At 35.4% G+C, this 144,179-nt stretch overlaps 2 protein-coding genes across 4 annotated transcripts in view; both read right to left on the bottom strand.

Annotated features, from left to right (window-relative positions):
- Positions 1–26,104: 26,104 nt before the first annotated feature.
- Positions 26,105–94,216, bottom strand: GK5 (glycerol kinase 5 (putative)). 2 transcript variants are annotated; one of them, XM_011364456.2, is made up of 16 exons: positions 93,942–94,216; positions 83,293–83,386; positions 81,060–81,135; positions 66,196–66,289; positions 63,279–63,410; positions 58,559–58,634; positions 57,948–58,009; positions 57,789–57,862; positions 57,516–57,576; positions 56,056–56,182; positions 54,755–54,859; positions 44,876–44,970; positions 39,200–39,303; positions 38,256–38,315; positions 31,116–31,249; positions 26,105–28,338 (listed from the first exon to the last, which is right to left on the bottom strand). In XM_011364456.2, the coding sequence occupies exons 1-16, from the start codon at positions 94,101–94,103 to the stop codon at positions 28,190–28,192; spliced, it is 1,605 nt and encodes a 534-aa protein (XP_011362758.1). In that variant the 5' UTR covers positions 94,104–94,216; the 3' UTR covers positions 26,105–28,189. The 2 variants fall into 2 exon arrangements, with proteins under 2 accessions (XP_011362758.1, XP_011362759.1); XM_011364457.2 differs by lacking the exons at positions 81,060–81,135; positions 83,293–83,386 and having other exon boundaries at positions 93,942–94,123.
- A 41,777-nt stretch (positions 94,217–135,993) lies between these two features.
- The window catches only part of XRN1 (5'-3' exoribonuclease 1), a 117,541-nt gene continuing 109,355 nt past the window's right edge, over positions 135,994–144,179 (bottom strand). Inside the window, exons 40-41 of one of the 2 annotated variants that reach the window (XM_011364454.2) lie at positions 141,375–141,535; positions 135,994–140,904 (exon numbers count right to left, since the gene is read on the bottom strand). In XM_011364454.2, the coding sequence (XP_011362756.1) occupies positions 140,602–140,904; positions 141,375–141,535 (464 nt within the window). In that variant the 3' untranslated portion in view covers positions 135,994–140,601. The remainder of the gene's footprint in view (positions 140,905–141,374; positions 141,536–144,179) is intronic. The other variant, XM_023533166.1, reaches the window with a different exon arrangement.

Here is a 144,179-nt window from a genome sequence, read left to right as displayed (position 1 = left end):
GATAGCCATTCTAACAGGTGTGAAATGGTATCTTATTGTGGTTTTGATTTGCATTTCCCTAATAGCTAGTGAAGTTGAGCAGCTTTTCATATGTTTATTACTACCCATTTATATATCTTCTTGGGAGAAGTGTCTGAACAGTGCCTGTCTGTCCCCTGCCCATTTTTTAATTGGATTGTTTTCTCTCTATTGTTGAGTTATATAACTTCTTTGCATGTATTGGATATTAGCTCCTTATCAGAGGTGTTGTTTGTAAATATTTTTTCCCATTCAGTTGATTCCTTCTTTGTTTTGTTGATGGTTTCTTTTGCTGTGTAGAAGACTTTTAGTTTGATACAGTACTATTCATTTATTTTTGCTTTTAGTGCCCTTGCTTTTGAAGTCAAGTTCATAAAATCCTTTCTAAATCCAAGGTCCATGAGTTTAGTAGCTATGTTTTTATCCTATGCAATTTATTATTTCAGGTCTTATTTATTTATTCCTAGGTATTCTATCCTTTTTGTTGCAATTGCAAAATAAATTTTTAAAATTTCTTTTTCTGAAAATTCATTGTAAGAGTATAGGAATGCTATGGATTTTTGTACATTGATTTTGTATCCTGAAACTTTACTGTATTTGTTTATTGTTTCTGTTTTTTTAGTGGAGTCTTTAGGTTTTCTACGTAGAGAATCACGTTATATGCAAAAAGTGAGAATTTGACTTTTTTAGTCCCAATCTGCTTGCTTTTTATTTCTTTCTCTCGCACGATTGTTCTAGCTAGGACATCCAATAATATATTGAATAATAGTGATAGCACACAGTCTTGTCTTGTATTGTATTAGATTTGCTAGTATTTTGTGTAGGATTTTTGCATCCATATTCATTAGAGATATTTGTCTATCATTTCCTTTTTTTGTGTGTTGTCTTAACCAGATTTTAGTATCAGGGTAATGTTGGTCTCATAAAATGAGTTAGGAAGTATTGATTTGTCTTTAATTTTAAGGAAAAGTTTGAGAACAGGTATTAAATCATCTTTGAATGTTTGGTAGAATTCATTAGTAAAGCCATCTGGTCCTAGATTTTTACTTTTTGGGAGATTTTTGATGATTGTTTCAATTTCCTTACTGTTGATTAGTTTATTTAGATTTTCTAGTTCTTCATAATTCAGTCTAGGAAAACAGTATATTCCTAAGAACTTGTCCATTTCTTCTAAGTTATTAAATTTGGTGGCATATAATCTTTCATAGTATCCTTGTATGATACTTTGTATTTTGATGGTATCTGTCATAACTTCTCTTTTCTCATTTCTGATTCTGTTTATTTGTGTGCTTTCTCTTTTTTCCTTAGTAAATCTAGCCTGAGGTTTGTCAATTTTATTGATCTTTTTAAAGAATCATCTCTTTGCTGCATTAATTTTTTCTGTTGTCTTTTTTATTTCAATTTCATTTAATTTTACTCTAATTTTTATTATTTCCTTCCTTCTGCTGACTTTAGGCTTCACTTGTTCTTTGTTTCCTAGTTTTTTAAAGATATAATATTAGGTTACTTATTTGAGATCTTTCTTGTTTCTTGAGACAAGCCTGTAATATGAACTTTCCTTTCATTACCACTTTTGTTGTATCCCATAAGTTTTGATATATTGTATTTTCACTCTCATTTGTTTCTGTTTCTCTTGATCTCTCTTTATTTCCTCTTTGACCTAGTTGTTCTTTAGCAGCATATTGTTTAATCTCCATTTATTTGTGATTTTTCCCACTTTCTTTTTGTAGCTTATGTCCAGTTTCCAAGAATTATGGTCCGAGAATATGTTCAGCATGGTTTCAATCTTAAATTTGTTGAAATTTGTTTTGTGTCCCAACATATGGCCTATCCTTGAGAATGTGCCATGTGCACTAGAGAAGGTATAATCTGATGTTTTGGGATGAAAGGCTCTGTAAATGTTGGTTATGTCCAATATTTGGTCTAATGTGTCATTTAAGTATGGTATTTCCTTATTGATATTTTGTTTGTATGATATATTTCTAGCTGACAGTGGGGTGTTTAGGTCCCCTACTATAATTGCGGGGGTTTTGTCAATTTCTCCCTTTAGTTCTATTTGTAGTTGCTTTACATATTTTAGTGCTCTCTGATTAAGAGCACTAAGTGTTATGTCTTCTTGATGTATTGTTCTCTTTATCATAATGAAGTGTCCGTTGTTGTCTCTTATTACATTTTTTATCCTGAAGACTATTTAATCAGATGAGTATAGCTACATTCGCTTTTTCTCTGAATACCATTTGCTTGGAGTATCAACAATAAAAAATATACTATTTTTGAGTCTATATTTGTCCTTGCAGCTGAGAAGTGTCTCCTGAAGGCAGCATATAGCTGGGTTTCGCTTTTCAATCCAATCTGCTATTCTGTGCCTTTTTATTGGCGAATTCAGTCCATTTACATTTAGGGTAACTACTGAAATATGAGATTTTCTTATAGTCATTTTATGTTGTTTTCTGGTAGCTTGGTTTCTCCATTGTTTCTTTGTCCTGTGTTTCTGTCTGTTATTTTAATTTGGTGGTGATTTATGATTTTTTTTTCCTTTTTCCCTCTTGTTTTATGTTATGTGTCTCATTTTTGGATTTGTTTAGTGTGGTCACCATTAAGTTTATGTAAAAGAAAGTTTTATATATACAGTAGTCTTTTTGTTCTGTTTGAGTCTTATTTCCATTCCACTTGCAGATTCAGAACTTTACTCCCTCCCCTTTTCTGTTTTTGTTATCTCAAATTATCTCTATTTATTCTGAGTTCATTTCTTGGTTACTGTTGTCTTCTCTTTAAAAAAAATTTTTTTGACCTTTAGCTATTATGTGATATTTAAGTTTATAATAAATTATTCTTAATAAGGGTCACACCTTCCTGTTTCTGTCTGTTAGTCATCTTACTTATAGTTTTGTAAATTTTTTTGTCCTTTTGTTTCAGGTAGAATGACCCCCTTCAGTATTTCCTGAAATGCAAGCTTTGTGCTAGAAAATTTTCCTAGGCTTCTGCATGTCTGAAAAGGTCTTTCTTTCTCCTTCATATCTAAAGGAGAACTTTGCTGGATATATTATTCTTGGCTGGTAATTTCACTTTCAATAGTTTAAATATTTGATTCTACTCCCTCCTAGCTTGTAAAGTTTCTGCTTAAAAGACCTATGATAATCAAATGTATTTTCTTTTATAGGTTACCATCTTCTTTTCTTAGGAGAGTTTCAATCTCCTAAGTAAAGTATTCCTGTTGCTTGTTGATTTTGTCTGAATTCATTGAACTGCCGATCAGAATTTTCTTCCATTTCGTTGTTTCTTTGAGAACTGCAATCTTGCTTTCTCTGTCATTTAAATCATATATTTTCATGTCTTTAAGTTTATTTTCTGGAGATTTTTCATTTCTTTTGAGTTGCTTTCTCACCTTGGTTGTTCATTGTATTTAATAGATTATTTCTCCACCTAGCATTAATAATAACATACTTTGTTTTGTTGTTGTTGTTGTTTTAATATTATTATTTAGAGTGAACTCTTTTAGGGGGTTGATAAGATGTTTTTCTTTTGTTTTCTTGTAGGTGGAGCACAAGCTTCCTGCACTGCCCAGGCCTTCTGCCCAGTTTTTCCAGGGGCCTGCTGCTAGCTCTGGAAGGGTGAGGGGAGGTAGCCAGGCTCCATGACTCAGCATTCTGCTTGGCAATGGCAGTTGTTAAAACAAAGCTATGGCTCCTCTGTATTCTGTCTCTACCCTTTTTCTGCCCTTTACACTGGGCTCTGCCATGAAATATGCTGATCACTCAGGCAGGAATGCTCTGGCTACAAAGAGTGCAAACTGCCATCTAATTCCCCCTTTCCCCTGCATCCTGAAGGGAGTTTCATGATTTTTCCCCAGCAATGGTCTCAGCTCCTGTCCCTTTCTTCCTTCTTTGCTTACCTGATTCACCCACCTTCAGATGCTCTGATATGGAGATCTCTCAGATGTGTGCTAGCTTGGGTGTTTTCTTTTGGATTGTAGCTATTCAGTTTGTTTTAATTTCAAGGGAAAGGTCAAAGGGATCTCTCACACCATCATGCTTCTCAGAATAATAAATGTTGACAAAATATAGTTTATCCCAAAAATGCAAGATCAGTTTAATCATCAAAAATCAATATGCTACCTCTACAAAAGAGTTTTAAAAAATCACATGATTATTTGAATGGATGAAGGAAAGTATTAGACAAAAGCAAAACCCATTTATAATCTTGTTTAAGCCATCTTTCAGGAAATGAGGAATAGAACAAAATTTCCTCAAACCAATCTAGGGAATTGTTGTAGGCAGAATTATGGCCCCCAAAGATCTCCAGGTCTAAATCCCTGGAACCTGTGAATATGTTAGGTTATAGGGAAAAGAAAAATTAAGGTTGCAGATGGAATTAAGGTTTACAATCAGCTGGCATTGAGATATACTATAACATCTGGATAGGCCGAATCTAATTATATGGGTCCATATAAGTGGAAGAGGGGATTGAGAAGGAGAAGCAGAGAGATATCAGATTGAAAAGAATTCAGCCTGATGTTCCTGGTTTTAAAGATGTAGGAAAAATGCAACAAACCAATAAATGTAAGATGCTGGAAAAGGCAAGGAAAAGGATTCTCCATTAAAGCCTCCCAAGGGAATGCAGCCCACCTTACACCTTAATTTTAGTCCATTGAGACTTGTTTTGGAATTTGATTCTCAAAATTGTAAGATAATAATTTTCAGTTATTTTTAAACCACCATGTTTGACATTTTGTTATGGTAGCAATAGAAAATAATGCAGGTATATCCAAAAAAAAAAAAAAATTAAGCCAACTTCAAAATTAATGGTGAAAGGCAAAATTATTCCAAAGAATGGTAAAAAGGCAAGGATTTCTATTTTTATTTCTTTCAGCATTGTTCTGAAGGCCCTAACTGATGCCATAACACAACAAAAATAAATAAGAAGTATTAAATTGAAAAGGAAGAAGCAAAATTGTCTCTATTTGCAGATGAGAATACATGTAGGAAATTCCAAAGAATCATCTAAGCAACTACTCAAACTAAGAAATGAAGCAAGTTTAAAATATAAAAGGTTGTATCCATTGTATTCTTGTATTCTAGCACCAGATTTAGAAAAGAAATTTTTAAATATTTTACTTATAGTAGCACCAAAAAAGTTACTAGGAAGAAATCTAATAAAAGACATCTAAGACATCTACATTAAAAAATGGCAAACCTTTGTTGAGAGAAATTAAAGAGCAAATTAAATTAAAATACATATTATTTTATGGACTGGAAGACATATAATTCAAATGGCAATTCTCTAAAAATTGAGTTATAGATCCTAATCAAAGTCCCAAAAAACCTTTTGTAGAATCTGACAAACTGATTATAAAGTATACATGGAAAAGCAAAGGACCTAGAGTTATCAAAGTCATGGATTTTTAAAATGAAGAACCAGGTTGAATGACTTATCTTACCTGATTTTCAGGCTTACTCCAAGGCTACAGTAATCAAGATAGTTATCAAAAATATATATGCATTAATGAAAAAGAAATAGATTCACATGTAAATGTGACATTTGACAGAAAATTCATAGAGAAAGTAAAATATTGCAATATATGGTGATGATTTAATTTGATATTAGTATAGAAAAAGAAAAAGCATTGTCCTATATCTTCTGCCAGGAGTCCTTGATTCCCAGGCCATGGACCAGTACTGGTACCATGGCCTGTAAGGAACCAAGCCCACAGCAGGAGGTGAGCGGCAGGTGAGCGAGCCAAGCCTAATCTGTATTTGCAGTTGCTCCCCCATGCTAGCATCACCGCCTCAGCCCCACCTCCAATCATCAGGCATTAGATTCTCAGAGGAGCACCAGTCCCTGGTGCCAGAAAGGTTGGGAACCACTGCCTTATACCACACAAAAATTAATGTGAAATGGATCATAGACCTAAATATAAAAACTAAGACTATATGATGCCTATAAGAAAATATAGAAAAAAATCTTTGAGACCTAGGGGCAAGCAAAGATATCATACATGAACATATACACATTAAACTTTTAAAAATTATAATTTGTAATTAATATAGTAATAACTCAAAACTTTTGCTCTTCTAAGATACTAACAGAAAAAAGCAGTCACAAAATGTATAAAGTATTTGCAACATATTAGACAAATAACTTACATCCAGAATATATATAAATAACCATATGACTTGATACAAGAAGGCAAAAGGAAGAAAAACAAGAGAAATAACACTTGTATAAAAGTTAGTTAGAAAAGTTACTAAAACAAGTTTACAACTAAAGGCTGCAAAAAGAATGAAAGACAGATAAAACACAGAGAAAAGGGAAGTAGCTGACTTCACAAGTTTACAATGATAACATTCAAAATTATAGTAACAAAATTTCATGCAAAGAAACAAGAAGGTATGAGCCCTATACAGGAATAGAAAAAAACCATCAATAGACTATCCTTCAGGAAGCCCAGACCTAGGAGTTAATAGATAAAGACTTTAAATCAGTCATTTCAAATATGCTGAAAGAGCTAAAGGAAATCATGCTACAAAATAGTCACAAGGAAGTACAGCATAGGGAATAAAACAATAATATTGTAATATCTATGTATTGTGTAAGGTGGATACTTGAGTAATCATGGGATCACTTCATAAATTATATAAATGTTTAACCTCTATGCTATACATCTGAAACTAACATAAAATAATACTGAATGTCAACATAATTAAAAAAATAAAGCAAAGCGTGAGGGAGTTCTGGTCAAGATGGCAGAATAGGTAAATGCTGTGCTAGCCTCCTCTCACAATCACATCAAAATTACCACTAACCTATAGAACAACAATCATTAAGACTCGCCTGAAATCTAGCTGTATAGAAGTCCTATAAGGATCTAGAAAAGGAGTCACATCGAGTCCGGTAGGAAGGGTGGAGACGTGGATGGACTGGCCCCACATTCACCTGTGGCAACTGAGAATCAAGAGGGATATTGCAGCAGAAGTTCTCCCCCGAGCAGTGAGGGATGAGGGATCCCAGCCCTATGCCAGGCTGCCCAGACCAGAGTTCCAGGGCTGGGAAGAAAAGTCCCTATAGCTTCTGGCTGTTAAAAGCAGCAGAGATTGTAGCTGAGAAGGAGGGCTACTGGAGGATCAGGCAGTCTTCTTGAAGGGCCTACATATGAACTCACTCACCATGGACTCATTTTCTATGAGCTCCAGCATTGGAGTAGCAGCGCAAGAGGAAACAGGGACATACGGGGAAGTACTCGATTGTTTGGTTTCAGGGAAAGGACTTGAGGGACAACTATCTCCCAGAGAGAAATGCTGGCAGAAGCATTATTACTTTGTTGAGCCCTCCCCCAACCCAGTGTGTAGACGCAGGTGGGTGCCATATCTGAGTCTCCATCAACCTGGCTAAGACTGTTCACTCCACTTTGGTGATTTCTTGAGATCCCACCCCATCCAACTTTCAGTCTCACTCAAGCCACTTCCAGTGGCATTTACATACAAACAGCTTGTCTTGGCTTATGCTGTGGACATTCCTAAAATCTCCTGAAGGTTCACAAACCCCAAACAACCAACATCTGGCCTCAGTGTGCCAACTCTTGCTAAGCATTCCCAAGCCCAGAACTAACAGCAGCTGGCCTCAGTTTGCAGTTTAGCCTCCAAGCCCCACACAAATGACAACCATCTACAGATCACTTTGTAACTCATACCAAGTAGCCCCATCAGGGCACAAGCAACAGCTGAACTGGGCCTGCAACAGAGCCCTTTCGAGAGGCTCCAGAACAAACACACTCTGTACCTGGCTTCAGACCACTCAAGAGCACCACCTACCACCTCCATATACAACACACTCAAAGGGAAGACTCAGCAGGCACCAGAGTCCCACTAAAGCCAATCCTGCTTCATACCCCCCGCACATAAGCTTCTCCACTGTAGTCACCAGCCAGTCCTCACAACCAATCAGCTGAAGGTCAATCCCTCTCATTGATGTGCCAACAGCAATCAAGGCTCAGCTGTATGGGGGAAACACATAATCCACAGAAGGGACACACCAAGAGCATCTGCTCAGGTGACCAGAGAGACTGTGCCACAGAACCCTACTATATAAGGCCACTCTTTTAAGACTAGGAGACACAGTAGCTTAACCTATTACATAGAAACAAACAAAGGGAGGCAAGTAAAATGAAGAGACAAAAAAACATGTCCCAAATGAAAGATCAGAACAAAGCTCCAGAAAAAAGAACTAAACAAAAAGGAGAAGCAATCTAACAGGTGCAGAACTCATAACACTGGTTATAATAATACTCAGTGATCTCTGTGAGAACTCAACAAATAGATAGAAAATATAAATGGAGATAGAAAACATAAAAAAGAACTAATCAAAAATGAAGAATATAGTGACTGAAAAGAAGAATGCATTAGAGAGAATCAACAGTAGATTAGATGAAGGAGAGGCTCAAATCGGTGATTTAAAAGATAAGGTAGAAGAAAATACCCAAACAGAACAGCAAAAATAAAAAAAGTTTTAAAAATAAAGATAGTTTAAGGAGCTCTTGGGTCAACCTCAAGCATACCAACATTTGTATCATAGGGGTACCAGAAGGAGAAGAGAGAGACAGCAAGAAATTGGAGACTTATTTGAAGAAATAATGACTAAAAACTTCCGTAACCTGGTGAAGGAAATAGACATATAAGTCTAGGAAGAGTAGAGTCTCAATCAAGATGAACCCAAGGAGGCCCACACCAAGACACATCATAATTAAAATGCCAAAGGTTAAAGACAAAGAGAGAATCTTAAAAGCAGTAAGAGAAAAGCAATTGGTTATCTATAAGGGAGTTCCCATAAGACTGTCAGCTGATTTCTCAACAGAAACTTTGCAGACCAGAAGGGATTGGCACGAAAAATATTCAAAATGATGAAAAGCAAGGGTCCATAACCAAGATTACTCTACCCAGCTAAACTATTATTTAGAATTGAAGGAGAGATAAAGAGCTTCTCAGACAAGAAAATGCTAAAGAAAATGCTACCGAACTAGTATTCCAAGAAATGCTAGAGAAACTTAAGATGAAAAACTAAAAAATACGAATAATAAAATGGCAATAACTACATATCTAGAAACAATTACTTTAAATACAAATGGATTCAAAAACATATTTGCACACTGCTGTTCATAGCAGCATTATTCACAGTGGCCAGGACATGGAAAAAACCAAAGTGTCCTACGATAGATGATTGGCTAAAGAAGCTGTGGTACACATATACAATGGAATATTACTCAGCCATAAGAAGAGATGAACTACTGCCTTTTGCGACAACATGAATGGACCTCGAGATAATCATGCTAAGCGAAGTAAGCCAGACAGAAAAAGTTGAAAATCCCATGATATCACTTATATGTGGGATATAAACCTAAAAGCAACAAATGGACAAAACAAACAGAGACTCATGGACATAGACTATAGACTAGTGGTTACCAAAAGGTAGGAGGTGGGGGGAGGAGGGAGATAGATGGTGTAAAAGGGGTCAAATATGTGGTGACAGAAAGAAATCTAACTATGGGAGGTGAACACACAGTGTAAATATATATATGCCTTACTGTTAAAGTGTACAGCTGAAACTTATTGGATTTCATTAACCAATGTCACCATTAAATAAATAAACAGATAGATACATGGATAGCTAGATAGATAGCTAGATAGATAGATAGATAGATAGATAGATAGATAGATAGATAGATAGATAATAGATAAATGAATAAATAAATAAATAAAAATGAATTAAATGTTTCAATCAAGACATGGGTGGCTGAATGGACAGAAAAACAAAACTCATATATGCTGCCTATGAAAGACTCACTTCAGATCAAAAGACACATACATACTAAAGTACAGGGATGGAAAAAGCTATTTCATGAAAATGGAAACTGATGTAGCAATACTTATACCAAACAAAATAGACTTTAAAACAAAGGCTATAACAAGAGATGAAGAAGGACCCAGTAATCTACTTCTGGACATTTATCCAAAGAAACCCAAAACACTACTTTGAAGGGACATGTGTATCAATATATTCACTACAGTATTATTTACGATAGCTAAGTTATGGAGGCATCCTGGGTACCCATCAATGAATGAATAGATAAAGAAGAGGTGATACATATGTACAATTAAATATTTCTCAGCCATAAAAAATAATGAAATCTTGCTATCTGCAACAACATGGATGGACCTAGAGTATACTGTGCTACATGAAATAAGTGGGACAGAGAAAGACAAATTCCATATGATTTCACTTATATGTGGAATCTGGAGAACAGGTAAAACAAAAAAGACAGAAACAAGCTCATAGATAGAGAGCATTTTGATGGTTGCCTGATTAGGAGGTAGGGGATGTGTGAATGAGAAAGGAGATTAAGAAATTCAAATCGGTAGTTACAAAATAGTCATGGTGATGAAGAGTATAGCATGGAGAATATAGTCAGCAGTATTGCAATAACTAGGTATGGTGTCAGATGGGTTCTGAATTTATCAAGGTGATCACTTCATAATTTATATAAATGTCTAATCACTGTGTTGTACACATGAAACAAATATAATATTATTGTATATCAACTATAATTGAGAAAAATTAAAAAATACTATTGGCAAAAAATGTAATTTTCTTCATACAATTAAACATTTAAAATTTTTCCATGTACTTTCCAAGTTATAGAAAGAAATATTCAAATTATATATATTACACATTTTCTTGTGGTTTGCAATATATTTTCAACTTTCTGAAAACACTAATATACAAAAATAAAAAAGATAAAAGCATGAGAACAATGTCTCACCAATAGAGAACATCAATAAAGAAATAGAAATTATAAAATGGAACAAATAGAAATTTGTGAGATTAAAAAGTGCAAGAACTTTATACTTTTTGAATATTAGCCCTTTATCAATGGTATTGTTTGCAAATATTTTTGCCCATTCGGTTGGTTGTCTTTTTGTTTTGTTAATGGTTTCTTTTGCCATGAAGAAGCTTTTTCATTTGATGTAGTCCCACTTATTTGTTCTTGCTTTTACTTCCCTTGCTTTGAGGTCAAATTCACAAAAATCTCTTGAAGACCAAGGTCCAATGGTTACTGCCTATGTTTTCCTCTATGGATTTTGTTTCAGGTCTTATAGTTAAGTCTTTAATCCATTTTGTATTTATTTTTGTGTATGGTGACAGCGAGCAGCCTAATTTCATTTTTTACATGTGGCTTTCCAGTTTTCCCAAAACCATTTACTGAAGAAGATCTGTGTGTCTGTTTTTCTGCCAATACCATACTCTTTTAATTACTGTAGCTTTGTTGTATAATTTGAAGTCAGGGGGTGTGATATCTCCAGCTTTGTTTTTTTTTTTTCTCAGGATCACTTTGGCTATTCGGGGTCTTTTGTGGTTCCGTAGAAATTTGAGGATTTATTGTTCTATTTCTGTAAAAAAATGCTATTGGAATTTTGATAGAAATTGCATTAAATCCATATATTGGTTTAGGTAATATGACTATTTTAACAATGTTAATTCTTCTAATTCATGAATATGTAATATCTTTGAATTTTTTTGTGTCTTCTTCAATTTCTTTCAACCATGTCTTATAGTTTTTAGTATATAGTTTCTTCACTATTATTAGGTTTATTCCTAGGTATTTTATCATTTTTGTTGTAATTGTAAATGGAATTATTTTCTTCACTTCTTTTTCTGATATTTAATTGATAGCATATAGGAACAATGGATTTTTGTATATTGATATTGTCTTGAAATATTACTATATTTGTTTATTGTTTCTGATAGTCTGTTGGTAGAGTCTTTAGGGTTTTCTATATGTATATAATGATGTCAACTGCAAACAGTGACAGTTTTACTTTCTCATTCCCAATTTGGATGTCTTTTATTTCGTTCTCTTACCTGATTACTCTGGCTAGAATTTCCAATACTATTGAATACAGTGCTGAGAGTAGGTAAATATATAAGTGTTATCTCTTCTTTAACATTATAAAACACCTATCTTTTTCTCATTACCTTTTTGTCTTGAAATCCATTTTGTCTGATGTAAGTACTGCTCCACCCACAATTCTCGATGCCATTTTCTTGGAATATCATTTTCCATCCCTTCACTTTCTTTCTTGTCAGAGCCGATATGAGACTCCTGAAGGTAACATATAGTTGGGACTTGTCCTTCATTTTTTAATTTATTTATTTTTAATTAATTTATTTTATGGTGACATTGGTTAACAAAATCCAAGAAATTTCAGCTGTACACTTTAACAGTAAGGCATATATATATTTATACTGTGTGTTCACCTCCCATAGTTAAATTTCTTTCTGTCACCACATATTTGACCATTTTTACCCCATCTATCGTCCCCCTACCCCTACCCCTCCTCTCTGGTAACCACTAGTCTATAGTCTATGTCCATGAGTCTCTGTTTGTTTTGTCCATTTGTTGCTTTTAGGTTTATATCCCACATATAAGTGATATCATGGGATTTTCAACTTTTTCTGTCTGGCTTACTTCGCTTAGCATGATTATCTCGAGGTCCATTCATGTTGTCGCAAAAGGCAGTAGTTCATCTCTTCTTATGGCTGAGTAATATTCCATTGTATATGTGTACCACAGCTTCTTTAGCCAATCATCTATCGTAGGACACTTTGGTTTTTTCCATGTCCTGGCCACTGTGCATAATGCTATGAACATTGGTATGCAAATATCTTTTCAGATATGGGTTTTCAAGTCTTTGGGATAAATACCCAGTAGAGGGATTGCTGGATCATATGGTAAATCAATTCTTAGTTTTTTTGAGGAATCTCCATACTGTTTTCCATAGCGGCTGTACCAATTTGCAGTCCCATCAGCAGTGTATGAGGTTTCTTTTTCTCTGCATCCTCTCCAACATTTTTTATTACTTGTCCTGTTGATTATAGCTATTCTAACAAGTGTGAGATGGCATCTCATTGTGGTTTTGATTTGTATATCCCTGATAGCAATGTTGAGCATCTTTTCATATATTTGTTGGCCATTTGTATGTCCTCTAGGGAGAGGTGTCTGTTCAGGTCCTTTGCCCATTTTTTGATTGGATCGTTTGTTTTTTTGTTGTTGAGTTGTATGAGTTCTTTGTATATTTTGGATATTAGGCCCTTATCAGAGATATTGCTTGCAAATATATTTTCAAAATTCAGATGGTTGTCTCTTTACTTTGATGACAGTTTCTTTGCTGAGCAGAAGCTTTTTAGTTTGATGTAGTCCCATTCATTTATTTTAGCTTTTGAGATCAAATTCATAAAATCCTCTTTAAGACCAAGGTCCTTGAGTTTTGTTCCTATGTTTTCTTCTATGCATTTTATTGTTTCAGGTCTTATATTAAAGTCCTTACTCCATTTTTAGTTAATTTTGGTGTGTGGTGTAGAGAACAGTCTAGTTTCATTCTTTTGCAGGTGGCTTTACAGTTTTCCTGGCACCATTTCTTGAAAGGCTTTCCTTTCTCCACTGTATATTTTTGGCTTCTTTGTAGAAAATTTTTGCCTGTATAAATATGGGTTTACTTCTGGACTCTTGATTCTGTTCCACTGGTCTGTGTGTCTGTTTTTCTGCCAATACCATGCCATTTTGATTACTGTCGCTTGGTAGTGTAATTTGAAGTCAGAGTTGGGCAAAACAATGCCTCCAGCCTCATTCTTTTTTCTCAGGATGACTTTGGCAATTTGGAGTCTTTTCTGCTTCCATACAATTCTGATGATTTTTGTTCTATTTCTTTAAAAAATGCCAATGGGATTTTGATGGAGATTGCATTAAATCTGTATAATGCTTTAGGTAATAAGATTATTTAACAGTGTGGATTCTTCCAATCCAAGAACACAGGATATCTTTCCATTTCTTTGTATCTTCTTCAATTTCTTTTAATAGGGTCTTGTAGTTTTCATTATATAGGTCCTTCACTTGTTTCGTTAAATTTATTCTCAGGTATTTTCTTTTTGTTGCAATTGCAAAAGGAATTATTTTTTCCACTTTTTTCCCTGATGCTTCATTATTAGAGGATAGGAACACTATGGATTTTTGAACATTGATTCTGTATCCAGAAACTTAATTGTATTTGTTTATTGTTTCTAGTAGTGTTCTTGTGGAGTCTTTAGGGTTTTCTATAGAGAGAATCATGTCATCCGCAAATAGTGACAGTTTGACTTCTTTGTTTGCTATTTGGATGACTTTATATCTTTCTCTTGCCTGATTGCACTCACTAGGACCTCCAATGTCATATTGAATAACAGTGGTGATAGTGGACAGCCTTGCCTTGTTCCTGATCTTAAAGGGAAGGTTTTCAGTTTTTCACCATTAAGTACAATGTTGGCTGAGGGTTTGTCATATATGGCCTTTATTATGTTAACTTACTTTCCTCCTACTGATTTTGTTAAGTATTTTGATCAAAAATGAATGTTGTATCTTGTTGAAGGCTTTTTCTACACCTATTGATATGACCATACAATTCTTATTTTTTAATTTGTTTATGTGGTGTAGTACATTAATCGGTTTGTGTACGTTGAACCATCCCTGTACCTCTGGGATGAATCCCACTTGATAGTGGTGTATAATCTTTTTAATATATTGCTGTATTCGATTCGCTAGTATCTTGTCGAGGATTTTTGCATCTGTGTTAATGAGAGATATTGGTCTTTAGTTTTCTTCGTGTGTGTTATCTTTGGTATCAGGTTTTGGTATCAGGGTAATATTGGCCTCATAAAATGTCTTGGGAAGTATTGCTTCCTCTTTAATTTTTTGGAATAGTTTGAGGAAAATAGGTATTAAATCTTTGAATGTTTGATAGAATTCACTGGTGAAGCCTCTGGTCTTGGGCTTTTACTTTTTGGTAGGTTTTTTTATGGTTGTTTCAATTTCCATACTGCTGATCAGCCTATTTAGATTTTCCAGTTCTTGATTCAGTCTAGAAAGGTTGTATTTTTCTAAGTACTGGTCCATTTCTTTTAGGTTATTAAATTTGGTGTTATATTCTTTTTCATAGTATTCTTGTATGACCTTTTGTATTTCTGTGGTGTCTGTTGTCACTTCTCTTTCATTCTTGATTTTGCGTCCTTTTTTTTTTTCTTTACTGAGTCTAGCCAGGGGTTTCTCAATTTTATTAAGATTCTCAAAGAACCAGCTCTTCGTTGCATTTATTTTTTTGATTTTTTGTTTTCAATTTCATTTAATTCTGCTCTAATTATGACGATTTCTTTCCTTCTGCTGATTTTAGGCTTCATTTGTTCTTCCTTTTCTAGTATTTTAAGATGAAGTGTTAGGTTGTTTATTTGGGCTTGTTCTTGTTTTTTGAGATAGGCCTGTAATGATATGAACTTTCCTCTTATGACCGCTTTTGTCGTGTCCCAAAAGTTTTGATATGTTGTACTATCATTGTCATTCTTTTCTATGTATCTCTTGATCTTTCTTTTTATTTCTTCTATTACTCAGTCATTCTTCAGTAGCATGTTATTTAATATCCATGTATTTGTGGTTCTTCCGGCTTTCTTTTTACAATTGATCTCTATCTTCAAAGCATTATCATAAGGGAAAATGTTTGTTATGATTTTAGACCTCTTATATTTGTTGAGACTTGTTTTGTTTCTCAGAATGTGGTCAGTCCTTGAGAATGTTCCATGTGCACTAGAGAAGAATGTATAAGCAGCTGTTTTGGGATGGAAGAATCTGTAAAAGTCAATTATGTCCTGTTGGTCTAATGTGTCATTTAAGGATGTTATTTCCTTATTGATTTTCTGTTTGAAAGATCTGTGCATATCTAGTAGTGGGATATTTAGGTCCACTACTATGATAGTATTTTGGTGTTTCTCTCTTTAATTTTGTTAGTAATAGCTTTATATATTTTGGGGTTCCCTGATTGGGAGCATAGATATTAATAAGTGTTATGTCATCTCGGTGTATGATTGCTTTATCATGGTGAAGTGACTCAGTATCTTTCTTTACCTTTTTTATTTTGAAGTCTATTTCATCCAATATTAGTACTGCTACTCCTGCTTTCCTCTGAATGCCATTTGCTTGAAATATCATTTTCCACCCTTTCACTTTGAGTCTATAGTTGTCTTTGGAGCTGAGATGTGTCTCCTGGAGGCAGCATATGATTGGGTTTGGTTTTTTGTTCCAATCTGCAACTCTGTATCTTTTTATTGGTGAGTTCAGTCTATTTACATTTAGAGTGATTATTGAAATATGAGGTTTCCCTATAACCATTTTACGTTTTGCTTTTTGGTAGCTCGATGTTTCAATTACTTCCTTGTCCTTGTGTTTCTGTTTTCTTTATTTTGATTGGCTTTTGTGGGTTTTCCCTCTGGTCCTTCTTGTTTTATGTTATATACTTCAGTTTTGAATCTTTGGCATGTGGTTACCATTACGAAGAGGTAAAAGATAGTTATATATATACAGTCATCTATTTTCTTCTGCATGTACCTTATCTCCATTTCCCTTTGTGAAATTTGATCTTTGAATCCTCCCTTTTTCAGTCATTGTTGTCTCAATTTGTCCCTATGTATGCTGAATGTTCATTACTATCTTGCTATAGCAAATCTCTTCTTATTGTTTATGCTTATAATGCCCTGTTCTTAGTAAGGGTTGCACTCTTCTACCTCTATTTGCCTGATAATCACCTTACTCGTAATTAGGTTTTGTTTTTTTTTTTCATTTTGTTTTAAGTGAGCTGATTCCTTTCAGTATTTCCTGAAATACTGAAGGCCTCATAGTGGAGAATAACCTCAATTTTTGTATATCTGTAAAGGTCTTTATTTCCTTCATATCTAAAGGAGAGCTTAGCTGGAAACATTATTCTTAGCTGGTAGTTCCTTTCAGTTAATAGTCTGAATATTTGATTTCACTCCTTTCTGCGTGTAACGTTTGTGCTAAGAAGTCTGACGATAATCTAATGGATTTTCCTTTATAGGTTACCATCTTCCTTTCTCTGGCTGCCATGAGAATTCCGTCTTTGTCATTGATTTTTTATCATTTTCATACAATGTGTCTTGGAGAAGGCCTTTTGGGTTGAGATAATTGGGTGTTCTGTTGACTTCTTGAATTCCAGGCTCCAGCTCATTCCTTAGATTTGGGAAATTCTCATCAACTATTTGTCTGAAAATCCTTTCTAATCCCTGCTCTTTTTCCTTGCCTTAGATAATACTTATTATCTTATGTTATCTTTCCTGACGGTATCAGCTAGTTCTTGTCTTTCTCTTTCACTGTTTTTCATTCTTCGGTTTCTTTTTCCTTCTGATTTATTTCTAGATTTCTGTCTTCAATGTCACTAATTCTTTCCTCCATTTGGTTGACTCTATTTCCCAAGCTTGCTATTTCATTTTTTCAACTCTTGCAGTGTGTTAATTTATCTCCAGAAGTTCTATTCGGTTCTTTTTGAGGGTTTCAATTTCCTTGCTAAAGAACTCATTCTACTCAGTGAATTCTAGTTGTTTTTTCAGTTCCTGTAATTGTTGATATGAATTGTTTTGGATCTCATTGAGTTTTTTCAGAAGTACCATTCTGAATTCTCTGTCAATTAAGTCGCATATTTCTATGTCTGTAAGCTTATTTTCTGGAGATTTTTCTCTCTCTGAGATGCCATGTCACCTTGGTTGTTCATGGTGTTTAATGGACTATTTCTCCACCTGGGCATTAATGGAAGTGTATTCTGCTGTTTTGCCAGAAAGATTTATTATATAAAGACCTCTCTTTAGCCTGTTGCAAAGAAAGCGTCTTTCTTTGGTTTCCAGTAGGTGGCGTCTAAGTCTCTTGGATCTCTGTTTTATACAAAGCCTTAATAATGTCTTTTTTTCCCCCTTTCTTATAGATCTTTAATCACGCTCACTACCCTTAGTGTCAGTCCCTATCAGTGTTAGTGACAGTTTTGGTAGCATTTGCTCAGAATCCTCTGGGGTTCCACGGTGTTTGGTCTTGGAGGATATGAGGGGAGGGGCTCTCTGGGTTGGTGGTTGGGGGCTGCAGCTCAGCCTTGCATTTTGCAACCACTGCTGGTAATAATCAACTTTGTATCTCTGCCATCCCCACTTCTCTGCTGTCCCCACTACTCTGCTTTCTGCTCTGATGCCTAGGCTGCATGGAGCTCACAGGTCTCCCAGGCAGGACTGTTCAGGGAACTCACCATACTTTCCCCACTTGCCTCCTCCGGGGGCTTTGGGGGCTGTGAGAGGAAGCTTCTTTGTTTCTCCTAGTCAACCGCAGGACATCTAGGGTTCTGACCTGTTGTAGTTCTTATGCATAGATCTCATGCTCAGACATGCTGTTGAGCAATTTGGGTGTTTTGTTGTTGCTGTTGAGTTTTAGATGTTCAGTTTATTGTTGTTTCAAAGGAAGAGGTCTGGGGACATCTCTCACTCCACCATGTTTCTGATGTCACTACGGGCCTTGTTTTTTAATTCATCCTCTGCCTTTTGGTTGGTGAATTTGATCCATTTACTTTTAGGATGATTCTTGACCATTTTTTCTTTTGTTTTCTGGTCACTCTGTATCGCCAATGTTTCTTTGCTTTTGTTTTTCTGTATGCTACTTTAGTTTTGTGGTTTTCTATGATTTTTTTTCTGCATTTCCTCTTTTTTTGTTTCTCAGTTTTGGAATTTTATTTTGTGGTTACCTTCAGGTTTGTATGAAATGTCTCAATAGTCCTTTTTCTTCTGATTACATTTCGTTTCATTCATTTGTGCAAGTTCAGCCCTTTACTTCCTCCCCTTTTATGTTTTTGTCATCATAAATTATCCCTCTTTATGCTGTGCATTGTTTCCAAATTAGTGAAGTTTTAGTCTTTTTTAAATTCTTCCCTCTTTTAACCATTATATTAAAATTAAGTATTTAATACCCTATGCTGAAATAGGATTGCAGTTTCCTGCTTCCATCTGTCTTTTTCTCACCATACTCAAACTTTTGTATATTTTCATGTTTGTTTCAGATACAAGAGCTCCTTTCAACATTTCTAGTAATTCCAGTTTTTGGTGGTAAATTTCTGCTATTTTTGTTTGTCTGGACAAGCCTTTATTTCTTCTTTATATCCAATGTATAATGTTTCTGGATATATTATTCTTGACCAGTGCCTTCACTCTTTCAATATTTTGAATATTTCATTCCACTCTCTCCTGGATGGTAAGGTCTCTGGTTAAAAACAAACAAACAAACAAACAAACAAACAAACAAAAAAAACCCGATGATAACCTAATGAGGTTCCTTTTATAAGTTACAGTCTTTTTTCCCAAAATTCTTTGTCATTAGTTTTTGACAGTTTTAGTATAATGTATCTTGGAGAAGGTCTTTTTGCTTTTAGATAATTTAGTGTTCTGTTAGTATCTTGAATTTGAGAGTTCATCTCTTTCCATAGGTTTTGAAGTTCTCAATGATTATTTGTTAAATAGGCTCTCTGTTCCCTTCTCCCTCTCCTCTCCTTCTGTTATACCCATTATTCTTATATTGCTCTTTCTAATAGAGTCAGATAATTATTGTAGAGGTCTTTCTTCCTTTTTTAAACTTTCATTTCTCTCTTCTGCCCCCTGAGTCCTTTCTAGATTTCTATTTTTCAGCTCACTAATTCTTTCATGTGGTCTTTGCTGTATCCAATGCTCTCTAATGCACTCTTCGTCTTATTTATCAAGATTTCATAACTAAAATTTCCATTTGGTTCTATTTTATAGTTTCAATCTCTTTGGTAAAGTACTGCTTTCATTCATTGACTTTATTCCCGAGCTTACCATACTGCCTGAGTTTTCTTGGATCTCATTGATTTTTGAAAATAATTGTGTCTGAATTTTCTGTCATTTATATCACAGTCTTCCATGTTTTTGTGTTTGGTTTCTGGAGACTTTTTATTTTTTTTCTGAGCTACCTTATTACCTTGGCACTTGATAGATTCTCTTTCTGGGCATTTGAAGTAGCAAACTCTTCTTTATTAAGTATTGCTTTGCTCTTAACAATTCAGCAGGTTGATAATTAGAGGTGCTATAGTGCAAGTTTTTGTTTTCTGTTATCTGAACTACTGGCATCTCTGGGATCTTGGTGGGGATGGTGTCACTTCTGTTATGGAAAATGCCCATATTCCCTGAAGAGGTGGGTGTCCCCTCCATGTCTGAGTTGTCTCCATCTCAAGGTACTACCTTCATGGTGGAATGTGGCAGGTGATGAGGCTCCAGGCTAGTGAGTTCCCTGTGCCACCTCCTTGTAACCAGAGGCTGCCAGCCACACTCTGCTGTCTGCAGCATCTCCACTGTCTCTACTAGGTTTCACCACAATGGGTGGGGAGGTAGAGGGAGAAGGGGGTAAGCAGGTTCATGAGTCTGCGGCTTTGTCTTCTTGCTAGTAATGATGCTAGTCCCCTGCTGCCACCCTGTTGTGCCATGTCTCCACCCAGTTTAGTTGAAATTGGTGCTGGCTACTCAGATTGCAATGTTGCTTCTACCCCTCTAGCCCTTCAGTCCATCACATGAGAGCTGCAGTTCAATTCCTTCCCCATTACCTCTTTAGCTGGGCCCTGGACTGTGCTTGTGACTCTTCACCCTGTCCTGCCTCCTTTGCCCAGTTTGATATGCCCACTTTCAGATGTGCTGATGTGTGAATCTCTCAGATGTGTTTGTGTATTGAACAGGAAATTTTTTGTTAAATTATAGTTGTTCAACTTGTTATAAGTTTAAGGAGAGATACCAAGGGGATCTTCTCATTCCACCATGATGCTGAAGTCACTCCAGGTTTAGGTTTATTTTTAGTGGTAATGTTAGGGTAAGTTTTAGTATTAAGTTTCTAGTTAGGGCTCAGTTTAAGGTTTGGTTAGGGTTTAGGGTTAAGGTTAAGTTTCAGGTAAGTGTTGGTATAAGGGTTAGGTTTACAGTCAGGAATGTGTTCAGGTTTACCTTTAGGTTTAGGGTTAATTTTGGAGTTGGGCATAGTGTTAGTGGTATTAGAGTTAGAGTAATTTGAATGTTAGGTCCAGGTTTTGTGTTAGAGTTAGGATTTAGGGTTATGCTTTAATTTTAGCCCTAATTTTAAAGTTAGGGTTACTGTTACAATTAGAGTTTATGTTTAGGGTTTGGTTAGTGTTAGTAATAGAGTTAGAGATAGCATTAGGGTTTGATTTAAAATTAGGATTAGCATTTAGCATTAAGGTTAGAGATTAAAGTTAGTGTTAGTATCAGGCTTAGAATTAGGGTTATGGTTAGGGTTTAGGGTAGGATAGGTTATGGCCACCGTTAAGATTAGGGTTGGTGTTAGAGATATGTTTAGGATTAAGGTTAAAGTAAGGTTTTCATTTAATTTCAGGATTTTTTTTTTTTTTTATAGTTAGGGTGAGGTTATGGTTAGATTTAAATTTAGAGTGAGGTTGAATTAGGGTTAGGGGTTGACTGAGGTTTAAGTTTAGAGTTATGGTTAGAAATACAGATTAGGATTTAATGTTAATGTTATGGTTAGAGTTACAGTTGAGTTTAAGGTTAGGGTTGGAGTTAGGTTTATGGTTGTCATTGGTGTTTAGAGATAGGTTTAGGGTTAAGGCCAGGGTCATGGTTAAGTTTAGGTTTAGGGGTTATAATTAGTGGTAGGGTTAGGCTTTCTGTTATGTTTAGGTTTAGGGTAAAGGTAAAGATAAGGTTTAGGGCTACGTTCGTTTATGGTTTCTGTTAAAGTTAGTTATGATTTGGGTTAAAATTAATTGTTTAGAGATATTTTAGGGTTTAGGGTTAGGGTTAGTGTTAAATTTTGTGTTAAGAATGGGACAAGGGTTAGGGTAACAAGGTTTAGGGTTAGAGTTTAGTTTTATGGTTACAGTGATGCTTAGGTTTTAGTTTAATTTTGGGGTTAGGTTTAGGATTATGGTTATGTTTAGGATTAGTGTTATGTTTAGGTTTAGGGTAAAGGTGAGAGTTACATTTAGGTTTTGGTTTATCATTAGGTTTAGAGTTAGGGTTAGGGATAGAGTTAAATTTAGGTTAAGTTTCAGATTATAGTTAAGGTTAGGGTTGTGTTTAGTTTTAGAGTTAGGATTATTGTTAGGGTTAGGTATAAAATTAAGGTTAGTTAGGTTCAGGGTTATAGGTGAGTTTTAGGATTAATTTTTAGGGTTAAGGTTAGAGTTAAGATTAACATTAGATTTATTGTTAGTTTTAGGCTAAGAGTTGGAGTTAGGGTTAGTGTTAGTTGTAGGTAGGTGATAATGTTAGTATTTAGTTTAGGATAAGAGTTAGGGGGGCAGTTAGGTTTAGGTTAGGTTAGAATTAGGGATATGTGTAGGATTAGGGTTAGGATTAGGGTTATCTTTAGGGTTAAGATTAAAGTTTGTGTTAGGATTGGTTTTAGGGTTAGGATTAAGTTTACAGTTAGGATTAGGTTTAGGATTTAATTTAGGGTTAGTTTAGATAAAAGTTAGGTTTAGGGTTTGGATTAAGATTTGATTTAGGTTTAGGTTTAAGGTTTAAGTTTAAGTTTCAGGTTAGGGTTAGGTTTGGGGTTTGGTTTAGGTTTTAGGTTAGGGTAATTTAGAGTTATGTTTAGGCTCAAGGTTAAGACTAGGGTTAGTTTAGAGTTAGATGTATTATGTTAGGGTTAGGGTTAATGTTAGGGTTAAGCTTAGCCTTTGGGTTAGGTCTAGTTTTAGGGCATGTTAAGGTTATGTTTAGGGTTAGAATTAAAATTGGGGTTAGGTTTAGGGTTAAGATTAGGTTTAGGGTTAGATTTAGAGTTAAAGATAGGGTTAAGTTAGTGTTAGGTTTAGGTTTAAATTTAGGGTTAAGTTTAATGTTTGGTTTAGATTTAGGATTAGGTTTTGATTAAAGTTAGAGTAATGGTTAGTATTAGGGGTAAGGTTAATGTTAGTGTTATATTTAAGTTTAGGTTAAGACCAGGTTTAGGGTTTTGGTTAAGATTAGGGTTGTGGTTAAATTTTAGGTTAAATTTAGGGCTAGGTAAAGGTTAGGGTTAGGTTCATGGTTAAAGCTAGGTTTAAGTTTAGGGTTTGGTTTGGGGCTTGAGGTAGTGCTATGGTGAGGGTTTCGGTTAGCATTAAGTTTAAGTATAGGTTTAGGTGCATTGTTGGGGTTAGAATTAGGGTTAAATTTAATGTTAGGGATAGAAGTAGATTTAGGTTTAGGTTTATGTAAAGGTTAGGGTTAGGGTTAAGGTTGGGGTTAGGGTTAGGGATGCTTTTGGTTTAGGGTTAGAATTAGGTTTAGGTTTAAGATCAGGGTAAAGATTATAGTTAGGCTTAGGGTTAAAGTTAAGGTTAAGGTTCAGATTTAGGGTTAGGGTTTGGTGTTAGGATTAGTGTTGGCGTTAAAGTTATGTTTTGGATTATGTTACGGTTAGAGTTAGGTTTGTGGTTAGGATTTTAGTTAGGATTAGGGTCAGTTTTAGTATTAGGGTTAGGTTTGGGTTTAGTGTTAGAGTTAGGATTTGGCTTAAGTTTAGGGTTAGATTTAGGGTTAGGTTAAATAATTGGTTAGGTTTAGATTTAAGGTTAAAGTTATGGTTAGGATTTAGGGTTAGGGGTTTGTGGTAGGGGTATTGTTAAATAGGTTAACGTTATGTTTAGAATTTTATGGTTAGGGTTAGAATCAGAGTTTGGGTCAGGGTTAGGGTTAGCTTTAAATTTCAGTTTAGGGTTACAGTTTGGGTTAAGTTTAAGTTAGTTAGGGTAAGGGTTAGGTTTAGGTTTAGGGCTATGTTAAATTTAAAGATACAAATAGGTTTGAAGTTCAGGTTAATATTAGGTGTAGAGTGATATTTGGGGTTAGGTTCAAGATTAGGATTAATTTTAGGGTTATGTTTACATGTCGAATATTGGCGAGGATGTGAAGAAATGATCACTCATACATTGCTGGTGGGAAGGTAAAGTTTTATAGCTGCTCTAGAAAAGTTTGGCAGTTTCTTATAATGATATGGCAAATTTAAATTGGAATCTTCATATGTTCATTTCCTAAATAATATAGATATCTGTACAAATGTAACCATTTTATTTTAATAAGCCAAATTTGTAGTAAAGGGAGAAAGACAGCAGAAATAAAATAATAATTTCAGAAATTCTTGTTCTGTAGTTTCCTGCCTCTATTGTTCCCACTCCCAAGATCATTCCTTTATTCCTCTAGGTTCAAGGTCTCCATGGGAATATGGTGACAATATAGCCAGCGACTAATAATAAATGCTGGTGCCAAAATATTTATGGCCCTGAGGCTTCAAAACCTTAAAAAAAATGTGATTCTGGACCACCTATTTGATGGCTTTGGATTTACTCATTTTAACTGATTTGAACCAGATGACCTGGCTTTGTAATGAAAGATGATTCTAAAACCAGATAGGTCTAGGATGTGTTTTGGACTTTTAATTCTAATTCAGAAACATGGTCTAAATTTCTCAAAGGGATTCAGAATCCTTTGGGGGTAGATTCAGGCCTTCTAGGGCTATGTTTGGGATTACTCTAGAATCACTTAAAGTTGAAGAGCCCAGGGTCCAGCCAAGTCTCCTCTCAAAGAATTTTAAAATTCTTACCAAACTCCTGGGTTAGATTACTTTTAATTAAAGACTTGTCCCCAGTATAAGTCTCATGCAGAAGGGGCTATTTCTTAAGTTTCTTCCCTCTAACAAGCCAGAGTGTCGGACTTTCTGAAGATTCAATCTTTTAGTCATCTACATTTAAATACAAAAAAACCTGTGAATAGAAAGACTTCGATTTTACCTGAGAACGTTAATATAACTATGTCTATTTATGAGTGTGTATCTCTACACAAACACACATGTAAATATATAAATATATAAAGAACTTTAAAATTAACAGTTTTAAGATTCTAGCTCTCATAATTAAAGTGGTCCTATTTAATCCAGAAAAAATTTTACTTGCAACAAATATAAGCTGCTCTCTATCAACAAGGGTAAAATGTATGCAAAAAAAGTTGTAGTTGTAAACATAATGTAAAAATTCATTCCACAAATGAAGGCACAGAGTTAAGTTCTGTAGAAGCAGACATGGTTTCTGTTTTCACAAAATGTCCAGTTTGGTAGAGGCTTGAACAGAGGCAGATAAAAGAAACTGGTCATCTGCTTTGTTCAGAAATAAAAAGGAAGCAAAAGGCAGATCAAATCAAAGATGATCTGCAGACTACATCGATCTTATACTGAAGTCATGAACTCACTCAATAAGATCACAGAGGATGCAGGCATGGTGATGAGAACAGGTAGCTAAAAACAGCCGAAGATGATTATAATGAGATTTTTTTTTTTACCTCATTAATCAGGAAAGTAGAAAACCTATTTATTTTAATTTACTACTGCCTCTTTTGATAACTATTTCCTAAGGAAAAATGAGGCAGAAAGAAAATGAGTATGATAGATACTCTACATTCACTGAGTCTTCACTTTTCTTCTAACAGTCTATATCAGTGGTTCTCCACTGGGTGGGGACATGGTGATTTTGTCCCCAGGGGACATGTGGCAATGTCTGGAGACATTTTTGACCATCACAACTCAGGATACTATTGGTAGCTAACAGGTAGCAATCGGGGATGCTGCTAAATTTCCTATAATGCACAGAATAGCACCCTAAAACAATGAATTATTTGTTCCAAAATGTCAATAAAAGTGAGGTTGAGAAACCATGTCATGGTTGGATCTAAAAAAAAAAAAAACAGTAAGTCTATAGTATAACAGCAATTGGTACCACTTTAAGAAGGACTGTACAGGAACACTCTCCTCCTTGATAAGATAGCTACAGACTACCTAAACATACCTGATAGATCCATAATGGGAAAATAAAACATGATGAAAAATATTAGTACAGAATTCTTTTTAATTTCAAATATTAGCATACAAATGAAAAATGAATTTGAAAGATGGATGAGACAATTTTTTTGCTTAACTGATTTTGATCATCAACTATTTCTACAACCACAAAAGCAAATGTGGTCACATTTTTGATTTAGGTCAAATCTGACAAAAGATTTACTAAACTGTGTCACTAAAAATGGCCTCAAATATTAAACTAATGAAAGAAAAAATTAGCTACTACTTTTTGAGGAGATGCTCAATTCCAATAAGAGATATTCAAAGTTATTTTCCCACATTATCTAAAAGATCTAAAATCTTTTATTTTGTAGTTTTATGATGAGGAAGAAAAACATGGAAAAGTGATGAACCGACAAACTTTTAGGTATTAATAATATTACAATTCAATATATCTTAATACAAAAAGACAGAATTATATCCTATGAAGTCATACTACTGAGAAGTAGACTCTGTAAGAAATAGTAAAACAACAAAGCAGCTTTCATACAATTTTGGTAAAAAAGCCTTTCATTGGCCATTAAACTTTGTAAAAAGGATATAAAGAAACACAAACACAAAGAATGAAAAGAAGAATAAAGCATTATCTAAATAATAGGATCTGACTTATTACAGTAAACAAAACATTTCAAACAAAAATATTTCCAAATCTTAATTAATGAAGTTAATGTAAATATGGTGCCAAGTGGGTATATACTTTTCAGGGGATCACTTTGTAAATTATGTAAGTGTCTAACTACAATGATGTACACCTGAAACTAATATAATATTGAACATCAACTATAATTGAAAAATTAAAAAATAATGGAGTTAATGATACCATATATTTTCTATAATGACTCCATCAAAAAATTAATCCTTTTAAGAAGACAAAGTTCAGTAAAATGGAATTGGTACAAACGCAATTCGATCCCTAATTCTATCAAATTTGCTTCTGAAACAGACATAAACCGACAACAACAAAATTCTCTATAACAATCACTTCTTTAATTACATTATTATTTAACGGCTAGCTCTATAATAGTAGGAATTTATGTGATAAAACCTGACCAAGAGCTGAAGAAAATTCATTATTGCAGCCAATCTAAAGGGAACCTAGCCCAAATATAAGGCGGGGCAAATAACATGAGAACAGGTTGGAAGGTGGTCAACTGCTTTAAGGCAATTTCACACCTGGCCTGAAGCTACTCATCCTCTACATCATTTCTAATAAGAAAGTTTGAGAATGTGGACTGTCTGTGCTCCTCTCAGTAGTGGGTCTCTGGCTCAGTGGCCCTAGGGCATTCATTAATACTCTCCTCTCATCTCTGTCAGCTATCTCTCATAGAGATGACTAGATTGGACAAAAATTAAAAAGATACCCAGAAAAGTAAAATACCCCAATGAAGGCAATTCTTAAATCACTGGTAAATTAGGACACATTCTTCAGATTAAGCTCTGTCAATTAGGCACTTAATAAAAACAAATGACATTTATGCAAGCATCTCAACAACTAACAAAGATAAGAACAGAAGAAAGGCAAGATTTATATTTACTACCTACATTTTGTAAAAAACGGGATGTTATACTTTAGCCAGAAGTTGTTGAATGAAATGGAAAAGAAATTTCCATTTTTGAGAAGGAAATTTCCATATCTGAGAAGGAAAATATAGTATTTTCTTATTCCTTTTTAGTTTCATTAACTAAGGGTTATTTTAGTATTTTTCAATATATAAATAATGCTCAGATTTGGGTTAAACAAGGAAAATTAAGGCAGTGTCTTTAAGCCCAATAAAGGAAAGAAGTGACTAACAAGCCTATCTGAGAGGGACATTAAGCTTATATTTGGATACAACATTGAACAACTGTGGCTTTAAATACAAAATATTAATGTTTCAAATTTCCACATTTCCTCAGTTAATCTTTCTTTTCAGCTATATGTATTTCAAATGGACCACTTAGTTTTAAATAATTAAAGGAATACTTTTCACATAATTTTGGAACAAAATGTGAATGGTGCTTGACCCAGAACTATTGTTTTGGATAGTACACAATTATGTTCATATGTATCACTGACCCAGTATATAAAAAAAAGGAAGACCCATAACTGTCAAAATATAGTTGCAAATGGCTAATGTCCTTTGTAATTTGATATAAAACAGACGATACAAGTTTCGAGGTATTGCTGCCTTAAAATGTTACTAAGGTTTGAGTTAAAAAATGAAAGTTTTAAAATTTTGCTTGTTTCAAAAAAGAAATGCTTTTTCTCTCAAGTTGCATACTTCATTTTAAATCTTCTTTTAGCCATCGTCGTAATGGTATCCCTGAGCTTTGTCTCATCTGCGTAGCACATCAACCAGCCACCTATGGTTTCAGCCATTCTATTTAGTGTTATGTCTTGTTATACCAATTCATGGAGCGTTTCACTGCTTTGATCCAGTTTTCCATACTGATTTCATATTCTTGCCATTTCTTCTGTGGCTTGAAAACCATTTCACTTTGCCTCAGTTTCTTTAGTTCCTCCTTGTCAGTCCAAAACCCTACAGATGAAAAAATTATTCTCAAATTTTAAAGCAAACGAGTCTATAAATTTTACCCACAAACCTATATGAAATGGTGCAAAGGTAAACAATTATTATTTTAAAACAGAATCCAAAACATTTTGTTGCTTTGAATTTTGTTAGATTGACTATCCATAAGAATAAATGCACCAGGATTTTAAAATCTTTTGGTTTCTAACTATCAGTTTGATAGGGTACAAAATCATTTCTAGAACAACCATACTCTGTCATCATTTAATTTCATGACTTGCTATTAATAAAAAAAAAGAGAATAGTATATTTTCATATAATTAAAAATATAAAGATAAATAAAGATTTTTGTCACGTATCTTGAGGTAAGAGGCAACTCCCTAGGGTATGCATAAAATTCAAAGTTGGAAATTAGTATTATAAATAGTTTCTTTTTCAAAGTATTGCATTTCATATAAGTTACTTAAATTCATACAAGTTACTTATAATAGAGGAAATACTGGAGTTCTGGAATATATTGTTCTTCATAAAGAGGATCATGTTAAAGGGGGTCAAATATACGGTGACAGAAGGTAATTTAACTTTGGGTGGTGAGCACACAATGTAATATACATATGATGTATTATTAGACTGTACACTTGAAGCCTATATGATTTTATTAACCAATGTTACTCCAATAAATTTAATAAATAAAGATTATGTGATTTATAATAATATGCAGCAAGAAAACACATCAATAACTATTATCATAAATAGTCTGTAATAACAGAAGTGTCTTGTTAATAAACTGGTACATCTCACCTACTCTGAAGTACTAACATAGTTGACAAGTCTTCGTAAAGTACATTTTCTCTTATGAATAAAGCTGAAACATAACATTCTTTCTTCTATAATTTCCTGTCAGGTCGCACTCTCTCTATTTACAAAGTCACATTTTAGATTCTATATTTAAAGATATTAATTAGTTTACAAAGACTAAAAACAATTTTATTTAGTATAGTACAGTTAGATAAATCTAGTCATAAAAATAAATATGTTCTTAAAATCCTTATTTCCAGAATTTATTTACACTAGAGCATATATATTTTTTAAAGTAATTTTATTAAATATGTATTGATTAGACCCAGTTTCTGAGGAATTCTGAAAATACAGAGAATAGCCTTCAGACTTCAAATTTCTGAAGGAGAAGCAATCCAACCAGAAATCTCAGCTTTTCTGAGTAGGAAAAATTGTTTCCCTCTAGTTAGTGAAGTGTCTTTGCATTGAAAAGGTATGAAATTAATACAGATATAATGATGCAGATAAAACTCAAGCCACTATGCTATGCGTATGAATAATCTGCATGCACTTGTTATTTAGAGCATTTTAAATGTTCAAGAGAATTTGACATATGTGGTCTTATGAGATAAAAAGTGTAGAAGAATTTGATTATCCTTATAAATAATACTAGATTTTTTTTGAGAATTTGATTTACTATAATTATAAGCATAATTTATCAGTTTGCAAGAGTTGTTCATGTGCTGGAGAAGGATTTCCTTGTTACAGGTCTAAGCTTGCTCAGTTAGGCATGTGATATTATTTCTAAAATCAACTATATTAAATTGTTAAGGGTTGAAATATACAAAGAAATTTAAATTTGTAAATGGGAATGATTAAGGAAAGTTATTTTCTTCATTTTGAATTAATCAAACATTAATCAATGAACAAAAGAAAGTGACTATTAATTTCACTCAAATTTAACAGATTTTTAGTAGAATGAAGTTGAACAACCAAGAGTTCATACTTTTTGGATTTGTAACTCTAGTATGCTAAGTATTAGCCTAAAATGTTTAACTATAAAATATCCTGTTTTGCATAAACACTCTTCCTTTCCCTATTAAAATACTCCCAAGGCATCACCTTGCTTCCTCTAGGGCCCCCTAATTGGTCTCCACACTTCTATTCTTTATCCCTCCCAATTAATCCTTTCACTAATTGCCAAAATGATCTGTTCAAATGCAGATTTGTCCATGTCTGCACCTCCCCACCCCCCATGCTTAAAATTCTTCAGTGGCTCTCCAGTGCCTTGACAATCAAGTGCAAGCTCCTCTTTATGAGGAATTAACCACAACTGGACATCTATATACCTGTCTAGCCTTCCTTCTTGCTCTCATCATATAAGCGCTTATGGCAATGGGCCGATGTCTTTGCAGGAGCTCCTTTCTTTGTTGGACAACTCACCTTTTATCCTCTCCTCACCTGGCTGTCTGCTAACCCCTTCAAAACTGAGCTTTATGTTGCCTCCTCTGGGAAGCCTACACCATTTGCTTAAGACTATCACTGTTTAATAATCTGTTGACTTGTCTGACTGCTCCTGAGATTCCCATAGCAGGGATTGTCTTTTAAACTTTTTATTCCCAGCAGAGACTGTCATATAGCAGGGTACTCAGGAAATGTTTAATAAATAAAAGAATGGAGTTGTTTCTATTGCCAAAGACAAGCCTATCTACTCAGAAAGTTTACCCAGAGACCCTGCCTTCCTAAAGACCAAAGCGGTTGAGAACTAATTGTCCCCATCTCATACTTCTGATTGAAGAAGTGAAGTAAAGATGGAAGAGGTGCAATAAGACCCACCTACAAAGGAGAACACTGAAATATTTTGTGAGTAATGTGCATACATGTAAAGAGCTTAATGGACACCAAGGTTTTCCAAACCCTCTCTATAATTTTGCATTTTGGAAGGAGAAATGCTATCTGTAAGAAGTAGTTTGCAAGATAGCTCTCATTTTTATAAAATCCACACATACCAACAGCAAGACCAGCTAGAGAAGCTGCCCCTACGCAGGACATATCACGGTGGACAGGTCTGTCTATATTCTCATTAATCAGGTCTGAAGTCATCTGCATGATGAAACTATTCTTACAAACTCCTCCATCTGCTCTGTGGAGAGAAAGATATTTGAGATAAATTACTATAACAAAAGCATAAAAACATTATTGAATCTTTTTAAAAGGACCACATGTTTTCTTTAGATCCTTGATTTTATGTTTTAAGTTGAACTATTTAATTCCAAAATTACATCACTTAGCATTGACCTAAAGATAGAGGACCTTACTAGGTAATCTTGAAACATTTTTCCTTATTCCTGTCACCAGTTTCCTCACCTGCCCTGTTTGTCCTGGGACTAGTTCAAAATAGGCCAAGTAAATTTTAAGCCAACATAAAAATTCATTTGGATGTTGTAGCCAAGAAAATTTAAAACTTATATGCCAAAAAGATAGCCACACAACCAAAAAAAAAAAGAGATTTTAAAGATTTTTATAATATATACATGGGTGTTAAAGTTCTCCCAAATTGGAGGTGGCACCAACTTCAAATCAGCACTGGAGCTGAGACTTGAATGACAAGGAGCCAGCAATGTGGTTATTACTTGGCGAGCATTTTAGACAGAGGGAGCACCCAGCAATAGCCCTGAAGATGGAAGGCGAAAAGGAAGAGATCTTTGGAAACATGGCGGAGTGAGAGACGTCCCAGATCCCTCCCCTTGAAACAACAATAAGCTGAACATCTAAAATTCAACAAAAAACACTCAAACTGCACACCAGCACTTCTGAGCATGGGATTTGAGCATAAGAGCTACCATGAGACAGAACCCTGGGTGTTGGGCAGTGGACCAGGAGTAATAAAGAAGCTGTCTCTCCCAGCCGCTGGAGCTCCCTGCAGGTGGAGCAGAGGAGAAAAGGAGCAGCGAGTTCCCCGAACAGTCCTGCCTGGGAAAGCTGCAGGGCTCAATCATCAGGGAAGAAAGCAGAGAAGTGGGACAGGACCGCAGAGGAACAACAGTTGATTTTTGCTGGCCATGATTGCAAAACCAAGGCTGAGCCACAGCCCCCGACCCCCTACTATCCCCATACTCTCCAAGACCGATCACTGAGGAACCCTAGGGGATTCTGAGCAAACAATGCCGAAACTGTCACTGACACTGACAGGGACTGAAACTGAGGGTAGCGAGCGTGATTAAAGATCTACAAGGATATTTAAAAAGTGTTATTAAGACTTTATATAAAGTAGGGATCGAAGAGGCTTAGATGCCACCTACTGGAAACCAAAAGAAAAGCGCCTTCTTTGTAGCAGGCTAAAGAGAGTCCTTTATATAATAAATCTTCTTTCTGGAAAAACAGTAAAATACACTTCCAATAATGTCCAGGCGGAGAAATAGTCCATTAAACACCATGAACGACCAAGGTGACATGGCATCTCAGAAAGAGTGACAAAAATCTCCAGAAAATAAGCTTACAGACATAGAAATATGTGACTTAAATGATAGAGAATTCAGGATGGTACTTCTGAAAAAACTCAATGAGATCCAAAACAACTCAAATCAACAATTTCAGGAATTGAAAAAACAACTAGATGAAGAGAGTGAGGAGATTGAAACCCTCAAAAAAGAACCAAGTAGAACTTCTAGAGATGAAGAACACACAGCAAAAGCTGAAAAATGAAATAGCAAGCTTGGGAAATAGAGACAACCAAATGCAGGAAAGGATCAGTGATATCAAAGACAGAAATCTAGAAATAAATTAGAAGGAAGAAGTGAAAAACCGAAGAATGAAAAATAATGAAAGAGAAATACAAGAACTAGCTGATACCATCAAGAAAGATAACATAAGATAATGGGCATTATCGAAGGTGAGGAAAAGGAATAGGGATTAGAAAGCATTTTCAGACAAATAGTTGACGAGAATTTCCCAAAGCTAAGGAATGAGCTGGAGCTTGGAATTCAAGAAGTCAACAGAACATCCAATTATCTCAACCCAAAAAGGCCTTCACCAAGATACATTGCATTAAAATTATCAAAAATCAACAACAAAGACAGAATTCTCAAGGCAGCCAGAAAGAAAAAAACGGTAATATATAAAGGTAAACCCCTTAGATTATCCTCAGACTTCTCAGCATAAACCTTAAAAGCCAGAAAGGAATGGAATCAAATATTTAAACTATTAAGTGAAAGGAACTACCAGCCTAGAATAATGTATCCAACTAAGCTTTCCTTTAGATATGAAGAAGAAATTAAGACCTTTTCCAGACATACAAAAATTGAGGGAATTCTCCACTACGAGGCCTGCATTACAGGAAATACTGAAAGAGTTGAGTTTACCTAAAACAAAATGACAAAAAAAAAAAAACATAATTAGGAGTAAAGTGACTATTGGGCAAATAGAAGCTGAACAGTGCAACCCTTACTAAGAACAGGGCATTATAAGCTTAAATAATAAGAAGAGAATTGTTATAACAAGATAGTAATGAACGTTCAGCACACACAGGAACAAATTGAGATAACAGTGACATGGAGGTGGAAATAAGGCACGCGCAGAAGAAAATGGATGACTGTATATATATAACTATCTTTTACATAGTCATAATGGTAACCAAATGCCAAAGATTCAAAACAGTTGTATATAACATAAAACAAGAAGGATCAGAGAAAAAACCCACAAAAGCCAACCAAAATAAAGAAAACAAAAGCACAAGGACAAGAAAGCAATGGAAACACCGAGCAACCAGAAAGCAAAATGTAAATGGTTATAGGAAAATCTTATATTTTAATAATCATCGTAAATGTAAATAGACTGAACTCACCAATAAAAAGGTACAGAGTTGAAGACTGGATCAAAAAACAAAACCCAACCATATGTGCCTCCAGCTCCAAAGACAAATATAGACACAAAGTGAAAGGATAGAAAATGATATTTCAAGCAATGGCATTCAGAGAAAAGAAAGGGTAGAAAATGATATTTCAAGCAATGGCATTCAGAGAAAAGCAGGAGTAGCAGTACTAATATCAGACAAAATAGACTTCAAAATAAAAAAAGTAAAGAAAGATATTGAGAGACACTTCATAATGATAAAGGGAATCATGCACCAAGAACACCTAACACTTATTAATATCTATGCTCCCAATTCGGGAGCCTCAAAATATGTAAACCAATTAATAACAGAACTAAAGGGAGAAACAGACCAAAACACTATCATAGTACGAAACCTAAATATTCCACTGTTGGTTATGGACAGATTATCCAAACAGAAAATCAATAAGGAAATAACATCCTTAAAAGACACATTAGACCAACTGGACATAATTGACATTTACAGAGCCTTCCATCCCCAAACAGCTGCTTATACATCCTTCTCTAGTGCATACAAAACATTTTCAAGGATTGACCACATACTGAGGCACAGAGATAGCCTCAACAAATATAAGATGGTTGAAATCATACCATATATTCTCTGATCATAATGATTTGAAACTAGAGATCAACTTCAAAAAGAAATCAGAAAAAACCACAAATACATGGAGAATAACAACATGCTACTGAAGAATAACTGTGTCAGAGAAGAAATAAAAAGAGAGATCAAGAGATACATAGAAACAAATGATAATGATAGTACAACATATCAAAACTTTTGGGGCATGGCAAAAGCAGTCATAAGAGGAAAGTTCATATCATTACAGGCCTATCTCCAAAAGCAAGAATGAGCCAAAATAAACAACCTAATGTTTCATCTTAAAAAACTAGAAAAGGAAGAACAAATGAGGCCTAGAGTTAGCAGAAGTAAAGAAATCGTCATAATTAGAGCTGAAATAAATGAAATTGAAAACAAACAAACAAAAAACACTAGGAAAAATAAATAAAACAAAAACCTGGTTCTTTGAGAAGGTTAATAAAATTGACAAACCTCTGGCGAGACTCACTAAAGAAAAAAGAGAAAGGACACGAATAAACAATCAGAGATGAAAGAGAGGAAATTATGACTAATATTGAAGAAATACAAAGGATCATACAAGAATACTATGAAAAAGAATATAACGCCAAATTTAATAACCTAGAAGAAATGGACCAGTACTTAGAAAAATACAACCTTTCTAGACTGAATCAAGAAGATCTAGAAAATCTAAATAGACTGATTAGCAGTATGGAATTTGAAAATAATCATCAAAAACCTACCAAAAAGTAAAAGTCCAGTACCAGATGGCTTCACCAGTCAATTCTACCAAACATTCAAAGAAGATTTAATACCTATTCTCCTCAAACTCTTCCAAAAAAATCAAAGAGGAGGCAATACTTCCCCATGAGGCCAATATTACTCTGATACCAAAACCTGGTAAAGTAAACACAAAAAAGAAAACTACAGACCAATATCTCTCATGAACACAGATGCAAAAATCCTCAATAAGATACTAGCGAACTGAATACAGCAACATATTAAAAAGATTATACTCCACGATCAAGTGGGCTTTATCCCAGAGGCACAGGGATGGTGCAACATACCCAAACCGATTAATGTGATATACCACATAAACAAATTAAAAAATAAGAATCATATGATCATATCGATAGATGCAGAAAAAGCCTTTGACAAGATACAGCATCTATTTATGATCAAAACACTTAACAAAATTAGTATAGAAGGATAATAAAGGCCAATCCTCAGCCAACATTATACTTAATGGTTAAAAAACTAAAAACCTTCTCTCTAAGATCAGGAACAAAGCAAGGCTCTCCACTATCACCACTGTTATTCAATATATATTGGAAGTCCTAGCAATCGCAATCAGACAAGAGAAAGATATTAAAGGCATCCAAATAGGAAATGAAGATGTCAAACTGTCACTATTTGCGGATGACATGATTCTCTATATAGAAATCCCTAAAGACTCCACAAGAACACTACTAGAAACAATAAGCAAATACAGTAAAGTCTCTGGATACAAAATCAATGTTCAAAAATCCATAGCTTTCCTATCCTCTAATAATGAAATGTCAGAAAAAGAAGTAGAAACAATAATTCCTTTTGCAATTGCAACAAAAAGAAAATACCTGAGAATAAATTTAATGAAACAAGTGAAGGACCTATATAATGAAAACTACAAGACCCTATTAAAAGAAATTGAAGAAGATACAAAGAAATGGAAAGATATCCTGTGTTCTTGGATTGGAAGAATCAACACTGTTAAATAATCTTATTACCTAAAGCATTATACAGATTTAATGCAATCCCCCTCAAAATCCCATCGGCATTTTTTAAAGAAACAGAACAAAAAAATCATCAGAATTGTTTGGAAGCAGAAAAGACTCCAAATTGCCAAAGTCATCCTGAGAAAAAAGAATGAGGCTGGAGGCATCACTCTGCCTGACTTCAAATTATACTGCAAAGCGACAGTAATCAAAACAGCATGATATTGGCAGCAAAACAGACACACAGACCAGTGGAACAGAATCAAGAGTCCAGAAGTAAACCCATATTTATATGGGCAAATAATTTTCTACAAAGAAGCCAAAAACGTACAGTGGAGAAAGAAAGCCTCTTCAATAAATGGTGCTGGGAAAAGTGGAAAGCCACTTGCAAAAGAATGAAACTAGACTGTTGTCTACACCACATACCAAAATTAACTCAAAATGGATTAAGGACCTGAATATAAGACCTGAAACAATAAAATGCATAGAAGAAAATATAGGAACTAAATTCAAGAACCTTGGATTTAAAGAGGATTATGAATTTGACTTCAAAAGCAAGGGTTGTAAAAGCTAAAATAAATGAATGGGACTACATCAAACTAAAAAGCTTCTGCTCAGCAAAAGAAATCATCAACAAGGCAAAGAGAGAACCATCCGAATGGGAAAATATATTTGCAAGCAATGCCTCCGATAAGGGCCTAATATCCAAAATATACAAAGAACTCATACAACTCAATAACAACAATAAAAAAACAAATGATCCAATCAAAATATGGGCAGAGGACCTGAACAGACACTTCTCCCTAGAGGACATACAAATGGCCAACAAATATATGAAAAGATGCTCAACATCACTAGCTATTAGAGAAATGCAAAGCAAAACCACAATGAGATGCCATCTCACACCTGTTAGAATAGCTACAATCAACAGAACAATAACAAATGCTGGAGAGGATGTGAAGAAAAAGGAACCCTCATACACTGCTGGTGGGACTGCAAATTGGTACAGCCACTATGGAAAACAGTGTGGAGGTTCCTCAAAACACTAAGAATTGATTTACCATATGATCCAGCAATCCTGCTACTGGGTATTTATCCCAAAGACTTGAAAACCCATATCCGAAAAGATATTTGCACACTGATGTTCACAGCAGCATTATTCATGGTGGCCAGGACATGGAAGCAACCAAAGTGTCCTACGATAGATGACTGGCTAAAGAAGCTGTGGTACATATATACAATGGAATATTATTCAGCCATAAAAAGAGATGAAATACTGCCATTTGCGACATTGATGGACCTCGAGGTAATCATGCTAAGTGAAATAAGCCAGACAGAAAAAGTTGAAAATCACATGCTATCACTTATATGTGGGACATAAACCTAAAAGCAACAATGAGCAGGACAAACAAACAGACTCATGGACATGGGCTATAGGCTAGTGGTTACCAGAGGGCTATAGACTAGTGATTGGTAGTGGGATGGGAGAGAAGGGACGAAGTAGATGGGGTAAAGGGGGTTAAATCTAGGGTTTAGGTAGAGGGTGAAGTGGGTAAAGAGGATCAAATATATGGTAGCTGAAGGAAACTGGACTTTGGGTGGTAAACACAGTAGAATACACAGATGTTAAATGATAATGTACACCTTGAGGTGTACTTCAAATGCAAGAAATGAACAAATAAACATGGCTTTGGTTTTTCAAAAAAAAAAAAAGTTCTCCCAATTTCCCTGTTGTGTTCTATTCTTCACAAATCTGAAATTGGCTTTCCTTTCCTCTCCACATTCCTATGATCAAGAATTTTGTTGCAAAGAAGCTAGGTTTAAATTATTTTTGAAATCCTGAATAACCATAATGATGAAAATACTAATAGCCACTACCATTTACTTTCAATTTCTAATTAAATCTGTTAGAAACACAGTTTACATACCGGATTTTTGTTATAGGTATATGGATCTCCTTCTGCATCACCTCATATAACTGTTTGTTTCTAGTTTAAAAAACAAGGTAACTATTTAGAGGAAATTGAAATCATAGTAATTCTCTATTTTTTCAATCTAGAAAAATAAAAATTGTGATTTTACATAGTATTTATAAAATATGCTAAAAAAGTATTAAAGAAACAATAGTATGCTAACTGGAAGTTGATAACATGCTCAAATAAAGAAGAGGCTCACGGTCCTGTACTTTTCACCTTGATATGAAATAGCGCAATTTTTATTTTAGAACTAAATTATATATAACCATTCCTACGTATAAAAATATAAAGCAAGCATCCATTTAATAGATAGCTATTAAGATGACACACCATATATAACACTTAATAGAATTAATCAAATATCAAAATAATCATTTTATAATCACAGAAAATTATATTTTAAACATTTAAATGTTCCATATTCATGACAGCCACATTCTTAATTTTAATAAGACACATGAATAAAGACACAAAAACCTTTAAAAGTCCAAATTTTGAATCTTTAATTCTTAAGAAATTAGATATTTTTAAAAAATCGTTCAATTTTCAGATATCAAATCTAAGTGATACATATATACAATGGAATTTTACACATATACAATTGTATTGTATATATGTAAAAATATACAATTGTATTGTATATATGTAAAATTCCATTGTATATATGTACCTCAATATGTATTATACATATATACAATACAATTTTCAATTGGTACTGGTGCTATTTAATATGAAAAAAATGACAGACCACAGAAATTAGCAATAAGGACAGATTATGTCATATAGCGTTTGAATTAAACTACAGGTAAAAACACTCAGTTAAAACTGAGAAATTTCTAGTTTAGCAGAAATTAATTAAAGGAAATGGCAATACTGTATAGGGCAGGTTTTGGTACCTGAAAGCTATTGATTCCAAAATTGCTCGTACAAGATGGTATTTACTGGTGGAAGCCTTCAAACCCATAAAAGAGGCACAGGCACAGGGGTCATTTACTGGAGCCTAAAGAAAGAGATCATAAGAATATATTAGTATTGTTCTAAATTATATCTATAAACTTGAACATACTATAGAATAAAAATACGACCATGTTAGAAAAAAAGGTGCCTATTAGAGTTAAGTAGTTTTAAAATAAATGATAGCACCCAAATTATGTTAAATATTACAAAAACTTTTTAACAGGACTTAAGCAGGGTTGAGTCACTGATATTGGACTTAGTTGGATCTTCTGTTTGAGTTCATACCAAGAAAAGGGACTGAAGCACAAGGTAACAAATTATTAAAGGCCTAGCTTTACAAATGAGGAAAATGAAAAGCAATTCTAGTATTCCTCCCTTTCTCCAACTATAAAGATTTTACATTAAAGTTGTTTACTATGTAGAGTGGCTTTTTAAGGATATAAATTAGACTTGGGATAAAGAATGATAATATAAACAATGTGTTTTGCAGTATCATAACTTATACCCAATATGTTGTCAGGCATTCAAGCTAAATTCTTCTATTTCTTAGTTTAATAGTCTTATTGCATAATATGAGAAATGACCCAACCAAACACTTGTCTTTAAAAGTCTTGAGCTAGAAAGTATGTATTCATCAGATGAGATTTGTATTAATTTTCGTATCCCCAGAAATGCAAGACAACCTGGGACAAAAAGATGAGAAACAAATACTCCCACCAGAGCTTCAGTCTCATGGGGAATCAGATAGAACAGTTCCAACACACCTACATAAGGTTATGACAGAGGACACTGTTAGTGCTGTTATGAAATGCATCTTCTTCACTTGGAAAACTTTCTACTACTCCTTCTCCTAGTTAATCCTATCCCCCTTCCAAAACTTCGCTCAGCTTCCTCTGGGAAAGATTCTGACCCCAGAAACAAGTTCAGGTCCTCCATTCTGTTTTCATGGAACACTATCTTCCCATTATACCATGCATCACAGTTTATAATCATATATTTGTGTGATTGTTTGTTGAAACTCCATTTAGCAATAAATATGCATTTACTGAATAAATGAATAAACAATTTTTTTCCTAATTACTTAACTGAAGAAATTCTACATTATATCATATCTCTATTATAGCTATGATTTTCCTCCTAAATTTATCTTGACAATTTTCAAATTCATTAGCATCTTTTGGTGATTCACTCAGCAAAAGCTGATTTATACAGGAAAGCTGGTAGTATAATACTATAAAATATAGTTCAGATTCTGCCAGTTCATTTAGTTTCTAGTAGGCTATGGGTTTTTATTTTTAAATTTTTTGGGGCATAAAAATTACTTCTTCCAATATACCACATAAAATTCTGGTATGAATAGCCTGAAAACACTTTTATGCAAATGGCTATGAACACGATCTACTATTAATAATAAGTCAATTTGAAGGGTACTAAATTCCATAGAAACCTAAAAATCTTGATAGGTTACAATGTCCCTGCATTAGTTAGTCCAAGTGAATCTCTCTTTGGGATGATATGGTAGAGAAAACACTGGGAAGGTTCTTTTCAGGGCCTGGTGATACCTTGCCAGGGTAGACAGCTTCTAGCCATACCTCCAATCTATAATTGCCAATCCCACAGAATGAGCCTCCTAATTAGGAATAGGATTCAGCAAAGTCCTGTTTGACAGCCTGAGCAAAACTAGCAACTCCTGCCCAAGGCACAGAATAATCTGCCCAGCAGGCTTTTGTCACCACTGGAATCTCAGTTTAATTTGCTAGGACTCGAAGGACGATTAATGTGAACATGCCTCTTGTCCTCGTCAACCTAGACCCTAAAAGCACATTCCTCTGGCACCTACTATGTATATCTGTTATCATAATATTTTACGCTCTACCATGAAATAGTATGGCAGAGTGATTATAATCTGGACTCTGGAGTCAGAACACCTGAATCCTAAAATCAGCTCTGCTGCTCACTAGCTGTGTAAGACTGGGCAAATGATTGAATGGCTCTAAAACTCAAATTTCCTCATCTTCAGAATGGGATGATAAGAGTGTCTTTTACTTTGTTGAGTTACTAAGGAGTAAATGAGATAATACATGTAAAGAATTTAGGGCAGCGCCTAATACATCATAAGAATTCACAGGTTAGCTACCACTACAATTTTTATTTTACTATTATTTCTTACCAAAATCCTTCCCACGCTACTTATTTTCTTCATAACTCTTTCACTGTTGACTTCTGAATGCTTACGTATATTGTAAATAAATTCCCCTAACCCTTAACCAATTTTGAGAAGTTCCCTCCACCTATTCTATGGTTGCTAATAACAAACCTGGCATTGTGCTGGGCAAATGGCTTCAGCTGTATTTATTCAGAGGCGGTTCCTCAGGCTTCCACACGACAGGGACCAGAAGGACACTGTACCAACCTCCCATGATGCCTATAGGCTACTATGCATCTACTGTTAGCAATCACTTCCCTTCCTCCATGTTTTCTTAGGTCCACATCAACATCATGCTGTCTCTAACTTTCTACTGCTCAGACATCCCAGTCATTCACAGAACACTACTTGCTGCCCACATACCCTTCTAATGAAACTGCTTGAATCCACAGTCCTTCTTGTCTAAAACAGCCATGTCTCATGCTCTAGTCCCACTACTGGCACCACAACTGTAAGGAGTGAGAACAACTGACTCAAAGTCTGTCTGAAGCTTGAAAAAATAAGGCAGTACAATCAGATTCCCTCTCCTGGAAATGTGGACTAGGAAACACTGAGAAAAAGTCCACCAACAGCAATAAAAGGATGAAACTAAAAGGATGCACAAAGTGGAAGAAGGTTGTGTGTATTTCCAAATTGTGAAGAAGAAAGTATAAAGAAAATAATGACAAGTTTTAAGCAGAAGTTATGAGGAAAAAGGAAACAGAGCAAAACTGGTAAAGAGAAGAGAAAAGCAGACCTACAGAGAAGCAGGAATCACAAAGAACATTGAGAACTGCAAGGTCCATTGCCAACTCCTTTCCAATCTCAGTCTGCAGGAGCATGTGAACAAGTGGCTCCCTTCAGGGATACCTTAAGCAAGCCTGTTTCTCAAAAACCTCAAAACCCTCATTGGAGCATGACTCCTCATCCTCTGAAGACTGGCACTTGGCTCACAGTCCTGTCCATCCTACTACTGCCATCCTAACAATCTCTGATACCTGTCATGGATACTCTACTCTAGTATGCCCCTCCCCAGACCACAAGCTCAGCTGGAGAGAAGCCACATGGCTGCACTGACTGATGCCATCCCATGTACTGCCTGATGCTCCAACCCACCTTTTCTGCCATTTCCTAAAATAGCTGTCCCAGACATTCCCACTCACCTCAAAGTTCCTCCAATGCCCATTTCCCAGCAGATTCCCTTGAGAAACTGAGGCTATTACAAGCCTTTAATATCCTGCCCCAATTATCTAGGCTATAACAATATTCTAAAATTAAAGACAGCATCACAGATACTTGTGTCTTCCTTCCCTCCATTCCCCTATCCCTCGTTTTCTATAGTTGTTAACATAGGCAGCTTATAGGTGATCATCCCCCCGCCCGCCATTCTCCAAACAGTTTAGTATCAACACACTATTGTTTGAATTAATATTCGTTTACCAGTTAAGACTTTCATTTTATATTAGGAAATATTTGGTCTGCAGGCCCCCCTCACCCCTCCCAACCCCAACATATTGCCTGGTTGTGATCATGGCAGGCCAGGGCCATAGTGTAACCAACATGTAATTTAAAACCACATCTGTGATGGTTTTCTCTAATCTTTTGGGCTTTAGCATTACTTTGCTTTTTTATTATATATTTTATATTATTTTTACAGGTGTACGAATTGGTGGAGAAGATGAAGAAGTGAAACAGAGAGTTGTCAACATATAGTCACTACTAAGTCCACCAGCACTTTTTAAAATGGGAAGAATCCATAGTAACCTAACTAAATCTTACCTTTGCTAATAACTATTCATCTAACCTTCCTTCTTAAACCTCAATCAGACAAATATTCTTCATTCTCTGTCCTATCACGGATAGTTGTTTCACATCATCCTGAAGAAAATGCAATGCTATCTCTATATGTAATTTATAAACTTCATGATACAGTCTATAGAAGGAAATTGTTACAGGTATTAAAATAATGCTCATTTTAAAAATCTAGTTTGGAAATGTGGTATTTTTAGAGATTTAAAGCATCCTGATGTAATTATTTTTCACCAGCTTCTAAATTTTATTATCCATGCTTCCAAATTTTTGTAAATGATTGCCAGAGTATGGATTGGACTAGAAGAAAGAGAAATCTTTATTTTTTGAAAGGAAAAATATTTAGAGGAGGATTAAAAGAATGGGTATAAGCTTTTTTTTCTTTTTGTTTCTTTTTTTATTTTTAAATTACAGTTGACATTCAATATTATTTTATATTAGTTTCAGGTGTATAGTACAGTGGTTAGACATTTATATAATTTACTGATTCCCCTGTTAAGTCTAGTCCTCACCTGACACCATATATACTTATTTATATGCAGTATTATTGAGTATATTCCCTATGCTGTACTTTATATCACTATTTTGTAACTACCAGTTTGTACTTCTTATTTTTCAATTCTCTTCTTATTTATTTAAATTAGTTTCAAATATACAATACATTGGTTAGATATCTATATAATTCAAAAAATGATCCCCCCAATTGCTCCTTCCCCTGGCCCTCCACCTAGCCATCATATTAATGCTAACTGCATTCCCTATGTCGTGCTCCCCATCCCCATGACCAACTATCAACTACTAATTTGTACTTCTTTAACCCTTCACCCCATTCTCCCAGCCCCCCTAAAACCCCTCCCCTCTGTCCATCACCAAATTCTCCACTATATTTCTGAGTCTATTTTTGATTAGTTTGGTTTTTTTGTTCCTTAGATTCTGCATGTAAGTGAAATCATATGGTATACTAAGCTTTCTTTAAAAAAATGGAAAATTTGTTTACAATAATATACCTGAACAGTTTTTTGACTAAAAAGTCTTTGTAACAGTATGTTACTATTAAAGGCAGTATCATAGATCTTTCAATCAAAAACAAAGTTAAATATTACAAAATCAAGTCTTTTACTGGGTTCACTTTTTGATTAGGCAAAGTTACCAATAATCCATCACAACAAGAAATTCTGATTGTTTAAAAAGGTTAATGTAATTTATAGATAAAGAACTGCAAAACGTGTGTGTCTGGTGTGCGCATACATTCCTTGCCATTATTTTTCGAATTCTCAATGGCACACTTCGCCTAAGTACTAATATATTTCCCCCCACTGGAAAATGGCTATTTTGGGCCATGACAAAGTAATCCTACATCTTATGTAAAGTTCTATGATAAACCTGCCAACTTTTAGTTTCCACAGGAATAGAATTCTAAGCAGAAGTCAGCTGAATTTGTTCTACTCTCTCATGGACTTCATACTATGTCAAAGCATAGTTTCTCAGCCCTAGAATGTACATTTCACCTTAGTTCTGTTCTGTGTCCAAATTTTCAGGTCGGGGAGTGTCAAATACATAATTTTGGGTGTATATATGAGTAGAGAATTGCTTAATTGACATTAATTTTTTTTAAACATACCTGCAATCCATTAAAAGATGGAACAAAATAAACTCCTTCAGAATCTTTCAAACTTTTGGCCATTTTTTCAGTCTCAGCAGCATCTGTGAAAAGATCTGCAAACACAAAAACAAACAAACAAACAACAACAAAAAAACCCTAAAACAAAACGAAGGGGTTGGGGAGGAACAAACAAAATTATGTTATATGACTAGTATTTATCCGCATCAACATTTATTATAAACATAATATGAAAGGTCGCTCACTTAAAAGAGTTAACACAAAGACCAATCTGCTTTAGTACTATCTGGGTTGTTACACTGCATAGGTTTATGAGTCCATGGAAGGGGCAAGAGAGACAGAAGGCCCTCTTAGACTTCGTATGCAGCAGGCCTTTAACCTTTAAAGATATTTGGGGCACTTTAAAAAATTAATTATGTGTATTTTTTGGCATTAAAAAATATATTCCCCTAAAGATAACACTCATTCCAATTTTCTGATGAAAAGGTCATCTACCTATAATAACCAAGAGAATCAACTGAAAAACTACTCCATCTAATAAGGCTCAATAAGGGGCAGTAACAAAGATATATTAAAAGTCAATCTTTAAAAAACAAACACACAAAAAATCAAGATCTAATTTATTTAGTAAACTTTTTTTTTTTACTTAAGTATATAATACACATACAGGAAAATACACTAATCCGAAGTGTATTACCTGTATGAATTTTCACAGTGTGACTACACCCAGATAACCAACACCCAGATTAAGACACAAACATCTTTGTTCAGCATCACACTTGTGAGAGTCATCCATTTTGTTACAAATAGTTGTACTTAATTCATTCTCACCCCTGTATAGTATTCCATTGTGTGAGTATATATAATTTATTAAACTATTCTACAGCAGATATGCATATGGGTAGTTTCCAGTTTTGGGCTAATATAAAAAGGCCACTTTGAAAACTTGTGTACCTTCTTTATGGTGAACATATGTATACATTTATATTTGTTATATACAAAGGATGAAATTGCTAGTCCTAGGATCTTCACATTTAGGATTAGTTTTAGCAGATACTGCCAAATCATTTTCCAAAGTGGTTCTACCAATTTAAGGCTTCTATTAGCAGTAGAAGTTACCCCATATTCTTGCCAATAATTGAAACTATGTTTTTCATTTTAGCTATTTTGGTGGTATTGCATGATGGTTTATTCGGCTGCAATCCTTTTCATTGGCCATTTGTTTGTGAAGTGACTCCTGAATGAGCATGTAAGACTGACAGCATAGATAAGATGAAAAAGCTTAATAATAAATACTGCTGGATTTATGTAGCCTTAATTAAATTGGTTTTATTTTATCATATGTTTTGTTATTCTTATAATAAAGAATTGATTAAAGAAAAGAAGTTTAAGAAACACCTATATTAAAACTGAAGTTGATGATCATTTATTCTTTAATTATAATTTTTATTCATAAAGGCAGTTATCACATCCATAAGTCACATTCATTTGGTCAAAATATCCAGATAACACATCAAAATATCTCTAGCACTTCAAAAACTAACATTAAAAAGAAAACAATGGTTTTAAAATCTATACTTATTAAAAATCATTTTCAAATTTCTAAATTTTAAAATCAGGATGTGGAAAATGTACTAGATGGCTGGTTTGAGGAACATTTTCGGTAAGAGATAAAGAAATGGGAGAAAAAATCTAGTTTATTCACTTTCCCAATTGGTTGTTCCATTCTTGCCTGAAGATTCTCTAAATTATCTTCCACTTAAGTTGTTCTCAGATGACCTTATTGATGAAAAGCCTTTTGGAGTAAGTAGACTTCACTCTGTCTCTCCCATTGAATGCAACTAAGAATCCCGGGTGGAATGCATGGATAAGCTGAGGACTCAGAAGAATAAGCTAGCAGACTGACAGAGGAACTCTAAGTACCACCAAAGTGATGGTGAGTTTCCTGTTTTTTTTTTTTTTTGTTTAATTTCCTTGATACCTTCTTGCCTAGACCCAGCCTGAAACTTGAAACTTAGGTTTATACACTGGGTGCAAAGATGAAAGGTTTCTGAAGAAACTCTTGTTTCTGGCCTTAGGAACAGGAGTCAAAGTTCTCTACAGAACAGTGAGTGGGGAAATTGCCCTGTTTTATGTTTTTTTAAATTTCTTTCATTCTACCTTAACAAGAGAGGAAGAGGGAGAGAACGGGAGGGTGAGGAGAGAGAAAGAGAGAGAGAGAGAACAGGAACAGAACCTCAGAGAACCGTGGGACAATAGGAAGAAGCCTAATATTTCTGTCACTTAAATTCCAGAAGGAGAGGACTGCAGAAAAAATATCTGAGGAAAAAAAGTCTGTGGATGAAAGCTATAAAACTATAGATTCAAGAAGCTCAGCAAATTCCAAAACAGATAAACACAAAGAAATTCATGCGCAGATACATCATAATAAAACTGAAAGCTAAAAACTAAAGTAAAAAAAAAAGTCTCGAAAGCAGCTAGATTACATCTTGGGGAACAAACATTCTAACGACTGGTTATTTCTCATCAAAACTAGGAAGATCCAAACATCTTTTAAGTACTAAAAGAAAAGAATACTGGTTGTTCCTAAACAACTCAGAAGTCTATATCCAGCAAAAATATCCTTCAGGAATAAAGAAATTCTCCAATGAAGGAGAATTCAGATAATTCCTTGCCAACAGAGATTCTATAACAGAAATGCTAAAAGATATCGATGTGGAAAAAACCCACCCATAACCTAAACCTCACACTTTAGGTAAAAATTAACTGAAAATGGGTTATAAATCTAAATGGAAATATAAACTCTAAACTTATATGTAAATAAGGGAGAAAATTTGTGTGGCTTTGGTGCGGCAAACATTTCCCAAAGCATAATCCATAAAACAAAAAGTTGATAAATTAAACTTCATCAATTTAAAAACTTTTGTTCTGCAAAGGACACTGTTCAGGAAATGAAAAGATAAGCTCTAATCTAGGAAAAATATCTGCAAATCACTTATTCCAAAAAAGACCTATATACAGAATCATAAAAGAACTCTCAAAACTCAAAAGTAACTACCCAATTTAAAAAAAACAAACACAAAAGATTTTAAAAGATACTTCACCAAAGAAGATATACAGATGGCAAATAAACACATGAAAAAATGTTTGACATCATTAGCCATTAGAGAAATGCAAATTAAAAATACAATGAGATAACATTATACACCTATTAAAATGGTTAACATCAAACAACACCAATAACAACAACAACAACAACAACAACAACAACAAAACCCTAATAGTATGAAGCACTAAAGTAACATGAACATACATATTGCTGGTGAGAATGTAAGTACAGCCATTCTGAAAAACAGTTTGGCAGGTTTTTTTTTTTTTTTACACAGATAAACCCATACTTATTTGTGTGTACGTGTTTATATGACACATATAGCACTGTGTTTATATTAGCCAGCAATCTCACTCCTACGAAAATGCCCTAGAAAAATTAAATCTTATGCTCACACAAAAACCTGTACATTAAATGTTTATAGTAGCTTTATTCATAATCACCAAAAACTAGAAATTAACAGCTCACATGTCCATCAGTAGAATGAATGTAAAAACTGATTTACACATATAGTAGAAAATCACTGAGCAGTAAAAGAATAAACTATTGATAAATATAAAACCATGGATGAATCTCAAAGGCATTATGCTGAGCAAAAAAAAAAAAAAAACGATCTTAACAGATCATATACTCTATGATTATACTTACTGTATAAGACATTATGGAAAAGGTAAAAGTATAGGGATGGAGAAAAGATTAGTTTCCGCCAGAGATTAGAGTGAGCCAGGGATTGAAAATAAAGAAGTGACAAAGGTAATTAGGGAGGATGATGAAAGTATTTAGTACAACAATCACAATCCTAATTGAGATGATGTCTACTCAGTCTATGTAGGTCTTAAAACTAGAACTATACATCAAAAACGTGAAACAAACACAACCACTATAAATATATATAGTATACAGGTATAAAACAGATGGCTTATGGTGGTAGTTGCACAGATGTATACTTTATCAATGCTCATTGAATACTTTAAAAAGTTGAATTTAGCATCTTGACTTGCAGTCAAGATGGCAGAGTAGGTAAACACTGTGCTTGCCTCATCCCATGACCACCTCAGAATTACAACTAAACTGCAGAAAAACCACTATTGAGAATCACCTGAAGTCTAGCTGAACAGAAGTCCTGTAACTAAGGATAAAAAGAATAAGCCACATAAAGACTGTAGAAGAGGCAGAGATGTAGAATGGGCTGGTCTCACTCCCAGGCTGTAACAAGAGATAAGAAGGACTCAGTAATTTCACTTCTGGGTATATATCCTAAGAAACCCAAAACACTAATTTGAAAAGACATATGCTCTATATCTTCATTGCAGCATTATTTACAATAGCCAAGATATGGAAGTAACATAAGTGTCCATCAGTAAATGAATAAAGAAAAAGTGGTACATATATATAATGAAACACTACTCAGCCATAAAAAAGAATGTAATCTTGCCATCTGCAACAACATGGATGGACCTAGAAGGTGTTGTGCTGAGTGAAATAAGTCAGACAGAGGAAGACAAATACCATATGATTTCACTTATATATGGAATCTAAAAAACAAAATAGAAACAAACTTATAGATATAGAGAACATTTTGATGGTTGCCAGATGGGAAGAAGTTTGGGGATATGGGTGAAGGGGTGGAAGGAGGTACAACTTGGTAGGTACAGAACAGTCATGAGGATGTAAAATATAGGATAGGGAATATAATCAATAATGTTGTAATAACTATGTATGGTGTCAGATGGGTACTAGATTTATCAGGGCGGTCACTTTGTAAGTTATATAAGTGTAATCACTATGTATACATCTCAAACTAGTATAATATTGTCTGTCAAGTATAATTGAAAATTAAAAATTGTTTTTTTAATTTTCACAAAAAAAGATAAAAGAAAATATTGTCTTTAACTATAACATGTTGGATACTTGTATCTGAAGTTTTTTAATATTAATGTTGCTTATACATTTTTATATTAATTTAGTCTTATTTTCTGACATTGTAATTGTTTTTGAGCATGTAGAATAAAACAATGCTGAGTTAATAAAAATATTAAAAAAGTGAATTTAATTATGTGTAAATTAAACCTCAATAAAATTTATTTAAAATATTTTTTCTCAAAAAGAAGAAAAACTCAACTTCACTCATAGTAAGAGAAATGCCATTTAAAAACTGAGATGTAATTTCTAACCCATTTAAGTTGGCAAAAATTTAAAAGCTTAACAACATATAAGACTTGTACTTTTACTCCCAACTTCTGCAGTTCACCTAAACAGATAATTGGCTTATGGGAAAGACACTATGAGAAAAAAGGATATGAAGAAACTGTCTTACACACTTTTGGGGGAAATGCAAAAGGAAACCATAACTACAGTGGAGAATTTGGCAACATCTAAAAACTACAATGCATTAATCCTCTGACACAGCAATCTCATTTCTGGGAATTTATTCTTAAGACACACCTCCAAAAACATTAAAATACATATGTACAAGGTAATTCATTGCAGCATTGTCTGTATTTTCAAAATATTGGAAACTACTCAAATGCCCAAATATAGGCTATTGGCTGACTAAACTGTATATATACACATAATGGGGTACCATGCAGCTGTGAAGAAGAATAAAGAAAACCGTTATTTGGTGATGGAAGGAAATTTAACTTTGGGTAGTGAACACACAATGCAATATACAAATGATGTATTATATAATTATACACTTGAAATCTACTTGATTTTATTAACCAATGTCACCTCGATAATTTTAATTTAAAAAAAAACCTTAAATCGGTTGGTTTAAGAGCAGTTCAAATAAAATAAAACAAAGAGAAGTTTGGCCTGCTACCAGGAGAAAATCTTATTTTTTATTTGAAAAATACCTCATTTGTATACTTTGCTTTCACCATGTTGGGATCTTTGTTCTATTTCCTTTTGGCTGGAGTATCTTTTCAGGTAATTTCTTCAGAAAGTATATACTGCATGGCCAAGAAATGTCTCTTTTGTACTTAATAAGAATGATATCTTAGCCAGGCGCTGGAATATTGGTTCATCGTTCTTTTTTCTCCGGAATGAGTAGATGTTGTTCCACTTTCCAAATTTTACAACTAACTTCTATGTCAGTCTGTTTTTTCTTTATAAATAAACTGTTCTTCCTGTCTTGAAGCTTTTCTTTATCCTTGGGATTCTGACAATTCATCTACATATGATTGTCTTAGTGAGTGTGTGTGTGTGTGTGTGTGTGTGTGTGTGTGTGTGTGTGTGTTTTAATGTGGTAAGCCATTTCAGTATGAAATTCAGGTCTGAGAAGTTTATTTTCAACAATTATCTTTAACTTTTACATTCATATAATTCCATTTCCATAGTTACATTTTTATATTCCAGAAAAGAAACTATTATTCACACATCTTTTTTTTCTGATCTTTTTCTATATCTTTTACCTTTTAGTTTTCTTTTCTTTTCTTTTTTTTTTAATTCTAATTCCTACTTAGGTTTTCAGCAGTCAATTTTATGTTTTTTACATTTTATATATTACAGTTTTTGTTCTTTGAAACTTTTATGTTTTTCAAACATTTCTTTGCAATATTTTCTTTTATTCCATTATGTTTCACTTCTGTTGGTGTTATTTTAATCTTCTGTTTATTCCATTATACCTGTCTCTGTTGGAGCCACCTGCTATACTTAATTGAACTTGGTCACCCTCCTTCCAGGTGCTATATGCTCTTAAATACTTTGTGTTCTCTTTCAGGTCACGCTTATGGGGTTGGCAGACAGTAAAAGTTAATGGAGTGAATGCCCTTGGCTTTAAGGTTTCTCCCCTCTGCCTGGAAGAGGTGTAGTTTTAGACCAAACAGCAGTGACATCCACTGTTAATAGGCTCTCCCAGGGACAAGCCAAGCCAGCTCTTTACATGTTGAGGGGATTTTCTCCTGGCTCAGGAGGCTAGATGCCTAGAGCACATCTAGAGAGTCCTACCAGCCTCTAGTATTTCCACCAATAACACTCAGGTGGTACCCTCTACACACCCTAGGGCTGCAACAGTCTACTTGAGAACTCGAGGCTTCATTCATGTTTAGGTTCCACTCCTGCTTCAGCAGTGAGCCTTACTCATCTTACTATTTGTCATCCCAGCAGAAAGCAAGAGAGAGGCAGGACCATGAACGAGGCCCTACTCACTAGCAGTAACAAGTAACTATTCACCACCCTCTAGAATTAGTTCATATGTGAGGGAATGTTTATATCATCTCCTCTAATGAGGGAGACTATATCTCTCTTGGGAAGATACCCAGAAAGAAGGAACTAGTTTTCTTTATTTCTAGTAAACAAGAGTCTTGGGTAATTTTCAGTGTGCACTGGAAGTCTTATGGGGATTGCCTGGAGCAGGCAGGTAAGATGTGTAGCAATTAAAAGTGGCACTGCTAGGGAAAAAGATGTCCCTTGACTCATGTAAATGGAGGACAGCAGAGATGAGAACTCCCTCAGTTATAGAAAAGAAACAGAGCATTCTTTCAGTGTCTTACTTAGGTTACATTGGGCCTTCTTCACTGGTCCTTTCTGCTTGGACTGTTCCTTAACCAACTGCCTCTCCTACCTGCCTAATCATTCTTATTCTTGCTTCAGGGCTCGGCTGAAATATTACTTCTTTAAAGAAACTTTCTGATTCTTCAGTTAGACAAAACCCTCTCTTTAGAAAGAGATCACTAATCCTACAACTACTTGTATTTCCTGGTGCTTAACATGAGTTAATGCATTTACTATATGTCTTTCCTGCTCAACTGTAACCTCCACAAGGGCAGGGAGTGTCTGTCTGTCTGTCTTACTCTCTTGTGTCCTCCTAGCACGTACAGTTCCAGGCACACACTAAGCACTCAATTACTTGTTAACTGAGTAAAAGCTGGAAGACATACAAGTGTTTATAAGACTCAGATAACAAAATAGAACAGAGTAAAGGGGAACAGAAATGGACCAAATTAAAAAGAAAAGAGATGATCATGTAGGGACCCAAAATGTTGCAGCTAAAGTAAAAAAAGTGAGAGAGATCTGGCCTATGTGAAAAAGATTAAGAAAACAAATTTAAAAATCAAGATGAAACTGGTTTAAAACACTTTTATGCCTGAGTCAGAGTTGTAAAACCCACTAAAGATGTGGAAGGAAGCCACCATTCAGAGTACAGCATGTCACATATAGATATAAAGGCTCATGTCACATATCTTCAAGGAAATGACAGGATTACTCAGGCTCATATATACTGTGTTCCTCCTGAATATAATGTTGTTATTTTTTCAGTACACCCATTAAAGTAAATTCTCAGAATAGAAAGAGATATATTCAAATAAATATCGACTTTTTATATAAATTTCAAACAGATACATACTAGTAATGTTTAGCTGTGCCAATCATTGAAATTTTAATGCAGATAATTCACCTCTGAATTATTTCTCCCTCCAGTTAGATCAACGGTTCTGTCATATAACATACAGGTTGTTCATTATTCACAGTAGCCAAAAGGAGGAAACAACCCAAATGTCCAACGGAAGAATAAATAAATAAATTGTGGTTTATCCATATAATGGAATATTATTCAGCAATACAAAGAAATGAAGTACTGACACATACGACAACATGGGTAAACCTTGAAAAGATTATGCTGAGTGAAAGAAGCCAGTTATAAAAAAACTACATATTATATGATTCCAACCATATGATATGTCCAGAACAGGCAAATACACAGAGACAGAAAGAAGATTACTGGTAGCTTAGGGCTGGCGGTGGAATAGGGAGTCACTACCAATGGATATGGGGGTTTCTTTCAGGGGAAACAAAAATGTTCTAAAATGAGATTGTGGTGATGGTTGCACAACCCTGTGAAAATACTTAAAAAAGTGATTGCACATTTTAAATAGGTGAATTATATGGTATGTGAATTGTATCTCAATAAAGCTATTGTATAAAAAAGCAAAACATATTTACACTGGCAACTGTTTTATCTCCTCCTTAATATATAATAGACAATATTCCATGTCAATAAAATATGCAATTACACTGTTATTTGTGACTGTATAATGTTCTACTAAATGAATACACTGACATTTACTTACTTAATGCTTTATTATTAGATAGGAACTTACTTCCAACTTCTGTATTAAATACCCATGTATGTACACATCTTTGCGTACCTGATTATTTTCTTAGGAAACAAAAAATATAACTGTGGGCAAAGGGTATGCACTCTATAAAATGATACATATTGCCTGACTGTCCTCCAGAAAGGCCATACTACTTAACAGTCAACCCAATAGAAAACAGTAACATTTTTTCTCTACATTCCCACCATATCGAGCATACTGAACTAATTAATCTCTGACAATGATAGGTGACAAAATTTTTTAAATGTGTATTTCTTTGATAACTGAATATGAACATTTTAAAAGTTACTGATTTATGAACTACCTATACTTCTGTCCTCTGTTCATTTTTTGTCATCTTTAGTTTTTCTGACATATGTTACAAATTGTTCTCATCAATGTGTCTTTTAACTTTACTTATGGCATCTCTCTTCCTATGCATTCTAATATTTTATATACTTAAGTCTATTATTCTTTATGGTATCCTTAACTCCTAGCCTTTACCATCCCAATATCATAAAAATAATATCTTATATTTTCTTCTAGCACATGTCACTTTATTTTATGTTTCATTTAAACAATTCATTCATTCCTTACTGATCTACAGCCCTGTGGCATTCTTGAATTATTTAAGTCTGGCCTGTGAGATCTGTATAAAAGATGACTTACCTAATTGTTGAGCCCATTTTATGGCAGTACCAGTATCTCCTGCATTGCCTTCAGCTAAGTATACAATCTCTTGCCCAATCTTCCACCCAATTAATGGATAAAAGCCTTTAAACAAACAATGTAAGTCATATAATAAATAGAAGATTCATTGCAGAGACGTCTACAATAAAACAACTTGATTAACTGAAAAAATAGCAAAGTGATTCTTAAGTAAGAATGCCCAGGGTCAAATCCCAGTATTCTTTCATTTATTAGCTGTGGTCTTACCAGTTTCTAACATCCTAGCCTCAGTTTCCTTGACTGTAAAATGGTCTACCTCAGAGAGCTCTTGTGAGAATAAACTGAGTTAATACATAAAAAGAACTTAGCATAGTGCCTGGCATCTAATATGAACATAAATATTAGTTTTAATTAGCTATAGGCATCTATGTCTCTAGAAACACAGAGATAATATTTTCATTGAGAAATAAAAGGTTATTATAACATTGGTTTACTTGAAAAGTGTCTTATCTCCTCCATTTATCTGTGACTTCTAAACAAAGCTCTTAAACAGAAATGACCTAGCGCAGTAATAAACATTTTCCAGCTCCCATTTTCCCAGTTAGTGAAGATGGACAATACGAAAAAGGTTTTCAAATCCACATTAAAAACCATGGTTGGGGAACAGAGGCCAGACTAAGAGCCCCCAGCCATCCTAGGTGTAATTAATTATACAATCTAGATATCTTGGTTTGTATGTCCCAGGATTTCCCCCATTAGAGAGAACAAATTCTTAGCAATTGTCATTAAACACTAAATATGCATGGATCACTAGTTAAAACTATCACCTCAAAAAAATTTCACAAAAAGAATAATTTCTAACTAATGAAAGAAATTTTAGAGGCCTAGAAAGATGTTTTAACACATAACATGTATTATAGGTACATTTTGCAAAGCTAACCAAAATATCCCAATCCTTCTAAATTTTTCTATAACATTTCTTATTTTTTATGCTTTTAATTTAAAGATAAAAGGGAAATGAGATTAACTGTCTCTAAGAATAACAATGAAAAATGCAGTTAGCATTAGTATGATGGCTAGGTGAAGGGCCAGGGGAGGGAGGGAGCAATTGGGGGGATCGTTTTATGAACCATATAGATGTCTAATCAATGTACTGTATATTTAAAACTAATTTAAATAAATAAATTTTTAAAAATGCTAGAGAATATCCCTTAATATAAAATAGGAAAATAGTATCATCAAATTTAAATATGCAAAAGGTGATATTTCATTAATAAAGAGAATACATTCTAACTATTTACCTCCAACACTCTGTTGAGGGTTATTTCCAGTATTAATATCCAAAAATGTCCCAGTTCCCATAGTTAATTTCACATCTCCTGTCTGGAAGCAGCACTCTCCAAACATGGCTGATTGCTGGTCGGCGACCTGCCGAAAAGGTTCAAATGTAAGACCTTTGGGCCCTTGGAAGTGGCCCATTTCACTGTATCCCACTGTCTCAATATATTCTGATAGTTCAACATTTTCTTCTCTTTTTACCTTTTACTTAAAAAAAAAAAAATCTCAGGAGAGAACAGAAAGTAACAATTATAGAATAAGAGTCTCTCTAGGACTAATGTCTGGATAACTAATGTGCCTCAGGGATTTTTAGTGGGCAACCTACTTCATGAGTTTTAAGTATCATAGGATTAATCTTAGAAATAAAGGTCAGAATAAAAATTGTGCAGGAAAAAACCCCAAGATTTTTTGTTTACATCTTACAAGTGGTTTCATTCAGTAGTAAAATAACTGACCTCACAAATTTCTCTTTTAATAGGAGTGATAGGCATAATTTAAAACTGTACATCTCCCAATCACACATTTTTGTTAAAAGAAAAATTATAACATTTTGTTAATATAGTTAAATCTAGATAGACATACAGCAATACTTTAAGGACCAAAACTTATCTGAAGAACACTTTCTCACTAATCTATAATTCTTCTAGCCATATCTTAATCTAAACCTGAGTCTACCCTTAGATTGAGTAAGATTGATCCTCTCTAAATGACCAGAAATTTGTGACTTAGAAATTAAATTCCCCTTCCATTCCCTTCTTCTTCCACTTACCGTGGCAACTGTCCATCTAGGGACAGATTGGTCTAGCTATACACACTGCTTATGCAGTTATAGGAAATGGAAAGCGAGGTCTACATAGCCTCACAATCAGGTGGTAAATCACTTGGATTCTCCAAGTTCTGACTCTCTCATCTAGCCAGAGAGAAAGAGTAAGCAAGAAAGAACCTTTAAAAATCAGAAACAGCTCATTTTTCACTCTTCCTACTGGTAGATGCTGGCTAAGGGTTTATAAAATGTAAATACAATTTTCTCCTTTAATTGCCCTATCTACCATTTATGGTTACACACTATTGAATCTAAACTAATCACTGGCCCTATTACTATTTTTTAACTCGTAGTATCAAATATATACAAACATACTAAGAATACAATATTTAAAATAAATTTAACACAGTTTTCTGAAAAACAATACACAGAGAAGTCAGAAAAGGTTATCAAGTGCTTCTGTGAAAGAAGAATGGCCCAGCAGTCCCCTTTCCAAAATGTAGAGAGTATTTCTAATTATATCCAGGGTGCTTTAACTTAAAAAGAAAAAAGATACAATTTTATTCTGCATGGATGTTTTGTGTCTCCTATCTAACTCTATTTATATATATTCATTTACTTTATACTATACAAGGAGAAACTCTCAAATTTTTTACTTACCAAGGCCATTATTGGTATAGGCACACCAAATATCTCTTCATCCACTGATCCAAAATTGTAGCTTCAAATAAAATTGATTTAAAAGTACGTTATAGCTCTAGAAATATTAATTATAAAATTCAGCAAACTCTTTTTTTTAGCAAAGGCCAAAATATTATATAATGTATGTTCACAAAGGTACCTCAAACATGTAAAAAAATGCTTTTTCCCCACAGAGGCAAAATGAATTCAGAGACAATTTTGCTGGTTTCTATGTCCAATGTTCATTATTACCTTGTATCCTTCACGGGAGGCAGGAGAGAGAGTGGTATTGAAAGCAGAGAGGTAATGAGCCCACTCCAACACATCTGAGCATAAAAATATGTCATCAGAATCCCAATTAAATTACCTAAAAAGTGATGATTCAAAAAGGAGGGAAAAAAAAAACTTTACCTCATATGGGTCAAAAAGTCCAGTTGTACTGGCATTCGAAAAATCCGTGGCAAATTCAGAACCTAAATTTACATTGGAAATAATCTATTTATTATCAGGTAGTATAAATTAACACCTACCCCTAGTTTATAATGTAGACCTTTTTTTATCTGCAAATTCATTCCAAAATGTATATTCCCAGGGTAAAGTCTCCAAAACAATTTCCCACTTAACCTTTATGAACTTTTATAATTTACTAAAGCACTTTTATACATACGCACTGTCATGCCATAATCCCCAGTTTAAAGATGAAGAAAGTGGTTCAGAGATGCAATGTGATCGCCTATAGTCATACCCAGTTGCAAAGTGGGAGGGAGATTTGGTATTGAACTCAAATTTTAGTAGTCTCGAATTAAGACTGTTCCTTAGTCTTACATTTGAGGTTTCACCACAATCTAAAAATCACCCTCCTCTTCCAACAAATCTGAAATTAATCTAAATTTATAGTAACTAGGGTACCAAAGGGCAATATGTCTGGGATATGGAAAGGAACAAAAAAGTAACTTCTAGGTAAGTCATTTCTATTAGTTAAACTTCAGTTACTTAAGATAGATCCATCAGATCATCTTTACCTTTTGTGAGTTTATGTAACAACCAGGTATCAACAGTTCCAAAGCAGCAATTTTCTTCTTCAATTGCCTTTTGTACCTTGAAAACACAACACAAAACCAATTCAAAAGGCTAAATTATTAAAGGCAGGATTAAGTGCTGGCCAATAAATACAGTATAATTCCATTTATGATCAAAATTAATATATATATAGAAACAGTTTATGGAATACACCCCAAACAGTTCTAAGCAATTACTATAGGGTATGAAATGTTTTAGTTTTAAGCCAAGCATGTGTTACTTTTGTGATGAAAAATAAAGTCTACACGTTTTTTAGTTTAGACATATAAGTATGTCTAAATATAAACAACCTAAAACAGGAGATGGCACATTATGGCCTGCAGGTCAAATCCAGCCCATTGCTTCTTTCTGTACAGAAAGTTAAGAATAGTTTTAAAATGTTTTATGTGTTAAAAAGAACAAGAACAGGAATATTTTGTGACACATGAAAAGTATATGCAATTCAGATTTCGGTGTCTATAAACAAAATTTTAGTGGAACACCGCCATGCTTATTTGTTTATGTATTATCTATGGCTGCTCTCACACTAATGGCATAGTTGTGACAGAAGTCTTATGGCTTTTGAAGCCTAAAAACCTGGCATTTACAGAAAAAAATTTACCAATCCTTAGTGTAAAGCATGCCAAAGGAAACAAAGGATCAAAACCTCTTTAAACTAGCTAATAGAGAAACTGAAATGCTTGTTAGGATATTATTAACAAACTGGAAAGTAATTGCCCAAATCACACTTTATGACCTTTCCAACTCTTATCTGTCCTTCAAGACTAACATTTCCTGGCTTTGTCCAAACCAGCGCCCTATGGGTATCTTTGTTATAGCCATTATTTCATTGCATCATTACTTCCCTACTAAGCCCTAGATCCTGAAGGGCATTCATTTTTATAACCCACACACCTAGGAGGGTTCCTGGTATATAGCAGATGTTAAAAAATGCTTGGTAAATACATCGCTGAGGTAAAAAAAAAAAAAAAAAAAAGATTAACAAATGGAGACATCTAAGGATGCTTTATATTTTAACAGTAGAATCAATAAAATGAAAATGCATGGCATGAGTTGCAAAAAAAGAGGTCATTTGTACATTATTTATAAGAAGTGTTTTGAAGATTCCATTCAAGTGTTGTACCACTTAAATATGGAGTGCTTAAAGTCATATTATTATTTTCAAACTCTTCTTAAATTTAGAAATTGCGATTCTAAAATTTGTTCCAGATTAGACAAAGATTAATCTTGTACTTCAGTGAGTAGTGCAATGCCTGGCTGGTACTTTTTGTACCATTTGTTCATTCAAAAATATTTGAGAGCCAGGCCCTATGATAAACAATAGGCCCTTGTAAAGCTAGGAGGACACAGGGTAGCTAACAGGGCTTCCTAAAGTAGGAGGACCAAGGTCAATCCTCTTTGCATTGGGTTAAGACTCCAAGTGGCTCTATTTTAGGAGTAAGGGTAAACTAGAAGAACAGGCTCTCACAGGAACTACAATTCAGTTTTGAATCATCTCAATAGTTAAAGTGGATCAAGATTAATTCTAGAGCCTAGAAGAAGAGAAGAAACAAACATAAATCCTATCCAGAGCAAGACAGCATTTTAAGGCACTGATAATTTCTACACATGATTTTGCAAATACAATGTCTAGCTCAGATATACGTACGAACATACATACATACATACATACATACACACATACATACGAATAAGTAACCAGGTGCACCAAACTTTTCAAGTTGTATACATTAAACATATACGGCTTTTTGTATGTTAATCGTACCTCAATATATTGGTTTAAAAAATTTAAAAACCTATTAAGTAACCAGGCATATGGAGAAATAAAAGAACATGAAAACAAAAAGAGAAACAGACAGTCCAAGAAGGCTACAGATACTGGAATTAATAGTCATGGCTTAAAATACCATGATAATTATATGAAAAAATATTCTAGAATTAAAAAATTAAAAAGTTAATGGATGAGTTTTGACAACACATTAGAAACAACTGAGGACAAAATAATAGAGTTGGAAGATAGGTTAGAAGAAAATACTCAGAATAAATACATAGAGACAAAAGAATGGAAAATATGTAAAATATAGTGAAAGAAAAAGGAAATTTAGCAAGAAGGTCTAATAAACATGTAATTAGATTTTCAGAAGAAAAGATGATAAAGAGAATGGAAGAGAAATCACATTTGAAGATAATGAGAAATTTTCAAAATCAACAAAAGATATCAAGCAACGAATTCAAGATGCCCTACAAACCCCACGTAGTTGCCACACCTAGACGAGAGGTACAGAAAATGTATTTGATAAATTCAGCACCCGCTCATAATAAAAAGTCTTAGCAAACTAGGAAAAGTAGACAATTTCCTTAATTTGATAAAGGCTATCTGAAGAAAACTTATAAATTCATATTAACTTGTGAAATGTTAAAAGCTTTTGTTCCAAGATATGGAATGAGAAAAGGATGTTTTTGGTCATCCCTTCTAGTCAATATAGAGGTCTTTTTCAATGCAAAGAATATAAATAAAAGTAAAGTCATATTTCTACATATGTTATCAGGGAATTAATTACAAATTAAACCAGTGAGATACTACTCCATACCTATCAGAATGGCTAAAATCCAAAACACTGACATCTCATGTTAGCGAGGTTGTGGAGCAACAGGAACCCTCATTCACTGTTAGTAGGAATGCAAAATGGTACAGCCACTTTGGAAGATAGTCTGGCAATTTCTTACAAACCTAAAAATAATCTTACCATATGATCCAGCAATTGTACACCTAGTCATTTACACAAATGAGTTGAAAATTTATGTTCACATAAACAAAACCTGCCCACAAATGTTTATGGCAGCTTTATCCATAATTGCCAAAAATGGGAAGCAAAATATATCCTTGAATAGGTGACTTGATAAACAAACTGTGACACATCCAGACAATAAAATATTAATCGGTGATAAGAAGGAATGAGCTATTGAGTCACAAAAAGACATAGAGAAATCTTTAATGCATATTGCTAAGTGAAAGAAGCCAATCTGAAAAGGGTATATACTGTGCATGATTCCAACAATATGACATTCTGGAAAAGGCAAAAGTATAGAAACAGAAATACATCAGTTATTACCAGGGGTTCAGGAGTGAGGAGAAAGAGATGAATAAGTGAAGCACAGAGAAATTTTAGGGCAGTGAAATTTTGTGTATGATACTGCAATGGTAGATACATTACATTAATAACACTTAACAATAATGTGTCAATCTTGGTTCATCAGCTGGAACAAATGTATCACATTAATGGAAGAGAAACTGCTGAAAGATGGGAATTCTATGTACTTTCTACTCAATGTTTCTGTAAACCTAAAATTGCTTTAAAAATTAAAATCTACTAATTTTTAATAGACAAAAGATTTATTCTAGGAAATTTTCCATTTTATCTAAGTTATCTAATTTGTTGGCATACACTTGTTCATATTATTGCATAATTATGCTTTTTATTTCCGTGAGGCTGAAATTAATGTTCTCTCTCTCATTAATAATTTTAGTTATTTGGGTTATCTCTTTTTTTCTGTCAGTCTAACTAATCTTTTTATACCAACTTCTGATTTTGTTGATTTTTTTCAACTGTTTTTCTATTCTCTATTTCATTAATTTTCACTCTAATTTATACTTCCTTCTGCTTGCTTTGGGTTTAGCTTGCTCATCTTTTTCTAGTGTCTAGATTCTTTTTCTAGATTCTTTTTTTAATATGGTCTCCTTCTGTAATATAATCTTGTCATAAATTTCCCTAAACACTGTTAGCTGCATCATATTTTGGTACGTTTAGTTTTCATTTTTATTCATCTCAAGGTATTTTCTACCTTGAGATTTCTTCTTTTACACATTGGCGATTTAAAATTGCATTGTTTAATTTCCACATATTTTTGAACTCCCCAAATTTCTTTCTGATACTTATTTTTAATTTCATTCTTTTGTGATCAGAGGAATACTTTGTATGATTTCAGTCCTTCTACATTTATCGAGGCTTGTTTATAGTGTAGCATACGACTTATCTCAAAGAATGTTCCATGTGCATGTAAGAAGAATGTATAGCCCCAAACTAGAGGTAATTCAAATGTGCATGAATAAACTATGGTAAAAATCATACATTGAACATTAAATAGCAATGGAAATATAAGGAAATTAATTTACACACAACATACATATATTTCATACATATAATATTAAGCAAGAGGAGTTAAATACCAAAGAATAAACACTGTATGATTCCATTTATACAAAGTTCAAAAATATTCCAGCAAAACTACAGTGTTGAGGAATAAATATATAAATTGTAAAAGTAGAAAGAAAATGTGATATACAGTAACATAGTATCTTGTTCTTCATTCAAGTAGTGTTACACAGATGTCTGCATAATATATCACTGAGTAGGACATTTTTGTTTTATTCACTTTTCTATATGTGCTATGACTCACAATAAAAAGGACTAAAAAAATGAACTGAGTAAAGATTCATTGTCTTCTATCCCAATATGTGGATACCTTCAAAAACTCAAATTACTATCCTTATTCCTTAAATCTTCCCCATAGTTTCTACATGCATGTGCATGCACATACGTGCGCATACACACACACACGCGCGCGCGCACACACACACACACACACACAGACATTTCTTACCTCAACCAGATTCTGTAAAACCCAGGTCAATCTCAAAGAAACATGCTGGGTTGTGAAAGTGAACAAACTGGCTGCTAAAAATCGTTTACTTCTAGTGAAAAAGTGAAGCATTCGGCAGGAACTGTGAATTAGCTGTTTAAAAAAATATTTCAGGAAAACACATTTAATGGTGTTTGACTTTTCAATATTAATTCCATATACATGCAAATAAACCCAATCACAAACAAGTTATTTGACTACTTATTGAGTATTCTCAGGACTTAAGAAAATCAAGTAGGCTTAAGTACTTATAAAAGTCTTTTTTAAATAACTATTTTCTACCTCTTTATTTATTTTTAACTATGGAAGTGAAGGCAAAGAGTCAAGGGAGAAGGCTATATTTCTATTACAAATATATGTTTTAATCAAGTTAGTATTAACACAAAAGGAATTTTCCCTACACATTATGTACTTAAAATTTGGAATATATGATTTTAATACTGTCTATACTTATCTAATGATCAAAGAAGAAACATATATGACTTCAAATTTACTTCTTAATAAGCAAAATCTTTAATTAAAAAGACTTACACAGAAACTCAGCTTTGAGTTTTAAAGTTTGTAAGACATGCTAAAAAAAATACACACATACACACACAAAAACAGAAAACAAACAAGTCTTTCCCTGCTACCTACTACAAGGACTCAGGTGGACAATACAACTTCTGAAACTGATGTTTTATAAAACATTCACTTATAGAGAATTTACCCACCTCTTGCATTGTTCTCTTGTTCCCCAACCCTCTCCCAAAAATAAATTTAAAGATTTTTTTAGCTTATTAAAAATAGTAACATTTATTTTTCTTTCACTTTTACCATAACACACTAATCAAGAAAATGCGTAGACTTAGTTCCCTTTACATTTCAGTCTTATCTTTTTCTTTTGAACAATGAGCCTCATTCTAATTTTTTAAACCTTTTTTTTGCGTGTGAACATTTAAAGTTCTACTCTTAGTAATTTCAATTATACAAAAGTGTTATCAACTATAGTCATCATTTTATGTTAGAACCTCAGACCTTATCCATCTTATAACCGAAAGTTTGTACCCTTTGAACTTCATTTCACCTGTTCAGTGCTCAAACTTTCCGTATTTCTTTATATTTTACATTATTTATTAAAATATAATACTTTTTAAAAGTATTTAAAGTGGCCGCCCATAACCCTCCTTCTGAATTGTTATATGTTAAGAAATATCTCAAACTGAAATGGGTTCTTCTTCTCTAAGCACACTATACTTTTCTCTATAAAAGTTAGATTTAGGATCCTTTGGGAATCTTCTGTTAAAATGTAGATACCTCAGGTGGTGGCAAGTTGGTTACAAAAAAAATTTTAATAGTTCTAACACTGGCACTTTAAGTCAACATATGAACAATTAACACTTTGGTCCACATATTAAACAAACATCTATTGGGTTCCTTCTATGTACCAAGGACTGTACTAGGCCTTGAAAAAAAGAGTAAAAAACCACAGGCAGAATCCCTGCCTTCCTTAAATTTACATTCTAGTGGGAAGAGACAGACAAATAAGTGATCAAATCAACAAATGAGATCATCTAAGAAGATACTGATTGTAAAAGGAATTGCTACTTAATATACCACCAAAAAAGAAAAACAATCCTGCCAGTTAAATTATGACATAATGTTAAGGTATAATTAATGGTTCAAAATGCATCCTGATTTCAAAGATGTTAAAATAAGGAAAATGTATGTCCTATAACTCATACATTGCTGGTGGAAATATATATGGTACAGCCATTCTAAAAAACAGTTTATAAACCACGTAATTATCATATCGCCCAACATTTGCACTCTTGGGGGCATGTATCCTTGAGAAATAAAAAAATTTATATTCACATAAAATCGTGTACACAAATGTTTATAACAGATTTATTTCTAATAGCCAAAAACTAGAGTTAGTAAAAATATCCTCCATCAGGTAGTATATCCATACCATTGAATACAACTCAGCAGTAAAAGAAACAAGCAATTGATACACATAACAACTTGGATTCTCCAGGGAATTGTACTAGGAAAGCAAATCCCAAAAGGTTTTATACTGCATGATTCTATGTACATAACATCTTTTAAATGAGAAAAATTTTGAATGGAGGACAAATTAATTGTTGAAAGGAACTAGGGATCAGAGAGCGTGGAGAAGTGCACAGGAGAGAAGTGGGTGTGGTTATGTAAGAGAAACATGATGGATCCTGTAATGATGAAACTGTTCATTTTCTTGACTGTGGTTGTGGCATCATGATTTGAGATTTCGGGCTTCTGCTACAGAAGTGAATGTTTTCATGGTCACAGTTTATTTTCAAAGGAACAAAAGTTTAAACATCTCACTGGCTAACTCATGAAATGTTTGATAAATTCACCTATTAAAAACTAAAATTATACATTGAGGTATAAAATCACACATTATAAATAGTATATTTAAAATTGTACCATTCAGGATTCATGACCTTTCCTTATATCCACTCTCAACTCTCTTAATTATTGTGTCTTTCCTATAAACAGCACCTCTCAGTATTCAGCCTCACAAGTTAAAAAAGCAAGGTGTATCTTTTCTGGGCATAGTTTATATTTTTTTCATTTCTCCAGGAATGGAAACATGAATTCTCACTAACATGTGAAGCTCTGGTCCACCCCAAACCTCCTCAGGACTTCCTGAAGTGTAATTGTTAAATACTTCAGTCTACCACATATGCTTTTGGGTAACTATTATTAAATTTCACTGATGTGTAGAGCATTCATATGTGTATTTGCTTCTTAATGTTCAAAAATAGCATAGATAGGTGATTATACAATTAAGTCTACAGTTAAGGGACATTTACAGGAAAAACAGGAACATCTAAATTACAGAGAAGAAAAAGATTACCTTCATTATAAGTGAACTATTCCAAGATTTTACAAGTTCGATAGCTCTCAGGTCTTGCCAACTAATGAAGTTGTGAAAATGATTTCCTGTTTTCCTAAGAAAGATGGAAACATTTTGAAATTCAATATAAATCAAAGACTATATTATATGAAAGATCCGCTGTAAGAGAAAACAAAATTAGAGGCGAAACTATAATTTCAAAGTATAATTTAATGAGATGGGGCTTTCCAAATGACTTCCTTCTCTTTAATTTTATAAATCGAACACACTTTACAATTATCAGGTGACATAGGGTATAAAATTTTAGATCAGACTCTATCCAAAAGGATATTCTTTTTGAAGCACTAAATTCTTTTTGAAGCCTCCTCCCCAAATTAAAACTAATGGAAAGCCTTAATTACTTGTTTATATACTTATATACTTTTTAAAGCAAGATAAAGAAGCTAATGTTTTTCCCCTTCATTATACTTATCTTGATATACACAATCACATAAAGCCTCTGTATGTACAGAAGAGCTGAAATATTGCCTGAGCCTATTTCTACAACTCTCAACTTTAGGATAGGCTTAGTTAGCCATTGGCAACCCACCAGGCTTACCAAAATTAGTTCAATAAAAAGAAATTCAACAAACTCTGGGCCAATACTATAATAAAAGCACAGAACTACGAAATATAATAAAAATCAATCATTTTTCCTATGAGGCTCCTGTAAACCAACCACTGATATCTACTAATCTTCAACATCCAACCCAAGCTTGCTTTCTATACCCTCTCCACGTTCCCCACTTCACCATGTTCCGTTCCCGAGACTGTCATTTCCCACACTTATTAGGCAGTCCACACCTATGGTCACATCCTCAACTTTATTAACTGGGAACATTCTGCCACTGAAATTCTAACATTCCAATATATCAGTCAACACATCTAGCTATTACAGTCATGGGCCACTTAACAACGGGAATGCATTCTGAGAAATGTGTCATTAGGCGATTTCATCATTGTGTAAAAATCAAAGTGTGCACTTACACAAATCTAGTAGCCTATTACACATCTAGGCTACATGGTATAGCCTATTGTTCCTAGGCTACAAGCCTGTACAGCATGTTATGGCGCAAAACAACATGAGATTTAATCAAGCAAAAGAAAAAAATGATGCAATCAAGAGACACACAAAACAGATACATGAGGCTACTGCAGGTTAATATGGCATACTGCTTTACAGCAAACTTTTTTTACAAGTGCAAAATGTATGCTTTAAAAAATAATGAAAGTATAGTATAGTAAATGCAGAAATCAGTAACATCATCATTTATTACCAAGTATTATCTACTGTACATACTTGTATGTACTGTACTTTTATCTGACTGGCAGCGCAGGTTTGTTTACAGCAGCAAGCATTACCACAAACACGTGAGTAATGTACTGTGCTAAGAAGTTATGAAGGCTAAGACATCACCAGGCAATAGGAATTCTTCAGCTCCATTATAATCTTATGGGACCACCACTGTATATACGGTCTGACGTTGACCAAAACATCATTATATGGCACATGACTGTATTTCAGTTCTCTCGATCTTACTCTCTAAATATCTTCCCTCTGACACACTGTAACCTTTAATACCTCAAATATTCTCTTCTCTTCCTACCAGTCCTTTCTAGGCTTACTTACTTTCCAGGATTCCATGGCCAATCATTTTTATTAAGAACTTGCCTTTACACTTTCTCCACTTTTGTCTGTCTTTTTCCATAATTGTGATAAAATATACATAAGATGAAATGTACCATTTTAACCACTTTTAAGTGCACAATTCAATGGCAGTAAGCACGTTTTGCAATGTTGTGTAACCAACACCATTATTTCCAAACACTGTGGTTGCTTCCACATTTTTGCTATTGTGAAAAATTGCTGTACAAGTATCTGTTTTCAATTCCTTTGGGTATATACTTAGGATTAGAATTGCTGGGTTATAGCATAATTCTATGTTTAGTTTTCCACAGCAGCTGTACCTTTTTATGTTTACACAACCAATACACAGGAGTTCCAATTTTTCCACATCCTCAACATTTGTTTTCCATTTTTTAAAGTGATAGCCATCCTAGTGGATATGAAGTGGTACCTCATTGTGGTTTTGATTTGCATTTCCCCAAAACTAATCATATTGAGCATTTTTCATGTTTATAGACTATATTATTCAAGTCCTTTGCCTATTTATGAATTATGCTATTTGGGCTTCTTTGTTGAGTTGTAGGAATTTTTATATATGGTAAATATATGATTTGCAAATATTTTCTCCTGTTTTGTGAGTTTTCTTTTCACTCTCGTGTCCTTTTAGTTTTGTTTTTCATCTTTATTAATGGGAATCACATCATTCACCTATAACATGAACATGTTATTTCTTTTTCCCTTAGTTATCCATTCACCATTATCATTAGTACAAAACAAATCCTATTGTTTTAGTCCTCAACCTTAGATGAAATTACAAACCAAACGTACCAAGATACATAGCTTCCATATTACATGCCAGAATCAGGTTTCAGAAATCTAACTGTAGATTTTAGATACCAATGAGTGTAAATTTTCTGACATATTTTTAAAATGGAAATTGCACATTATGTCAGAATAATTCCAGCATAACTTTATTGCTTGTTATTATGGAAGGTGTGTGTCTTGGAATGTTTGGTTTGTAATTTCATCTAAGGTTGAGGACTAAAATTTGGGGCAAATTTTCCACTTTGAATCGTTCTAATAATTAAGAAAATTAAAGGAAAAATTAGTCATTATTAATAAAGAAAATATCTTCACAGTATTCTTTAATGCACAAAAGTTTTTAATTTTGATGAAGTCCAAATTATCTAATTTTTCTTCTTCAAGTTGTGCTTTTGATGACATTTAAGAAATCATTGCTAAATCCATGTTCATGTAGACTGTCCTCTAAAAGTTTAATAGTTTTATCTTTTAAATTTAGTCTTTGATCCACTATTCAAAGTAATTTTTGTATATGGTGAAAGGTAAAGGTTTAACTTCATTTAGATATCCAGTTTTCGAAGCATTATTTTGTCGAAAAGACTGTTCTTTCCCCATTTCCTGGTCTTGGCATCCTTATCAAAAATGAATTGACCATTGGATTAGTTCCCTTGGGCTGCTGTAACAAAGTACCACAAACTGAGTGGCTTAAAACAATAGCAATTTGTCTCATAGAGTTCTGGAGGCTAGAAGTCCACAAACAAGGTGTTGACAGAACCATACTCCCTATGAAACCTATAAAGGAATCCTTCCTTGCCTCCAGTCACTCTGGATTAGGAACCCACCCTACTGAATTATAAGTCATTTTAACTAATTACATGTGCAATGACCCTATTTCCAAAAGACATGTTTTGAGGTACTGCTGTTGTCTCTACTGGGCTAATTCCCCCAAATCTCACTTATTCCTACATTTGAGATTATTGAGTCAAAGGGTAAGACAATTTTCCAGCTCCTCAGCTGTGGTGAAACCTGCAATATTTGATGGTGTCATCAATATTGCATATTGATTATTTTAATACTTCTAATGCCACACAGTTAAATGCCTTCTCAGCTAGACTGTCCATACCAGATGATGCATGGGGGCATGTCTGGAGCACCAGTTTTACCTGATAAGTATCTGGAGATATTAACTTTATATAAAAACAAACGTGAATATATTATAGGCTATGACAGCAATGCATGAGTGAAACACTTTTGCCATAATCTCACATTGATTTTCCTTCTTGTTAGTTTAATATATAAGAATGCACCTTGCTTTAATAACTGGTGAGGCTGAATACTCAGAGGTGCTGTTTACAGGAAAGACATAGTAATTAAGGGAGTTGAGAGTGATTATAAGGAAAGGTCATTAATTCTGAATGGTACAATTTTAAATACACTATTTATAATGTGTAATTTTATACCTTAATGTATAATTTTAGTTTTTAATAGGTGAATTTATCAAACATTTCATGAGTTAGCCAGTGAGATGTTTAAACTTTTGTTCCTTTGAAAATTAATGTGCTAATTCTAGAAATCTGATTTTCCCACTCCTCAAAGATTGCTGATTTCTCACTGTTGAGAGCTGGAGCTGTCAGTTAGTGATTTCTCCAAACTATTTTTATGTAATGTATATTCCTTGTTGTGTACTTGCTGAAGTTTCTGAAACTTCTATTATCTCTGTGAACTGACCAAGATTTTCTTTGTGTAAATGGGAAGGTTATTTTTCATTTTCAGTTGACATTCAACAATATATTAATTTCAGATGTACAGCACAGTGGTTAGACATTTATATAACTTAGGAAGTGATTCCTCCCGATCATTCTGTACTAACCTGGCACCACACATATTTATTGTATTATTGATTATATTCTCGATGCTGTACTTCACATCTCTGTGACTATTTTGTAGCTGTCAATTTGTACTTAATTTCTCCACACCCAGGCCTCCAATCTCCCTCACATCTGGTAACCATCAATTTGTTCTCTGATTCTATAAGTCTGTTTCTGTTTTATTTTGATTTTTAGATTCCACATTTAAGTGAAATCATACAGTATTTGTCTTTCTTTGACTGACTTATTTCACTTAGCATAACATCCTGTAGGTCAATCTATGTTATCACAAAGGGTAAGATTTTATTCTTACAGTGGAGAAATGTTCCATTATATGTATACTACTTCTTTTTTATCCAATCATCTATTGATGGACACTAAGATTGCTTCTACATATTGGCTATTGTAAATAATACTTCAATGAACATAGGGATACATATATCTTTTTTAATTAATGTTTGGGATTTCTTCAGATAAATACTCAGAAGTGAAATTGCTGAGTCTTAAAGTAGTTCTATTTTTAATTTTTTTGAGGAAACTGTATACTGTTTACAATAGTGGCTACACCAATTTGCACAGTGCACATGGGTACCCTTTATTCCACATCCTCACCAACACCTGTTTGTTGATGTATTGATGATAGCCATTCTGACAGTTTTGAGGTGGTATCTCACTGTAGTTTTAATTTGTGTTTCTCTGATGATTAGTGATATTGAGCATCTTTTCAAATGTTGTCTATTGGTCATTAGTACGTCCTCATTTAAGAAATAGCGATTCAGGTTCTCTGCCCATTTTTTAATCAGATTGTTGTTGTTGTTGTTGTTGTTGTTTGGTGTTAAATTATATGAGTTCTTTATAAATTTTAGATATTAAGCCTTTATCAGATGTGTCATTGGTGAATATCTTCTATTCAGTAGATTGTCTTTCCATTTTGTTGATAATTTCCTTTGCTGTGCAAACTTTTTAGTTTGATGTGGTTCCATTTGTTAATTTTTCTCTTTTGTTTCCTTTTGTCTGATGAATTATGTTCAAAAATATATATATTACTATAATCAATGTCAGAGTTTACTGCCTGCATTTTCTTCTAGGAGTTTTATAGTTTGAGGTCTTACATTTAAGTTTATTGTTATTTAAGTTTATTGTTATTTATGGTGGAAGAAATGGTCTAGCTTCATTATTTTGCATGTATCTGTCCATTTTCCAACACCATATATTGAAGAGGCTGTCTTTACCCCAGTATATATTCTTGCCTTGTTTGTCATAGATTAATTGACCATACATGTGTGGGTTTATTTTCTGGGCTCTCTATTCTGTTCCATTGATTTATGTATCTGAGTTTATGCTGTTTTAATTCCTACAGTTTTGTAGTATAGTTTGAAATCAGGTAGTGTGATTCTTCCAACTTTGTTCTTCATTCTCAATATTGCTTTAGCTGATCAGAGTCTTTTGTGGTTCCATATAAATTTTATGTTTATTCATGTGAGTTCTGTAAAACATGCCATTGAGTGTTTTAATAGGGATTGTAATGAAGCTGTAGATTGCTTTGGGTAGTATGGCTATTTTAATGATGTTGATTCTTCCTATCCATGAGCAAGATATATGCTTCCATTCATTTGTATCTTCTTCAATTTCTTCAATATCATAATTTTCCAAATACAGGTCTTTTACCTCCTTAGTTAAATTTATTCCTAGGTATTTTTTTATGCAATTGTAAATGGGATTTTCTTAATTTTTCTTTCTGATAATTCATTATTGGTATATTAAAATACAATCAATTTGCAAATATTAATTTTGTATCCTACTAGTTTACTGAATTAAATTGCAGTTCTAATATGTTTTTGGTGGATGCTTTAGGGTTCTGTACATATAGTGTCATGTCATCTACAAATAATGACAGTTTTACTTCTTTCCAATTTGAATGCCTTTTACTTCTTTTTTCTGGTCTGATTGCTGTGGCCAAGACTTCCAATATTATTTTGAATAGAAGTGGCGAAGGTGGACATCTTGTTCTTGATCTTGAGAAAACACTTTTAGCTTTTCACCATTGAGTATGATGTTAGGTGGGGGTTTGTCATACATGGCCTTTATTACACTGAGGTATATTCCCTCTCTTCCCACTTTGCTGAGAATTTTATCAAAAATGGATGCTAGATTTGTGCGATATTTTTTCTGCATCTATTGATCTGATCATATGATTTTTAACTTCCATTTTGTTTATATATCACATTAATTGATTTGTGGATATTGAACCAACCTTACATTTTAGGAATAAATCCCACTTGAATACGGTATATGATCTTTTAATGTATTTCTGAATCCAGTTTACTAATACTTTGTTGAGGATTTTTGCATCAATGTTCATCTGGAATATTGGTCTACAATCATCTTTTTTTTAATGTCTTTGTCTGGTTTTAGAGTCAAGTAATTATGGCCTCATAAAATGAGCTCAGGAGCCTTCCCTCCTTTTCAATTTTTTGTAATGGTTTGAGAAAGATTGGTACTAATTCTTCTCTGAATGTTTGGTTAAACTCACCTGTGAAGCCACCTAGTCCAGGACTTTTGTTTTTTGGTAGTGTTTTTTTGTTTGTTTGTTTTTGTTTTTGTTTTTTTAACTGATTCAATTTCTTATTAGTTTTTGGTCTGTCCATAATTTCTGTTTTTTCTTGATTCACTTTGGACTTTTTGCTGTTCTTGTCATGGTTCCTTTAAGTGTAAGGTTAGATTGTTTATTTGAGGTTTTTCTTGTTTACAAGGTAGACCTGTATTACTCTGAATTTCCCTCTGAGGACTGTTTTTGCTCTGTCCCATAGATTTTGAGTCATTGTGTTTTCATTTTTATTTGTCTCATAGTATCCCTTTATTTCTTCATTGATATCATTGTTAACCCATTCATTGTTCAGTAGCATGTTATTTAGCCTCTATGTGTTTATGTATTTTTCAGTTTTCTTCTTGTAGTTGACTTCTAGCTTCATACCATTGTGATTGGAGAAGGTATTTGTTTTGTGACCTAACCTATGGCCTACCTTGAAAAATATTTGATGTGTACTTGAGAAGAATGTCTATTCTGCTACTTTAGGGTAAAATGTTCCAAAAATATCAATTAAATTCAACTGGTCTGTTATTTAAGGCTGCTGTTTCCTTGTTGATTTACTGCCTGGAAGATCTACCAATTGAAGTCAATAGGATGTTAAAGTCCCCTACTATGACTGTATTACTGTCAATCTCTCTCTTTATGCCCATGGATATTTGCTTTATATATTTAGGTGCTCCTCCATTGACTGTGTAAATATTTATAGGGGTTATATCTTCTTGTTGCATTGATCTCTTTATCATTATGATGTTTCTTTGTCTTGTTATAGCCCTTGTTTTAAAGCCCATATAAGTATTGCTACCCCAGCTTCTTTCTGTTTCCATTTGCATGAAATATATTTTTTCCATTCCTTTACTTTTGGTCTGTGTGTGACTTTTGATCTGAAGTGAGTCTCTAATAGACTACATATGTATGGGTCTTTTTTCTTATCCATTCAGCCACTCTATATCTTTTGTTGGTACATTTAGTCCATTTATATTTAAAGTAATTATTGATAGGTATATAGATATTGCCAATTTATTATTCACATTTATGATCTTTTTTTCCTTCTTCTTCTTAAAGAAGTCCCTTTAAGATTTCTTGTAATACTGGTTCAGTGGTGATAAACTCCTTTACCTTCTTCTTGTCTGGGAAGCTCTTTATCTGTCCTTGGAGGATAAACGATAGCTTTACTGGGTAGAGTAGTCTCAGTTATAGGTCCTTGCTTTTCATTACTTTGCCTATGTCATGCCAATCCTTTCTGGCTTGCAAAATTTTTGTTGAGAAATCAGCTGACAGTCTTATGGGAGATCCCTTATAGATAACTAACTGCTTTTCTCTTAGTGCTTTTAAGATTTTTTTCTTTGTCTTTAAACTAGCAATTTAATTATGATGTCTTGGTGTGGGCCTCTTTGAACAAAGATTTTCTCAAATGCCTGGCTCCAAAAAAAAAACCCAGAATGGGAGTAGCCCATTAAACCTTCCAACAGATGCTGTCTAGGAAGCCAATGCAGCTGAGAGGGCTGAGAGGGCCAGAACTTAGGTAAACATCTATGCCTGTCCTGCAGGGCACTGCCAAATCCACCAAAGCATATAAGCCAAAATTATGTAGGACAAGGTCCCAACTCCCGGCCCTGGCACCAGCCACTTTTTCCAGTAATGTGGGCTGCTTTCCCTATACCTGCAGCAGGGCTAAGGAATGGAAGATGGTGGCTGGTTTGCATATACCCTCTCTTAACTAAGAATAGTAGCCTCCATCTTCATCCAGCACTCCCCTGGTTGTTATAAGGACCAACCAGGTTCTAGAGTTCTGAAAAAGTTTACTGCAATCTCTCTTTCCAACTCAATGGTTGCTTTGGTGGAAAGACCGACCAATCCTAAAGCTTTCTACTCCACTATTTTTCATGATGTCACTCTTTACACCTTGACTTTCAAGTTAATTATTTACCTTTCAACACCTAATATGGGACCAATCTAACCTTCTTCTCTCTCTAATGTCAATGCCAGAAATATTGAGAGGGATTGGAGAAAAGTCACATAGCCTTGTGAACTGGTACCAATCCATATCTATGGGATACAACCTCATCCATGCTCTCATAGTCACTTAAAATGATAATTCTTTCTCTTGTCCTTCATCAGTTTCCTCTCCATTCCCCACAAATGGCACATCCAAATTTTCACCAGATTTCTCAAGCTCTAGGCCACTGTTGGCATCCTACTTCTCTATTTCTCTGAAGAAATAACACAAAGAAAGACTTTCCTCGATCTCCCACTCCTACACCAGCTACACCTACAGCCATTATGCAGCTCTGTCTTGGTTCAAAGGAAATGCTTTCCCTCTCCAAGTCTAAGGCTGGTATCTCCACCTGTACTCTCTACATCCATGCTTTCCTGTCTCTTTCATCACTTCATTTAATCAAATATTCCTTCAATACCCTCTCTAAACATACCTGATCTCCCATCTTTGAAGCAGAACCAAAAACATCTCTCTTGACCCAGGATGCCCCCCACCTAGCTAAGCCCCTTCAATGCTTCCTCATCACCCCTCACTACCTCGACCAAATAAAATTCAAATGCAATTTAGATTCCCAATCATTCATGAAAATTACATTCACTATTGTCACCAATGTTCCCAGATTTCCAGGATCCTTTTCAATTTGACTTGACTTTTCTGCAATACTGGCTCCAGATAATCACTTCCTCTGTCTTAAAACTGTCACTTTCCCAAGCTTTCATGACATCACTGTACTGTTTCTCCTCCTACCTCTCTAAATTAAGTACATCCTTTGCAGATTTTTCTTCCTTTGATTGCCAGCTAAATTCTGATCTTTGCTAAGGATTGCATTCTTGGTCCCCTGTTTCTTTTTAAATAGCTGCTCTCTCTGAAAAATCTGACCCACACTCATGAATGTAGTCATCACAGAACCACTCACCAATCTACATCTCTAGGACCACTCATTTAAATTCCATCCCCTCACAAATAGCTGTCTTCCTCATATCTCCTAAGATTGTCCCATGTCATCTCAAGTGCAACATGTCCACCCTAAACCTGCTGCTCCTCTTCCTGTAGTGTGTCACACCTAAGTTAACAGTATCCTTCACTTGTTTCAGTCAAAACTTGGGAGTGATTGTTCTTAACATCTCTGGAGCTTATATTCTAATGTGGAGTGGGAAAAATGAGTAAAGAAAAATATATTATTTCATATAATGATTATACTATGAAAAGGAATAGAGTAACTGGGGGTGAAGTGTCTTTAGATATAAGATCAGAGAACTGAAAAAGCAATAGCCTTCAAAGAGACTTCCTATTCTGAGTCTTCCCTCAATCCACTGCCTACTCTTCTTCAAGAATTTTCTAAAATATAAATTTGATCACGTTACTCTCCTGCTTAACAGCTTTTGACAGTTTCCCACTGCTTATAAGAGGCAAACTCCTTACTACAACAAATGGTTTTTCCTGATCTGGGACCCTGCCTTCCTCTCCAGGTTCATCTCTATCACTCAATGATTTGAGTGCCTACTGTGTGTGAGGTACTATTCTAGGTGTGAGGGACTTAGTGTGAACAGGGCAGGCAAAAATCCCAACACTCACAGAACTTATTTCTGTGGGAAAGAAAGATTTATTTATTTATTTATTTAATAAATATGCAAAGAAATAAACAAATGTAATAAATAAATATGCAAAGAAATAAAAATTTTAAATAATGATAAATGATATGAAGAAAATAAAATGGCAAAGTGATGAGTAAATAAAATGATCAAGAAGGTCTCTTAGAAAAAGTGATCTTTGAGGTGAGATCTGAATGATGAGAAACAGGTAAGATCTCAGGTAAGAGAGCTTCAGGCAGAGGGAGCAACAGGTGTAAAGCTGCTCCTTCCAAAAGTAGGAACCAGCGGGGAATGTTCAAGAAACAGAGAGCAAGCCCGTGTGGCTGGAGCACAGGACAGGAGGAGGGAGGTCAGAGATGAGGTCAGAGTTAAGAAGGAATTAAACACTTAGGCATGGTGCCTTCCTTATTTCACCCCTTGATTTCCAATATTTGATGCTTCATATATATTATGCTCTTGCATCTCCTGCCTTTGCCAGTGATCTACTCTTCTCACTTAGGAAACTCCTATTCATCCTTCAAGACTTGGCTCAAATGACTCCATGAAGCCTTGCCTAACTCCCCCTTCTAGGCTATTCAGTCTCCCCCTCTAGCTCCTTCACTACCAGGTACAAAGCAGTTCTATAGGGCAGACATTTATCAGGCTGCACCCCAACTTATCTATATACACATACATCTATATTTACCACTGGACTGTGAGCCTCGTGAGGGCACAATCTCTTCACTTTCAGATTCTCACTGCATAGCTCAGTACCAAGAGGTATTTGATAAATGAACAAATTTTGTTCTACCAACAGCGACTAACAGACTGTGTTTGATAGAAATGAAATCTATTAATATATGATTCTTTGGAGCCAATCTACAATAGCAGCTACTTACACATTTAAATCTGATTCTAAACCACTGATTCAACAAACATTTATGTACCAATTTGTGCCAGGAGCTGGGGACACAACTGTGAACAGAGAGACATGTCAAGCAAATAATCAATTACTCAATTGCTTATGTACAGCAAAAATAAGTCCTATAAAGGATAAATACAGGGTGCCAGGAGCATATTTAACAGGGAGACCCTGCCTAGTCCGGGAGTCAGGAAAGGCTTCTTTGAGAAGTAACAATGGAACTGAGCTCTAAAGGATGAATAGGAACAATCAAAAAGGGCGAATATTCTCCCCAAAATGTATATGTTCAAATTGTCCAAGGCAGGATGAAGCATGATGTATTTAAGGCTAGTATAGCTGAAGAAAGACAGGATCACAAGATGAAAGTAGCATCATTAATTCATAATACAGTAGATTGGGTTTATTTTATCTCTGTCAACAATAAAAGGAGAAATGGAGGAAAAACATGAAAGGCAATGCTGTAAATGAATTGCCTTAAACCTCTCTAAAATACTATCATTCTATGGCTCTTAAAATGTTTTATGTCATAAGTAATTGGTAAGAACTATTAATACAAGTAGCAAGTACTACAAAAATATACCTTTGGTGCTGTGGGAACACAATAATTTATGTACTTGTATTATGAGACTGTAAATTCCTTGAGGGCTGGTATTCTTATTCATCTTTATATTCAGTCCAGCAGCCAACACCCTCTAAGTCCTCAAACAGTTACTGAGTGAATGCTAGTTCATGTGACTCATAGTTTACGTTACTAATTGGCACACACCCTGTTCTAAGGTTAGTTGGCAGAAGCCTCTCTGAGAGAAACAGAGATTGAAGAAACAAAATATGTCATGATCTTTTTTTAGAACAAAAGGAATTTAAAATACCAAAATGGAGAAGATATCATTGAGAGTTATTTTGGAAGATAGACTAAAAACACTGTATTAAATATAGTGAAGGAAAATTAACCTGAAGAATAGGAAGAAAACTCAAGAACTGAAAAAAGTTAGTAAAAACCAAGTTTCCTGGCATCAGAATGTTGCGGGCGGGGGTGGGGGGGAGGAGGGGTGCAGGGCAAGGAGGAAAAACAAAAAGAAATTTCAAAGTTTTAGATTTTCTGACAGCAGCTATAAGGAAAATAACATTTCCATGGCCATGAAGACAGAAATGCACCATGGATACATGGAGAAAAAGAAAATGAGCTGGGAAAAGGAGGTGATGGCTGGAACTAGAATAAACAATAGATTGTTCCACAAGGTCCAGTCTGTCTCTATTTTTCTCTCAAAAATGAGCAAGGAGTACTTCCTTCTGGCTCAGAAATGTTCCCACTCCTATAATGTATCTTAGCTGTTTGGCATGAAAAATCTGCTAGCCTTATAGGCTACAATAGCTTACCAGGGGCCAGGGAGAAGAAAAGGCTCCATTATTTTAAGTAAAAGAAGTACGAAGCCTCCTGTGCCTCCTTTTTTTTTTATTTGAAAATATCCAGTATTTCAGTGCCTCTGAGCAAAATTTCAAAACACTTGAAAGAATACAAACATTTCAAGAAAGGACAGCCAAAAAGAAAAAAAATCACAATTAATTGTCTTAGAAAGAAATCTTATCCTTCTACAACAGCAACACTAGAAAGGGAAGTGAACTATCTTGGAATCTGGCTCTTCTATTTCTCCTGAAAGTGAGAGATGGTCCTCCTGTCACAAAAAAACATTGCTTCCTAATCCTTTGTTCTTTGTGTCATGAATGACCTGATATCTGGGTTCTGATGAAAGCAATTTCATGGCCAATAACCTAATCTCCAAATCTAACCAAACATGATACTTCCAATCAGTTGTTTCCCTAGGAACACTCTCCTGCCTCTACTTCCAGACCATCTACTTCCCAGATTCACTTCAGTCTTGTTTTGCCAGCTTTTTGCTCCCAAATTTTTTTAATTTGGCAGGGGGCTCATTGTCCAGATCCTCAGTCTTCTTCTTTTCTATCCGTATAATCCCTACAAGAGAACACATCTACTTCTCCAGACTTTGCCTATGTCAACTGTTCTCAACTAGGAGTGATTCTACCCCCTGTATCATGGGGGCATTTAGCAATGTCTGGAGACATTTTTGGTTGTCAAAACTAGGAGAGTGAGATGCAATCTAGTGGATAGAGGCCAGGATACTGCTAAACATCCTACAATGTCCAGGACATCTCTCAACAACAGAGAATCACTTGGCCCAAAATGTCAACAGCATCACTGTTTAGAAACTCTAATCTACATAGATGATTTTTAATTTGCTATGCCCAAGCCACTGGGTGGGGACTTGGGGGGAGATTTTGGGGGAATACAGATGCAGGGATTAATCTGAGATGCATTATACCCTGAAAAAAAGAACTTCTATCTAAAGAAAATGAGCTATGCCTCAGTCTAAACCAGACCAATATTCTAACCACCTTTGAGATAATATCTCCACGTTCACATGTCTCAAGCCAAATACTTTATCATGTTCCCTTCTATCAACCTTCATCATCACCTAACTCATTCCTTCTCTTATAGTCTATATAATTTCTATCTTATCCTCCTGAACACCAACCCAGAAAAATTAGTAAATTTAAACTTCCTCCTCTTCCCTAATACTGAATTAAAGGCTAAGTTCTTGTGAAATCACTTTCATTATATTTCTTAAACCTATCCCTATGCCCTGCACTAACCACTATTCTTCCCCACTGCCCCAAGTTCAAGATGCCCTTTGGAGTCTAGTGCTTTGTAACAGACATTTTACGGTGTTTTGTTATTGTTTTTAAAGTAAGAAACACACATTGAAGGCAAATGGAGTATTGGAAAGAGCATATGCTTCAGAGTAAAAAGATAATTTGGAATTTTGGCTCTATTTATTAACTGAGTGACCTTGAACAACTTATTTTTCTGAGTCTCAGTTTCTTTCTCTGTAAAAATAGACATAATACTGAAATAACAGGTTTCCTTGTAAGGATAATGGAATCTGAAGTACTGTTATAGGTATTCGCTATATGGTAGCTATTAGGATAGTATAATTGTGATTAATCTACATATAGCTCTTATGCTATATGTACTTAAATGTTAAATTTGGGGTAGACTGAAAATATATACCATAATTATATTGTGTTTCTGAAATTTGTTAGGTTGCCCTGAATCTTTTTAAGTATAAACTAATTTTTTAGGTCTTCAATCCAGGTTTATTTGAAAAACTAACTCACACCAAAAGAAAGAAATGGAGAATTTTTGGAACAGCAACAGTTTTTTTTATGGTTATTATTTTATATAAATCAAGCCCAGATGACATGCACAGAACATATTTTAATAAGCCAGAATGTAGGCCTACTTTCATCTCTCTTAACCAAGCAAAATTGTTCTTAATTCACAAATTTAAAATTCTCCAAACAGGTTTCACAGCAGTGTATTCACTGTTGTATGAACCCAGCAATAGAGTGCTTACCACACAATGCACTTACTTGTTCCATGTAATGAAAGTTGCTCTCTGTGTTGAAATGCCAAGGCCAACAATTTGATTCATCTCTATTCTTGCAGCTAAAGTTAAAGATAGATGCAACACATGTTTAAAAGCCAGTGAAGTTTTTTATCATAGTATGGAAAAGGAATCACTAAATATAATCTTTATGAAAATCATCTGGGTTTAGCATTTTAATAACACAATTGGAACTAATAAAGAAAGCATTATTAAGATGATTTTGTATTATTTTTTTACTTAAAGGGAAAAAAGTTTATTTCCTGATAATAACAAAATGGTCTTTTTTGCTTTGACTGTTAGAAAAAACACTGCTTACACTCAATCAGATTGTATTTTCTTCCTAATAATACTAAAAAATTAGATCTTAATTTAAGCAATGACTAACCATAATAGAATCTGGTAGATGGTAATAAAGGAAAATCCCCAGGGAAAGTAGTATAATTATTGAAGCTCAGACTTTATTTTCTATACAAACAGATGCTAGGATGCAAATAAAAACGTAGTTTTTTTTAAAAAAAAATCCAAATTTCTTAAAATATAGCAACTCAGGTGTTTTTTGTGATGTTCTTTTAAAAAAAGCATTTTACCTTGCTAGGCAAATTAGGGACGACTTTAATTTGAGCACTGAGAAAAACAAATCACCCCCTATACTCTTCTCTTTTCAAAAATATTTAACCTGAATCTAATCAGAAGGAAATAATCAGACAACCCCAAAATGCAGGACAGTCTACCAAATTTGTCTTTAATTTGAAAACTGTCGATGTCACAAAGAACATGCTCTAGATTAAAGGAGATTATACTGACTGACTGCTAAATGAAAGGTCTCATCTTTGGTTGGATTCTGGATTGAAAAAAAAAAAAGGTCTTAATGACTGAAATAATGGGGCATATTGAAGAGTAAGTATTAGAAAATTTTACCATATTAATGTTATATTTCTATGTGATAACTGAATTGTGGTGAATAGAAGAATACTCCTTTTCTTTGGAAATAATGCTGAAATATTTAGGGATAACAGCTTATTAAATCATAACCAGTCCTCAAATGGATCAGCCAAAAAAGTTTATAGAGAATGGTACAGTAAACATTGTAAAACATGTCTGAATCTCAGAGAAAGGTATACAGGTATCCTATGCACTATTCCTGAAAAAAATTTTCTAGGCTTTTAAATATTTCAAACCAAAAAGATGAGAAGAAGTAATTCAGCCAGAAAAATCAAGTAAAAGACCTTTTAGAATTTACATTAACAATATTCTTAAACGTTACAGCAAAAACGTTCTTAAAGAGCTAAGATTTCAGACTATAGCTGCAGTCAGGAAAGCACTTTGCGTCAAAGAAAAAAAAATAAAACATAAACTTATTTCATAATAAAGGTTACTCAGTTGTAATTTCTGTCCATAGGAACTGTGTGTTTTAACTTTGTTTATAACCCTCTGACATTTTGTACCTAACAGGAAATCAAATAGGCACTAGCTATAACCTGGAATGAACAAGAAAGTTGAACCTTTATACTGTGGCTGAAAAATACTTAAAGCAGAGGACAGAGTAACTGTTACCTTTCCTTGACAAAGTGGTTCACTGTAAACTGTACATGTCCCCTGAAAATTACTGAGAAACTGTTGTGAAAGAAAAACAGCAAAACCGAATTGATATTGTCAAGAGAGCCATTTAAAATGGAGCCAGAAGGCCTCTAGAAAGCTGAGCTAACTCACCCCTTCCACATGAAACTGAACTTTTGAACTGGGCTAAACCAAACGGCTACATCCTGATATAGTTCCTGGAACTGGCTCTGCATCACTGAACTCTATTAAAAAATAAATTTTTTACCTAGTAATAGACATAAACAACTAATCACATATAGCATAGTGTAAGTCTGCTTGCCAAGACCAATCACAGCTCTGTCAAAGCAACTGGCATAACACCTTTGTAAGGCTCCCTTTTCCTGTCATAAACTCTGTCCCTTTCTCTCACGCTCAGAATATAGTTGGAGTTTCTAACCAAATCAATGTTTCCAAATTGTAATTCTTAAAAGACTCCCAAATAAAGCCTTTGTTTACCGTCTCATTCTTGGTCAAAATTAATTGACACTGTGACCTCAATAAAATGTTATATGTATAATTATATTTAGGAAACCCACAAAATTCTATAGATGCCTGAGGAAAACTCTTATTACAAACAAAACATACTTTACTATTTTTATTTTTATAAATTCAATTACCTTTGACAGATTCTTTTATTACAGCAACAAATTGAAGCCAGAGAACATCAGGATCAATTTCAACCCAGCCAAATTGAGGATAAAGACTCTCTATCTATGGAAAATATAAGATTTAGTAAAAACAATATTAGATCAAGTTAATAGTATCTGGGTCTTAAGATTGCTGGTTAAAGTCATTAACAACATGATTTTATTTAATTACCTAATTCTTTTTATTGTTAAAGTGGAAAAATAATACATATATGAAATAAAAAAGGACAATATACTAACCAGTTTTCTTTAGTTCATGAGTTTACAAAAGATTTTGGCTTTATTTTCCAAGTTTTCTACACTGAAGATGTGTTATTTTTGTAATAAGAAAAAGTCAGACTTTTAATATACAAAAATTAACAAAGCACCAAGTTCTGTTTCAGACTACAGTGGAGCAAGCACACTCTATTCTATCTCTCCCACTTAATACAAATATAAAACCTGGAAAGAATACATGAAGCAGCTATTTGTGGACTCAGAAAAGTATATGGAGGCAGGACGAGTAGGTTAGAAGATAAGAATTCAAGTACCCCTGAACTGGTGGTAAGTTTCCCATTTTTCTTCTGGTATTACCTGGCCTGGGCTCAAGGCAGCCTGAAAACCAAAAGTGGGTAACAGAATGAAGTGGAAACCCCAGGAGATGCTCTCTTCTTTTGGCTACCACTCAGAGGGAATGAGAAAAATTTCCCATTTTTTCCACCCCTACCCCTTGCCTCCATATTTCTGTACCCAGTCTATCCCATAGTGGTGGCTGCAGCAGTAAGCACAAGCACCTAAAATATAAAGGGAGGTAAAACTTCCTCTCCAGTCAGAGGAATTGTGAATCTAAAAATTTAAGGTGAACCTCCATGGCTTTTTTCTCTCTGTGTGCTCTTGATGCCCACCCAGCCCCAGATGTGGGCATAAGAAGTGCCCAGTAGAATAGCATAATGAAAGCTCCAGATTTCTGGCAAAAAGACTCAAAAAGTATCAGGAAGATCTCAGAGAGGGAGGAGGAGCTTGTGAAAGCTACTCCAGAAAGTTGTATATTAATTTCTAGGCTCACCTCTAAGCTGAACATGTGTAAATGCAATCCTAAACAGCATAGCAAAGATGTAAAGAACAGAATTAAGGGAAAGACCACTGCCCAGGTCCTACACTGGCCACTGGGTGGCACATACACAGGGTATGTCCAAATAGTACTGTCAAGATCTTGAAAACAGAACTAACATTGAATAACAGAAGGCTAATCAGAATTTGTAGCCTAAACCTAACTGAATTAATTGCCCACTGAAAGACAAATACCAACATTTATCATAGGATTTCCACAAGACCCAGAGTCTTATACCAAGATATTCAAAATGTCTAGGATATATTCCAAAATTAAAAGTTATATGAAGAACCAGAAAAATCTCAATTCATGTGGAAAAAGATAATCAGTAGAGACCAACTCCAAGGTGACACAAGTATCTGATAAAGGCTTTAAAGTAGCTATTATAACAGTGTATCAAGAAGTGTGAATTATTTTGAAACAAATGGAAAAACAGAAAGTCTCAGCAAAGAAATAGAAGACATGAAGAAAAACAAAATGAAATTTTTAGAATTGAAAATACCATAATTAGGAGAATGAGAGAAATAGAGATGCTGGTCAAAAGGTATAAACTTTCAGTTATAAGATGAATAAGTTTTGAAGACCTAATGTACAACAGCATGGTGACTATAATAGTTAATAATGTATTGCACACTTGAAATGTGCTAAGAGAATTGTACAGTTGAAATTTGCTAAGAGAGTGGTGCTGAAGTGTTCCCAATATGCACAAACACAAATGGTAATCTTGTGAGGTGACAGGTATGTTAATTAGCTTGACTGTAGTAATCATTTCACAATTTATATGTATACCAAACATCACATTGTATATATTAAATATATAGAACTTTTATTTGTCAATCATACTTCAATAAACCTGGAAAAAATAAATTAGAAAAATAAAAGTATAATAATTAAAATTAAAAAGCATACTGAATGTGCTTAATAGTAGAATAGAGATAGCAGGAGAATGTCAATAAACTTGAAGATAGATCAATAGAAAGCATTTAATATGAACAACAAAGAGAAATAAATGGAGAAAGCCTCAGCGGGGGAAAGAGCAAAAGGCCTACTATTTATGTCATCAGAGTTCCAGAAGAAGAAAAGAAAGAGTTGTATGCAGAAAAAAATTACTTCACAGTAGTAATAGTGCTAAAAACTTCCTTAATTCAGTGGAAGATTTAAAATCTATATACTCCAGAAGCTTAGAAAACTCCTAACAGAATAAGTCCAAAACCTTACCCATCCAGATTCATAATTAAAATAATGAAAAACAAAGAAAATCATTTGAAAGCAGCCAGATACATTGCATATACACATTGTATGCTGTACATGTCTTCAAAACAATGATCTGAATGACTGTAGATTTTCATCAGAACCATGAAGGCCAGAAGTAAGTAGCTCAACATTTTTAAAGTACTAAAAGAACTGTCATCCACAAGTTCCAGTAGGATTTTTTTTTTTTTTTTTGTAGATATAGGCATGATGAATTAAGATGCACTGTAAATGTATGGGGGGGAAAGTAAAGTATATTATAAGTAACTTTTTCTTGATTAAATGATGAGATTATAATTTGGATATGTAGGGTTAAATAAAATATTGTATTAAAATAAAAAAAACCCACCAATTTCATTACTTGTTCTTTAAAAGCATAACATTAGTTCTTTCATAAGATGGAAGAATCCAAAGTAGCTACCAAGTAACCAATGTCACTCCAACAAATTTAATAAAAAACAAACAAACAAATAAAAAGAACCTAAGGCTTCAGTTTAAAATGATAGCTTGAACATAGGTATTTTATCTCCAGTTGCTCTCAAGACCCAATTAAAATCAACTAAAATAAAAGCATTAAAAAAGTTTATGTAGAAGGACAATGAGAAGAAAGCAAACAGGTTCAGATCAGATTTTAACAAATATTTTTAATATCAACAGTGAGTGGGTGAGTGGTATATGGACAAGTGCATAGGAGAAAATGAATACCTTGCTCCCTGCTCAGATTATACAACATCTCTGCTCAACCTCTGACAGAGATTCTAGGGTAGAATCCAAAAATTAGAGGTACCTTCAGAGGCTGGGATGCCAGATGGGGCTGAACAAAGGGTTGGTTCGAAGTCTTTATAAGCATCCCCAATTCCCCTCTCCAGCCAGATTACTATACCCCCAAACCCCCAAATAAGACCAGGTAGAAGGTTAGAGGTATACTCTCTGGGAGGTGGGGGTTGAACCAGAGAAGTTCTTTACTTGCAAATACCAGGTACAGCTGAGTGGAGTAAGACATATTACTGAAAATATATGCAGAGATAATCAACCAAAGATCACCATTTAAGGAAAATCCCTAACATGTAAGAAAAAAGCCAAAATGTGAGGGGAAAAAAAGGAACTCTGAAGAAAAAGTGACAATGTGGGCAGCATGAGGGAGATATAGGGTGATATGAAAAAAGAACACAATGAGCTTATTGGAAACAAACAGATCTACCAAAATCTATTCTCCTTCTATCAAATAATATTTCTGTTCTTTCTGCGTAAGACTTTCAAGACCACAGACTGTAATGGCTCGATGGCAATAAACACTTCCTAACCCCCAAAACTCAATGTGACGATCATCATTTCAAGTCTACAAAACTTCAGACTTGACGGTGGCACTCCAGGGTTACTTCCCCCAACTCCACCAACCCAGACAGCTCACCATTCCCAAACATGTCACAACAGTGAAATTAAATCTGCTTCTCTACCAAAGGAAAACCACACAAAAATTAAATCAAGAATATAATCAAATCTAAGAAGAAAATTTGTTTTGTTGCTTAAAAACAAAAGACAACAACCAGAATTTTTAATGTCCATGATTTAATAAACCAGATGCTAAGTAGCAACCTAGGTTAACAAGACTCTCTTTCTCAAAGAACTCAAACTATCTGAAATAAAGGACCAGTTGTTGTTTTTTTAAATTACTAATTCATTGTGAAACAGTTTTAAAAACATAATTAAAATAGACATCTGGTCAAGATGGCAGAGTAAGTAAGCACTGTGCTTACCTCTTCCCACAATCACATCAAAAATACAACTAAATTATAGAACCACCACCCTTGAGAAACACCTGAAGACTAGCTGAACAGAAGTCCTATAACTAAAAATATAAAAAAGAAGCTATGTGAAGACTGGTACAAGAGACAGAGACTTGAAAGGATCTGGTTCCACAACCATTTGGGCAGTTAAAAATCAGGAGGAACCCTCGGAGGAGCAAGGGACCCCAACCCCACACCAGGCTCCCAAGCCCATGTCAGGCTCCCCAGCCCAAGAGCACCAGTGCAGGGAAGAGGAGTCCCCACAACACCTAGCTGTGAAAATGAGTGTCGATTCCATTCACGTAAGAAAGAGAGGATGCTCAGACATCCTCTTAAAGGGCCCAAGCACAGACACACTCATTCTCAAACAGTCGCCCTAAGCTCCAGTGAAGGGACAGCAGCTTGAAAGGCACCAGGGACATGCTAGGGAAAACTAAATTGTCTGGTTTCAGGAGGAGGACTGGAGGAGTCGCTACTTCCAGAACGGAAGTGCTGGTTAGCTACACTGTTCCTGTGTTGAACTCTCCTCCCACCAAGGTGGTCTGGCACAGGCAGGTGCCAAATCTGAGATCTCCATTAACCTGGCTAACATTGTTCGCTCTGCACTGTGATTCCATGAGATCCCACTCCACCAGCTCGCTCACCCACCCTGACATCCTCTAGCAGCTCCTCCACAGAAACAGCCTGCTTCAGCTCATCCTGCAGATTTTCTCAAAATCTCTCAAAGATCCACAAACCTCAAATAAGCAACAGTGAGCCTTTGGATGTTTTGTAACTCTTGCTAAGCAGCCCCAAGCCCAGCACAAGAGGTGAATAACTTCAACCTGCATTACAATTCCTTTCCAGTGGCCCCAAGCCTGGCATAAACAGTTTCTAGTCTTTGCCAGGAATACAGCTTCAACTACGTAGCCACAAACCTGGCACAAGTGGCAGTGGCCTCAGATCACAGTATAGCCTCTCCCAAGCACCTCCAAGCCTAGCACAAGTGGTGACCAAGTACAAATCACTTTGCAGTGTCCATTAGGGGCTTACAAGTTGGGCACAAGCAGCAGCTGACCTTGGCCTATACCAGTGATCCACCTATATAGACTTAATAGATATTTTTAGAACATTTCAACCAAAGCAGCAGAATGTACATTCTTTTCAATTGCAATGGAACATTTTCTGGGGTAGACCACATGTCAGACCACGAAAAAGGTCTCAATAAATTTAAGAGTATTAAAATCAGATCAAGCATCTTCTCCCATTACAATGGTATGAAACTAGAAATCAATCACAAGAAGAAAACTGAAAAACACTCAAACATATGGAAGCTAAATAACATGCCACTAAACAATGAATGGGTTAACGACGAGATCAAGGAAGAAATCAAAAGATACTTTGAGACAAATGAAAATAACAACACAACAACGCAAAATCTATGGAACACAGCAAAAGCAGTTCTAAGTAGGAAATGCATAGTAATATAGGCCTATCTTAAAAAACAAGAAAAATTTCAAATAAACATTCTAACTTTATATCTAAAGGAACTAGAAAAAGACCAAACACAGCCCAAAGGGAGTAGAAAGAAGGAAATAATAAAGATCAGGGTGGAAATAAATGAATAGAGTCCAAAAAATAGAAAAGAGCAATGTAACCAGGAGCTAGTTCTATGAAAAGAAAAACAAAATTGATAAAAGTTTAACCAGATTCATTAAAAAAATAAGAGGACCCTAATAAGTAAAATCACAAATGACAGAGAAGTGACAACCAATACCACAGAAATACAAAGAATTATTAAGAAAATACTACAAACATACTAGCAAATTGAACAATCTGGAGAAAATGGATAAATTCCTAGAAACATGCAATCTTCCAACACTGAATCAAGAAGAAACAAAATCTGAACATACCAATAACTACAAATGAAGTCAAATCAATAATCAGAAAACTATCAACAAACAAAAGTCCTGGACCAGATGACTTCACAGGAGAATTTTACTAAACATTTAAAGAAGAATTAATATCTAACTTTCTCAACCATTACAAAAAAACTGAAGAAGAAGGAAGGCTCCAGAACTGATTGTATGTGGCCAGCATTACCCTGGCTCCGAAACCAGACAGACATTACAAAAAAAAAAAAATTATAAGCCAATATCTCTGATGAACAGAGATGCAAAAATCCTCAACGAAATATTTGCAAACAAAATCCAGAAATACATTAAAAAAGACCATATACCATGGTCAAGTGGGATTTACTCTCAGCTTCAAGGCTGGTTCCAAATCCACAAATCAATTAATGTGATACACCACACAAAGAAAATGGAGGATAAAAATCCTATGATCATATCAACAGATGCAAAAGAAGCATTTCACAGATCCAGCATCTATTTATGATAAAAATTCTCAGCAAAGTGGGAATAGAGGGAACATACCTCAACAACATAAAGGCCACAAATAACAAACCCACACCTAACATTATACTCAATGGTGAAAATCTAAAAATGTTTTCCTTAAGATCAAGAATAAAACAAAGATGTCCACTTTCACTTCTTCTATTCAACATAGTATTGGAAATCCTAGCCACATCAATCAGACAAGAAAAAGAAGGAAAAGGCATCCAAATTGGAAAGAAGAAGTAAAACTGTTATTATTTGCAGACGACATACCATATAGAGAGAACCCGAAAAAGTCGACCAAAAAAACTATTAGAACTGATAAATTAATTGAGTAAAGTAGCAGGATACAAAATTTATATTGAGAAATCAGTTGTATTTTTATACACCAGTAATGAACTATCAGAAAGAGAAATTAAGAAAACAATCCCATTATTAATTACATAAAAAAAAATACCTAGAAATAAATTTAACCAAGGAGGTAAAGAACCTGTACTCAGAAAATTATGAGACGCTGAAGAAAGATACAAAAAAATAGAAGCATATATTGTGCTCAAGGACAGGAAGAATCAGTATTGTTAAAATGTCCATATTACCTAAAGCAATCTATAGATTCAATGCAATCTCTATCAAAATACCAATAACATTTTTCACAGAACTAGAACAAGTAATCCTAAAATTTATATGGAACCACAAAAGAATTCAAACAGTCAAAGCAATCTTGAGAAAGAAGAACAAAGTTGGAGGTAACATGCTACCTGATATCAAACTATACTACAAAGCTATAGGAATCAAAACAGCATGGTACTGGCATAAAAACAGATACGTTTATCAACGTAACTGAATAGAGAGCTCAGAAAATAAACCCATGCATGTATGTCAATTAATCCATGACAAAGGAGGCAAGGATATAAAATGGGGTAAAGACAGTCTCAATAAATGGCGTTGGGAAAACTAGACAGAAACATGAAAAATAATGAAACTAGGCCACTTTCTTATACCACATACAAGAATAAACTCAAAATGGATTAAACATTTAAATGTAAGACCTGAAACCACAGAACTCCTAGAAGAAAACATAGGCAGTACTCTCTGACATTGCTCTTAGTAATATTTTTTTTGGATGAGTCTCCTCGGGCAAGAAAACAAAAGAAAGATAAATAAATGGGACTACATCAAACTAAAAAGTTTTTACACAGCAAAGGAAACCATCAATAAAATGGAAAGACAGCCTAAAGAATGGGAAGAGAGATTTGCCAATGATACATCCAAAAAAGGATTAATATCCAAAATTTATAAAGAACTCACACAACTTAACACCAAAATCAAAAAACAAACAATCTGATTACAAAATGAGTAGACCTGAATAGACATTTCTTCAGTGAGGACATACTGATGGCCAACAGATATATGAAAAGGTGCTCAACATTACTAATCATCAGAGAAATGCAAATTAAAACCACAATGTGATATGACTTCACACCTGCCAGAATGGCTATCATCAATAAATCAAGAAACAAGCGTTGGCAAGGATGCAGAGCTAAGGGAACCCTCATGCGCTGTTGGTAGGATTGCAAATTGGTGCATCCATTACAGAAAACAGTATGGAGGTTTTTAAAAAAGTAAAAATAGAACTACCATATAACCCAGCAATCACACTTTTTGGTATTTATCTGAAAAAATCCAAAACGCTAATTCGAAAAGATATATGCATCCCTATGTTCATTGCAGCATTATTTACAATAGCCAAGACATGCATGGTGTCAGGTCGGTACTAGACTTATTACATAAATGTCTAACATTAGCCGTACACCTATGTGTCCATGTATAGATGATCAGATAAAGAAGAGATGGTACATACATACAATGGAATATTACTCGGCCATAAAAAAGAATGAAATCTTACGATTTGCAACAGCATGGATAGACCTAAAGAGTATTATGCTAAGTGAAATAAGTCAGAGAAAGACAAATACCATATGATTTCACTTATATGTGAACAAAACAAATGAATGAACAAAACAGAAACAAACTCATAGAGTGAACAAACTGATGATTGCCCAATTGGAATGGGGTTGGGAGACTGCATGAAACAGGTGAAAGGATTAAGAAGAGCAAATTAGTGGTTACAAAATAGTCATGAGGATGTATAGTTTACAGCATAGGGCATATAGTCAATAATGTCATAATAACAATGCATGGTGTCAGGTCGGTACTAGACTTATTACATAAATGTCTAACATTAGCTGTACACCTAAAACTAATAAAATATTGACCACTGACTGTAATTCGAAAATAAAAAAAAACTCAGACAAAAAATTACATATGAAATAAAATTACATATAAAATAAAATCCCCAATGTTTTGTTATTAAGGTCAATGAACAAAAATTACTTTGCCAAATTGCTGCACGTGTCTACATCTTACTTTCTTTATCCAACCCCAGCAGTCCAGGAACCACACTTTAAGAAGCAGTGCTATAAAATTCCTACTACAATTTGAGAGACATTGCTTCTTAGATTAAGAAGTTTATAGCAACGTGCTATAAATCTAGTGCTTTGTCCTTTGATAGCAGGGACTTTTATTTTTTATTTATTCACTTATCTTTCCAGATACCTTCCCCACAGTTGAGTCTGAACAAACCATTCTAGTTTTCTGCTGCTCACAGCAATACTGATTCATCTTTGAGATTCTTGCCTCATTTCTTAAAAACTAATGATTTGCCCCAAATAATACAGCAACTGTGAAATCTTGTATGTTCTAACAATTTGTCTCCCTTTAGTTCCATATACTTAAATTCCTTTTTTAAAAAAAATCACTGCTTAAAACAAAAGGACTTTGTGTCTAGGATTATAAGGGAGACTATGTGAAAAGTATCATTATGTTGTGATACTCATAAAAAGATAAGGAACACACAGTTGCTGAAGGACTGTGTCAACTTTCATCTATACTTTTTAGTTGCCATGGGAATGTGGTGTGTGGGTGGGTGGCCGGCCAGTGTTTCTACACAGGTTGATAGTGAAGGGACCAGGGAGCTGCTGTAGTTCCAGCTCACTGTCCTGGTCTCCAAACCAGAACTGAAACCTGTTTTTTCAAAACAAATGCTCAAAGCAGTCATTTGGCTAGACCTGCTCCTGGGTAACTGCTGTGGTTGAAAAACAATTCTAAGAGGGTTGGAAGATGGGTGGGAATCCAAATAATGGGGAGTCTAGTGCTACGGAAATAGTTTAGGTAACTAATGGCTCCTTTTCTGATACTGCTAACATAAAAAAGATGTTGATATTGGAAAGAAGAGTAAATAGGAACCATAACTGATCAACATTATTTTGGGTATGCTGGAAATTGTGTAGAAATCTGCACTTCATTACAATGAGAACAACAGAATACCAGTCTGTTGGCTGCTTTACTAATAACAAGAATTTATTAATAACAACAACTATGACTTGGTAGGTTTCTCAAACCAGAAAAAGATATTTATGATTCTGAAAAATGAAAAGGAGAAAAGTAGTGACAATACAGTCTTCAAAAGTTGTTCAATACCTCCCATTGAAATCGGTTCAATATCTCCCATATCCATGGAAATCAGTTGCTTGCTCATGTGAGGAATGAGCACTTTGAAAAGTAGTTAATATTGATGACAACTGAAGAAGGGACAATAAAGCTAAACTCTATTATGATCTGAAAAAATAAAATGTAAATGAAAACGAGGCTGGAGCTCTATCAGGGAAGTGCAAGAAAATCCAAGCAAGTCAAAAAGCACCCTTTGTCTGGATACATGCAGCCTGCCCTTGCTCTGCGAGTCACCGCAGTCCCACCCAGATAAGGACGGCGAAGCAAATCCTCAGGTGACCAGAATGACAGCGAACGGCCCGGGTCACAAATTGAGGCCCACCTGCCCTCAGCCTGGACTGGAAGAGATCGCCGGTTTCAACCCTGCTGGGAGAGGGAATGCGAAAATATGGCAAGACTGGGCGCGCTCAGGACCCAGGGCCCGCAGGTGCTGCTGGTGGCCGTGTCCAGGCCGGATGAGACGAACCCGCGCATTTGCCTTCCCCGACCCGATCCCGGTGCTACGTGCGACCCTGACCCGCGGCCCCGACGCCCGTCCCCAGTCACCTTCTGGGCACTGGAGCCACGGATCCGCCCCGCGCGGTCATAGACGTGGCAGCGGATCACTGAGCTGCCCACGTCCAACCCCAGCACAAAGCCTGCGCACGGGGAGTTCGGCGAACACTGTTCCGGGCGCCCCTGCTCCGGGACGGTGGGCAGCCCAGACATCCTGATTCCATAAGCCTCTCAGCCGCAGCCGCCTATCCAGCAGGCGCGTTATACACACCAGGACCTCAGGGGCCGAGAGAGCCCCGCAGGGCCACCGCCCCCGGACCGCCCCCTCCGCGACATCCGGGAAGTGACTCCGCCCCTGCCGCGCGCGGGCCCCGCCCCGAGGCCGTGACGTCACGGCTGCGCAGTGAACTTTTCGAGGCGCGGGCTTGTTTGGGCTGACCCGGTGAAGCTCGTGGAGGTGAGCGTAAGAGTGGTGGAATTCTGAGGTCCAAGCACACTGGCACAGCCTGATTCTCCAAAGGCCAACCGCTTTTTATGTTGACCAGGCCCTTAATTTTAATTATCGTCCATCTAAGCTCCCTGAGGCAATGCCTGCGTTTCTTTTAACCCGTTACATTCTATGAATCGCTATTAAGAAAAATAAAATGTCCTGAAAAGAAATTCAAAATTCAGACGAAAGTATTTAATAAACAGAGTTCTCCGCCGTCCCCTCCTCTCCGCTCCCGCCCCCACCCCAGACTTCTTAAACTTTGCACATGCAATTCTCATCAATAAATACTTAGCAAATGAAATAAATAACAATGAGTTAGATCTTCTCTGCCCTCTGATGGGGAAGGAGGGACAAAGCCAGGGTGGCTGCTTTTACCATCAAGCTCCAACCCACTGGTTGCTTTTTCAGGAATTTGAAAGTTTCTTAAAGATCCTTTACCTTTCACTGGTGCCTAAAGAGCATGGGCTCTTTCAGGCATGTTGTAAACATGGACAGGAAGGAATCCTGTGGAAATTCAGACTCCTGCAGCTCCACTTCACCAGGCTGGAGCCCAAGAGTCTTCCTATGGGGTGGTCCAGCTCCCAGGGCCTGTAGGAAGTGGGAAGGTGTTACCTCTCCACTACCAGCAGCACTACCAAAAACAAAAAACAAAAAACAAACAAAAAAAAAACCAGTGCCTGAAATGTATTAGCTTCTTTTTCTAGAATTATAAAAGTAATATGAATATGTACTTTTCGTAAAAGCGGTTAACAGTACAGAGTGGTATATCAGTTAAAAAGTAAAGGATATTCATTTTTAACCAAATCGTTATTTTAACCAAATCGTGATGTTAATTAACTTCAGCCAATTTTATTAAATTGGGTCCTTTGACTATATTACTTGAAGTTTGGAAAAGAACATTTTTTTCTCTTTATATGCTGTTCTCTTTATATGCTAAAATTTTTTTCTCTTTATATGCTGTTCTCTTTATATGCTAAAATTTCAGCCAATTTTATTAAATTGGGTCCTTTGACTATATTACTTGAAGTTTGGAAAAGAACATTTTTTTCTCTTTATATGCTGTTCCTGTTCAATAGTAATCATTTGTTCCAAATGGCCTTAGGATGGCCTTCACCTGTGGTGAATATTTTGGTAAATCATATATATGTTAATCCCCAGTATTGTAATTTGACATAAATGACTAATGGATTGTGCACTGGTCAGAGTTCTCCAGAGAAACAAAACCAATAGGATAAAGCGAAGAGACTGAGATTTATTTTAAGGAATTGGCTCATGCTTGAGAGGATTGGCAAGTCCCAGGGCAGGCAGCAAGGCTAGAAATTCAAGTAAGAGTTGACGTTACAGTCTTGTAGAATTCTACAAGGGCAGCAAGGGGAAACTGTGGTTTCTGTGTTGCAGTCTTAATAATTTTTATTTCTCTGGGAAACCTCAATGTTTGCTCATGAGGCCTTCAACTGATTGGATGAGGCTCACCAACATTATGAAGAGTAATTTGCTTTACTCAATGTCTATTGGTTTAAATGTTAATCATAACTAAAAAAATATCCAATGCAGCATATAGTGTTTGACCAAACAACTGAGCACCCACACAGTGTGTCCACTAGTCTAGCCAAGATGACTCATAAATCAGCCATCAAAGGCCCCCTTTCACAACAGAGAAAGCTATTTTGTATTACCAGTTATTAATATTTGGCATATTTCTTAAAGTGATAGTCATTGTGATTCTTGGACCCTGACACTTTCTTTGTAATCCTTTTTATAAATTATCAACCCCAAGAAAGAATATATCTGCCGAGAAGGATTCTTTCTGGATAATTGGGCCCAAATTCATAACCAGAGTCTAGCAGCCATTGTTTACAGAGACCTCATACACATATTGTAAAAAAACAAACAAAACAAAAATGCAAACTGAGTTGCCATGCCTCCTGCACTGCATTCCTGCTATATAAGCCAACCCTTAATAAGGAAGTGTCTGATATTGTATTTCAACTAATAAGACTGGGATCTTTTGTGTCTAATTGGAGCTGCACAGCTATATCCTCAGTTTCTTCTTTACTGACCAGTCAGAGCTGCTCCATAATGACCAATCAGAACAGAGCAATTTGGACCAATCAGACTGTGAATTTGGAGTCCTCATTTGCGTGAACTGAGAACAATCAGGAACAAAAGTAGGGGTAAAACTTTTCTCTATATAAACCATTCTTCTCTTTGTCTGGTGGAACACACTTGCCATTTTACCAGAGACTGCATTTCCCTTGTTTGGTTTGTAGACTGTTTACAGATGTTTCACGAGAATAAAGTTTCTCTCTTCACTGTACTCCAAACCGGGGACTGCTGGTGGCATTGCATAGTGGCAGTGACCTTTTGATGACAAGATTCAAATTAATTATCTTGAATATTATCAAAGAATTATAGGATGTGAAAACAAAGACCTTAGCAACCACTTAGTCCAGTATTTCTTAATCAGTTTCCAATCTTGGACAACTTTGAGACCCTGATAAATGCCGTTTTCCTGAGAAGATGCTTGTTTGTACAAAATTTGGCATGTAATTACAGGTGTTGGGTGTGGGATAAATTAAACTTGAAGATCTCAGATAAAAACCCAGAGCTGATTTCCCTAACCTGGATAGACTAGTGTCTACGAGAGGGCTGGGGGAACAAAGGGATAATGTGTTTCTTCCATGTTCATTGTTCTCTGCTAGCCTAGTCTCACCCTACTCTGCCCTTGGGGCTACAGAATACAGGGCTCAGAAACTCTGAAGTTCCGCATTGAGTGGGTTAGTCCATTGTTCTTGATTTGGAGGCCATCGCTGCATGGAGCTCCATCACGTGGTGGCCTTCGTCTTGATCTGGCTTGGCTGCTGCTTCTCCTCAGAGGTGGCCACTGAGGCTGTTCTCCCAGGCTCTTTTCCCAGCATTGCCACTCCTTCCACTTTCTCCTCATACAACAGGCCCAGGATTACAACTCATTTACCAACCTCACATACTCCAAAGAAATTTGGATGCAGCCCCTCAGTGCTGGATTAGAAAATATGTAAGGGCCACCGTTCCCTTTCACACTCTAAAGGGAAATGAATGGTGCTTCAAGGCTGAGCCCAGGGACCATGATGCCCTCCTGCCTCCAAGAAAAATAGTCACTAGCCCTCTGATCTAGAATGACCAACTGTCCTGGTTTTCCCTGAGGAATTTTTTGAAACACAGGACTTTCAATACTAAAACCAGGACAGTCCTCCTCACTACTCAGAGACTCTTGGGGTCCATAGGTGATTTCTTTTGGGACTAGCTGTAACATATTTAGATTTCAGCCACTTTTAGACAGTGAGCTCCCTGAGGACAGAGATGGGGCCTTTAACTGCTCAATGACTGGATGAACAAACATTAATATGTACAAGTCCCTATCAGACTCATCTTCTGCCTGACTTAGCCACAGACACAGAGGGCAGTCAGCCCTTCCTAATTTCTGCACTAATCTGGGCATGATCTCATGACCACCAAGGCAGACCTTCCAGTGTTTAAGGGAAGTATGGAGTTATGTTGGCTGTAGTAAGTCTGGTATCTAGAATACTAGAACTGAGCCCTGTATACCCACATGCAGATCAAGCTATCTCCTTTCTCTTAGCCCTTCTTTATGAACCCAGCCTAATTTGAATTGGCCTCCTGCTTTAGTTTCCTGATCTGTACCTCTACTCCTGACTGTGTCTGGAGCCCTACCCTGAATACCACTGTGCGACAGAAGTGGACATACCATGAAGTTAATGAAGCTTATGCTTTATGTCCCTGACTTGCATGGACCCCTGCTAAGACCCTGAGTAGTGCCCAAGCAAATTGTTCCAAGTGCTGTGCTTTATAGCATTTTCAAAAATGAATTAATTTTGTATTTTTTTCTTAAAGTGGGCCCCCTAAATTGTACAAGCTTCAGGTCTCATAAAACCATAATCCTCCCCAGAGACCAGTCAAGATGGTGTAGAAGGTAGAAGGTGTGCATGACAACTCTTGCGACCACACCAAAATTATAATGAAACTACAGAGCAACGAGCGTGTGGAGTTGCCTGAAGTCTGGTTGAACAGAAGCCCTACAACTAGAAACAAAAATAACAGATAACCTCAAACCAGTAGGAGGGGCGGAGATGAGAAATGGCCCAGTCCCACAACTGCATGTGGTGATCAAGAATTGAGAGGGATATCTTGGCTGCAGAGCCCCCCTCCCCAACCTGAGGAGTGAGGGGTCCTGGCCCCACACTGGGCTCTCCAGCCTAGGGTTCTAGTGCAAGGAAGAGAAGTTCCCACAACTTCTGGCTGTGAAAACCAGCGGAGAGTGCTAATGAATGAGATGGATGGCTGTAGGAGTCACAGACATTCCTCTTAAAGGGCCCACACCCAGACTTACTCGCTGGTGGACTCGCTTGCTAGGAGCTCCAGTGCTGGGAAGCTGCTCGAGGGGCATCAGGGACATACAGAGAGGCACTGAGTTGTCAGGCTTCAGGGCAAGGGCTAGAGGGGCAGCTTTCTCCTAGAGAGAAGTGCTGGCAGTATCCATTGTTCCTCTGTTGAGCCCTCCCCTCTCCCATCCTGTTGATGCAGGCACCCCAGTATCTGAGTCACCATCAACCTGGACGACACAGTTCGCTCTACCCAGTTAATTCCCTGAGACTCTGCTTCTCCCAACTTGCAGGCCCATCCAAGCTGTTTCCAGTGGTTTATTCCATACAAATGGTCTGTCTTGGCTCCTGCTGTCAACTTTCCAAAAAAGCTCTCAAAGGCTCATAAAACTCAAAGAAGCAGTTTCTGACCTCGGCGTGCCCAGTAACTCTTGCTGAGCAGCCCCAAACCCCGCACTAGTGGCAGCTAGCCTCAGTTTCTGGCTTGGCCTCTCAAGGCATCTCTAAGCCCACATAGGTGGCAGCAATCTATAGATTGCTTGGTGACTCTTACCAGGTGGCCCCAAAGGTGCACAGGCTGCAGCTGAACTTGGCATGCAGCTGGACCCTTCCCAGTACTGTGCCACTAGGCCCCAAAGGACACCTTCTACATAAAGCCAATATACTAAGACTGGGAGACTTAGGAGACTTAGGAGCCCTGCATAATACATAGAAACAGACACAAAGAGGCAGCCAAAATGGGGAGACAAAAGAGCAAGTCCCACATGGAAGAATAGAACAAAGCTCAAGAAAAAGGAACTGAACAAAATGAAAACAAGCAATTTATTAGATACAGAGTCCAAAACACTGTTATAAGGATGCTCAGTGAAATTGGGGAAGAGTAGATGAATTCAGTGAGAACTTTAACAAAGAGATAGAAAACATAAAATTGGAGATGGAAAACATAAAAGGGAACCAGTAAAAAATATAAAATCTTATTCAAGGGAATCAACAATATGGTTGAAGCAGAGGGTTGAACCACCGATGTAATGGATGGGGTAGTGGAAGACACACAATCAGAACAACAACAAGAAAAAAGAATCCAAAAAAATGAAGATAGTTTAAGGAGCCTCTGGGACAAAATGAAATGTAACAACATTCGCATCATAGGAGTACCAGAAAGAGAAGAGAGAGAACAAGAAATTGAAAATATATTCGAAGAAATAATGACAGAAAACTTTTCTAACCTGTGAAGGAAATAGACATACAAATCCAAGAAGAGGAGAGAGTTCCAAACAAGATGAACCCAAAGAGGCCCACACCAAGACACATCATAATTCAAATGTCAAAAGTTAAAGACAAAGAGAGAATCTTAAAAGCAGCAAGAGTAAATTAGTTAGGAGGGAGCTCCCATAAGACTGTCAGCTGATTTCTCAACAGAAACTTTGCAGGACAGAGGGCTTGACACAAAATATTCAAAGTAATGAAAACCTAGGACCTGCAACCAAGATTTCCCAGCAAAGTTATCATTTAGAATTGAAGGACAGACAAGGAAAAGCTAAAGGAGTTCATCATCACAAGTCAATATTATAGGAAATGTTGGAGGAACTTCTTAAAGAAGAAAAAAAATATTCATAAAAACATGAATAAAGAATGACAATAATTTGATATCTATCAACAAGTACTTCAAATGAAAAAGAATTAAATGTTCCAATCAAAATATAGAGTGACTGAATGGATAAGAAAACAAGCTCCTTACATAGGCTGCCTACAAGAGACTCATTTCAGATTAAAAGAAACACAGACAGAAAGTAAAGAGATGGAAAACGATATTTCATGATGGACCTAGAGGATATTGTGCTGAGTAGAGTAAGTCAGATAAAGACAAATGCCAAGTGTTTTCATGTACATGTGGAATCTAAAGAGCAAAACAAACAATCACATACACGAAAAAGCCATCCAGAAACAAATTCATAGATACAGAGAACATTTTGAGGATTACCAGATTGGGAGGCCAGTTGGGGGTGTCTGTGAAAAACGGGGAAGGAATTAAAAAGTACAAGTTGGTAGTTACAAAATAGTCATGGAGAGTATAGCATAAGTGATATAGTCGATAACATTGTAATAACTACGTACGGTGTCATAGGGGCACTAAATTTATTGGAGTGATCATTTTGTGACTTATATAGATGTCTAATCACCATGCTGTATACCTGAAACTAATATAATATTATATACCAACTATAATTGACAAATAAAAAATATTATTATTTAAAAAAAAAACATAATTCTCCTACCCTTGTATGGTCCCCAGAAATTCCTTCTTTCTCAAGTCCTGAATATCCTCTTATGGCCTCCCATGTGATGGTCCAGAATGCTGCCATCACCCAGGCAGAGTACCACATACCCCCACCTCACCAATCTGAACTTCTTGAACACATCGACTAGAATCTAGTCAGTCCTCCCTACACAACTCTGAGTAGTTATGGTTTTAAGCACTGGCTTCCCTCCTCAGGGCCAACTAAGACCCGGTGTTTGCCTATTCTTCACCAATGTTCCATGAGGTCCTTACCTGGACTTGCTGTTAAGCCCATTCACTCCCCAAAGCAGTTAAACCAGAAGTAATGAGAGCCAGGAACTTTAAATTTTCAGGCCTAATGCCTATCAAGTTCTGAAGATAAAAAAAGGACTTTGGGTCAGTCCAAAATCAAGGGGAGAGAACTGGAAAATGAAATGTAGAATAACTCTACCAAAAAATTCAGAATAGAGGAAGTTACTACATAACTCAAAGAAATAAAAACTTAGTTACATGCTTCCTAGCAAATAAAGCATAAAGGGAAATATGAATTTTATATCTGTCAGAAGAAAGTCATGTAACTGCTGTGCCAATCGTGGCAATTGTATTTGTATGTACAATCCTATACGTTCTCTAACAATTCTCTCCAGAACCCAGAGAAGGTCACCGTATTGTCACAGGAGGAAATAACAGATTCCTCAAGGTTGCACAGCTAGTACATGACGAAAGCAGGAGTCTTCCCTTATACGGTGGTTCTTCAGAGCACCTGAAACGTGAACTTTGTCTAGAGATAAACAAGGAGAACTTATCCTGCCACCCAATTACTCTGTACAACCCCCACAGCATGGTTGCCAGCTTGCGTGGAAGGCTTCTTCCAGTCTTAGCAAAGAGGGAACCAAATAGATGCATGGCCTGTTTAAACCTTGAGGTGGCCCTGGCAGATATGATGACCTCTTCCTAGCTTAACTGCTGGACATCTTAGAAAGGGTTACTATCTGACCTAAGAGAAACCAGAGTCACATCTGCCACACCCATCCAGCTATCTGCCCATCTCCATGCCCTTAAGAGGCATCCAGTGTCAAAAACATTAGCAGGCTCATTCCTCCATCTCTTAAATTCTCCCCTCCCACGTGTATTAAGTGACAGGAAATCTTTTCATTCACTCACTTATTTGTAAATGTGGGAGGGGAAGTAGCCACGTAATGCACAGGTTTGTGAACCTGTCTTTTATATTTATAAACACCCAGAGGCTATAAAGTTCTAAAGAGAGGCCATTGCTTAAGAGGAGCATTCTACTTCCCCTTATCATCTCAGTCATCCTGTTTCACTTATAGTCAGAAGCCTTTTATTCAACTAGGGATGTTATGTTATAAAATCTCAAATTAATGAGTTTTGTGAGTTAAGATTTAAACCACATTGGAGAATGTCTGAAAACATTTTTTTAATTCATAAATACAAATAAAACCTCAAGTGTTGTTTTTCTTTTTTTTTTGAGGAAAATTTTAGAATTATAGTATAAGGCAATTAAAAATCCAAAGTAAAGAATAGTACTTCAGAAGAAAATTGGAAAATATCCATTACTACTGTTTTCAATAACAAAGATTTCTATTTCAGCCCTTTGGCTAAGAATAAGCCAAAGTAAAAGAAGAATCTCCTCCCCACATATTGCCTAGCCTCTGTTGGCATTATTTGCTTCCCAAATACCATAGGATTCTTAGTTTTTTAATGTCATTTATTGAGATGTACAGTTCTATGAACGTTGACAAAGGTATACAGCCAAATAATCACCACAATTATCAAGATAGAAAATATATCCATCACTTCAAAAAGTCCCTCTTGACCACAGTACTCTAAATCCTTTACTATGAGCACAAGGTGATCCCTTCTGCATACATAACTCAGAATTCTTGAGTTTAACAGACTGATGTCAGTCATTTTAAGTGTTGCCCATTCTAAAAAGAAGTTGCAGGTTTTATACTGACTTTAAATGAGTTCAGTCCTTATGACATGTGAGAAAAATGTGTAGACCTCGGGGTTTTCACTAAATGACATACTTAGGTATAACTAAGCATAATAATTGACAATTTTTGGTTCATTTATATGACTTGAGTAAATCTAAACTACTTGATATAGTTGCCAGCAATGAAGATGTTTCGTAAGCAAGTTTATGTCTTATCCTGTCAAGGAATGAAAAGCCCTGCTATGAAATACAGTTATTTCAAGGTATTTCACAAATCGTAGCTCTAGAATATCATGTTTTAGTGCTATAAAGCAGGTGAAACTTAGAATAAAATTTGATTAATTCAGAACACAAAGAAAAGAAAGTAGAAATAAGGATCCATTAAACAATAAACACTAGATTTTAAATTAACTGAAAAAGAATTATAGTCAATTCTCATTTGCAGTAGTTATGTCCTATAAAGTTATTGCTAACACTAAATTAGCAAATATTGACCTATTTTTCCTAGAGGAAATACAGGGGTAAACTCATGCAGCCTCTGGTCACATTTCCATCAACTAATCAGTACATAACTTTGTTTTCTGTGTGTTTCTGTTTATTTATTTTTTAATTAAGTTTATTGGGTAACATTGGTTACTACAATTATATAATTTTCAGGTGTATATTATAATTTGACATCTATATATTCTATGGTGTTTCACCCAAAGTCCAGTTTTCTTCAGCTACCATATATTTGATCCCCTTACCCATTTCACCCTCTCCCTACTCCCCTATATATGTCCCCCTTTAGGGGTACCTCCCCACTCCTCCCCCACCCCCTACCATCTGGTAACCACTAGTCTATAGTCCATGTCCCTGAGTCTGTTTGTCCTGCTCATTTGTTGCTTTTAGGTTTATATCTCACATATAAGTGATATCCTGTGATTTTCAACTTTTTCTGTCTGGCTTATTTTGCTTACCATGATTATCTCGAGGTCCATTTAGGTTTTTGCAAAAGGCAGTATTTCCTCCCTTCTTATGCTGAGAAATATTCCATTGTATATATGTACCACAGCTTCTTTAGCCAGTCATCTATCATAGGACACTTCGATTGCTTCCATATCCTGGTCACTGTGAATAACGCTGCTATGAACATCGGTATGCAAATATTTTTTCTGATATGGGTTTTCAAGTCTTTGGGGTAAATATCCATTAGAGGGATTGCTGGATCATATGGTAGATCAATTCTTAGTTTTTTGAGGAAACTCCATACTGTTTTTCATAGTGGCTGTACCAATCTGCAGTCCCACCAGCAGTGTATGAGGTTCCTTTTTCTCTGCATCCTCTCCAACATTTCTTGTTACTTGTCCTGTTGATTATAGCTATTCTAAGGTGTGAGATGGTATCTCATTGTGGTTTTGATTTGCATTTCCCTAATAGCTAACTATGCTGAGCATCTTTTCATATGTTTGTTGGCCATTCGTATGTCCCCTAGGGAGAAGTGTCTGTTCAGATCCTCTGCCCATTTTTTGATTGGATCAATTGTTTTTTATGTTGTTATTGAGTCATATGAGTTCTTTGTATATTTTGGATATTAGGCCCTTATTGGAGACATTGCTTGCAAATATATTTTCCCATTCAGATGATTGTCTCTTTACCTTTTTGATGGTTTCTTTTACTGAGCAGAAGCTTTTTAGTTTGATGTAGTCCCATTCATTTATTTTTGCTTTTACTTCCCTTGCCTTTGAGGTCAAAGACCTTTTTATTTTCTGATAGATATTTAGTCACGCTTACTACCCCCAGTTTCAGTCCCTGTCAGTGTTAGAAACATTTTTGGTAGCATTTGCTCAGATTCCTCTGGGGCTCCATGGTGTTCAGTCTCAGAGAGTATGAGGGAAGGAGCTTTTGGTTTGGGGGGTTAGGGGCTGCGGGTCAATCTCAGTTTTGCAGCTGCAGTCAGTAAAAATCAACTGTTGTTTCTCTGCTGGCCACTTTTCCGCTTTCTGCCCTGATGACTGGGCCCTGCCGCCAGCCAGCCATGGGGAGCTCACAACTTTCCCAGGTAGGGCTGTTCAGGGAATTCGTCACTCCTTCTCCCCTCCCCCTCCTCCTACAGGGAGCTCTGGAGGCTGTGAAAGGCAGCTTCTTTATTTCTCCCAGACCACCGCCTGCCTGTGGTAGCTCTTATGTGCAGATCCCACGCTCAGAAGTGCTGGTGTGCAGTTTGGGTGTTTTTTGTTGAGTTTTAGTTGTTCAGCTTATTGTTGTTTCAAGGGGAGAGATCTGAGGATGTCTCTCACTCTGCCATGTTACCCTTCGTGTTTCTGTTTAAAGACACCTTATTATATGTATATATAAATATGTTGATTATATAAATACGATATGTATATATATGTTGACTACATATTTATATAGTCTATTCATTAACATTGAACTTACAGCCAGTGGCATTATAATTTATGCCTGAATGAAGCTTATCTAACACATATATTCTCTCTGTAGGGCACATCGTAGTTATCTTACGCTTAGGAACACTACAGAGCATTTCAGTACAGTGCTTGGGGGCCATTTTAAACACAAAGTCACCAATAAAAAGCACAAACGTGAAAAATATGATACTAAATTGGCAGTAAAAAAGACATCTGTTTAGAGTATGGGAGTTAAAACAAGAAGGCAGAATGTCATCGTATTTGAGCTCCAGTGGGAATGTGCATAGCTCTCTGTAGTTCTTTCAGTCAGGGTCTTTGAGTAGTAAACTTTCCTAGTTTTTGAATATCTGAAAATATATTATAGCCTCACTTTCAAAAGATAGTTCACCTTAGTAGAGAATACTAGTTTGACAGTGATTTTCTTTCTGCACTTTAAAACTATTGTTCCATTGGCTTCTAGCTGTTATTTACAATGAGAAGTCTATTACCAGTCTAGTTCTCATTCTTTTGTGGGTACTCTGTCTTTTCTCTCTGGTGGCTTTAAGTTTCTATTCAAATTCAATATTCTGGTCTTCCTAGGTGTGGTCTTATTTTAATTTAACCTACTGAGAACATCCTACTGTGATCCTTTAAACTGAGGACCTGGATCTTCAACTCTGGAAAATATTCTGCTTTGTACATGTTGCCTCTTCTCATTGTCTATATTCTCTCCTTATGGAACTCCTATTAAATATTTGATTTAAAAAATTATTGTGACACAATTTCAGACTTACGGAAGTGTTGCAAGATAGAACAAAGAATTCCCATACACCCTCTGCCCAGATTTTCTAAACATAAACATTTTAGCACATTTAGTTTATAGTTTTCTCTTTATCTATTTGCCCATACTTTTTTCTGAACTATGTGAAAGTAAGTTGCAGACATGATGCCCATTTGCTCCTAAATACTTGATTCAGAATTTCCTAAAAACAAGTATTTTCTCCTGTATAATCATCATATACCGAATTATAAGCTAACCTAGGTATCATATTCAGATTTCACAAATTGTCACAGTAGTGTCCCTTACAGAAAATCCTGGATCATGTGTTACATTCAGTTGTCATATTTTTATGTTTCGTATTTGAGACCATTGCTTAATCTTTGTTTTTAGTGGCATTGACATTTTTGAGGAGTACAGACCAGTTACTTTGTAGAATGTCCTTCATTTTGTATTTGTCTGATGTGTCCTCATGATTAGATTCAGGTTATGCATTTTGTCCAGAATAGCACAGAATTAATGGTGTGCTCTTTTCATCAGGGCTGGGACCAGGGTAAGCTAAAGGAGGTATCTAGTGCATAGAATTTAAGGAGATATTCATTTTACTTTCATGAAAATACAGAGTTAACTACAGGTGCCTAGTTTGCTTCATCCTAGTCCCAGCCTTGCTCCTCTGTACATCATATTAGAAGGAATGGGGTATCTGTTAGTCACATATAATGTCACTTGGTCATTTGGTTAAGGTGGTGTCAGCCAGATTTCTTCACTGTACAGTTATTATAATTCCTTTTATAATTAATAAATGTCTTATAAGGAGACACTGGAGACTATGTAAATATCCTATTACTCTCCAAATTTTCACCCAATAATTTTAGGATCCATTGATGATTCTTGTCCTCATCAATTATTAAAATTATTGCTAGATGGTAATTTTCCTTTCATTTCATCATTTTTCTACATTTATTAGTTCTTTTTCTATAGTAAGAAAAATTTTCCTTATTCTCATTTATTTGTTTGTTTATATGTATGTAGACTCATAGCTTCTTTTTATAGTCAATGGGTTATAATTTATTATCTTCACTATTTTGATGATCAAATTATCTAAGGCTTGGCTAATGGGAGCCTCTTCAAACTGGCCTTTCTGTTCCTTCTGTTTGCCCCTATAATTATATGCAGACTTCCTTACTTTCTGGCACAGCAAGATGTTCTAGGCCCATCTTGTACCTTACCCTACACCAGTTCTGGAATCAGCCATTTCTCCAAGAGGCTCTGGTTCCTGTAAATGAAGAAATTTAGAAACTAAATCTGTGTGTTAGGTATGCTAATTGCTACTACAGTATCACTGCTCTAAGTCCTATCATACTCACAAATATATCTATTTCTACATCTATATTTCTATCTATCTATCTATCTATCTATCTATCTATCTTTCTATCTATTATCTATCTATCTATCTATCTATCTATCTATCTATCTATCTATCTATCTATCTATCTAATCTATCTATCTTAAAAACCAGTTTATACCTGTACCTCTGATTTCATTCCTCCAGGTTTATTGATTTTCTTTTTTTAAATATGTAAAACATTAACATAGTTCAAAAAATAAAAGCTGCAGAAAAAGTTATATTGAAAGAGTCCCCCTGTCCCACTCCTTCTACTCTTTCTGTAACATTCCCACTCACCCCTGCAGGTAATCCATCTCATTAATCTTTGGTTTATCCTTTCTCTATTTCTTTTTGCATTACTAAGTGAAAAAATGTATCTTTTCTTACTTACCATTTAAATATGTTTTATTTTTTCCATTTGTTCATTTCTCTTAAAATCTTCCATTTTTTTATATTTTCCATTTATTTATCACTTTTTGCCACATCATGGGTAACTTTCTAAACTATTTTCAAATCTAATTATTCTCTCTTGAGTTATGTCTCTTTGATCTAACCATTAAGTTTTTAAACTGACTGGATTTTTATATTTTCTAGAATTTCTAATTGTTTTTTATTCATTATTATTATTCATTTTTTTTAGAGGTTGTCTTTAAATTTATTTTCCATTATAGTTGACATACCAAGCTTATATTACTTTCAGGTATACACATAATGATTAGACATTTATACATACCTTATGATGTGATAACCCCAATAAATTTAGTCCCCATCCAACACCATACATAGTTATTAAAATATTATTGACTATCTTACCTAAACTGCACTTAACATCCCCATGGCTATTTTTATAATAGACAATTTGTAATTCTTAATCCCTACACCTTTTTCACCCACCCCCAAACTCCCTTCATCTGGAGACCATCATTTTGTTTTCTGTATCTATGAGTCTATTTCTACATTGTTTGTTTATTACTTTTTTAGATTCCATATATAAGTGAAATCATATGGCATTTATCTTTCTCTGTCTGACTTATTTCACTTGTCATAATACCATCTAGGTCCATGTTGTCACAAATGGCAAGATTTCATTTTTTATGGCTGAATGATATTTCATTATATATATGTACCACTTTTTTATTCATGTATCAGTAGATATTGAGGTTGTTTTCATATCTTAACTATTGTAAATAATGCTTCAATAAACATAGGGTTGCATATATCTTTTCGAATTATTATTTTGGGGTTCTTTAGATAAATACTAAAAAGTGTAATTGCTGTGTCATATGGTAGTTCTATTTTTAATTTTTTGAGGAACCTCCATACTGTTTTCCATAGCAGATGCACCAATTTGCAATCTCACCAACAGTGCATGAGAGTTCCCCTTTTTCCAGATCCTCATCAATACTTATTTATTCATTTATTAGTGATAGCCATTCTGACAGGTGTGAGGAGATATATCATTGTGGTTTTAATTTGCATTTCCCTGACAATTGGTGATGTTGAGCATCTTTTCATATGTCTATTAGTCATCTGTATGTCTGTGATAAAGAAATGTCTGTGTTAAAGAAATGTCTGTTTAGGTCTTCTGTCCATTTTTTAATCAGATCATATGGGCTGTTTATTATTTTATTTTATTTTATTTTATTTTTGATTTTAAGTTTTATGAGTTTTGTATATTTTAGGGCTATAACCTTTATCAGATGTATCATTGGCAAATAACTTCTCCCATTCAGTAGCTTCTCTTTTCATTTTGTTAATGGTTTACTTCGCTGTGTAAAAGCATTTTAGTTTCATGAGTCCTATTTGTTTATTCTTTCTTTTGTTTCCTTGCCCAAGAAGACATCTTCAAAAAAATATTTCTAAGAGTGATGTCAGAGAGTTTTAAGGTTTCAGGTCTTACATTTAAATCTTAAATACATTTTGAGTTTATTCTTGTATATGGTTTTAATTTGCATTTTCCTGACAATTGGTGATGTTGACAATTGGCGTAAGAAAGTAGTCTACTTTTATTATTTTTACATGTATCTGTCCAGTTTTATTGAGGAGACTCATTATACCATTGTGTATTTTTTCCTCCTTTGCCATGGGTTTAAATGACCATGTATGTGTGGGTTTATTTTCTGAGTTCTCTGTTCTGTTACATTGATCTACATATCTGTTTTTATGCCAGTACCATGATGTTTTAATTCGTATAGCTTTGTAGTATAGTTTGATATCAGAGAGCATGATACCTCCAACTTTGTTCTTTATTGCTTCTCCCAAGTTCATTGAGCATCCTTATAATCAATGTTTTAGTAGATTGCTTATCTCCATCTCATTTAGTTCTTTTTCTGGAATTTTGTACTGTTCTTTTATCTGGCACATTTTTTTGTCTCCTCAATTTGTCTTGCCCTGTGTGTTTGTTTTTATGTTTTAGGTAGATCTGCTATATCTCTCAATCTTAAAAGAGTGTCTTTGTTTAGAAGATGTCCTGTAGGATCCAGTGGCACAGTATTTCTTTTGTTTGTGCAGCTAATTGGGTGGTGCTCTAGTGTGGTCTGAAGCTGGCCACTGAGTATATTGGGTCTGGAGCCTCTTGGGTGGATCACTGGTGCAGGCCAAGGTCAGCTACTGCTTGTGCCCAACTTGGGGCCTGCTGGTGGGAACTACAAAGTGATCTGTAATTGGTCACCACTTGTGCTTGCCTTGGAGGTGCTTGGGAGAGGCTACACTGGAATCTGAGGCCCGGCTTGTAGTCACTCAGTTGAAGCTATGTTCCAGGCATAGACTGGCCACACTTATGCCAGGCTTGGGGCCACCAGATGAGAATTACAATGCAAATTGAGGTTATTCGCCCCTTGTGCTGGGCTTGGGGCTGCTTAGCAAGAACTACAATGCATGCCAAGGCCCACTGTTGTTTGTTTAGTGTTTTTGGATCTTTGAGAGGTTTGGGGAAAATCTGGAGCATGAACTGAAGCAGGCCGTTCCTGCTGAGGAGCCACTGGAAGATGCCAGGGCAGATGAGCAAGCTGGGTGGGGTGGGGTTAAGGAAGGCCAGTGAGGTTAAGGAATCACCGGTTCAGAGCGAATGGTGTTAGCCAGGCTGATGGAGATCTCAGATTTGACAACTGCCTGTGCCAGACCACCTGATTGGGAGGAGAGATCAACAAAGGGACAATGGCACCTGCTAGTGCTTCTGTCCCTGGAGAGAGTTGCCCAGACCCCTACCTCTCCAGCCCTCACCCTGGTGCTAGTCAATTTAGTTTCTCCTTATATGTCCTTGGCTCTTTTCAAGCTGCTGTCCCTATGATGAAGGTTAGAGCGATGAAGTTTATGAATAATTGAGTCCATCTTCAGTCCCTTTAAGAGCGGCGTCTCAGTCTCTAGCAGCACTTTGTCTTTCTGGGACATAATTTCCGTTGTTTTACAGCCAGATGTTATGGGGACTCTTCTTCCCTGCACTAGTGGCCCAGGCTAGGGAGCCTGGTATGGGGCTGAGACCCCTTGCTCTTTAGGATAGTTGACTTCTGCAGCTGAGTAATTTTTCCTGATTCTCATCTGCTACACAGTGGGTGTGAGATCTGCCTGTTCTACATCTTCCCTCCTCCTGCCAGTCTTGAAGTGGCTTGTTCTTTATACTCTTAGTTATAAGAATTTGATTCATCTACTGTTCAGGTGGTTCTCAATGATGGTTGCTCTATAATTTAGTTGTAATTTTGCTGTGGTTATGAGAGGAGACAAGCACAGAGATTACCTACTCCATTGTCTTAACAAGAAGTCATCATTATTATTATTATTAATTATACATTATTCTTGTCTTACAGTATCTTTCCTTACTTTACTTTCCCTTGCTTTTACTATTTTAAACATAGTTGTTTTAAATTCTCAGGTTGTTCTATTATCTCTACCACTTGTATTCCAAATGCTCCCAGTTGCTAAGTATGGTCCTTCATCATCACAGATGTGCATTTTATTCTGTGGTTTTTCATCTTGTAAAATGAGAAATTGTATTTGACAAGGTTCTTTTCATGGAAATTCTCTATGTTGTGGGTTATGGAAGCACCCTTATAGAATAGTTTCAATTTTGCCTCTTCCAGAGCCTAAAAGATTTTACTGGTTTCAGATCCATTACTATATTAATTTCTCAGGTTGGGGTTCCCACTGTATTGTGAACTCAGACCTTGTGCTTGTTGGTGGGTGGCATAGTGTCAAGCAGTCAAGGAGTTCCTAAGCAGCCGTGACTACTATAACTGCTAGGTCAGCTTGCCACACTTCCACATATTCAGCCACAAAGGAGACAAATTTAAATGCATTTAAGCACAGCAAACAGTATTGGCTTCATATGTACAGTAGTTCTTCTTGCCCCCAAGGCCCAAGTGGATACTATGCACACAGCAGTTTTGTGTCACAGCTAAGAAACTCAGACCTTAGGAAACCCCCAATCTTTTAAAGGGGCTGCTGGCAAATGTGCGCAAACTTCACCCATGAGAACATTATCATTATTATCTTTATTAGGAAACAAATCTTCCTTCTGATCTGAGGGAGATACTATCTCTTGTTTCCAAGGCTATCTGCTACAAATCATCCTTCAATAGATAGTCTGGGACAAAAACTGTCACAAGACATGTAGAAATGCCATAAAGAATTGTCTCCTAACACAAAAGTCCTAGTTTCTTATAAGTGACTTTCTCCACCCATATAAGCAGCTTACCACTCTAACTTTTAAGTACCTTGAGAGTTCCCTGTTTTGGTTTCAAGCATGGCATTATATTAAATATTTTTCGTTGCTGTTGTTAGGCATTAACCAGCATTTCTATTTATTTGACTGGGAGTAGAGATGGTGGTGCACAGAGCTTCTATATCAACTTAGTCCTCCCTATTTACCAAATGTCATGAATTAGGGATTGATGTCTTTGCTTAGACTATACCATCACTATTTTCCAATGCCTACTTAATATCGCCAAGTTTGGACTCGTGCCCTAAGTGTCTCACCTGAATCTAATAATGAAAAAAACAACTGGATGAATCCAGACTGAATGACATTCTGCATAACAACTGACCTGGAATCATCAAAGAGATCAATGTCATGAAAAATAAGGGTGGGTGGGGAGGTTGAGGATTTAAATCAGATTAAGGGAAATTAAGTGGCATGATATCTAAATTTAATGTATAATCCTAATTGGATCCTAGATTGGAAAAAAAAAAGAAAAGCAGTTATAATATTGGGGAAATTTGAATAAGACCTATATATTAGCTATGGAATTGTATCCAGGATAAAATTCCTTACTGTGATAATCTGTGTTTTTGTAGGAAAGTGTCTTTTTTCTTAGGAAATATATGTTTAAGTATTTAGAGGTAAAGAATAAAAAAGAGAGAGAAAAGGACAAAGAAAGAGAAAGAGTACATGTGGCTAAAACGTCAAATTGGTGAACTTGGATATAGTATGTGGAAGTTTATTATACCATCCTTACAAGTTTTCTGTAGGTTTGGAAGTTTTTTAAAGGAGTTAGAGAGGGAAATGCTCAAGACAGTGACACATTTTCCTGACAGACTGGCATACTCTCTTTGCTGTGCCCGACAGGGCCCTGTAGACACCCTCCTCAGGGCAGGGACTCAGTCCATTTCATCTTTGAACTATCACCACCACACATATAGCAGGGATGAAATAAATGTTTGTTGACTAGCCCAAGGAAGGAAGCAAAATATCTCTGAGTTTAGCTAAACCCATTCACATTTTTGGACCTAGACAGCAAGCTCTCAGAGTTGACCTCCCACCATGAGCTGTTATCCGAGTTGATATGTTTATAATTCAACAGTTTGGTTTCTTCAGAGAATCTAAATATGCCATTGTGAACTTCCTCTCCCAAGTCGATTACCAAAAAAGAATGTTACATGAAACAAGTGTTTACTCTGCTTCCTGAGATCACATTAATCAGTATGAGAGGGATCCATTTATGCTTGTCCTGTTTCTTATCTCTAAGGTAATTCTTCTGATAAATTTTTCTTACAACCAAGGCACCTCTTTTTCTAAAAAAGAGATTTTGGTGTAGAGCCTTGTGACAATCATTTTTTTAGACTAAATAAATTTTATCCTTGTTTATATGTTTCTATTCACTTATTTAGCATTTGAAAAAAAGGTTATTGGAGTGCTACCTTTTTTTCACTTAGAGAATTTGTATTTCCTTGCTGAGTTGAATGCCATTAGTATTTACTAAGAGTTAGTTTTTGTGTGTTCCTTGATTCTTGGGTGTTTACAATTTGGTATATATGTGAAAAGTTAAATCCCTCGTTGATTTTGTTGGCTGTGATTTTCCTGGTTATAATACAGTTTGCCTGATGTAGGGGAAAAATACCTAGAATTATAGTATAGAATTATGTTTTTGATTAATTTTAACAGTATTAAAATTTAGTCTTTCTTACCATAGTTTGATAAAATATGCCCACAATAAAAATATTATTTTGGAAGATTAACGAAGTTTAATTGAGGAGACTCATCACCCTCCATCGTATTTAAAATCTCCGGTTACAAAAACAGTGTTTTGCCACCTGTTCTGATAATAGGATTTCAAGACTTGAAATTCAGCTTAATTTAATGCTTTCTAATCAAGATATTCAATCCTTTTCTGAAAACTAGAATAGTATCATCTGAAAAGTTGATCCTTTTATGTAAACAATGCACATATTTTAACAATTTTTTTTTAAAAATCACATAGTAAGCAAATATTAATTTGTTAAATTAAAATTACAAATATTTAAAATAAGAGGAAAATATTTGGAAAAAGAAGATTGCTTTCTGGAGTTAAAGACCAACGAGTCAATTTAAGAATGGACAAACAATTTGAATAGATATCTCTCAAAAGAAGATATACAATGGAACTAAGCACGTGAAAAGGTGCTCAATGTCATTAATAACTAGGGAAATGTGAATCCAAACCTCTGTGAGAGATCACTTCAAACCCACTAAGGTAATCTTAATAAAAAAGAAAAGAAGTGTTGGTGAAGATGCAGGAAATGAGAAACTTCACCCATTGTGCTTGTGGAAATGTACTGGTGCAGCCTCTGTGGAAAACAGTTTGGCAATTACTCAGTAAGTTAAACCATATCGCCCAGCAATTCCACTTCTAGGTATAGACTGTAAAGACTAGTTATAGATTAGGTAAAGAATTAAAAACAGGTGTTCAAATGAAACTTGTACATGAATGTTCATTGCAACACTATTTATAATAGCCAAAAGGTGGAAATAACCTAAATGTCCATTAGATGGATGGATAAATAAACAAAACGTGGTCTATCCATACAATGGAATATTATTCAGCAGTAGTAAAGAATGAAGTACTGACACATGTGGATGAAACTTGAAAGCACTGTATTAAGTGAAAGAAGCCTGACACAAAAGGTCCACTGTAATATAATATTTCACAAGCGCTCTCTTGATCCAGTTTTGAAGTCATAGCCAAAATTCTCATTTCCTCTTTGCCCCTTTGCAGGCAGTTTCTAAGCCTCCACCACAACTACTTCCCTTTCAGGCTGCAACACTACTAGCTTGTAATAAACACATTTCTATCTGCCAGAGTCCCCAAGATAACCAGGGGTAGCCTTTTCTTCCTTGGACCTAACAGAAGTATTCAAAATACCCAAATCTCAGGAAGGCCACAAAACCTAGCTAATCCTACCCTGCTTGTCATACATATGCTGCCTCCTACAGTTCCTCCTACTGCTTGTTGTTACCCTGTCCCCAGGTGCAACTCCCCTACATGGCCCTGCGAGGCAAACTTTTTCATCCTGAAGCTATAAGTAACAAAAAGTTCTGCTTTTTATCTATCTAGAGTGTCTTTGTGTTGTGTCCTGTCATCCAAAGAATCTATAATCATAATTAATATCACAAAACAGCCACATATTATATTATTCTATCAATATGAAATACCCAGGATACAAAAACCCATAGAGACAAAAATCAGGTTTGTGGTTGCCGGGGGCTAGGAGGAAGGAGAGTGGAGACAAGTGGGGTTTCTGTATGAGGTCATGAAAAAGTTCTGCAACTAGATAGTAGTAATGGTTTCACAACATCATGAATGTACTTAATACCATTGTATCGTACACTTTAAAATTATAAAAAGGTACATTTTGTTATATGGGTATTTTACCACAAAAAAAGAACAAGGGCAAAAAATAAAATAAGGCAGGGTCTAAACAAAAAGAGTCTGCATGTACATGTTTTTAAATATCCCAATTTCCTCTGAGTGCAAAGACAATAGACTTACCAACTTCTCTGAGCGTGCCCTGTGTTTTCTAAACGTAGATCGGCTTTAATGGAATTAAATACATTTATCAAAAAATACATAATACTCTATACATCAACATAATGGCTAACATTAAAGACTGACAAGTGAATAGACATGTGGAATAACCTGAATTCTCATAATAATAGTGGGAATGTAAGATGGTATGAGAACTTGAGAAATGTCTGACAGTTTCTCATGAAACTAAGTATATGCATATACTATGACCCACCAATTCCAATCCTAAGTATTTACCCAAGATAAATGAGAACAAATGTCCACAGAAAGATTTGCACAACAACGTTCACAGCAGTTTTATTCCTAAGAGCTCCAAACAGGAAATAGCTCTGCTGTCCATCATTTGGAGAAAACACAAGCTATGTTCCTCTCAAAATGGACCACTATTCAAAAATAGAGACACACGACAGCACAGACAAGTCCCAAAACATTGTACTGAGTGAAAGAAATCTTGCGTAAGGAGTACATACTGTATTTTTCCATTGATATGAAGTTCTAGAACTGGCAAACTAATTTTTGGTGAAAAAAAATTCAGAATAATGATTGCCTCTGGGTGGTTAAGAGTGGAGAGTTATTAGGAAAGGGAATGAAGGAATTTTCTGTGTGTGATGTTCATGTTCTGTGTCTTGGTAATTGTTTAGGTGGCACATGTGTATATATTTTCTAGACCTCATGAAATGGTATACTTAACATCTGCGCATTTCACTTTATGTAAATTTTTCCTCTAAAAAGGCAAAAAGAACCGTAAAAATGTTGAATTCTGTTTAACAATGTGCATGCTGAAGTATTTGGGAGAAGTATACTGATGTCTGAAACTTACCCACAAAATAAGATGGATTATTAAATGGAAAGAGATGGATAAGAGGGATAAATATGTGATAAAATAAGAATAGTAATATGTTAATGGTAGAATTTAAGTGGTGTGTATATGGATGTTCACTAAAAAATTTTTAAATTTTTATGTGTGTCTGGAAATTTTTTATAATAAAATATAGGGAAACAATTAATTAAAAATAAAATACACATTATCAAACCCACCTTTATTGTTTGGAGTCTTAAAACTTGGCAAAGGTATCAAACAGATATTTTTTAAAACAAGCCAAGTATCCCAAATTTTGAGAACTGTTTTGCTTAAGTCAGTATCTCAGTGATCACCACGAGCAGCAACAAAGCATTTGTCAGTCTTGACTGTGCTGACTTTTGACAGCTGGGCCAAAATTTGGAAGCCAACGTTTTACAAGCTGCTTGGTATCAATTACTAAGTGTTAATAGCCAATGACAGTCCAAACAGATGAAACCCTCTAATTCGGTAGAATGAATTCTTTTTTGCCTGAGAGTAAATACCCTAATATGTCAGTCTCAATTTCTCTTCCCAGTCAATATCTAACCATGGTCTTTTTTTTCCCTCCCTGGTGTATGGATCTAGGTAACATTTTCTTTTTGATTTTTATTTTTCAATTAGAGTTGAAATTCAATATTATTTTATATTCGTTTCAGGCATAGAGTACAATGGCTAAACATTTACATAATTTATGAGGTGATCTCCCCAATTAATATAGTACCCACCTAGCACAATTTAGTTATTACAATATTATTGACTATATTCCCTATGCTGTACCTCACATCCCCCTGACTATTGTAACTACAAATTTGTACTTCTTAATTACTTCATCTTTTTCACCCAGTCCCCCAAACTCATTCCTATCTGGCAATCACCAGTTGTTCTATCTGTAAGTTTGTTTTCATTTTGTTTGTTGATTAATTTTGTTCTCTAGATTCCACACATAAATAAAATCATATGGTATTTGTTTTTCTATCTGACTTATTTCACTTAGCATAATATTCTCTAGGTCCACCCATGTTGTTACAAAATGAGGAGGTTTCATTTTTTATGGCTAAGTAATAGTCCATGCTATATATGCACCACTTCTTCTTTATCTGGTCATCTATCGATGGGCACTTAGATTCGTTCCATACCTTGGTTATTGTAAATAGCTCTGCAGTGAACATACAGATGCATATGTCTTTTCCAATTAGTGTTTTGGTTTTCTTTGGCCTAATACCCTGAAGTGCAATTGCTTGGTCATAAGGTAGTTCTATTTTTAATTTTTTGAGGGACCTCCAAACTGTTTTTCATATTGGCTGTACCAATGTGCAATTCCACCAATAGTGCATGAAGGTTCCATTTTCTCCACATCCTCACCAACACTTGTTTTTTGATTTATTGATGATAGCCATTCTGACGGTGTGAGATGATATCTCATTGTGGTTTAATTTGCATTTCTCTGATGATTAGTGATATTGAGCATGTTTTTATATATCTATTAGCCATCTGTATGTCTTCTTTGGAGAAATGTTTGTTCAGGTCCTCTGCCCATTTTTCAATTGGAATGTTTGTTTTTTTGGTATTGAGTTGTATGAGTTCTTTATAAGTTTTGGATATTAACCCTGTATCGGATGTATCATTGGCAAATATCTTCTCCCATTCTGTAGGTTGTCTTTTCCTTTTGTTGATGGTTTCCTTTGCTGTGCAAAAGCTTTTTAGTTTGGTGTGGCCCCATTTGTTTATTTTTCCTTTTGTTCCCTTGCTTGAGAAGATATATCAGAAAAAATATTACTAAGAAAAATGACAGGGAGTTTACTGCCTAAGTTTTCTCCTAGAAGTTTTATGATTTCAGGTCTTACATTTAAGTCTTTAATCCATTTTGAGTTTATTCTTGTATATGGTGTAAGAAAGTAGTCTAGCTTCATTATTTTGCATGTATCTGTCTAGTTTCTCCAACATCATTTATTGAAGAGATTGTCTTTACTCCACTGTATGTTCTTGCCTACTTTGTCATAGATTAAATGACCATATAGGGATGAATTTATTTCTGGGCTCTCTATTTTGTTCCATTGATCTATGTGTCTGTTTTTATGCCAATACCATGCTGTTTTGATTCCTATAGCTTTGTAGTATGGTTTGATATCAGGAAGTGTGATACCTCCAATTTGTTCTTCCTCAAGATTGTTGTGGCTTTGAGGGGTCTTTCATGATTCCATGTAAATTGTTGGGTTATTTGTTCTACTTCTATAAAAAATACCATTGATATTTTGATAAAGATTGCATTGAATCTATAGATTTTGGGGGCAGTACGGACATTTTAATGATGTAATTCTTCCTATCCATGAGCACAGTATATTGCTTCTATTTATTTGCATCTTCTTCAGTGACTTACGGAATACAGGTCTTTTACTTCCTTGGTTAAATTTATTTCTAGGTTATTTATTATTTTTGATGCAATCATAAATGAGATTTTTAAACATTTCTCTTTCTGATTGTTCATTATTGTATAAATGGCACAAATGACAGTATTTCATCTTTTCTTACGGCTGAGTAATATTCCATTGTGTGTGTGTGCATATGTGTGTGTGTGTATATATATATAAAGATATATACATATGCATATATATATGTGTGTGTGTGTGTGTGTGTATATATATATATACACCTTTTTTTATCCAATCATCTATCAAACTACACTTCAGTTTTACCATGTCCCAGCCACTGTGAACTTTTTGCCAAATGGAAAAAAATAAGTCTGGGTAGCAATATTTATATCAAACAAAATAGATTTAAAACAAAGGCCTATTATGCACGGTATAGCTTTTGTTTTAAACTCTATTTTGTCTGACATAAGTATTGCTACCCCAACTTTTTTCATTTCCATTTGCATGAAATATTTTTTTCATCACTTTGCTTTCAGTTTGTATGTGTCTTGTAGATCTGAAGTAGGTCTCTTGTAGATAGCATGTATATGGGTCCTGTTTTCTTCTCCATTCAGCTGCCCTGTGTCTTTTGATTGGAGCATTTAATCCATTTACATTTAAAGTAATTATTGATAGGTTCATATTATTGCCATTTTATTATTCATAATTATGCCCCCCCTTGTTGTTCTTAAAGAAGTCCCTCTAACATTATAATAATACTGGCTTAGTGGTAATGAATTTCTTTAGCTTTATCCTGTTTGGGAAGCTCTTTATCTCACTTTCAGTTTTAATTGATAACCTTGTTGGGTAGAGTAGTCTTGTTTGTAGGTCCTTGCTTATCATCACTTTGAATATTTCATGCCAATTCCTTCAGTCCTGCAGAGTTTCTGTTGAGAAATCAGCTGATAGTCTTATGGGAGCTCTTTTGTAAGTAATTAGCTACTTTTCACTTGCTGCTTTTCAAATTCTCTTTGTCTTTAATCTTTGCATTTGAATTACAATGTGTCTTGGTGCAGGCCTCTTTAGGTTCATCTTGTTTGGGCCTCTGCACTTTCTGGATTTGTATGTCTATTTCCTTCACCAGGTTAGAGAAGTTTTTCATCATTATTTTTTCAAATGGATTTTTAATCCCTTGCTTTCTCTCTTCTCCTTCTGGTATCTGTATGATGCAAATGTTATTACACTTGATGTTGTCCCAGAGGTCCCTTAAACTTCTATTATTATTTTTATTCTTCATTTTTGCTGTTTTGATTGAGTGTTTTCTGCCACCTTGTCTTTCAAATCACTGATTCAGTCCTCTGGTTCATTTAATCTACTGTTGATTCCTTCTAGTGTACTCTTCATTTGTTATTGTATTCTTTATTTCTGACTAGTTCTTTATTATGGTTTCTATGTCCTTTTTATGCTTACTATCTCTTTGTTAAAGTTTTCACTGAGATCATCTATTCTTCCCCTAAGTTCATTGAGCATCCTTACAACCATTCTTTTGAACTCAATATCTGGTAGGTTGCTTGCCTCCGTTTCATTTAGTTCTTTTTCTGGAGTTTTTTCCTGTTCTTTCATTTAAGACATGTTTCTTTGTTTTCTCATTTTGGCTACTTCTCTGTGTTCATTTCTGTGTTTTATGTAGGTTTGCTACATCTCCAGTTTGGGCCGGGTGGCCTTATGTGGTAGTGCCTGGTATGACCCAGTGACACAGTTACCCTGATCACCTTCGCCAGATGCTCCAGTAGTGTCCCTTGTGTGGGTTGTGTATGCTCTCCTGTTGCAGTTAAGCTTTGATTGCTGTTGGCACATCAGTGGATGAGATCAACTTGCAAGCTGACTGGCCGTAAAGATTCGTCATACCCACAGGTTATGAGCTACTATGTGGAGGCTGACTCCACAAAGTATGATTTGCCCCAGCAAGCTTATCTGCCTGTTGAAACCACCCTTTGAGTGTGCTACTTGTGGAGTAAATTAGGTGGTTCTCTGTTGAGGTCTGATACCAGCTTTTTATTGGTTCTGGGGCTCCTTAACAAAGGCTCCCTGTTCAGGCCAAGGTGAGCCGCTGTTTGTGACCTGCCCAGAACTACCTGGTAGGAGCTACAAAGCGATTTGTAGTTAGTCTCTTTTTGTGTTGGACCTGGCATGTGAGAGAAGCCACACTGCAAACCAAGGTCGGTTGCCACCAGTACTGGGCCTGGGAAAGCTTTGCTATAGGCTCAGGGCACCACAAGGCCTTAGGCTGCCTGCTGGCTGTTCGTAAGGCTCAGCAGCTGAGAGAGCCTCGGGCAGTGCACAATTTGGATGAGGCAGGGTCCCAGGAAGTCACCAGGTTGGGGAGAGTTGTGTTCCCCAGGTTAGTGCCAATTCAGATTTTATGCCAGTGTTGATCCTGCGGCCACTCACAAAAGTCTCAGATCACACCAAGGCTAGCTGCCATACCCCTCGGGGCTGCAAATCTCTGAGATTTGCTTATGAAATACTGCATCTTTAGGCAGAGCTGGTTGCCCTCTACTGGAGGCCTGTTGATTGTTGTTGAAAGAGCCTCCTGCCAAGAAGATTGGGTGGGTGTAGTTCCCTAGCTATGAACATGCCTCCAGCCATTCCTGAGTTTAGTGGGGCAGGGTCCCACCAGGATGAAACAAGCAGATTTCACCAGGCCAATGCAGATTCAGATTTGGCCTTGGGGTACCCTGAGCCTATAACAAAGCTGTCCCAGGCCCAGTACTGGTGGCAACCGGCCTTGATTTGCATTGTGGCCTCTCTCATGTGCCTCCAGGTCTAGCACAAGAAGAGACCAACCAAAGAGGGGAAGGCTCAACACAGAGATAATGGTGGCTGACCCTTCAGCCCTAGCCCCGAAGCCACACAACTCAGCCTTTTCCTGTATGTCTCTGGCACCTCCAGAGCTGCTGTCCCTCCACTGAAGCTCAGGGTGATTGCCTGCAGGTGAGTGAGTCTGTGTGTGGGCCCTTTAAGGGGATGTGTGGGTTTCGAGTTGTCTTCCATCTCACCAGCACGGTCAGAATCCCCACTGATTTTTACAGCCAGATTTTGTGGGGACTCCTCTTCCTTGCACTGGAAACCTGGGCTGAAAAGCCTGGTGTGGGGCTTGAATTCCTAGCTCTTTCAGGTGGACCACTGCAGCTGAGATGTCCTTTTTGATGCTCAACTGTCACACATGGGTGCAAGGACAATTTGTTTCATATCTCTGCCCCTCCTACCAGTCTCAATGAGGCCTCTTCTTTATATCCTTAGTTATAGGAGTTCTGTTCAGCTAGTCTTCAGACAGTTCTCCAGGTTGATTGTTAACTATGGTCTACTTAGCTTTGTGTTTTTCCTTCTTCCTTCCCTTTCACCCACTATTGTTCTTATCTCTCTTAAGAAAGAACACATCACTGAGCAATTGTTTACTATACACTAATGTTGTACAATAGAAGATGTATAATCCATGATACAGAAAAGAAAGATAATTGGAACAGAAGTGTAGAGATGTGGCTTCTAGACCTGGCTATGCTACTACATAGGTATGTGATCTTGGGCAAGTCACTTAACACCCCGAGCCTCATTTTATTAATCTCTATAGTGAATGAGGAAGGCTGAGAAGTTCTCCAGGGTAAATTCCAGCTGAGACTCAACTGCCAAATTCAAAAAATACTAATTTCCAAATAACTGATTTGATTAACGTACATTTCTTAAAATTGTAATTTCGACTATTAGCCTTGACTTATTTTATTTCATCAGTTTTTGTCCTTATCAAAGTTAAACTTTGTCAACCAATAAAGATTTGAGGCTAAAACAAATTAAAAGATTAGTTTGGGATCTTAAAGGATTTGCATTGAGAGATGCATATTAAGGTGGCAGCCCAAACTGCTTTAGAGAACAAAGAAAGGCAGGGTTTATAAAGGCAAAAACCATAAAAAATTAACTTCTCCTCTTGGCTGTCTAACATGGAATGATGACTAGTTCAAAAGGATTGGTCGGGTCTGTCTGATGAGACTCTGAGGTAACATGGTCCAGGATGTGTTTCTATGGCAAGCACAAAAGTCCAAGAGTTCAAATCTCATTTAGGTCCTCTATGCAAATGAAGGATACTGGCTGGCAAACTGCATTGGCTCCTTTCAAGATGAAGCCTGTAGATGGTCTCTTGCCATGGTAAGGTGGAAGCAAAATTCAGCATGTGGTCTCACAGTTTTGTAAGTTATATAAATTTCTAACTGCTATTTTGTACACCGGAAACTAATATAATATTGCATCTCAAATGTATTGAAATTTTTTTTTAATTTTTTAAATGATTAATTAATTAATTACTTTTTTAAAAGTTCATAGGTGGGACTAGCATAAGGCAACCTTTTTATGACCCCGGGCTCCATTTTAGTTCCCTTGACATAAGTGACTTCTTCATGGCAATTTCCATTCACAACATGTCAATTACTAAACTAGGCTTATTATGAAAATCACCAGCCTACCCTTCTCAGAGGCACTTAAAAAAGTTTTTTTTGAACCTGCAGAGAAGTCAAAAGAACGGTATTCAGGTATTCATACCCAAATAATACTCATCTAAAGGGCCATTGTTGACATCTTACCATACAAACGCCATCTTTTTCTATACTTCCTTTATGCCAGACCATCTGACACTTCACTCCTAAATATTTCAGAATGTATCTTCCAAAAATTAGAACATCTCCATAATTACAACATCATTGCCACATCTGAGAAAACTGTCACTAACATCATCCATACATGAAGATGCTCATTGTTCTATAATTGTCTTATAACTATCTTTATCCTAATCTAGAGCCAATCAAAGTCTACACATTGTATTTGACTGTTAAGTTTCTTGAATCTCTCCCAGTCCCCTTATCCTCAACCTCCCTTTAAGGAGACAGGCCAGTTGTCTGGCCTGGATTTGGGCCACAAATCTCACTTTTGTCTGTTTTCCTTTATTAGAGCCAGGACAAATATTTTTGGCAAGAACACTACATTGGAGATGTTTTCTTCACCCTATATAACATTAAAAAGCATATAATGCCAGTCTTTCTCTGCTACTCTTGGCAATTATTGCCAAGCTTGATGATTTGCTTAGGACAGTGACCACCAAATCTCCATACTATGAGAGTACATTCTCTTAATAAATAATTCATGACATCATATTTTGAGACTGAGAGAACATGTAATTTATAAGTTTTTAATCTCCAAATTATTCTTGAAGTGAGGTTTCACTAGTCAAATGTACCACTTTCCATCTATGGACCATGAGATAATGGGGTGTTAGGACTGAGAGATCTTTTTGGTCAATTTCTTTATTGTTTTATTACATTTTATTTTAGTCACATTGAATTTCCTTTTTATATTTACTTCCATAAATAATATACCTTGTTTTTTCAGTTTTAGGTATGAGCTATTGATTTTCACCATGGAAGAGTACACATACAATTCTGTCTACCACCAACCATATATGTGCATCCTTTTCATTTTTGTAATACAGTTATAACATTCTATATAGATCACTATTTTGTTTAGATCATTATTTGGTGTTCCCATTATTGTAATCATATAAAAATCTAGGAAGGACCTGAGAAACATGGCAGGGTGAGAGACATCCCCACATCTCTCCCCTTGAAATAACAATAAGCTGGACATCTAAAACTCAACAAAAAACACCCAAACTACACACCCGCATGTCTGAGCGTGGGATCTGTGCATAAGAGCTACCACAGGTCAGAAACCCAGGTGTCAGGCAGTGAACTGGGAGAAACAAAGAAGCAGCCTCTCACAGCCGGAGCTCCCTGTAGGATGATAGGGAGGGGTGAAGGAGCAGCGAGTTCCCTGAACAGCTCTGCCTGGGAGAGCTGTGAGCTCCATGTGGCTGGTAGCAGGGCCCAGTCATCAGGGCAGAAGGCACAAAAGTCAGACAGGACGGCAGAGAAACAACAGTTTATTTTTACCAGCCACAGTTGCAATCCCGAGGCTGAGCCACAGTGACCATCCCCCAACCCAGAGGACCCTCCCTGAGACAGAACACTGTGGAGCCCCAGGGGAATCTGAGCAAATGCTACCAAAACTGTCAATAACACTGACAGGAACTGAGACTGAGGGTAGCAAGCATGATTAAACATCTATAAGGGGAAAAAAAAGGCATTATTAACACTTTATACAAAGTGGGGATCCAAGAGAATTAGACGCCACCTACTAGAAACCAAAAGAAAAATGCCTTTTTTTTGCAACAAGCTAGAGAGAGCATTATATAATAAATCTTCTTTCGGGGGGAGGGGCGCGGGAAGCAGAATAAACTTCCAATAATGCCCAGGTGGAGAAATAGTCCATTAAACACCATGAACAACCAAGGTGACAAGGCATCACAGAAAGAATATAAGCTTACAGACAGAAATATGTGACTTAAATGACAGAGAATTCAGGATGGTACTTCTGAAAAAAACTCAATGAGATCAGATGAATCATATCAACAATTTCAGGAATTGAAAAAACAATTAGATGAGCGGAATGAGTTCTTTAGCAAGAAGATTGAAACCCTCAAAAGAACCAAATAGACCTTATGGAGATAAAGAACACACTGCAAGAGTTGAAAAATGAAACAGTAAACTTGGGAAATAGAGTCAAACAAATGGAGGAAAGGATCAGTGATATCAAAGATAGAAATCTAGAAATACATCAGAAGGAAGAAGAGAGAAACTGAAGAATGAAAAATAATGAAAGAGAAATACAAGAACTAGCTGATACGATCAGGAGAGGAAACATAAGAGTAATGGGCATTCTCAAAGACGAGGAAAAACAGCAGGGATTAGAAAGCATTTTCAGACAATGAGTTGACAAGAATTTACCAAATCTAAGGAATGAGCTTGAGCTTGGAATTCAAGAAGTCAACAGAACAACCAATTATCTCAACCCAAAAAGGCCTTCACCAAGACACATTGTATTAAAAATGTCAAAAATAACAACAAAGACAGAAGTCTCAGAGCAGCCAGGAGAAGAAAATGGTAACATATAAAGGTAAACCCATTAGATTATCCTCGGATTTCTCAGCGCAAACCTTACAAGCCAGAAAGGAATGGAATCAAATATTCAAACTATTAAATGAAAGGAACTACCAGCCCAGAATAATGTATTCAGCAAGGCTCTCCTTTAGATATGAAGGAGAAATAAAGACCTTTCCAGACATACAAAACTCGAGGGAATTCTCCAGTACGAGGTCTGCATTACAGGAAATACTGAAAGGGATCAGCTCACCTAAAACAAAATGACAAAAAACATACATAATTGGGAGTAAGTTGACTAGCAAGCTCATAGAAGCAGAGGACTGCAAACCTTACTAAGAACAGGGCATTATAAGCTTAAACAATAAGAAGATATTTGCTATAGCAAGATAGTAATGAATGTTGAATATATATAGGGATAAATTGAGACAACAATTACTAAAAAGGGGAGGATTCAAAGATCCAAATTCACAGAGGGGAATGGAGATAAGGCATGCACAGAAGACAATATCAGTATATGCCTTTACATATTCATAATGGTAACAACATGCCAAAGATTCAGAACCGAAGTATATAATGTAAAATAAGAAGGACCACAGGGAAGATCCACAAAGCCCAACAAAAATAAAGTAAACAAAAACACAAGGACGGAAACAATGGAATCACCGAGCTACCAGAAAGCAAAACATAAAGTGGTTATAGGAAAATCTCATATTTTAATAATCATCCTAAATGTAAATGGACCGAACTCACCAATAAAAAGGCACAGAGTTGCAGATTGGGTCAAAAAACAAAACCCAACCATATGTGCCTCCAGGAGACACATCTCAGTCCAAAGACAAATATAGACTCAAAGTGAAAGGGTGGAAAATGATATTTCAAGCAAATGGCATTCAGAGAAAAGCGGGAGTAGACTTCAAAATAAAGTAGATGAAGAAAGATACTGAGGGACACTTCAAAATGATAAAGGGAATCATGCACCAAGAAGACATAACACTTATTAATATCTATAATCCCAATTATGGAGCCCCAAAATATGTAAAGTAATTACTAACAGAACTAAAGGGAGAAACAAACCAAAACACTATCTTAGTAAGGGACCTAAATACCCCACTATCCGATATGGACAGATCATCCAAACAGAAAATCAATAAGGAAATTACATCCTTAAATGACACATTAGACCAACTGGACATAATTGACATTCACAGAGCCTTCCATCCCCAAACAGCTGCTTATACATTCTTCTCTAGTGCACATGGAACATTTTCAAGGATCGACCACATACTGGGGCACAGAGATAGCCTCAACAAATGTAAGAGGGTTGAAATCATACCAACCATATTCTCTGATCATAATGCTTTGAAGCTGGAGATCAAATGTAAAAAGAAATCAGGAAGAACCACAAATACATAGAGATTAAACAACATGCTACTGAAGAATAACCAAGTCAAAAAGAAATAAAAAGAGAGATCGAGAGATACATAGAAATGAATGATAATGATAATACAACATATCAAACCTTTTGAGACACAGCAAAAGCAGTCATAAGAGAAAAGTTCATATCATTACAGGTCTATCTCCAAAAACAAGAATGAGCCCAAATAAACAACCTAATGTTTCATCTTAAAAAACTAGAAAAGGAAGAACAAACGAGACCTGAAGTCAGCAGAAGGAAAGAAATAATCAAAATTAGAGCAGAAATATGTGAAACCGAAAATAAACAAACAAACAAAAAACAATAGGAAAAATAAATGCAACAAAGAGCTAGTTCTTTGAGAAGTTTAATAAAATTGACAAACTTCTGGCTAGACTCACTAAAGAAAAAAGAGAAAGGGCACAAATAAAATCAAGGATGAAAGAGAGGAAATTACAACTGACATTGCTGAAATACGAAGGATCATACAAGAATACTATGAAAAAGAATATAACACCAAATTTAATAACCTAGAAGAAATGGACCAGTACTTAGAAAAATACAACCTTCCTAGACTGAACCAAGAAGATCTGGAAAAATCTAAACAGACTTATCAGCAGTATGGAAACTGAAACAATCATCAAAAACCTACCAAAAAGTAAAAGTCCAGGACCAGAGGCTTCACCAGTGAATTCTACCAAACATTCAAAGATTCCATACCTATTCTCCTCAAACTCATCCAAAAAATCGAAGAGAAGACAATATTTCCCAACTCATTCTCTGAGGCCACTATTACTCTGATACCAAAACCTGGTAAAGATAGCCTAAAAAAAAGAAAGAAAGAAAACTACAGACCAATATCTCTCATGAACACAGATGCAAAAATCCTAAATAAGTTACTAGCGAACTGAATACAACAACATATTCAAAAGATTATAGACCACGATCAAGTAAGCTTCATCCCAGGAGCACAGGGATGGTTCAACATACACGAATCAATTAATGTGATATATCACGTAAACAAATTAAAAAATAAGAATCATATGATCATATCAATAGATGCAGAAAAAGCCTTCAACAAGATATAGCATCCATTTATGATCAAAACACTTAACAATATCGGTGTAGAAAGAAACTACCTTACCATAATAAAGGCCATCTAGGACAAACTGTCAACCAACATTATACTTACTAGTGAAAAACTAAAACATTCCATCTAAGATCAGGAACAAAGCAAGGCTCTCCACTATCGCCACTGTTATTCAATATATATTGGAAGTCCTAGAGATTGCAATCAGACGAGAGAAAGATATAAAAGGCATCCAAACAGGAAACGAAGAAGTCAAACTGTCACTATTTGCAGATGACATGATTCTCTATATAGAAAACTCTAAAGACTCCACAAGAACACTACTAGGAACAATAAGAAAATACAGTAAAGTCTCTGGATACAAAACTCAATGTTCAAAAATCCATAGCATTCCTATACTCTAATAATGAAGTGACAGAAAAAGAAGTGGAAAAAAAAATTCCTTTTGTAAATGCAACAAAAATAATAAAATACTTAGGGATAAATCTAACAAAACATGTGAAGGCCCTATAAGGCCCCATTAAAAGAAATCGAAGAAGATACAAAGAAATAGAAAGATATTCCAGGTTCTTGGTTTGGAAGAATCAACATAGTTAAAACGACCTTATTACATAAAGCATTATACAGATCAAATGCAATCCACATTAAATCTCACTGGCATTTTTTAAAGAAATAGAACACAAAATCATTAGATTTGTATGGAAGCACAAAAGACCCCGAATTACCAAAGCCATCTTGAAAAAAAATAATGAGGCTGGAGGCATCACTCTGCCTGACTTCGACTTCAAATTACACTACAGAGCAACAGTAATAAAAATGGCATGGTGTTAGCAGAAAAACAGACACATGGACCAGTGGAACAGAATCGATAGTCCAGAAGTAAATCCATATTTATATGGGAAAATAATGGTGCTGGGAAAACTGGAAAGCCACCTGCAAAAGGATGAAACTAGACTGTTATCACCACACACCAAAATTAACTCAAAATGGATTAAGGACCTAAATATAAGACCTGAAACAATACAATGCATAGAAGAAAACATAGGCAGGAAACTCAAGGACCTTGGACTTAAAGAGGATTTTATGAATTTGACCTCAAAGGCAAGGGAAGTAAAAGCAAAAATAAATGAATGGGATTACATCAAACTAAAAAGCTTCTTCTCAGCAAAAGAAACTGTCAATAAGGTAAAGAGACAACAATCAGAATGGGAAAATATATTTGCAAGCAATGCCTCCAATAAGCGCCTAATATCCAAAATATACAAAGAACTCATCGACTCAATAACGACAAAAAAACAAACGATCCAATCAAAAAATAGGCAGAGGACCTGAACAGACACTTCTCCCTAGAGGACATACAAATGGCCAACAAATATATGAAAAGATGCTAACTATTAGGGAACTGCAATTCAAAACCACAATGAGATACCATCTCACACCTGTTAGAATAGCTATAATCAACAGGACAAGTAATAAGAAATGTTGGAGAGGATGCGGAGAAAAAGAAGCCCTCATACACTGCAAGTTGGTACAGCCACTATGGAAAACAGTATGGAGATTCCTCAGAAAACTAAGAATTGATCTACCATATGATCCAGCAATTATTCTATTGGGTATTTACCCCAAAGACTTAAAAATTCATATCCTTAAAAAATCATATCCATAAAGATATTTGCACATCAATGTTCACAGCAGCATTATTCACGGTGGCCAGGACATGGAAGCAACCAAAGTATCGTACAATAGATGATTGGCTAAAGAAGCTGTGGTACATATATACAATGGAATATTACTCAGCCATAAGAAGAGATGAAATACTGCCATTTGCGACAGCATGGATGGATCTCGAGATAATCATGCTAAGCGAAATAAGCCAGACAGAAAAAGTTGAAAATCACATGATATCACTTATATGTGGTATATAAACCTAAAACAAGGAACAGGACAAACAGAGACTCATAGACATGGACTTCAGACTAGTGGTTACCAGAGGGTAAGGGGTGGGGAAGGAGGAGGGAGGTAGATGGGGTAAAAGGGGTCAAATAAATGGGGGTAGGGGGAGGGCTAAGTGGGTAAAGGGGTAGCTAAAGGAAACTGGACCTTTGGTGGTAAACACACCATAGAATATACAGATGTTAAATTATAATGTACACCTGAAAATTATATGATTGTATTAACCAATGTTACCCCAATAAACTTAATTGAAAAAATTTGTCTCACAGATTATGCTGCAATGTGTGCAGATCCTGAGCTCTTTGCTGCAGACACCACCATTTGTCTGATACTGCAAAATTGGGCTCTGCATCCTATTCTCAGTCAAGTCTCCTTATGAGGACTCTTTGATATCAGTCTGTAATGATTTTTCCTTTCCAGAGATGAATAGATGAAATTAATGAGCTGTGACCAATGTCTATTGCTCTTAAGCAAGGGTCTGTGTATTCATCCCCCAGAAAAGGAAATATATTATTTTGCAGCAAAGGAAGAGGGCAAAATTCCCTGTCAAAAGTCCCTCTTTGCCTGGAAATCATGCCAGCTTACTTTCTAATATTCTAATTTAAGAAGAGAGAAAGAAAATTATTCTTTAGAATCTTGAATGGTGTAGGAGCATTGTGTAATAAATACACAGTCATCTCTATGTGAAGGAATATAGTCTGTATGCTAGCTGAGTCCTGGTTTCTCTTCCCCATCCTTTGGAGTTCTTCCCTGGAAGCCTGAATTTCCTGACAGTGCCCAGCACATAGTAGGCCCTGAACTAATAATTGTGGAACTATACTGAAGTATGTCCTTCAAGCAGTATCACAGGTTCTCTTCTACACTGCCAGCCCCACTGAATCTGCTCCTGGTCCCTGATGTCATTTCCTCCACTAATATCTTGCCCTCTGCCAGAAAGCTCACCTCTTCTGGTACTATATTATGCCTTGCATTCTTCAAAGAACACTTCTCCCTCAGATATATGTGTGGAATGTTATATTGATCTGTCTGCTCTTACATGTCATAGGCCTAATAATCTGGGTCATAGGAGTGGGAACATAGTCCTGGAATAAACCTAACTGAAGAATCCCTATAGACAAAACTATAACCAAAGTGCTGTATGCCCATTAAATCTCGCTGCAAGTAGTCAAAGCCAGTTTTGAGGTAATGCCCTGTGTTTGAAAACATTGATTCATTCATTCACTCTTGGCCACATTCCTTTTAAAAATATCAGACGTGGAGGTTATATATAAACCTGAGAAGTTGGTATCTAGAGATCTGTACTGTATTTTCAGCCCGTCCAACTATAATTTTAGGCATAATAAGGATCTTGCCCACAAATTCCTTCACTTCAAATGAAATAAACATAGACTAATAGTGATAAATTTGGTCATTGCCATCCCAGTGCTGCAAACGGCTGTTGCTCCCAAGGTTTGAGTTGGATAGAGAAAGACATTCATCCATTTGTGCAAGCTATCCACCATTATGGCTTTTCTGACATTTTCTTCTTTGGATTCTTGGTAGAGGTCTTTTGGTGCTTCCCTCTAGAAATGCAGGGACTCAGAACAGTTTGCTTTGGCTTTGAGCAATACAAGTTATAAAGCCCTGCAACTGATAAAGTGGAGAAACACCCACCTTGGCCATTGTGAAGGATTTCTCCATCAATTTGTGTCGTTGTTTTTTGTAGAATGTGGTGTTCTATCATAATAAGGAAAGAGTACTAACTGCCATTCAGGATTTTGTGGTTGAGAATAGCTCTGACTCTGTAAGTTGAAGCATTCTTGGTAAGAAATAGTTTATGCTCCCAATAATCCATGAATATGGTTGTAAAAGTCAATATTTATTTGACATTCCAGGAAGTATTGTCAAGCTGAGAAAAACTTCTTGAAAAAAACTCATTTCTTGGACAATAGACTCAACAGGTCATATATGGGATAATGTAGGAGAAAGATTCTCCTAGGAAGGCTTGGAGCTCTTGTGCTATTTCTAGACCAAATACACCATGAATTGCAATACACCAGAGAGGATCTCTGTTAAAATATTAATAGATCAGCCTGAGAGGTGATCCTGAATACTTTACTTGCACATTTCTTGTTTAACTTTGATATCCAACATCTTGAATAACATAAGAGCTTCTAAGAGTTAGTGCAGCTGCATCATTTTACTTGGATTACCGAAACAGCTTTCTGTTTGTCTATGATTTCCATTCTCTCTCTTTACAATGTCAGTTTTCATTTTGAAAGCAAACAACACTCTTCTTAAAATCATGCAATAGTTAGAGCCTATTAGAGCCTTTTGGGGATGTCTTCACATCCTGGCCTTCTTGCTCTAAAGAACACCACTCCAAACAAATAGGCCACAGCAGCCATACTTGGACATCTGACACAACCTTAACCCATTTGGAGGTGAGATGGAGAAATACTAGTTCTAGGTTGGTTGCTGCAACTGAAGCAATGTACAACTAGAATATAGCAAGGCAGAGGTGAGACTAGATTGGTAGATAGCTATTTCTTGGTCCAGGCTCCTTTTGAGGCCCAGCTGTGTTCCTGCTCTTAATAGATTCTAGGTGATTTTCCTATATCTATATGATAAATCTTCTATACCGCCCTCATTTTATTTTTTCTTGAGCTAATTTAAGTGGGATTTTGTTATATCCAAAATAAAAAAAAGAGCTTTGAGTAAGACAGCCTTTTGGATGAAATTCAAACACTTTTGCATGGTCTGCAATGTTCTTTTCTTTCATTTTATTAAATTTATTGGAGCGACATCAATTAATAAGATTATGTAAGTTTCAAGTGTACAGTTCTGGAATGCATCATCTGCATATTGCGTTGTGTGCTCACCACCCAGCTGTTTCCTTTCCTTACCATACATTTGATCCCCTTTACCCTCTTCGGCCTCCTCCCACCCTCCTTCCCTCTGGTAACCACCATACTGTCATCTGTGTCTATGGATTTTGTTTGTTTGTTCATTTGTTGCTTTCAGTTTTATACCCCACGTATGAGTAAAATCATATTCTTGTCCTTTTCCGTCTGACTGCGTGATTCTCTCAAGATCCATTTATGTTGTTGCAAGGGCAATATTTCATCTTTTCTTATGGCTCAGTAGTATTCCATTTTATATACGTACCACATCTTTATCCAATCATCCATTGAAGGACCCTTCTGTTGTTTCTATGTCTTTACCACCGTGAATAATGCTACACTAAACTAGGGGTATGTGTATCTTTATAAATAAATGGTTTCACATTTTTCAGGTAGATAAATGTTCTTTATAATCTGGATCCTACCTTCACCTTAATTTTACCCCTGACCTCTCTTAACCTGCACCAAAAGTAATTCAGCTCTGCTGAATTGCCTTCCCACACTTGGGTCCTTTAATTCTCAGCTCCTCCAGAAAAGAGACCCCAATACCTTCTCAGCCTGTGAGGTACACTTTTCCTCTGGGCTTGTTATACTGGTACTGAGCCTAGTGGTTTACTTGTCTTTCCCCTACTAGACTTTATGGATGCTAACATTAGGTCTTATTCATATTTGTTACCTCCATGTTTGTGCTAAGCCCGTAAAACAAATAGGAAATGTAATGAATGAATATATTCATAATAAAACGACATAGTGTCAATGTAAAAACTAAACTATAGAAACTAAACCTTATACTATAGCAAAATAGTTAATAGTGTAGGATTTGGATGGAGTCAGACTACTGCATAGGTGAAACCTGCCTACATGATAGGGTTATGAGAATTAGAGGAGATAATCTATGTAAACCATTTAGAATATTGGCCCGGGACATTGAACACTTAAGAACTTAATAATCAGTAGATATACTTACTTATTGATCTTATATTTAGGAACTCAGTGAAACATGGCTAAGACTCCTACGACTGTAGGAATTAGTGACTCCATGAAGTATTGGAAAATTCTAAATGCAACCATTTTCCAACGTGAAGGAGTTTAACTGGGATTACTCTTTTTATGAGAGCTGTTTGCTGGCACATCATAGACAGTGAGCTCTGGTTACTGTTAGGGAAAAGCTGTTTTGCAGGCCTTCTTTTACATAAAAACTATAAGGACTGACTGCTGGTCCAGGATGTGGTTGTTGCTTAAGAGTCTGCCTTTAAGAAGTCAGCATTTCCTTATCAACCCATAGCTCAGTAGGGTCAGCCCCTCAAGGTGATCTGCCCTCTTGCCCATACTACAAATGAGTAAGCAAAGACCTGATCACAGACACCACAGACCACACAGCCTCATGGAGGGGAGACAGAGTGAATTGGAAGGTAATACCCTAAGGTTCTGTTTCTTAGAAGCCTGATTGTACTTCATGGACTGGAGTCTCTGAGACTGCCCTATATTCTTACAATGATTTTACTTTTCTTAAGCCAGTTTGAATGAATACGTTTCAGTTTTGATTGTCAAGCAAAAAAATTGGCACCAAGATTGGGGGAGCCAAATAATGCTATGGAGTTGGGGTGGAGAGGGGCGGTACTGAGGATCTCAGCATGTGGGGTTGGTAGTCTGGGGAATGATGTGAAAAAGCAGCTAGCTAAGACTCTACTGGTAATCCTAGAGTACATGCCTCCTGCTGTATCAAGGTGGCTAAATACCATATCAGAATGTGACTCCTTGGGGTTTTGAGTAAAGCACAATAGTAGAGACAGTCTCAGGTTTATGGGGCAGAGCTGGAAGCAGACATAGCAGGAAGAGATTTTCTTCCCTCCTTAACACCCTCTTTCCAACTCCTTCCAATCTCTATCATAAAGATTTTGGTAAAACTATGCATCGGAGATATATTGTGAGACATGGCCAATGTTAACAAGATGTTAGTTTTATAGATTCCTGTCTCATGAGTAGGAATTAAAGCCTCTTCCTACATGGCTCTGTGAGAAAAACTTCCCCTGCATGGTAGAAAAAATAGAGGGGATCATGGCAGGGAAAAGGAAGAACAGAAAGAGAAGAGCCTCCCAGATGTCCAAGGGAAGCATGGTGATGCTGTATGAACTGGATACCGGAGAGTGACTCAGGAAAAAGCATAGAGGTATTTGGCACCATCCAGAGGACTGTGTGTATTTGGGAACCAGGTAAATGATCTGCATACACACATGACAAATAATTTACTAACTTTTGTAATATACGTACTATGCATCTAGTGCTTTATACATATTAACAACACAAGGCGTGTTGCCTTCTTCCTTTAGGAGATGAAGAAATCGAAACTAAGGTCTAAACCTTACATACCTTGTTAATGTTAATATGATAATGACCTATTTACAACTAGTAAGAAGTAGAGCTAGGATTGGAACAGTGGCCATCTGAATCTACAATTCAGACTTTTTCTACCAACCATGCTGTCTAGTTTATGCTAAACGATATAGATTCAAAATACAAATATAAAAGGATATGGGATTCAAGTGAATAGCGTAATGTTCTACTTTTGATATCAATGCAAACATACAAGAACAAACAGCTTATGAAATCATTCTCAAGTGTTTAATTAAAATCCATATAGCAATTTACATGTATAATGTTTAAACTCTTTCAGTGACTCTTATATTTTAAAATCCTTTTCCACAACATTTTGAGGCTAACTTCATGCTAGAAATCTACAAATGAACAACTTAACAACACAAAAATACATTTGAATTCCATTCCAATGCAAGTTTTAAACACTTTTATTTCAGATAATGTAAAGATATTTAAAAACCAAAAACTACAAAATGAGCACAAAAGTCTTCCCTTTTGAAATTTTAATAAAATACTGTTCTGTATAAGATCTAATGAAAAATTCTACTTATAAAATAGTTATGTGAGAAAAGAAATGAATTAAGATATATACGTATGAATTTTATCTAATTACATTGTTTAAATGAACATGTTGAACACTTTGATGATATTGCACACTATCTATTACTTATATATGAAAATATATGAAAATACTCAAAGAAGCAAATGGGCAGAACAAAATTTAGGAGACTTGAGGCAAAGAGGAAGGGAGGGAGAGAGAGAGAGAGAGAGAGAGAGAGAGAGACAGCGCGCGTGAGAGAAAAGCCCCAAACAAACAAAAAGCCCCTTCACTGTAAGGGGAAGAAAGGAATAAAAGAACTTAAAGCACACTATGGACCGAATTCTTACTCCTATTATTTCATTAGATATGGTACAAGAATTTGGCTTCAAATTACTAAAATATCTACAGAAACTTAATTATTTGGCCTGGATAATTTAATAGTACACCAATTGCTAAAATAATCAATAGCAATGGGTGTACTGTTGGAAAAATTAATTTTTACAGGTTTAACTATGTAAAACTTTATCTATTGGAAACCAGGGTCTCCATTACAAATTGCACTTGAGATGGCTGAATGCATTGATTGAGCAAGGCATTACTGTTGATCCACTGACAATATACATACATAAACACAAAAGTAACTGTGGATTGCTGATATTCTTAACTCCTAAAACTATTTTATACATTTTTTCTCTCTTTCTCTAAAAGAAGGATCTGTGATATCTGAGCTATTAACTCAGTGTATAATAGTGAAACATCCACCCGCCTGTTGGCTTGGCCCTGTTGGCTGTCTGTTTCAACACTGTGAGGTCTGACAAAATATGAACCAGATCAGTCTGAAAAATATTCATTTCTAGAATTTTAAGCTTTATTCTGAGTAGGAAAGGAAGCTCCTGCAAAAAAGACTGTTTCACTGACACAGCTTACAAAATGTACATAAGGAACACTGACTATTTGAGTAATATCACTATATCTGGAAAAATGCTAAGAGAATTTCTGACTCATTTTTTTAAAGGTAGAGAATGCCTGACACAATCATTTCTCTTATATAAATTAATTCTCCTCCAGGGTAAAAAACAGTTTGGAAGCAAGATGGTACTATGAAATAGCAAGCTCAAAAAGCTAGAATATAATACAAAGTTGCTTTAAAAAGTTGCTCTGAACAATGAGATAAAGTATGTTAGAACAAACTTCAATGGAAGGCTACACAGTTCTATTTTAAGGTAAAAATTAATCATTATGAAAATGTATGATTTACTAATACAAATAGAACAGATGATTTAAAGATGAGTGAATAAAACAGACTCTGAATCTTATCTATTTCCTTGAGCTAGATATATTACAGCCTAAAACGCAGTGATTGGATGTGTCTTATTTCTTTCTTCCAACCACCTTCTTTCTACTTCCTCCCGTTAAAAACAAGACTTTAGATTAGTTTATAAATATCGGTCTAAAACCAAAGCAAACACCTGGTCAAAGAAAAGAAAATAAACAACAAAAAACCTGCATCAAGAGTTTTTCATCCCCTCTACCAGTGGGGACAGCGGGGGCTGGGGGCGGGGAGCTCTCTTTATCTTATTAGTTCTAAAAGAACAACTTATCCTTCTGAAAAACAAGAGTAATCTTAAATTGAAACCAAGGTACACAAATTAATTTTCATGCAACTGAATTTAAAATGTTTAAGACATTGGTCTACATGATGTTTAAACCAATTAATACATTCTACCTGTCAAATTATAAAACTCAGGTAATGACCAGGTAATATAGGAAGTTGTGAAAAGAAACAGTGAAGTTGGAAGGCTTATCTTAAAAATTCACTAATGAGCTCAAAAAACGGAAAAAATTATTGATGAAGGATATTTAAATTTCACTGCTCTAGTTTTGTGGAAACATGAAGCAATTTGGGGAATCTACTCCTCTGTGCCCCATATAGTCCACCATTTTCACAGAAAGTCCATAGCAGATTCAACAGTTGAACAGACATATTTCTAAATTTTGCGGAAGTTGAATCTGCCCCTCATGAAATGGAATAATTATAGGTTTCCAAAAATATCACTAAATCCAGTCTCCTCAAGAACATAATGATATGAAAAATGGCCTCTATCTCCATAGGCAGGGCATAAAAACATATCTCCTATTGATCTCAGGCTCACATTTGGAATAGGTCTGTCTGTAAAGGGAAAAGAATATAGATGAATGTCTGACCACTATCTAGTCATTACAGAGCTCTCTTCTATTTAAATTTCTCTTCAACCTTGACCTTCAGAATAATATGTTTAAAGAAAAGAGAAGGAGGAGTGAAAAGAAAACATATAGAATTCTCAGCTTGCTTTACTCAAATACTGATGAACTATTCTTATGTGTTCAGTGGCACCATGCTTACTGAAATTTTTCTTGTGGAGTTTTCAGAAGACAGCATTTGTTCCTTCATCAGCAAACTAAAAAAGATGTGGATTGTACACTGTCTAAAGAGCAGTCACAGAAGAGTGATGAGTGAGGCAATTCTTGAATGCTGGAGTTTGTACAGTTATATAGGGTGAAACATATTATACACTTTAAAGCAGTAGGAGATTAACAGAATATTACTGCCACAATTTAACTTTTTTGTATTGCATTTCCATATAGATACTTCCTTTGAAAACAAATAGAGAGTTTTTGTGAGGCCACAAAGACAAACACGGAGAATTACTTGAGCCTCATTATTCAAGATCCCACTACAGATCAACAAACATTTCCAACAAGGAAATGCTGGAACCAATGAACATCTGAATCTAGGAAATCAATAGAAAATAAAATCACAGAAATTCACAATACTCTAATAAATGACAGATAATGAACATTTATCTCTTATACTAAAGGCACTACTAATATACAAATATCCTATAAACATTTAGAGAAACTCTGAAATCAGCAGTTAAAGGAATCCATTTAGTTCAATGCCAGCATTTTAAAAAACAAATAGGTTTTCAATGAGCTAAATGAAATTAGATATAAGAAGCAGCAGCTCCATATAAAACTTGTGGTTCCTACTTTTAAAAAAGTATGATAACTTACTTCCTTAAAAATATAAGCATATCACAAAAACTAAAGGATAAATATATATATATGTATATATATAAAAACTCAGACCTTGGTACCACTGATAATTTTTCATAAATTCTAAAATAATTTCAACAGCCACAGCTTGAACATTACACACCCACACATGACATGCAAAGACAAAATGCCAGTCACTGAACAGTTCAGGATAAAGCTAAAAATATGGAAATAGAGTGAGAGGCATTTGTCATGTAAATAATGTATATCACAAAGTGATTGTGCTTATAGCACACATTGAAATTTAAAAAAAATTAGAATTTCATCAGTCCCAAGAAGCACTACACATGAACCAACAATGGAGCTCTCAGATATGTTTAAGGAAGCAGGTAAAAAGCTATACAAAAGAATAATACAATTTATTTTAATTAACAACATGATTAATGTTTTGTACTTTATTATATCAGAAGATTAATTTGTAATCATTGTACCCTGTAGATTTTGAAACTTAATTTTATTAGAAATTACCAATGCTGGTTCTTGAATAATCTAAAAAATTGTAGTTACTCAAATGTAGATTGCTATTTATAGTTCTAAGTAGTTAAATGAAATATTCTGATCAGTATTCTAAAGTTGCTTTTGTACAAAATTTAGAACAAAGCAAAACTGGCAGCACCACCACAAGTGTGGTCGTTTTACAGCAGGTCTAAATGACCCTCACAGACAACAGAACATGAGTTAAAAACACTTATAAATAAGAGCCATTCTCCACAATTCTGTTACATAATTAAAGAGAAAAATAAAATCCACATTCAGTAAGTTATACGTGGGGCCCAATTTTCATGCTCCATTTAATTATCCCTCAATGATAGTATAAAAAAATGTTTACTATTATTGTAATATGAGGTCTGATTCATAGCTCAGGGTATTTCTAATGATGAGGCCAGTATTTACAGTGGTACGTTTTAATGCTTAGTCCACTGGTATTATTTTAACATAGATTTAACTTAGTATTTTCTTTTTAACAATTTTACTGAGGTATAATTAACATAAAACAAACTGCACATATTTAAGATGCACAATTTGATATGTAGTCTTTAAACAGCATGAAAAGTGCCTGAAAACTTAAAAATTAAAATATTTCAATGGAAACATTATTTTAAAATAGCACATTCTAATTATTTATGACACAGGTAAAGATTTATAAAAAGGTGAGTGGAAAGGAAAGAAATTAATTTAATTCCAAGTACCAAATTTATTCAGAAGGTTTAGAAACGCCAAAATTGACAGCCAGTTTTCTTGATTTTCTTCTTGAAGAAGAGCTTGGTGTTGACTTATGGTGAGACATACTATGGCCTTGGGAGGAAGCTTCAACTTGAAAAGAAGGTGCTGGATGAGTAATCTGAGAGGACTTCAAGGAAACTGATGAACTCTCCTGTGGAATCACTTTGGTGACATCAGAAGACCCTGGCTGGCTAGTCTGAAGTGGACTGGCTTGTGAACTCTGAGCCTCCTTATTCTCGAAGTTCTTTTTGTTTGCAACTCTTTTTTTAGTAACCTTTAAAGAATAAAAACATCATTAGTTAACCAAAAAGACTAGTGTCAAAAAATACCATAAATCATGCTGCTAACATTTGTCAATCACTGCTGACTTGTGGCTTCCACTTAATCTCCAAACCAAAGTTTAGAAATTAAAGGAATTTAGTTATGAATAAAATATTTTAAAATTCTTCATAACCTAAATATAAAGAAAATTTATACCCCTGATTTTAAAACACGTTGTGCGAGAAAATGATATTATTCCTTGCTGCAATTATTATTATTTATTAGAACATAAACCCAGACATCAGGGACCAGGTCAGACTGGTCACCACTGGTCATAATATATAATCTCAGCACCCAGACCAGTACTGGGCTTTTAGTTGGCACTGAATAAGTAATTATTGAATCAACACAGTCTATTCAATAGTCTGAACATTAAAAAATTAATTCTCTTACAAATATGATAATTCCCTTTCCAGGTCTCACCTGTAGAGGTATGAACTGATTGTGCACACCACCTGCCATTCCCCCAGCCATGGGCATGGTCCCGGAATATGAACTATGATGAAAGGGCTTTCCAGGAGCTGGCACTGGTGGTCCCCATGGCATTGAACCAAAGAGATGAGATGATGATGGCATTATATTAGCTGTTAAAAATCATGAAAAATTTGTTTTTTAGTAAAATGGTATCATCAAAACCTTGAAATTTAAGACCTCACTGTGCCACCCTTTTTGGTGTTTTTCACTTTGGCAAAGAGGCATACATTTAACTTATGATTAATCTTGCTTACAACACTCAACCTCAGACACCCTTCCTAGGACTGTAGAAGTTAGCTTATCATTATGCTGTCTGGCCTGCAAAGGCCTAACATATACCGACATGAATTTTAGGAATATTTGTAATACTATTTAAAAAAATAATAAAAGGGTCATGAAACTGTCACTTGGGGGAGAAAAGCCAGGGCACAAAGAGAGAAATCTTAAGGATCTCACCCGCCCCCAATGTTAATATGCTTCCATAGTGATCCCAGCCTACAAAAAAAAAAAAAAAGCTCGTTTTCAAATCGGATCACTTTCATGATATGTAGAATTTTTCTTTTCCCTATTCTAACATTTGTAATTCAAGGATTTTTTAAAATTTACATTTTGTTCCTTATTAAAATAAATAAATTAATTAAAAATAATATATAATCTTTAAAAAAATAAGTAAATAAAAGCACATTGAACCAGTAGTTTCCAAACTTGTTTTGTATATCTGAGTCACCAGAGGAGCTTGTAAAATACAGGTAGGTTCCCGGGCAAAGCCTCAGAGCTGGTAAATCAGGCTCAAAGGGGCCCAGGAATCTGTCCTGTTGACAAGCTCCACAGGTGATCCTCTGCAGTCAACACCAGTGCGGGGCTTGGGAGCTAGTGCATTAAACCGTGACAGCTGAGACACTTGCACATTGCCACTAAATAAGATATGTACTGTGTTCAAAGTTTCTTTTCAGAGAGATATAAAGGCAGCCCAAGCTGTAAGATAGTATAGCTTAATTAAAATTCAGCCATTTAAGAAATTCTAGATTAAAAGAGAGAATCATAATATATTTTAGTGTTATGAATTATACATGAAACAAATTTCAGGATGAACCAAACTTAATATGAAAAAATCTAATAAGATTTAGAAAATTAGGTCTTGATAATACCTAGAAGCAACTGTGGTGGCAGTCATAATGTTAAGATCTATTTAAAAGATGCAAAAGAAGCGGTGGTACAGATATACAATGGAATATTAGTCATAAGAGATGAAATACTGCCATTTGCAACGACATGTATGGACCTCAAGATAATTATGCTAAATGAGATAAGCTAGACAGAAAAAGTTGAAAATCATATGATATCACTTATTACAAAATCATATGATATGTGGGATATAAACCTAAAAGCAACAAACAAACAGGACAAACAAACAGAGACTCATGGACATGGACAATAGACTAGTGGTTACCAGAGGGTAGGGGGGAGGAGAGATGGGGGAGGTAAATGGGGGAAAAGGGGTGAAATATGCGGTGACAGAAAGAAATCTAACTATAGGTGGTGAGCACACAATGCAATATATATATGCCTTACTGTTGAATTGTACAGCTGAAACTTACTGGATTTTGTTAACCAATGTCACCATAATAAAAAAATAAATAAAACAAAAAAAAAATTAAAAATTTAAAAAGAAACAACAAAAATAAATAAAGATGTTATGTTAATCTTATGCAAAAGTAAGCTCCATAATTTCCCCAATAAATCACTGTTCTCAACATAAAATACATTTTTCTCTATTTTTTTCCCACTGGGACTTTTTTCATTCCATAAAATAGAAATCTACAAAATAACTTTAAAATGTTAATCTGATGATTAAGTTCTTTCTCCCAATACAATGGAATGCTACTGAGAAAAGATGAAGTACTGTCATTTGTGACATGGATGGATCTTGAGATTACCATGCCAATAGAAATAAGTCAGACAGAAAAAGTTGAGAATCAAGTGATTTCATTATATGTGGGATATAAAACTGAAAGCAACAAACAAACATGACAAACAGAGACTTATGAACATGAACAATGGCTTAGTGGTTACCAGAAGGAAGGCGAGATGGGGAGGTAGATAAGGATAAAGGGAGTCAAATATATGGTAATGAAAGTTAATTTTAACTTCCGGTAGTGAATACACAGTGCAATATACATATAACATAATATTGAATTGTACACTTGAAACCTATATGATTTTATTAACCACTGTCACTCCAATAAATTTAATAAAAAAAATCTTTTTGCTTTTATGTATGTTATAGATTTTAACCGGAACATTGAAAAGCACCTATTACAAGACCAAAAGAATTCCAATTCCAATCTCAAAATGCTTGGTAGGTATGAATACACTATATAAACATGATATAATAATGAGCATAAATATAATAATCAACATGAAAAAGGTAAAAACAGCAAGCTATAAAATGTCGATATGGAGAAAACATTACTTTTAGAAGCTTGTGGGTACACCTTTAGGTAACCAACACATACTAATTAATTAAAATTGCTTTATATATAGTTATTGGATTCATTTTTGAAAGTGAAGCAGTCAAATTAGATTTTGCAAAGTAGAGTGAACTTATTACCTTGAGCTATAAGAAAACATCATATTAATTGTCATAAAAATTTTATGACTAAAACATTATACAGGCAAAGGAATGTCAGTCTAGTACAGTAACAAAAGCATGGGCTTTGAAATCAGACAGACCTGGGTTTGAACGCCAGTTCT

Source organism: Pteropus vampyrus, unplaced genomic scaffold (genome assembly GCF_000151845.1).
Source record: "Pteropus vampyrus isolate Shadow unplaced genomic scaffold, Pvam_2.0 Scaffold97, whole genome shotgun sequence".
In the NCBI taxonomy this organism is placed as follows: Eukaryota; Metazoa; Chordata; class Mammalia; order Chiroptera; family Pteropodidae; genus Pteropus; species Pteropus vampyrus.
The sequence above is the reverse complement of the archived record's forward strand: the minus strand, read 5'-3'. Positions and strand labels throughout refer to the sequence as shown.

Coding starts and splice junctions, on each gene's coding strand:
- GK5 (XM_011364456.2), bottom strand. CDS start 94,103: ATGTCTGGGCTGCCCACCGTCCCGGAGCAGGGGCGCCCGGAACAGTGT. Junction 56,183..57,515: donor CTATACCAATAATGGCCTTG/GTAAGTAAAAAA, acceptor CCTTTTCGGCAG/GTCGCCGACCAGCAATCAGC. Junction 54,860..56,055: donor CCCTCAACAGAGTGTTGGAG/GTAAATAGTTAG, acceptor GTTTGTTTAAAG/GCTTTTATCCATTAATTGGG.